This window comes from Leuciscus leuciscus (assembly GCF_965113295.1).
Source record: "Leuciscus leuciscus genome assembly, chromosome: 24".
Classification (NCBI taxonomy): domain Eukaryota; kingdom Metazoa; phylum Chordata; class Actinopteri; order Cypriniformes; family Leuciscidae; genus Leuciscus; species Leuciscus leuciscus.
The window spans coordinates 13,334,488-13,478,666 of record NC_138723.1 but is presented as its reverse complement, the minus strand read 5'-3'; the positions used below and the strand labels follow the sequence as shown (position 1 = coordinate 13,478,666).

Sequence of the window (144,179 nt, the reverse complement as noted above, 5' to 3'; positions counted from 1 at the left end):
TCTGAGCGCACACACCCGAAGCACGCGCACAGAGAGCTGGATGTCAGATGGCGCGTTCCGTGAGTATACACACAAGGGTATGTCAAAAACAATTCACACAAACACATCACATAAACACAATCAGTCATGTCTGTGAATGTAAACAGAAGGGAAAGAAATCACATGTGTATATTAGATCTGTGTATTAAAGTGAAAACAATGTAATATAAAGTGCATACTGTATATGTTGTTATGCAAACTGTATGCTGATAATATGAAATCAATCAAACAACAAAAGAAAAACAGAAAATCACTCACTGTTCTTGATTGAATAACTTTAGTAGCTTTAATAAGAATACATTTCTTACTTGAATGCTGTTGTTAAAGGCTCTGGCGAGGAGATAAACATGACGGACTGTGTTCAGCTATGGCAAGCAGTTTTAACATTTAATCATTTAAACCGACTAGTCTCTATTTTCATGCTACTAGTACTTATTTTTTAGATACTAGTATCTATTCCATTAAGTACTAGTACTTATTCATTAGCTACTAGTGTTTATTCTTTAGGTACTAGTGCCTATTCTTTAGATACTAGTGCTTATTCTTTAGGTACTAGTACTTATTCAATAGATACTAGTACTTATTCATTAGATACTAGTACTTATTCATTAGATACTAGTACCTATTAAATAGATACTAGTACTTATTCATTAGATACTAGTACTTATTCATTAGATACTAGTTCTTATTTATTAGATTCTAGTACTTATTCATTAGTTACTAGTACTTATTATTAGATACTAGTACTTATTCATTAGATACTAGTACCTATTAAATAGATACTAGTACTTATTCATTAGATACTAGTACTTATTCCAATAGTGACTAGTAACTATTCTTTTGTTACTAGTAACAAATAAAAAAAATTGCCATTGACTTCTATGGGCATCTGTCATTCAGATATCAACTATTGAGCTCTGACTAGTATGTATTCCAATTGTGACTAGTACATATATATTAGATACTAGTAGTTATTTATTAGGTACTAGTACTTATTTTTTAGATACTAGTAACTATTACTAGATACTAGTATGTATTCAATAAACACTAGTACTAAGTCATTAGATACTAGTACCTATTAATTAGATACTAGTACTTATAAATTAGCTACTAGTACTTATTCAATAGATACTAGTAACTATTTATTAGATACTAGTATTTATTCCAAATGTTACTAGTAAGATTTTTTATTTTACTAGTAAGATTTTTAATTGAACTATCCAGTGGCCGTTCTGACTAGTCATAACATAAGACGAGTAAAAAAGCAGTTGTGACTAGTAAAATAAAAAATCTTACTAGTAACATTCTGAATAAATACTAGTATCTAATAAATAGGTACTAGTATCTATTGAATACGTACTAGTAGCTAATTTATAAGTACTAGTATCTAATTAATAGGTACTAGTATCTAATGAATAAGTACTAGTATCTAATGAATAAGTACTAGTATCTTTTGAATAAGTACTAGTATCTAATGAATAAGTACTAGTATCTATTTAATAGGTACTAGTATCTATTTAATAGGTACTAGTATCTAATGACTTAGTACTAGTGTTTATTGAATACATACTAGTATCTAGTAATAGTTACTAGTATCTAAAAAATAAGTACTAGTACCTAATAAATAACTACTAGTATCTAATATATATGTACTAGTCACAATTGGAATACATACTAGTCAGAGCTCAATAGTTGATATCTGAATGACAGATCCCCATAGAAGTCAATGGCAAATTTTTTTATTTGTTACTAGTAACAAAAGAATAGTTACTAGTCACTATTGGAATAAGTACTAGTATCTAATGAATAAGTACTAGTATCTATTTAATAGGTACTAGTATCTAATGAATAAGTACTGGTATCTAATAATAAGTACTAGTAACTAATGAATAAGTACTAGTATCTAATGAATAAGAACTAGTATCTAATGAATAAGTACTAGTATCTAATGAATAAGTACTAGTATCTATTTAATAGGTACTAGTATCTAATGAATAAGTACTAGTATCTAATGAATAAGTACTAGTATCTATTGAATAAGTACTAGTACCTAAAGAATAAGCACTAGTATCTAAAGAATAGGCACTAGTACCTAAAGAATAAACACTAGTAGCTAATGAATAAGTACTAGTACTTAATGGAATAGATACTAGTATCTAAAAAATAAGTACTAGTAGCATGAAAATAGAGACTAGTCGGTTTAAATGATTAAATGTTAAAACGGCTTGCCATAGTTCAGCTCATTCAGGAGGAGCTAAACTAATAGGGCAGATTTCGTGACAGTTGTGAATTTTGCATAATAGGTCCCCTTTAAATGCTGTTGCAGTGTTCTGTACTGCACTAAAGAAACATTAGGAATTCATGGTGAAAAAAACCTGGATGAAAAGGAATGGATACAACAGGAGCAAAATAGGAAGGACAGCTGTGAATGGTGGTGAGGTGAGTAGTCTGGCCCTCAGGGTCAACAGTGTTGCACTGCAGGTAAATTTCAACAAAGTCTGCATTCAAAGTCTGCATTCGCCTTGCAACAGTGCGCCTCTCTGACACCATTAGAAAACCATATTCCCTCAACAGACCTTTGGACAATACCGGCTTTAAAAAAGACAACAGAAATCAGCTAAAGACATCACTAAAGATCTAGAATGCTTTGGTGTTTTATATGGGTGCCTTGTTAAGATGTATGTTGATTCCATTAAGAAGACTATTTGATAATATTAAGATTGCACTGCAGATGGAGGCCAGAAGTGACGAGGGAAACCACTGAGTAAGGTTTGAGGGTGATTTATTGAAAGTCCGGACTTTCAATAAATCATCCTCAAACCTTAATCAGTGGTTTCCCTTGTGGAAACAGCTTTGGATTTAGCTGTTCTTGCTATACATTGTAAATATTTACAATATATAGCAAGAACAGCTAAATCCAAAGATCTGCTCTGTTTTTACAGCAAGCTCAAGCGCCACATAATTAGGTGGGTCACAGAATTCGGCACTACACCTGCAAACAGATGCCGTTTTCTGTGCTGCACACACATCCAAAGCCTGCGCACATAAAAAAGTGATTTTAATGTGATTTTAAACCATTCACGCACTGTTTTCTGTGCTGCACATAGTACTTACATCTACTGTGTTTATGGGAATACTCGACTTGGCATTTTGAAATATTTCTGTGTTTAATTGGCCGTTTAGGCGCGCAAACGGAGACAAAGGATGCTTGTTCGTGTTGCGCTCGGAGGCGGAGCGCGCGCACAGCATCCTGTCAGTAGAATTCAGTTCTCTTTCGCGACTTTTCGCGCTGTTAATATTTATTTTCAATATAAAGCACATCCTGCTCTTTTCTTTCATGTTTTGTTATAAATAATTTTAAACAGAATCGTCAACTGAAATCTGCGCAGATTATCAAAAATACCGCACATTTATAGTAGGCTACATAAAGGGTCTCTGCGGCAAAAGTGAAAGTACCAGCGGCCAGCGGGTGAAATGTTTCGAAATGTCTTTTTGCACAGCAAAGGACCCGTTTCAATAAAAGGATATATTAAAGTTTATATAGTCTATTTTTACATTTTCGCTGCTGTTCTAAAATGATTTTTGCCATTACCTTAAACAAGCTGCAGCTGCTTCCCAGTGCAGGAGCTGTAGGCTACGTTACAACTTAACACATAAACGTAAGTGGTTAGTTGATTGCTGTGGTGACTCGTGACACTCGCGAACAGCACTGAACACGCACTTTTGCCGGTACAACTTTAAAGGGTTAGTTCACCCAAAAATGAAAATTCTGTCAGTAATTACTCACCCTCATGTTGTTCCAACCGCGTAAGACCTTCGTTCATCTTCGGAACACAAATTAAGATATTTTTGATGAAATCTGAGAGCTGATCACTTCTCCGTAGGCTGCTAGGTGGCCCAAACTTGCTGGCCCAGAAAAGTTATTAAAGAGATCGTTAATATAGTCCAAGTGACTACAGTGGCTCAATCTTAAGTATATCAAGCGACGAGAATACTTTTTGTGCGCAAAAACAAACAAAAATAACGACTTTATTCCACTATTCATTTCCTTCTCTCTGGGCCACTAGTTGGTTCGCGTAGTGTTTTTGCGCTGCGCGTCACACACATGACCAGCGTCGGCCAATAGTGAGCCTACGTGGTGACGTGTAACACAGACGCGCTGCGCAAAAACACTTACGAGGCCCAGAGAGAAGGAAATGAATAGTGGAATAAAGTCGTTATTTTTGTTTGTTTTTGCGCACAAAAAGTATTCTCGTCGCTTGATATACTTAAGATTGAGCCACTGTAGTCACTTGGACTATATTAACGATCTCTTTAATAACTTTTCTGGGCCAGCAAGTTTGGGCCACCTAGCAGCCTACGGAGAAGTTATCAGCTCTCAGATTTCATCAAAAATATCTTAATTTGTGTTCCGAAGATGAACGAAGGTCTTACGCGGTTGAAACAACATGAGGGTGAGTAATTACTGAAAGAATTTTCATTTTTGGGTGAACTAACCCTTTAATATTATTATTAGGTAACACTTTATTTTACAGTGTCCTTGTTACATGTACTTACCATAGTAATAACAGTAAACTATGCATAATTACATGCAACTAACCCTCAACCAAATCCTAATCCTACCCAAACCCTATAGTAAACACATGTAGTTGCTTAATATTACTCAGTACTTAAATATAAAATTACACTGTAACAATGATACCTTAAAATAAAGTGTAACCTATTATTATCATAAACTGCAGCACACAAACATGCCAAATATAAAAAATATAAGGATTACAATGTAAAAGATTATTATCGTGTAGCCTACATAAAGATATGGTGGAATCTGGCTTGTCCCGTGGATGGTCTGCATACGCCCTTTAACCTTGCACATGAGCAGATCCGTTTCCTCTCTGGAGACGCGTTCAGTCTTTCTGATTGCAAATAGCAACCCGCCATGTCGCGAGCGCAACTGGCTTTTAAAGGGAATGGTAGATGAGACTCTGGTTGTTTATTGCACGTTACGCCCAAAATACACCCATTACTCATTAAGAGAATAGGGACAACCCTTTTAGCAAAAGTGGATTCGGACATGCCCTAAGTGCACTTGCGCCATTCGCTTTAGACCATGCGCTTAGATCATTAAATAGGGCCCAATAACTTGTGTAACTATATTTGTAAGTTTTTTTTTCCTTATTGGGAATTGATATTAGGAATCAATAAGAATCTGAATCGATAAGCATAAGTGGAATTGTTAAAATTCAAACAATACCCAACCCTGAACTGTACATTTCTGTAATGTGGACATTACTTTGACAGGCACCTGATAACAGATTACTGTTAATTGTAACATAAAAACATGCAATTTCTGTAAAGCTGCTTTGAATTTATATATATTGTGAAAAGCACTATACAAATGAATGTGAATTGAATTTAACTAAATACGCCATTAAAAATGTACATATCCTGAATGTTTAGAACACTGACAATCTGTAATAATATCCACATTGACAACTGCAAAACTTTTGGCCAAGCAATATGAAATAGAAAATAGTTAAATAGATGAATATGCATGCATAAGTCTTTTACAGATCCATTAGATGTGGAGAGGCACTTTACAGCTGTAGCACCTGTTCTTTATGAGCACACAAAAAGCTTTCGTCACTTATGGAAAATTGTATATGCTATTGTACAGCAGCCTAGTTCTGGGATCCCCACAACACAATGGTCTCTTTCTACACAGCGAGCAAATTGAAATGGTTTGAAGGTGCCGAACAAAAGTCTTTAGACCAAACAAAAGTCTATCTAACAGTCTGTTATATATGCAATTTACAAAGAAAAAAAGCAGTTTCAAATGTGTTGAGCTTATAAATCAACCCTACTGAATATTATACTGTTCTAATGCTTTGTATCAATCAGCTTTATGTGCTAGCATGTCACATTTGTGATGGCCAGATGTCTATACCAATTTCAGCATAAGCCTGGGTATCTGTGAATATCCAGAAACATGCACAAATGGGGCAAAATAATTGGAGACACCTGTCCCCTAAAGAACCAGTGACATCCAAAAATGCATCACTGCACCGTCATGAGAATAACATGAATGTTAATGGCCAAAAATACAATTGTCAACCAGAATTCACCATATATTAAAGGGCCCCTATTATGAATTTTTGAAAATGACCTTTCATGTAGTGTGTAACATAGCTTTAAGTGAATGAAAACATCCTGCAAAGTTTTAAATCTGAAAATGCACCGTATATAAAGTTATTGTCTTTCAAAAGTAAGAGTCGACTCTGAGTCAATTAAATTAATTGTTTTTCAAACGAGTCATAAGCCGTTTCGCTGTGACGTCAAGACGAAACATTAGCATATTGCCCGCCTACTTACGCAGACACCAGGGAAAACTTGAACCTCAAACCAACAGCTGATTCCTGTGGATACTGGATAGCATGTCGAGAAGACGCTGTGCTCTACAATGTGAAGGTAAAGGCAGTTTTTTTTTTTTTTACTGCCCAAGTACGAGCATGTGAAGAATCAGTGGTTAAAATTACTCTTTACCATGAAATCACAGCAGTATAATCCTAAACTTTTGCTGTGTTCCCTTTATTTCACTGATATGCTTCTCAAATCTCAGAGTTCAATGCAGGATTCGCAAACCGCTTGCTCTTGAAAGATGGTGTTCAAAATACTTAGTTTTGAGTTTTATATTGTGTAGGTCTCCTGCTAACTTGCTAACTCACGTTATCACTGTCTTACTTAAATACTTCTGCTAAACAGTTTGTGGGCCACTATTACCTTAAACTGTGTCTATTAATGCAGATTGTCTGTCATTCTCACTACTTTGAGGAAAGATTAAGCATGGAGCAAGATTTGTTTTACCAATGTTACATCAGTCATTCACATCAGTCATTCACGCTAGAGCTCGGCTAATGTTGCATACATGCACTGTTATTGACACAGTTTCCACGTGTTCACTGCAATATATTACAAAAATACTTAAATAAATTAGTACAAGTAAAATAATCGGTTTGTTGATGGACATGCACTTGTTAATGCTGATGGTGAGAAATTACAGTTGTAACATCTCATAATGTACCTCAAACTGTGTATCACTGAGAAACGTTCTGCTCGAGTTGTCCTTGCGATGGAGGTTCGGGTTGAATAACAGTTCTTCCAGTGTTTCATCATCGGACTCGTGCTCGCATTGTTATGGTAAAATCGACGTCATTGTTCGTTTACTGTCTTTAGTTTACGGTGTAGGAAGCCTCTGGACAGCTGACGTTGTTATGGCAATGGCCTTTTTTATTTTCGACACGAGCTGTACGCGGTAAACCAATCACAACAGACTGAGCTGTCTGGCCAATTAGAGCAGAGTAGCTCGCGGAAAGGAGGGATTTAGAGAGATTGATTCATCTGACGAGTCGTTTGAGAATCATTGAAAATGTGGTGATGTGCAAATGTATATTATGAGAAATTAAACAGTTTTTTTACCTTTGATGCATGTAAACCTGTTGTAGGAGACTCCAAACCAACATTAGGAAACTTTAAAATACCATAATAGGGGCCCTTTAAATCATTGAACTAATATGCTAATTATTTGTAAGCGCTTTTTTACTTTATACTTATGAGAAAGTGTTACTCAACATATCAATCAGATTTTAGAGGTGGGCTTAAGATTAGGACCTGAGCAACATTTTTAACCTATGATTGAATTAGGGATAGTTAATGATTAGTGTGATATAGAGTCGGGTTTAGGTTTAAGACTGTTTGACAATGTTGTTCCAGGACTAACAATAAAAAGATTTTGTTCCATGCATGAACATGCCTACTCAGTATAGGTATCTTATAGGAGATGTTAGTCTCTATACCTGTTGCAAGCATTTGTAGCTATTTTAGCTACTGTAACTTCCACCAGATTTAGCACTGATTTTGACTGCTGACATCCAATTACATGTTCTCTCTCCAAAATCCCACTCACCAAAGCAAACCGAAGCACACAAAATGAATCATGGGTAGAGAACATTTCAGACTGGCTAGTTTTCTTTTGTTTTGCTGCCTACAGAACATGTAGCTGTCACAGAGACAGGTGTTTTGTCTCAGGAGACCTATTTCAGCGATATATGTAAGGAAGTGGAGACATTTTAAGAGTGGTATTTAAAAAAAATAGCTTACAACACTTTTAACAGTCACTGACAGGCATCTCTGTCAGACATCTAGTTTTTGCTCATAATTTAGTGTTGTGAGACACGTCAGATAATGTGCAGAAAGGCTGGACAGGCCCACAATGCATTCACTTACATAACACCCTCATTAAAGGCTATATATATAAATATATCAGATGCAATTATGGGATGTGCAAATATCCCTAACACCCACTCACCCAAGTATCTTATTTAAATTAATTACTAAATCTCATTGATTCTACATCTAAAAAACAAACATGCAGCTAAATTATCATCAGTATTACAGGTCCAGAACACATTCTACTTAATGGACAAGCCAACAGGCCAGAAAATCAAGGTTAAAGTTTACAGTGTGATGACACCATTGATTATTTGCACAGTGAGTAAATAACAAACTCAAACTCGAACAGCCCCTCTACCCTCAGCTAATTGAAACGCACAAGGCCGCTCAAGCTCCTGTTGTAGCGCATATTAAACAGAAGCAGGTGTGGTGCTACAAATGAGTTAATGCAGCACGGAAAGTGCTGTTTATTTTAGAGACAGTCATAAAAACCCTCATTGTTTTGTGTTTTTAAATTATTTAGTAAGTATGATGCTTGTCTTGTATATTTCCACCATTTTGTTTATTTGCCTGGAGCAAAAAAAACGATTCCGTGACAGTCGTGAATTTTGCATAATAGGTCCCCTTTAAATGCTGTTGCAGTGTTCTGTTCTGCACCAAAGAAACATTAAGAATTCAATTTCAATTATAGTGTTTCAGAGAAAGAATATACAGCTGGGCTCAAACAATTGATTAATTATCTTTTATTTGAACACAATGCCATGAACCTTGCAAACTTTGTCAAATAATTACAAATAATTTATTCTCAGTGTTCATTATAACTGCTAACTGTTCTGAACAACACCTAAACATATGGATACATTAATGTAAAAAAAAAAAATATATATTTATTTTCATGCCATATATTATTTTAATTTAATTTAAATATTGTTAATGTAATTTCTTTACATTTTAATTAAATGTATCAGCCATTTATCTTGTAATGTTAAAATTATATATTACTTTGTCTAAATAAAAATAAAAAAAACATTAAAAGCTAAAATCAATCAATAATTTATATAGTGTTATGTACAAGTACATTTATATATTTTTTGTTTTATTAGTGCATAATGAACCTTGCTGTCACAGTTTGTTTTCATTAGTCACATGTTTTCCTTTGTTCAGTTTTCCCGCCACTCTTTTGTTACCATGGTCACCATCATTATGAGTTCATTCGGTTCAGCTGTGTTTGATTATTCATCCTCATTTGTGTTTGCTATATAAGTTGGTCTCTCACATCCATTCTCTGTCTGATCACTGTTATGTTAAGTGTGAGTGGATCAACCTGTTTTCCTGTCTTCTAGATTGTAATTAAAACTTTGTATCTGAAATGATCATATTCTTTGTCTGCCTTCCTGCAACCCACCGTGACACTTGCAAACTTTGGCAAATCCAACTCTATTTTATTCTTAGAAGTGCATATTATAACTGCTAACTGCGCAGGTGTATTGTAAAAAAATAATTCAATTATTTTTGTGTCATGGTTGAAAACTTGCTGATATTAAAATGATATAGGCCTACTATATATTAAATTATACTATTATATTATGGAATGGAAAAGTTCTGTTGATGTTAAAGGTTCTTCATGGAACCAGATTTTGATGAGATTTGAATGAGAATCTTTGAATGAGATTTTGAAATGTTCTCTAGGAACGATAAAAAAGTTTTAAGGGAACAGTGCACCAAAAAATTATAATTCTTGGGTGAGTCATTTATGTACTCCCTGTCATCACGTTCCAAACCTGTGTGACTTTCTTTCATCCGTAGAACACGAAAGAAGATATTTATTAAAGAATATCCTGGCTGCTCTTTTCCATGTAATGAAAGTGAATTGGGACTGGGACTGTTAAGCAGCAAAATGACAAAAAGGACCATAAAAGTGGTCCATACAACATGTGTGCAATAATAATAATAAAGTGTGCTAAAATTCAAGTGTTTAAAAGGTAGTTTTGTGTGAGGAACAGATTGTAATTTAAGTCATTATTTTTAATATATTTTTTTAGGCTTGACAGTCCAGTCCACATTCGGATAAGAGCAGCCAAGATATTATACAAATATTCTCCTTTTTGTGTTCAATGCGAAAGAAAGTTTTATAGGCTTGGGACAACTTAAAGTCCCCCTGCAGTCAATCATTTTATCTTGACTTGACTTGACTTGACACACAAGGGTAAACATTCAATGACGAACCAGCACAGGCCTGCAAAGATAAGGAGAATAAATGGAGCAAATAAGGCAGGTAAGGAGGGAGGACAGGTGGGGCAAATTAATCAATAATCAGGTAACAAGATGGGCATACATGACAAGCCATGTACTCACACCAAACATGACAAACACAAGCACATGACCAGTAAAACAAATCACAAGCCATGTGCTCACACAAAACGAGACATGAACACACAGCTAATGAGAACACTCATATGTCACGTGTTCACACAGACCATGACAACATGAAAGCACACAGCTAGTGTAAAACACAAGCCGTGTGCTACACAGCACAAGAAAAAACATGACATGACATGAGAGCACGCGGTTCGTGTTTACATCGGACATGTGGAGAGAAGAGCGTATGGCCCGAGCAAACTCGAAACCGCACACTCACACGACAAGACACAACAGAGGACAAACACGTGGAGCATGAATGTCCGAATCCCGACACAGAACCGAAACCAAACTAGACAGATGTGCTGGGATCCAAACACCACGGCCCGCACATGTAACAAGGCATACAGACAAGAGAGCGCACGGCTCGAAAGCCGTGCGCCCACTCAAAGACATGACAAAACAGGAGTGCCAGAGCTCTGTCACAAAACCAAGAAATAAACTAGACAGAAGTGACAGAACCCTGACACCATGAATCTCTACATCCTTGCCTCATTTAGTATACGCGGTTCTATGAATATGCAAATTAGTCCCGCCTCCACTCACTCACACCAGCTCAGAGATCTACTCGTTGATGATCACGTTGACGTGATTGGTTACAAGGTAGTTTGTGACATCAGAAACACCAGCGATTTAAAACCGTGTATTTGAGGCTTTCTTTGGTTCACTGCAGTTTTAAGGAGAAAATACTCAGCAATGGTGTTGACTTATGAATTTGCACATGGTTTGTCTTAAAGCATATTAAAAACCACCACATAGACATATAAACAACATTAAAAGCTGCATTTTCACCACAGGGGGACTTTAAGGTTGAGCAAATTACAGAATGTTCCGTGTAGACTTTTCCTATAAACCCTACTTTTGAAGCTCAGTAGCCCCAGTCCCCACTCACTTTCATATTATGGAAATTAGCAGCCAGGATATTCTTCAAATGATCTCCTTTTTGTGTTCTACGGAAGAAATTAAGCCATATAGAGGCATAGAGCAAAATGAATGAAAATCATTTTTGTGTGGACTGTTCCTTTAAACACTGCTTTTGGAGGCTAGTTTAATGTGTTTCTTTATGCTCCGTTTGAAAGAAATGAACATCCACTGCCTGTGGACAGACTAATCAAGCGTCCAAGGGCAATTATTGTGGATGCAGCCCATTTCTATAGTACTGCATGCCTTCACCAAACCCTCTGAAAAAGATGCATGGTAATTTGTTCCAGAAACAAACCAATGTTTGCTAAAGTTCCACAGAAAACCACACAGCACCGGATGGCAGTGAAGGCAGCTGGCTAATAGAGGCCAGAACCTTATAAGAAAGATGAAGCTGTGTTGTGCAAAAGCGTGATGCTTCAGGACTCTCGGAATGAAATGTGGTGCTACCACCTTGCACTTCTTCAACGCTGCTGGGAATGATCTCGTTGCTGCCACCGCTGAGTTGTGAAAAGAAGGGAGAGAATAGCCTGGTGAGGTGATATCAATGTCAACGAGGTCTAATACCTAGAGAGAGCTATCCGTTATTCATCTCAGCATCAGTGGCTCAAACTGACGATAAAAAAAAAAGATAATGTCAAAGCATGTTTATTACCAGAAAAAAAAAAGAGCACAGATGGGAGTGGAAAGCTCTGCGAATTATCTACTGACGACGTGCAAATTAAAGAACACAGACGCGGCCAAATAATTTCCATAATGACCAACGCAATCTACCAAGAGTAGCGCAAACTAGTATCTGGTGTAACACATGCTTTTTGGGCGTTAAATAATGGCGCAAATACCAGTAAATTGACAAGCACAAACTTTAGTAAATCACCCTGCATAATAATTTAAATACTCCCCTCCCATATATTTTGCGTCTGAAATGGAAACTCCTACAAATGCATATGCAATAAAGCACTCGCAAAAATAACCACGCCTTTTCTGCGCTCATTTTTCACTGCGTATCTTAAGTAAATCCTGACAGTAGTTTCCGCACTGTTAGCTCTAGTCGGACGGCGTCTGGGTTTTTTGGGCTGATTCAGCATGTTGAGAGAGGTGAGAGAGAGAACTCTGATTGGCTGTTCAGCTTAGCGAACGAGTCAGTGCACGAGAATAAAAACTAAATTGATGAAAGCGAGCAAAGAAGTCAAGACGGTACAGACAGAAGGCTGTTATAATTTTACGTCATCTTACCTGAGCATTCGAATGCACAAATATTTTCATAATAACATTAGCCGACTGGAATAAAAAAAAAGATCAGCGTGATTGATATACAAAATGGTAAGCAAGTGCTGCTTTGTTTACGGTTTGTATATTTGCAGTCCTAGTTTCAGTTTTCCTCTCTGAATGATGAAAATACATGCTGATATATTTACATACTTCACACGCAGGCGCAAAACGCACATGCTAGTTGGCAGTCGCCTGTTGACAGTCGCTGGTGTGTTCAAGCGCAGCTTTTTGGGCGAAAAAAGCTGATGAGAGGCGACAACACAGTCAGCTTTTGTCGCCGCTGATTCTTTGATGTCGACTTGGTGTGTCCCGGGCTTTAGGACCCACGTTAATATTAGAAAAGCTTTCCAGCACTGGAGAGACTTATGCGGGAAGGCCTGAAAACATACGCAGTAGTTGCGTTGTTTCTGCTCCATACGTGAGTAACATTGGTTTTGAGTGTGTGCTGCTGGCAACTAACAACCAACTCTTGCTTTTATACTCATGTACTGTATATTAAAGCAGGGCTATGCAGTTTCGGGAATTTATTCGCTGTATTCTCGCAGGTTTCTCTATAGAGCTCCCCCTACAGCTTCGGAATAGATATTTGACAACACTGTCGAAAAAACTCGTTGGCGACTCTCAGATACCAGAGGCTAGTAGATCAACGACATCAAAGCAGATGGGACATTCTTTAAAACGTCGTCTTCATTCGGGTTTGAACAGCGTGAGGGAGCGCAATAATGACAGAATTTTAGCAGATTTTTTAGCCGTAAAGCAATTCGTTACATCGCGAGACCTGATATCAAGCGATACTTCCTGACGCTGCGGCCAGCAGCCCGCAGGCTCAAAGTTGCAAGGGTGGTTTTTCGGCTCACAGGCTCTTGGGGGGTGCGAGACGACCACCATTCAACCCGAAAAAAGTCATATAACTTTTCCAATGACTCCGAAGCTGTTCGGTTTAGGTAAAAAAGTGACTTTTAAAAGTTCACCTTTAAATGTTTGTTCTTCCTTGTCATTTGGTCATCATCTTCTCTTAATTTTGCTTTAATTCTGCTATGATAAAGGGACATCCACTCTTGCATTGTGTGTTTATGCAGTTTTGGGGTGGAGCAATGAAGGGAGGGGTGTGTTTGTTTGGGTTGATTTCAAATATCAACAGTTTTCAACAATGATTCTCAGAAATCGCTTACTGCACCTTTAAATGTACAAACACATTTTGAGGCCACTGTATAGAGTTTATAGGGTAAAATTCTGCTTAAATGTACTGAAAGTTACACATTTTCAGCAGGAAAAAAGTGAATGGTTTATCAGCACTGTGGATCAATGTGATTGTGAGTTTGAAAGCCAAGCTGTGGGTGTAATAGCTATGAGATACAAAAAAAAAAGGATTTTAGAGATGTTATCTGTGATAAATTCGTGATCGATTGAAGTCAACAGCAATGCACTGTTCAGCCCCCATATTGTGGGTTTTTGGATCTTGATGGAAGCCCAGTCCATTACAGATATTTACAAGTTGTAAGAGGAAAGTAAAGCCAGTTAAGCTCTGCTGACCTCACACCGTTCTAGAGCTAGAACTACACAGATATTTCCGTGGATCATGGATTCCAAGTCATGATATACTATAAACAAAAGCAATAAGTAGAAATCTAAACTCCATGAGACACCAACAGCTTAAACCAAGCTGGTTCCAGCAAACTAGGCTGGTTTAAGATGAATATTTAAACAGGGATGGCATTTGAAAAATCTGCATTCTGCATCTTAAAATGCTCTCAAGTAAGCACTAAATAATGCTGATGGGAGAAAAATGTTAAAAGCTGGCACCAAATAACTGGAGTGTGTTTGTGAGCTGGAGTCATAAGGACGGGGTGTGTTTAAGATGTGGGCTGATATTGTGATTTTTCCCACCAGTACGTCAGCATTTTAAATCTGTCCGCATAGTTTCATAGACATGAAAATAATAGAGCTTGGTTGTTCAAACCCATTTGTATGGAAGCTTGCTTACTTTACATGATACACTTTAGAATAATACAAAAAAAGGTAGTTGTGACTTTTGTGTCACACTTCTGACTTTTTTTCTTGCAATTCTGAGTTCATATCTCACAATTCTCAGGGAAAAAAAAGCGAAAATTACGAGTTTGTATCCCACAAAGCTTTTTTTCTAAGAATTGTGAGATATAAACTCACAATTCTGAGAACGAAAGTCTGAATTGTGAGATAAAAAGTCACAAATACCTTTTTAATGTTTATGTACTTTGCTTATATAAAAACATCCCATGGAAAACAATGCATAGAAATACAGCTTATAAATATTGCTGAAAAAGTCAACAATGTTTTATTCCTTTTAGACATGAAGTCACACATGCCAAAGTTTTGGGGAAAATGAGTCTGGCTCTTATTATGTCAAATGACACTTGGCAACAAAAGTAATGATGATAAATATTGACTGGGTATCTTGAGAAAACATACAACATAATCACAAGCATATTTTAAAGTAATTTTCTTGCCATTCATAGAGGCACACGCTATTCAGCCAGAATTCAAAACAAAGACAAACAATCGCTCAAAATGCAATTTACAACTATTTACCTGTCATCAAAAAGCTTTTATATACATGTTTGAAAAGTCCATTTGATGCAAGGTCTTTATCGTTCCCTGCCCATATTCGCATATAAAAAGCAAGTGACATTCATAGAAGTCAAATGCTAGAAGATAAAGCAAAAGAATTGCTCTTTAAGAGAAAATACACTTGACCGAAAACAAATCTTGCCATGCTAAAGACTCACTGATTTCCTCTAAGAGAAAAAAAGAAAGAATAAACGGCAGACATACCAATCAGTGAAGAGATAAGGGCCAAATGACCTTAAAAATAATTAAAAACCTCATTTTAATCTGAATTGTGATTAACCAGACTGGCCGCTTATCCTTTTCTTATAGAGTACCACTGATAAACAAGTCTGCAGATTATAATGCCACTCAGAAGCTAATCTTTATGTAAAAGGTGAATTGTAAAACACGGTTTTTGCTTGCAACAGCGTGCCAGTTTAGAGAAAGAGCCTTTTCTTCTGAGATATCTTCCATTGAACTAACATACAGGCAGATGTCAGTGAGAAAGGTGTAATCTTCACCAGGTGCCAGTGGCGATTTCAGGATTTTTTTTCTTGGGGGTGCTTAGAATTTTGCTAAGAAAGTGCATCAATAACTTCAATATCCTGAATATTTTTATTTTACCTTAAAACTATACATTAAAAAGGTCACAGTGAACTGTAAAGCACATTATCGATTTCCCTGAACATCTTTATTATTACCTGATCAGCGCTTTGAATCAAACGGTTTCTTGAAACCTGCAGACTGACAATCCCAAATATAGGGGCCTATGTCTGGACAGTCCTACCTACTGGCTGGAACAGATAATGAGGGCTTAAAACTGTAGTGAGCTAAATAAAGGAACGTGTTTGTGAACAGAGTGCAGTGTCAAGGCTTGTTTTTAAAAGTTGAAGTTTAAAAGGTAGGGTAGGCAATTTTCGGAGCGGCTAGCAATAGCGAGCTAACTTTGAAAGCATAAAGCCGCCTTTTCACCATATCCGACAGTCGCATACGATTGTCACATTTCGCCCCCTGGCGGCAGACGCATGGAACTATCAAATTGGTCGTGAAACAACAGTTACTCTCCGCTTATTCACCATGGTAAAATTAATAATTTGAATGAATTTAATGCTTAGTATGAATATACTTACACAAAGCAAATTACCCCCAATACTTCTGAAAAAAAAAAAAAAAATATATATATATATATAGTCAGTTTTCTAGGGCTAATCAACGTAAATAATTTTAAAATAATTATTTATTCTAACATTGTTACAGATACAGTGTTTAAAGGATAACATTTGGTAACACTTTAGTTTGAGGTCCAATTCTCAGTATTAGTTGCTTATTAGCATGCATATTACTAGGGTATTGGCTGATTATTAGTATTGATAATGCAAATATTAATGCCTTATTCAGCATGACCATATTCTACATCCCTTAATCCTACATAATACCTAAATTTAACAACCACCTTACTAATTATAAATAAGCAGTAATTTAGGAGTTTATTGAGGAAAATATCAGTTAATAGTTAGTTAATAGTGAGAATTGGACTCTAATCTAAAGTGTTACCTAACATTTTAGTGGAAAAATACTGGTAATTCTCACATTGTGCTTAAAGTTATGATTAAAATGTATCACATCCGATCTGGCGGTCAAATTCGGTCTATCCGCAGAAGTTCAAATACTTCAACGCATCTGAAGCTCAAATCGGATCCTAAAATTCTGCATACGCATATGGTTGGAACTCCACGAGGGTCCAGTACTACTCTCCAATGAAAATGAATGACTTACGGCCTTTCGCTCGCCATTTGTATGAGATAGTGGAAAGGGTTCCACCCTCCCTTCAGAGTGTTTCCAAAGCCATGCCTCCTTCTAAACACATGAACGCGTACAACAAGGAGCAAACAAAAGCGTCACAAGATATGGTATTAAACTACTTCATTTCTCAGAACACATAACATTACAATAATAATGAACATAAACAACTTAAAAAGCACAGACCTGTATCACCTGACAGTTGCATATTCATTTCAGTGTTGATGATGTTGCCACTGAAACGCATAAATTCGAGTCACAGACCACTCTGAGTATAACATCACGCTTCCATCTCTTACAAATTACAGTGGTTATGGCCAGTGGTGTAGTGGTAAAAAAAGAGGTGGGTAAACTATAAATTCTGGTGGACCACAACTTGATCACCCGGTAAGGTGGGCCACTGCCTACCGGTGTATGTGTATCCTGATGACATCGCTATAGGCTATCATTTGATGGTACTACCAAGGGTACAGTGATGCGCGGGTCAATGTATAAACAATCCGCACCCGACCGACGTTTTCAACTAACCCGCCTGCAACTCGGACCGCAAAAAAAAAAAGAAGAAAATATTGTACCCGACCCGCTTCCTGGCCCGCATTTTTTAAAAGTAGTAAATGCATAGCAAGAAGTACACATGACAAAGCCAGCACTTTGGTCATCATCTTTCATTATTTCGGCAAATGTCTCCCACACTTTGCTCTTTCTGTTTGTGTATTTGCGGAGCTTCCACTCCCCAGTCTTCACCTTTTCTCTTGCCGCCTCCATCTCTACCTGCAGACTGAGCTCGTGCGTCATCTTCGCGCCAGTTATTCAGCCAATAAAGTGTAGGCCTATGTATTTCATAGAAAATTGCATGTGAGCGGAGTGGAGCGGGAGCGAGCGGGCGGATCTTGGACAAGAGCGCAGAGCGGCATTTTTAAAAGGATGGAGCGTCGCCCTATTTCCCGCTCCAATTCCGCTCCGCGCACACCACGATTCTGAAGCATGCTCAGTCAAGCCTGACTCAGTCTACTGTTGATGACTGCAAGATGGATTCTATTTTCAGTCAAAACTCGGCTCAATAATGGAGTTCAAAGAGTAGGCTACTTCAAAAAGGAAAATAAGAAGTCATACAGGTGTACTATAATATAAAACTAACTATAATGTGGTAGAAGAAAACGAATGTGGAGACATCGTTTCAGTCAGTAAAGATTCATTTTGGAATCTAAAAAGACATCTCTCGAAAACATGCAGTGTGCTATGTGAACACGCTGGGAAGAAAGCAAAACGTTAGCAAATTGAATAGGCCTACGGTAACTTGTAACAAAGTGTAAATTAAATATAGCGTAATATTCAAACAATTGATACAAGCCCATTTAAATTTTAATCCTGCGCGCTGCGCAAAAGTTCAGTTATAAGAATGTTGGCCTAATAGTTAATTTAGCCTACTTTTAAACTTTTTTTTTTTTTTACTTTTTTACGTTTCTTATAAAACGTTTATGTATATTTTTTTATATTTTTGTTTATATACATTTTATTTATATTATTAGGCCCATTTATTCGTTATATTTTACAACAGTTTGTGTGTACAATGGATATACGCCCATTTCAATTTTAATCGTGCGCGTTGCGCAAAAGTTAACTTATCAAAATTCTGGCCTAATAGTAAATTTACTTTTAAAATTTTTATGTAGGCTATATTTTTGTTTATATAATTGTTATTTATATTATTAGGCCCATTTATTCGTTTAATTTTACAGGACTTTGTGTAGGCTATATTCCTTCTTACATAGGCCTAATTTTTAATTTGAAATAAAACATTTCTATTTGAAAAATGTTGTTGTTGCTCATTAGTTCTTTAGGAGGTAAGGCTGTGGTCTAAGCTACAGTGATATAGGCTACATGTAGATTTTTTTTCCTTTTTTGGAGCGAGCGGGGGGCGATTTGAGCGGAGCGGCCTGATGTAGCTTTGAGCGGGGGAGCGGAGGGGTGGACAGTTCCGTGAGCGATGAGCGGAGATTCTCACCGCTCCACTCCGCTCATATGCTCTCTAGTACTATATAAATTACAAAGGTTTAATTGGCATCTTTATTTCAAACGACCCGACCGACCGCGACCCGAATATCATTAAAAATATTTGTGGATGACTCGTAACCGCGGGTGACCGCTGGCACCCGCTCATTTCGGATCAACCCGCGCATCACTGCAAGGGTATCACTTGTTGTTCCCTCATCATAGGTCACAAAATCACTATTCAATTCATACATCAATCGAAGTTCTTGTTAAAGAGACTCAAGAAGGAATAATATGGTTGAAATCTATAAAGTTTACTAAATGACAAAACAGAGAGAACAAAAATATTTAAGAGAGATAGAGAGGGAGGCTTATACCCAGGGCTTCCAATGCAATGCACTTGAAGATAATGATAGGGATTTGGGGTTATTTTCATAGTCAATTAATCTGTTGAATATTTCCTCGATTAATTGATTAGTTGTTTGGTCTATCAGAAAAATGTGGATCAGTGTTTCCCTGTAGAGGGAAAAGTCTTTAACCTGGTGCAGGCTTGATTCCCTCTGAATGTCTTGTACAGTTGGGTTTTGACATGCTCATTACATTAAACCAGCTGCATGTAATGAATTGTTTAAAAAAACTTAAAAAAAAAAAACTTTTTTGCCTAGTTTTAATGATTTTCTGTTGCGGCTGCGATCAAGTTTAATTCTCGCGCAGCTTGTATAGTAACGAGCGTGTGTTTTCTGCTCCGTGTGTGCCGTTCTCTTTGTTCCGTGTGTGTGTGTGAGTGTGTGTGTGTGTGTGTGTGTCGGCGCGCTGCGCTCTCTGCTCAATGTTCTGCTCTGTCATTAACGGCCCAAATGCTCGAATCATGTACCGATCGGCGATCACGCACTGGAAAAGCAAAGTCCGCTCAAATAACGTGAAATTTAGAGGTGGATAAACGCAATTTGAGGTGGATAAACGCACTTTGGAGGTGGGCAAACGCTATTTCCGAATTTTGGGAGGTGCGTAAACGGCGTTTACGTGCGTTTAGCCTCCACTACATCCAGGGCCGGCGCGTGCACTTCTGCCGCTCTAGGCGAAAAACATTTGTGCCGCCCCTAGGGCTGGTCCGAATACCATTTTTTGAGCTTCGAAGCTGCGGTTGTAATGAACATCGAATATTCAAAGCTTCGAGAGGGTGCTGAACATATTCTTCTCTCTAATAAAGGCAGGAATCTCTATGTGTCTATATGTCCGTTTGCATTTTGATTATTTCGAGAACCGTTCATCCAATCGACTTCACAAGGGAGTGCAGTGTAGCATTTGGTGGTGCAATATAGATGGACACGCGAGACACGACACGTTCAGAATTAATAAACTTTTAGTAAACTACAGAACACCGCGAGCGGGAAGCGGCGCACCTCAAGCGGGCAGGGCTTATACTTGACTCACGCTGCACTAGCAATATAAAACGCATACACACATGTCTGTTAAATTAAGCAATACTTTAAGGTAGTCTATATTTTTCTGACTAACAAATTACTGACACAGTAAAGGGTAGATTTAAATTAAGAAAAACAAAATTTCAATAAAGAAAAACAAAATTTAAATAAAGAAAAAAACAAAATTTAAAATTTAAATTAAGAAAAAACGAAATTTAAATAAAGAAAAAAAAACATTTAAATAAAGAAAAAACAAAATTTAAAATTTAAATAAAGAAAAAACGAAATTTAAATAAAGTAAAACGAAATTTAAATAAAGTAAAACGAAATTTAAATAAAGAAAAACGAAATTTACATAAAGAAAAACGAAATTAAGTTAAATTAAAATCGAGATTAATTTAGATTGATAATAATGGGTAAAAAGGCTAATAGCCTATATTTTGTTTCTATTGTTATATTTTCCACAATGTCAAAGCAACGCAGCTTAACCCAAAACACAAGCTCAGGCATGCACTTCTGTCCATACAAACTCCGCTGTTCTGCGCTCTATCCAGAGAACACTCCCGTTGCAGGAACACTTTAGGCCAAGAGGAAGCAAATACATATACTGCGTAGGTGGATGTGATCGGGGATTTTGGCTGTGTAACATTTAAAGCCACTTAAATTAACGAAATGACTCAAATAAAGATTCGTTCATTTTTATGAACGAGATCGAACAAGAGAGTCAGTAAAATTATCCGAACTTCCCATCACTCAGTCATGAGTCATGACTCGTGAGAGCAGGGGGCGGCGCGGGGCGGCGCAGGGCGGCGCAGCGGCAGCTCAGCAAATCATATAGCCTATTTTGTGAATTGTTCATTCCCGATTGGCACACATTTTGCCGCCCTTACAAAAGTGCCGCTCTAGGCAATTGCCTAGTTCGCCTATATGGACGCGCCGGCCCTGACTACATCCCTGGTTATGGCGTGAACTCAGCATAAGCTCGTTGTTTTTGTTCAGCAGGAACTGTAAAAGGCAGCTTCTGTTTCGGTTGCAGTGCTCGGTGACTGACGTCTGTCTAACTCTGAATAGCATGAAACGCACTGATGATGTGTGATGTCTGCGCTAGCAGGCGCGCGGAGGTATGGAAATACATATGTTGACAGGCAGGTAGGACATCCTATCGTAGCCCACAGAACGAGGTCTATGATCACCTACCCTGCCTTTAACTTGACATGGTATTTCAAAAACTGAAAAAGCAGAGGCCCCATTAGCCTAGGGCGAATTAATTATATTAAGTGCAAGAATTTATATTAAAAACTATATTACTTTATATTACGTTTATAACTTTATAACACAAATATCAGGGGAATTTGACAATAATCAGGGTTTTGTGGCTACCGAAATAGTTACTCACCAATTGCAGATTACAAGAGGAAAATGTGCCAGTTGTTATCCTCTGACCTATTCTGAGATGTGTACGAAGCTCAGTCTTATGCTTTATATTTAATAAAGAATGTGAAGCTGACGTCACGCAATGTTGAGTTCTGTGTAATTGTCTTGTTTAGACGTCATATAAGGAGGATTGCTCTTGCCTTTCTGACAGTGAGTTTAACTCCGTGTTTGGAAACGGCCGCGAATGTCTCACGCAGAAGCTCCAGATGGATAAAAGGAGGAATGACAACAGTGAAGGACGAGAGAGGACCAGGCTATTCACATTGTGTTTTGTTATGTTTGTGCGGCAGTCGTCCTTGAGGGGCTGCTGCTTTACTTTTGTTTTGTTGTTTGTTTATTTTAGAATTAAAATGTGTTTAACGTTCGCAGATTCCCGCCTCCTTCCTCCCTGAACTATTAAACCTCGTTACAGACAACAATAAATCTTCAGTTGCATTTAAAAGTTTCCAACAAAGAAATGTCTAGCCTTATTTCAACTTGTTGAACATCTAGTTTTATTTGGACATTTCTACCGTGTCGGCTGAAGCAGCAGCGAGTTCTCAGTGCGTGACACTGTTGTCATTGTAATCAGATACTCAGAATTCTGCTAAACTACAATGAAAACATCAAATTATCATGCAGTGAAATAAAATTGCGCCTCTTCTCTGCAAACGATGCCATGGAGAATGTGAATATTTAATTTAAAGTGAAAACATTTATTCAATCTTATTTATTTTTTTCGGTTTTTAATGTCTTTTTATTTTTAATGAAAGTGAGACAGAGTAAAAAAACAGGAAAAATCATTGCCAATGCAAATTTCTGTCATCACACCGCCACTGGTAGGTGCAGCTGTGTTTAACAAACAATGCATCTGTTGTTTGATATGCTCTGCTTATCAAAATGAGCCCGATATTAATTATCATGGCACAGTGGAGGAGAAAACAGCAGGATTTTTCACCAGCCATAAATGTTAATCAGGTGGAATATTAGCGCAACGTGTAAATCTCTGTTCTTCCAATGGCCATCTACACGCAGGAAGCTTTGAGACGGTGACGAGACAGATGGGAAGGTATCGGGAGAGTGAGACAAGAGAATGAATGAATGAATGAATGAATGAATGAATGAATGAATGAATGAATGAATGAATGAATGAATGCTGCTTTATCTTGATACTTCATATTTTCCCTAACACATCCTGATCTTTTCTGACACTTTTGCACTTTTTTTTCTCCTTGGTAACTATACGATACTATCTTTATAAATTGTTGAAAATTACACAGTTTATTCAGTTAGGCAATTAAGGTAAGGCAAGTTTATTTATATAGCACATTTCATACACTATGGAAATTCAAAGTGCTTTACAGAAAGGAATTAAAATAATCACAAAATAAAAGTAAGGAAAATTAAAACAGTTATAAAAGAAATTAAAATAGATATTTGATACAGTTATTAAATGAATTAAAAGAGTAAAAAGATGATACATAGATAAATCTGACTGGCTCAACACCGGTGTATCATATTTTTCACAACTCCCAGTTTTACTGTGAGATTTTCCTATGTGGATTACAATGTGTCTGTGATGTTCTTTTGGCACGCCTGAGAAATCCATTGGACGTCTCCGATGGACCCGATTTCCCCCTAAAATCGGACAGGAGGACTGACTCACAGGGTAACCTCGGGTTCACTGCCCCATCAGTCCGCACCCCAAAGATCTAGTCGATCTAGTCCGCACCCCACAGAACCTCGAGTTTAATTACACATCAAACTCACTACTCCACCACAGACCCAGGACATCAGCATGGTTTCATCTCTCAAGTTCCCCAATTAAGTAACTTATGTTTGTCTCTTACCCAATTCTCAGTTAATAAAATTTCCATGGTTAAAAGCTTTAAAAATCTAATGTGATCTTCAGACATCAATCAATCAATCAATCAATCAATCAATCAATCAATCAATCAATCAATCAATCAATCAATCAATCAATCAATCAATCAATCACATGGGAAAGTGGTTGAAGACACATTTATGCTGCAGTAGAACATAAGAACTTAAAAACATCTTCATTTCCTACAGTAATTGCCTAAGTATAAAGTGAATGGTGACCAGGGTTACGACCTCCATATGAATTGTTCAATATATTTGACACCAAATATGAATTTTCGCACACAAATGAAACTTAAGGACTACAGTGGAGAGGATTTAAAAATATATATTTTCAACATATATTTTCAGTGTATAACTATGACTATGGCTATATAACATTGGAAAACAGTGCACCATTTATTATCATTGTATGGAAATTACAGTAATTACATTGTACTCATTTTGCATTCTAGTGAAGAAAAAAATCATACAGGTTTGAAACAACATGTTTCAGTAGTTCTTGGTGGGATTCAAATGATACGTTGGCACAGATAAAAAAGAAAAAAAAGAAGAAAAAAATGTGTTTACCTTAAAAAAAACAAAATGACTAAAAGGTGTTCTTGATTGAATATTAAATATCATTTGCTGACAGTGACAGAATAAAAGGGGAAAGCTGCATAAATGCAAGAAAATATTTCTATATGGTTTGGAAAAACCCCATGTACTCAAGAGTTGTGTCACAAATGCCGCACTTTACACCACATACTTATACACTATGTACTCATAGTGTAGTGTATACATTTTATAAGGCGACAGTTGAGTACATGAAGTGTCCAACATTCCACACTTCATTCCCCCCTTCATTAAAGTGTACTTTTTCTATTTGGAATTTTCAGTGAGAACACACTAACACTATTTATACTACAAAACATTATAGAATAGTGCTTAAGTACGCGAATTGGGACGCACCTTAGTCTCTGCATGCCTCCACACTCTAGGGGAAATGAACAGATATACTGTGTGTTGATACTGAAAGTCATTCTTCATATAAAGAAATTCATATTGGCACATGTACGCAGACATAATCTCAGCCTGCTGCTGGAATGTGACTGATATGTTTGCTGCAATTTTCCACAGCAATCATTTTGGGGGAAGCACTCAGGAGTCAGACTCTATGTTAGATCCTGGAATCTGAGTAACCTAGATGGCAGTCTAAAGAGCTGACGCCAAGGAAGGTCGTCTCTCAGCAAGTGTTTTCTTCTTTTATATACATCACCTGATCATCTAAATAACCTGCCAAAATACATCTATCAGGGGCATTTTCACAGAGAAATCAAGGGAGAAAGTGCCTCTCAAAACAATAAAACAAATTAGTTGGATGATATTACAATCAACAAGACAAGACAACACAAATATTAAACATGAATACATTGAACACATTGAATACATGAATACATGAAACATTTAATAATTTCTAAATCACTTTTCCAAAGGAACACTGTCCAATGACATCAGCATTTAAAACAGGGTTTTTCAAACGTTTTGACATTTCTTTAAAGAAATAAATACTTTTTTTTCAGAGAGGATTTAATAAAGTGATCAAAAGTGATATTAACAATTTTTTAATTGTTACAAAAGATTGCTATTTAAAATGAATGCTGTTCTTTTGAACTTTCTATTCATCAAAGAATCCTGAAAAAAAAAAATGGTATCACCGTTTCTGTTTTCAACATTGTTAAAAACAGTTGTTACTTGAGCAGCGTATAAGCATAGCCTATATTAGAATGATTTCTGAAGGATCGTGTGACACTGGAGACTGGAGTAATGGGTACTGCTTTTTACATTTTTTTTAATAATATTTAATAATATTACTGTACTTATTGTTTTGATCAAATAAAGTAAATGCAGCCTTAGTGAGCAATCTCACATTGCCTACAGTTGATTGGTGACGAACATGAAGCAGCAGGGCAATAGCTCAGTGTGTGATGTAGGCTATAAAATGCAGTTATAATTCAAGATATCAGGGCAAAAATGCCCCAGTATGATCTTTCATAATATCTTATGATATAGTTAAGCAATATAACATTAATAACGAGTGCAATATATCATATGTGAGTGCTGTTTTTGTCCTCAATAGCAAGAGTGCAAATGTGATACTGATTTTATACAACAGTTCAATAAATAAAAAGGTCATATTGTTTTATATTTTAAACACAATATTGTCTGCTTTTGTTTACTTTCGCCAACAAAATATTTCCTGTAAAGCCACAGCAGAACTCTGAGCAACACACAGCGGTGTTTCGTTTCTGAATGAATCTGTGTTTTGAGCGAATCAATTGGGCGAACCAATGATTCAAAAGCCCATTCATAAAGAGAGTCATTTCTTTCATTCCTGAATGAATCAGCCGTTTGAACGAAATTGAATCGAATGAATGACTTGCTCACTGAATTTTGAACTACATACTAGCATACTACTCTTACTATTTCTGCCATAGAAAGATATGGTAAAAGTAGTAGTGGTATGCTAGTATGCGGTTCAAATTTCAGCAAATGGTTTACTCATTTACCGCCACCTACTAACAGTTTTAGCTTCTTATTTAGAGTATCACTTCATGTTTATGTTTATGTTTAATTCTATGTTGAATCAAATATTTCTTTCTAAAGCTACTTTTTGCAATGTCTATTTACATTTAACACAATAATGACTTTAAATGATCTTCTCAGGCAAATTTGATGTGTGATTAATTAGATGAATTAATCATGTAATAAGTTAGATTAATATACACTAATATATATTTGGTTTGAAAAAAATGCACACATTTTGAGATTTTGAAAATATTTTCCCCTCCCATACATTTATTGGTTGTTGTAAAGTGTAAATAAAATATATATTATAGTTTGGTCGCTTATTATAAAGTGTAAAATAAATACAGTTCCATAAACTGTTGAAACGTTCAATTGAGCTGGAACATGAATTGGATAAAAAAATAAAATAAAATAAAATAAAAACCTGAGAGAAAACACTTCCTCCTCATTTCAGTCAACCACTAGCACTAATACTGTATAGCTTTATATAAATAAATGGCCATGGATCCAGTATCTTGGAGGCTAATGTAGAGCTATGTATAGGTGTAACTTACTGCTGAAAACAGCATATTTCCCAAATATATCAGAATCAGTTCTGATCACTCACTCTACTTTCACACTGAAAAATGTCAACATCCATGATGATGACAGCTGAGTCAATAGTACTGAATTTTCTTTGAGGTGCAGACATTTTGTCCATCTGTTTCAGCGTTACAAAAGAGAAAAATTAGTGATTGGGGAAAAATTATACAAATATTAATGAAAATAGGAAAGCGAAGAGGGAGGCCACCAACAGAGCAAAATTGCATTGCACTTACCTGCCTATTATTGGAGTGATTTGACTTAATAGTCAAGGCCATTAAGGATCATCTACTGTGTCATTATTTTTCTCTCTCATAACACCATGCCCTTGGAGTGGTGACCCTGCCAACCATTCCTGTTACCATGACAACATATTCTGAAAGTGATTTATTTTCCAAATAGAAGGCAAATGTAACATAAGGCAATGCTAGAAATACCAGAATATTAGACTCTTGGAAAAAACTAATGTGACACAAGAAGTGGAAAATCCACTCTTCCCACAAATGCACCACTTTAATTGCTGTTACACTAGCTGTCATCTGTTATAGTCAGGATATCGGTACAGGGATAGGGGCCGCCCAGGACCTGTTTTAGGACACCGTCTATTTAAAGCAACCCATTAGACGCTGTCTAGATCAGTAAACGGGTCTCTCTAGTAGTACGGAAATGGCCTGTGGTCAAAATCCTGGTCCTCAATCAGATTAGCAGTAGACTGTGTCGACGACAGCCGAAACCGACGGTCCGGTTGTTCGTGTTCACCACAAGGACACTGAGCAAGTCACCTTGGTGCATTGAGTGAGAAATTATGATATAAATATTCTGGAGACAGTCACTCATTAAAAACACATCGATTACTCAATTAAATTTTGTTCAAGCCACATAACATAACACTGCTGTGTTGAAATTATCACTTTAATTATCTCTCAAAACTTCTGATGCAGTCTGATGGAGTCATAATAAATAATTTCAACTAAAAATGTTTATGACAGCACAGAAAATAACTTCAAAATGGCACTAACATTTATCATTGCATTCATTAACCAATATAGCAAATTTGCAACTTGGCAAACCAGCAATATCTTTCAATTCTTTGTACGTTACACAATCTTGACTAGATTAAAATGTAAAGTTTAGCTGAAACTCACTTCAAATACAGCTGAGTTCATTCACTTTTAAGTGAATGAAAAGTTACCAAAGAGCCCAATGATGAGGGATTACTCCACTATACACTCTGTTTCAAACCAATGTTGCCTGATTTTTGTTGGGTGCATCTTGGTCCCTGGTTAATGAGGGAGTTGAGTAAATGCTTGAAACGGTGTAAAAAAACACACAGTGTCCCCATCTAGATAATGTCATATTTAATTCTTCAGCCACAATTCCCTTAAAAAAAAAAAAAAAAAAAGTACCTTGATACATACTATGGTACTGAAAAGACCCATTCACACCAAGGATGGTAACAATATAGTTCTAAAAATCGTTCTAAATATAGAAGTATATATATATATGTAAATATAAATATAGTAGCAGAGTCTATTTGATGCTTTTCTCATTTAACACAATCATCCGTCCTTCGGATGAGACATTAAACCAAGGTCCTGACTCTCTATGGTCATTTAAAAAATCCCAGGATGTCCTTCGAAAAAGAGTAAGGGTGTAAATTTGCCCATTGGCCCCTGTCCATCATGGCCTCCTAATCATCCTCATATACTGATTGGCTTCATCACTGTCTCCTCTCTACCAGCAAGCTGGTGTGTGGTGGGCGTTCTGGCACAACATGGCTGCCGCCGCATCATCCAGGTGGATGCTGCACGTTGGTGGTGGTTGAGGAGATTCCCCCCTTCCATATGTGAAGTGCTTTGAGGACCCAGAAAAGCGCTATATAAATGTAACAAATTATTATTATTATTATAATGACTTTAAATTATCTTTTTGGGGTAATTTCTCAGAAAGATTAGATGTGCGATTAATTAGATTAATTAAATGGCACATCATGTTAACGATAATGGCACAGTGAAACTATATAGTTGGAATCACTTTCAGAAAAACATTTTTCAGCTGATGAACAATAACAACAGAGATGGGCTATATAGTAGGCGAAAAACATTATATAACAAAAGTAGTATGTTCGAATTCACAGTACTCATAAAAGAGGAAAAAAGTACCCAGCTTACCTACAACTGTCACATACAGTATAAGGGTAGAGAGCTCACGAAGACTAAGGAAGACTAAAACTCACGAAGACTAAAACTAGGAGAACAGTCTTTAATGCAACTTACTTCACGGAAATACAGGGAGAAAGGCTTCACAACACTTCTCAAAACATCAATACTGGACAAGGACTTAAAACTGAGGGCTTATTTACAAGGCTGGGCTGGAGAAAACTCTAGAATGGGCTCATGGGCTGCAGAAGACTCTGAAGCGGGCTCAGAGGTAGGAGCCGTTACTGGACTCTGGTCAGGAGCTGGACCCATCACTGGACTGTGCTCAGGGGCTGGAGCCATCACTGGACTGCATTCTCAGGCACTGACTCAAGGACTGGAAACAGACTGGTGAATTTCTCTCAGGGAATAGACTGGTGAAATTCTCTCACAGGAACAGAGTCAGGAAGTTCTTTCACAGGAACAGACTCAGGAAGTTATCTCACAGGAAAAGACTCAGGAAGTTCTCACTGGAACGGACTCAAAGATTTCGTGGTTTTCCGTTTTAGGAACGGACTCAGGGACGTCACTCACTGGAATGGACTCGAAGTTTTCAACCACTGGAATGAACTCGAAGATTTCAATCACTGGAACGGACTCAGGAGCATGCTCAAGGGCTGGAGTGGACTCTGAATGTGGGGACTGGAGAGGGGAAAATTTCTTTAGAGCCACTTGGATGGATATGAAGGAAAGGATCCACTATCAGGTCTGCACTGTTGTACACCGCCTTCCATGCTCTGGGTATGGGAACCCTGAGGTTGATTTCAGGACATGAAGGGATACTGGGCGATGAGAACGCACCAACTGTGTAGGGTAGGGGTTTCACAACTACTGATTTTTGCTAGTCGACTAGTTTTGCATAACAGTCGACGACTAGTCGACTAGTCGTTAAATTATTTATTCATTAAATTGACGCATTAACGCATTGAGCATTGTTAAGGAAGACAGAGGAAGGAGTTCTGGTGAATTATTGGAAATGTATGTTTGAAATTCAGAAATAACATAATAAATAAATTCATCAGTTATTCTTGTGTTAATACAAAAACAGCAGCATTCATTTAAAACATTCTTGTAATTAAAACATTCTTGTTATGAACTGCCACACCACGCGCATCAGCGAACGTTGCAGATAAACATTGCCACATGGCTAGCCTCAGACAATAACATTGTCAACATCACGACATATTTTTTTGCATATAGTTTTAACTGTGCATTTTTCATTGCATCTTTAAGCAAATATCATTTAAGCATATAGGCCGATACAAGTTTGATGTAGGTTATACTGAACCACTATATTTTTGTATCACCTGCGACACACTGGCTGCGTGGCGTGAGCGTCTCAGCTTAACAGGTCGGAGTTTGCACACTGCCTGCGTGAGACACGCGATTCAGGCGCGGCTCGAACCGCTAGAGCGCAGAACAGCGGAGTTTGTATGGACCAAAGTGCATGCCTGAGCTTGTGTTTTCGGTTAAGCTGCGTTGCTTTGACATTGTGGAAAATAGAATAATAGAAACAAAATGTATTAGTCTTTTTACCCGTTATTATCAATCTAAATTAATCTCGTTTTTAATTTAAATTAATCTCGTTTTTAATTTAACTTAATTTCGTTTTTCTTTATTTAAATTTCGTTTTTTCTTTATTTAAATTTCGTTTTTCTTTTTTAAAATTCGTTTTTTCTTTATTTAAATTTCGTTTTTTCTTCATTTAAATTTCATTTGTTTTATTTAGCCTAAATTTCGTTTTTTCTTTATTACAATTTTTTTATTTTTTTATTTCGTTTTTCTTTTTTTAAATCTACCCTTTAGCCTACTGTGTCAGTAATTTGTTAGTCAGAAAAATATTAGACAACCTTAAAAGTATCGCTTAAGTTAACAGACCTGTGTGTGTGCGTTTTATATCACCAGTGCAGTGTCTGTTCTCGTAGCCCTGCCCGTGTGAGGTGCGCCATTTCCCACTCGCGCTGTTCTGTAGTTTACTAAATGTTTATTAATTCTGAATGTGTCCCGTTTTGCGTGTCCATCTATATTGCACCAAATGCGACACTGCACTCCATGACCTTGACCGTTTTGGACGCATAGGTACATCAGCGCCTGACGCCATTTTGTTTTCCGACTAGTCGATTAGGGCCGACAGCGCCGACTAGTGGTTGTGACAGTCGACTAGTCGGCTAGTCGACTAGTTGATGAAACCCCTAGTGTAGGGAGAGCCACACCTCCAGAGCACCATATCAAAGTACCGTTCTAGGTTGTAACTATAATTACCCACTGGTATCCGTAGGGATATGTGTGGGTCCAAACCACTCCAGTGTGGTCCGTCCAGGTTGAAATATGGCTATATTGCACAAATTCATCCACATACGATTCAATTGCACTGCCATTTTTATAGATGGGACAAAGTATCTCTTCTGCTGAGTCCATGTTTCAGTTTTGGTCCTGTATTCTGTCATGTATTGTAAGGGTAGAGAGCTCACGAAGACTAATAAACTAGGAGAACAGTCTTTAATCCAACTTACTTCAGGGAAATACAGGGAGACAGGCTACACAACACCTCTAAAAACAACATCAATACAGTTATTATTTGTAAAATTCACTATGCAATTTCTGAGTGAAGATTGTTTCAAAGTAAATCCTACACTTTAGTTTTTCAAATTTTATAATGCCATTTATAATTTATAATCAAGTAAATCACATATATAAACTGGCAGACCAGTAATGATGCCAGTCTTCATCCAAAAATTTCTCGACCACCCATGAAGTTGATATACTAGTCATGTTGCGTGCAGGACTATCACTGAGCCCCCACACGGATTGTTGGGAATGAGATGAGGCAGTTGTTTTGCTTCCTCTATCTGAAGTCTTCACGCTTCTCTTCGGCCTATTATGACAGCGCATTGTGCCACACGGATAATGAAGTGGAACGCTACTTCCAGACCACTCGCTGTAATGGAAGCCCAGTCACAATGATTAATGCGCTATTCACAATGAACTCAATGTTTTTAGAAGCTTGTCAATTCTTCTGGACTGCCATCGAACAAACATAACAAATGCCTCAGCTTTCCCTCATTAAAATGCAAATGCGTTTACTCTGTTGTTGATTTTTAAGCAACACATAGCAGTACTTGCACTATTTAAATGAAAGCAGATGTGAATAACGTGTTGTAGCTGCCGTTATACTTGCAGGTTGGCCACACAGTTTTGCATAATATGTAAAATAATTAATATATTAAAGACCTTCCCGCATACCGTATAGGCATATAAATGCAGAAAGCCCATAAAATTAGATATTGATCATATAGTAATGTATTTGATATTAATGAAAGTGTTTGGTAACTTAAAATTCAAAATGACTTTTTTGGCATCATGGTATGTTTACAGTACAGTATTGACAAATATTGCACACTACTATTCAAACATTTAGTTCTATAAGACTTTTGTTAGTGTTACATCAAACTATAGTAACAAACATAAATGCTGTTCTTTTAAACTTTCTACTCATCCAAAATGCATCACGGTTTCCAAAAACTGTTTTCAATATTGATAATAATGAGAAATGTTTCTTGAGAAGCAAGTCAGTATATTAGAATGATTTCTGAAGAAACGTGTGACTGAAGACTGGAGTAATGATGCTGAAAATTCAGCTTTACCATCACAAGAATAAATTACATTTTAAAATATATTAAAATATATTTTTTCGTCAAATAAATGCAGCCGTGGTGAGCAGAAGAGACTTCTTTCAAAAATTTTACAGACCCCAAATTTGGAACATATAGTATATAGAATTATATACATGAAATCTGTCATTCTAAAATTAGTACATAATAAATCTGAATTGGACACATGCATCAGTCTGAATTATGGACCAATTTATCAGACGGTATCTTTAATTTGTATTATTCACTTGCTCACCGATATGCAGTTATTATGTCTGACTCAAAATGAGCCGAGAATCATTACTGCGATCTTTTAAAATGGCAGAAATGCTCATTTGTGAAGTTATCTGAAGATATCTTTAATAAAATCCAGTTCTGATTCATTCCTTGTTATCGGTTCTCAGCTGTTACGACATTATTAGGGGGACTGTACTCCCAAATAAAAAAGGGGGGAATAAAACATGCTGAAAGAGTTATCCTATTTGATAATTGCTGAATACATTGATAAATATCTGCAGCTGAACTAATCCTTAATCCCACCAATCGGCAAAGAGATCAGACTGATCTCTGAATAAATACAATATTCTTCAAAGTCAGGTTACATCTCACCAGCACAGCCAGAAAGTAAAGACAAAATAATGCTGCATATGTTTGCAATAATTCACTCCTGTCAGACTCTTTTATGTGTGAAATTTTAAATTCTTTAGAGGCCTCCATTTCTGAGAGGAAAAAGCAAGTGAACCCTACCGAGCTTTTCCACTGAAACTACAGAATGAATATTTGCATTCTGTTTCGAACACAGAGAGAGACTCACAGATAAACTACAGGCTGAAATTTGACTGCCCTCTCTCTAGTAAAAAAAAATCTTTATTGCATATGCCATCCATAGACTTAGCATCAAGAGATTTGCTGTGCAATTTTTCTTATCATTTGAAGAAGAAAACACTATATTTCTGCTTTAGGCACTTCAGTAATTGACATTTACAGCAATCTCAAACTCTCACTCACACGCACAGAGAAATGCACAATTCATGTCATTAGCTTAATAAATTAATGATTAACTAATGATTTAATCTGCAATAACCTAAACAAATATAGACAGCATCATATATATGTTTCTGTGAACAGAATACACTTGGACGTCTACATGTATGAATGAACAATATTTCTGTAATGCTATATTTTCACAGATGGTTGCCCAGATTTAACTAGTTCATTCTCCAGCTAAATGTTATATTAGCAACTCTCTATCCAGTGATATGAAAAAGTTGCATGAAGCGATCTCTCATATAGCTCAAGACACATGATTACATAACTGTATTAATATCTGGTCTGTGCTGCCAAATTATGCCATCCTTGAGGGGAGATTTTATTGCTCAAAGGTTATTCTTTCTTCCTTTTCCCCAGGTGTAATAAAAATAGGCACCAAAGAGAAAACTTTTGTCATACAGTAGGACTATAGAGGTATAATATTATTGTGGATAGCATAGCTCAGATTATTTGATTTTGCAGAATTAACTGACATGGAATTGTTTATATTGAAATTTTTGATTCAGAATGCAAAGTTTGTGATAAAAGTGACCATGATAATATATATATATATACTTGGCATATGTGTTTGAAAAAAAATATTTATATATATATATACTTTTTTTCAAACACATATGCCAAGTTCTTTTACTTCAAATATATTTGATTTTTGAGTTCATTTGGTTTTGAAAAAAAAAACAACTGCAAAATCTTTTAGAAAAGTTGACTGACTATTTTTAATGTTAATTTGTAATGTAAACAACAATATAACTTATGTTCATTATACTTTGAATCCATGAATATTTATTCTAAATAACATTTTAAGCCACATTTTTCAACATACACTTCATTCATTTATTACACATATCATGAGTTATTACTTTATAAAAATCAAATGTTTTGGGGTAGTCGCACCACATGACTTTTTAAAACCCGAACTAACCTTGCCTTATAATAAAAGGTCAAATTATCTGATATTTTAAGATTGACTTATTGTCATCTATAACATCATTTCCTGTTTAATTTTTTTCTGCATGTAGGCCGCTTCAATCCGATCGCACGGCAATTCGTACATATTTTTTACGAGGTGGCTAATTCGTACGAATTCATAAGACCTCACTCATACGAATTCGTAAGATTTTTTCTAACTTATACATATTTTAAGAGTTGCCCAATTCGTATGAATTTGTACGAATGACCTACTCCTGAACCCGTCCCTAAACCTACCCATCACTGGGGTTTAGACAAATCGTACGAATTCATACGAGTGAGGTCGTGCAAAGTCGTACGAATTAGCCACCTGCCGCCTTTCCACTGCGCACGACATTCGCATTCGATTGTCGCATTTCGCCCCCTGGTGTCAGTCGCACGGAACTTTGAAATTGGTCGTGATGCAACCGTTACCCTCGGCTATTCACAATGGTAAAATTAATGATTCTAATGAATGTAATGCATGCATGAATATATCCACACAAAACAAATGACCCTCAATACATCTTATATATAAAAAACAGTCGATTTTATAGAGCTAATCAATATAAATATTGATTTAATATGATACAAATATTTTTTTCAGCCATAATTATTAATAACCGTCATTTTGCAGGAATAGCGTTTACATTAAAGTATTAAAATATTGGTAATTCTAGCTTCGCGCTCATAGTTTTGATTAGAATACATCACATCCGGTCGATCGGTCGCATACGGTCTAGCCGCAGAAGTTCAGATATTTCAACGCATCCGAAGCTCAAATCGGATCCGAAATTTCCGCATACGCATATGATCGGAACTCCCCGCAGCTCCCGTACGTCTCTCCATAGGAAATGAATGACTTCCGGTCCGACGGCTGTCGTTTGTCGTTTGCAGTGGAAAGGCGGCTTCAGATGGCGTTGGTCGCTCCGCATGACCTCATGATGCAACACATTTAAACTTTTTAACTTGCATATCAATAAGCAGTGAAGCAGTTTTGTTCAAATATTTTTTTCAAGAATTTATAATAAAAAAATTATGCCAAGCTACTCAATAGGGTTTTCTTGTCTATCCTGTCTATTCTTGTCCTCTTTTCATGCAGGTCAAAGCATGCATGGCGTTTGTGTCGAGAGGTACATTAAAACCCTGTCACAATCCACGTGAAAGGGACTTTGCTCTATGCAAATCTGTGACTTCAACATACCTGCAGGTTGTCAGCAGATTCTCACAGTAAGTGACAGGAAACGTCAGATAATGCGAGAATTTAATGGTAATCTTTTCGAGCTACCTGTTCTGGTAATTGCCACAATGTGTGCACTTCTTGGTGAGAAGAGTGTTTGCTAAGGACATACATTTAAATGTAATTTTTTCAATGCCTTAATGTCAATCTCTATAATGACTACCCTCTATTCATAAGTCCTTCTTCCATGTTAATTTTCCTGGCATATCTCATTCTGTTCAGCTTATATTGATACCTTTTCAAATGAACTACTAGCCTGTCACACAGGCAAGAAAAGCAGCGCACGGCAATACAAAAACGATTACGATTATCTAGGTCAGGTCAGTATATAGTACAAAGTCATTTAAACAGTCTACACACGGACACTAAACGGTCAATACTTAGCTAAGAGCCAGACTTGAGTGAGCTGGAGACTGAATCACGAGAAACTCGCCCAAGGCAACAATCTATTAGATACCGAAATGAATCCAGCACATTGGACTGGCTATAAGCTGCGGAAAGATCAAGTCTTCAGATCGATAATGACACAAATGTGATGGCTCTTACTAATTGTGAATCCATATGGGTGTTCAAACAGTGCTACTAAGGTACGAGCCTACTTAGTTCACTGTAAAAAGTGATCAGTTGACTTAACTTAAAAAAAAAAGTGAGGAAACCCGTTGCCTTAAAAGTAAGTATTAAACTTCATTCATAATTGAAAAAATTCAGTTGTGGGAACTTGACAAGTCCACACAACTTAATTTTTTCAATTACGCATTACCTTCATTTACTTAATTTTAAGGCAATGGGTTTCCTCACTTTTTTTATGTTAAGTCAACTGATTCAATACAAGTTAAGTTTAATTGACAGCATTTGAAGCATAATGTTGATTTAACAAAAAAATACATTCATTTTTAGTCTATTTTAGTCTTATCCTCTGTTTACTTTTTATTTATTTATAAAAAAGCAAAAATCGAGATCACAGTGACCAGTATTGGGTAAGTTACTGTAAAAAAGAATTTACTAGCTAATTATATTTAACAGTGTAATTAGACTACTTTCCTGTACTTATTACTCTCTTAAAAAGTATTGTATTAATTATTACTAATTACTTTCTAAATCCCAAATCAACCTCGATCAGATGAACAATACAAGGATAGACATGAAACTGCTCTTTCAATTATATCGAATACTGTAAATAATATAAAATTGCATAAATTATTCTTAAACTGACCAAAGTATTTAAAGGGAGAAGGTTACATTAAAAACATACATTTTAACATTAGATATTAAATCCTGATGTTAAATCCACTATTGTTTTATATTTGTACTATAGTCTATAAAGTATTTAATGCAATTACATCAGAAGTAACAGTAATTAAATTACAGGAAAAATTAAGAGCAATCCCTTTTTCAAGGGAAAAGTAAATTACTGTAATTAATTATTCAGAAATATGATACTTAAAAAATCACATTAAAATCATGTTGACTGTTTATTGTTTATGTCTTGTGTCTAATCAGTGCTGTTATTGTCAACTATCCATCCATCCATCCATCTATCCATCTTCTACCGCTTATCCGGGGCCGGGTCGCGGGGGCAGCAGTCTAAGCAGGGATGCCCAGACTTCCCTCTCCCTAGACACTTCCTCCAGCTCTTCCGGGGGGACACCGAGGCGTTCCCAGGCCAGCCGGGAGACATAGTCTCTCCAGCGTGTCCTAGGTCTTCCCCGGGGTCTCCTCCCGGTGGGACATGCCCGGAACACCTTCCCGGGAAGGCGTCCAGGAGGCATCCGGAAAAGATGCCCGAGCCACCTCAACTGACCCCTCTCGATGTGGAGGAGCAGCGGCTCTACTCTGAGCTCCTCCCGAGTGACCGAGCTTCTCACCCTATCTCTAAGGGATCGCCCAGCCACCCTACGGAGAAAGCTCATTTCGGCCGCTTGTATCCGGGATCTTGTCCTTTCGGTCATGACCCACAGCTCATGACCATAGGTGAGAGTAGGAACGTAGATTGACTGGTAAATCGAGAGCTTCGCCTTGCGGCTCAGCTCCTTCTTTACCACGACAGACCGGTACAGGGACCGCATTACTGCAGAAGCTGCACCGATCCGCCTGTCAATCTCCCGTTCCATCCTTCCCTCACTCGTGAACAAGACCCCAAGATACTTGAACTCCTCCACTTGAGGCAGGAACTCTCCACCAACCTGAAGCGAGCAAGCCACCCTTTTCCGACTGAGAACCATGGCCTCGGACTTGGAGGTGCTGATTTTCATCCCAGCCGCTTCACACTCGGCTGCAAACCGTCCCAGTGCATGCTGGAGGTCCTGGTCTGATGAGGCCAACACGACAACATCATCCGCAAAGAGCAGAGATGAAATCGTGTGGTCCCCAAACCCGACCCCCTCCGGCCCCTGGCTGCGCCTAGAAATTCTGTCCATAAAAATTATGAACAGAACCGGCGACAAAGGGCAGCCCTGCCGGAGTCCAACACGCACCGGGAACAAGTCTGACTTACTGCTGGCAATACGAACCAAGCTCCTGCTCCGGTCGTACAGGGACCGGATAGCCCTTAGTAAAGGGCCCCGGACCCCATACTCCCGGAGCACCCTCCACAGGTCGCCGCGAGGGACACAGTCGAATGCCTTCTCCAAATCCACAAAGCACATGTAGATTGGTTGGGCAAACTCCCATGAGCCCTCCAGCACCCTGTAGAGGGTATAGAGCTGGTCCAGTGTTCCACGACCGGGACGAAAACCACACTGTTCCTCCTGAATCCGAGGTTCTACTATCGGCCGGATTCTCCTCTCCAGTACCCTGGCATAGACTTTCCCAGGGAGGCTGAGAAGTGTGATCCCCCTATAGTTGGAGCACACCCTCCGATCCCCCTTCTTGAAAAGAGGGACCACCACCCCGGTCTGCCAGTCCAAAGGTACTGTCCCCAACCGCCACGCGATGTTGCAGAGGCGTGTCAGCCAAGACAGCCCCACAACATCCAGAGACTTGAGGTACTCAGGGCGGATCTCATCCACCCCCGGTGCCTTGCCACCGAGGAGTTTCTTGACTACCTCGGTGACTTCAGCTTGGGTGATGGACGAGTCCGCCTCCGAGCCCTCAGCCTCTGCTTCCTCAATGGAAGACGTGGCGGCGGGATTGAGGAGATCCTCGAAGTATTCCTTCCACCGTCCGGTGATATCCCCACTCGAGGTCAACAGCTGCCCACCTCCACTGTAAACAGCGTTGGTAGGGCACTGCTTCCCCCTCCTGAGGCGCCAGAATCGGTTTGCCAGAATCTCTTCGAGGCCGACCGATAGTCCTTCTCCATGGCCTCACCGAACTCCTCCCAGGCCCGAGTTTTTGCCTCCGCAACCACCCGGGCTGCAGTCCGCTTGGCCCGTCGGTACCCATCAGCTGCCTCAGGAGTCCCACAAGCCAGCCAGGCCCGATAGGACTCCTTCTTCAGCTTGACGGCATCCCTTACGTCCGGTGTCCACCACCGGGTTCGGGGATTGCCGCCTCGACAGGCACCGGAGACCTTACGGCCACAGCTCCGAGTGGCCGCGTTGACAATGGAGGTGGAGAACATGGTCCACTCGGACTCAATATCTCCAGACTCCCTCGGGATCTGGTCGAAGCTCTGCCGGAGGTGGGAGTTGAAGATCTCTCTGACAGGAGATTCGGCCAAACGTTCCCAACAGACCCTCACAGTACGTTTGGGTCTGCCGAGTCTGTCCAGCTTCCTCCCCCGCCATCGGATCCAACTCACCACCAGGTGGTGATCAGTTGACAGCTCCGCCCCTCTCTTCGCCCGAGTGTCCAAGACATACGGCCGGAGGTCAGATGAAACAACCACAAAGTCGATCATCGACCTCCGGCCTAGGGTGTCCTGGTGCCATGTGCACTGATGGACACCCTTATGCTTGAACATGGTGTTCGTTATGGACAAACTGTAACTAGCACAGAAGTCCAATAACAGAACACCACTCGGGTTCAGATCAGGGGGGCCGTTCCTCCCAATCACGCCCCTCCAGGTGTCACTGTCGCTGCCCACGTGGGCGTTGAAGTCCCCCAGTAAAACGATGGAGTCCCCAGTCGGAGCACTTTCCAGCACCCCTCCCAGAGACTCCAAGAAGGCCGGGTACTCTGCACTGCCGTTCGGCCCGTAAGCACAAACGACAGTGAGAGACCTATCCCCGACCCGAAGGCGTAGGGAAGCGACCCTCTCGTTCACCGGGGTGAACTCCAACACATGGCGGCTGAGCTGGGGGGCTATAAGCAAACCCACACCAGCCCGCCGCCTCTCACCATGGGCAACTCCAGAGTGGTGGAGTGTGGTTCCAGAGCCCAAGCCGTGCGTAGAGGTGATCCCAACTATCTCTAGTCGGAATCTCTGAACCTCACGCACAAGCTCAGGCTCCTTCCCCGCCAGAGAGGTGACATTCCATGTCCCTAGAGCTAGATTCCGCGTCCAGGGATCGGATTGTCTAGGCTCCCGCCTTCGACTGCCGCCCGATCCACTTAGCACCGGCCCCTTACGGTCCCTCCTGCAGGTGGTGGGTCCACGGGAGGGTGGCCCCACGTCACTCCTTCGGGCTGAGCCCGGCCGGACCCCATGGGGGGAGGCCCGACCACCAGGCGCTCGCATACGAGCCCCAACCCCGGGCCTGGCTCCAGGGTGGGGCCCCGGCTGCGCCATACCAGGCGACGTCACGGTCCTCCTTTTTTTGGGCATCATAAGGGGTTTTGAACCGCTCTTAGTCTGACCCGTCGCCTAGGACCTGTTTGCCTTGGGAGACCCTACCAGGGGCATATAGCCCCAGACAACATAGCTCCTAGGTTCATTCGGGTACTCAAACCCCTCCACCACGGTAAGGTGGCAGTTCAAGGAGGGGTATTGTCAACTAAAACAATTCAAAATCATTTTTGTTGATTGAAATAAAGTTTAAATAAATAAATTATTAGATGAAAAACTAGATAAAAAATTTAGAAATGTTAACTGAAATAAAGTATGCTTAAGTAGAACTTAGTACTAACATTACTAAAACTAAACATTAAAAAAAAAATAACAATAAGGCTAAACGGAAATACTTTAAACTAAAATTTAAATTAAAAATTAAAATAAACTAAATAACATTGTAATATTTACACATTGCTCCTAGCACTTACAGTTGTAACAATGTAAGTGCCTCAAATTTTTAAAGAAAATGAGAGACCTGAGTGGATTCATTTTTTTGTTGCAATCAATGCTATGCCAGATAGATGATGCTGATTAAGTTTAACTTGTAAAGAACCTGGATATTCCTGTAGGGGTGAATTCACTAAGACTGAACTGTGTGCTGGCTTTCCCACCAGCTTTCCGCAGATATTACTAGCACAACGTTAAACAGTGCTTTCACAGAGTTTTGTGAATAGCAAAAATATGTACTGTAGCCTAATTTATTTAAAAGGGGTACTGTGCTAGCACAGATAGAATCTAGTTAAACAGGATTGCGGTTGGTTAGTGAATAAGACGCAGATGTTTGTGCTAAAAAAATAAATAAAATAAAAACACACAAAAGTGCCGCAATAGCTCAGTGAACACGCCCCTACATTTTTTGGGGTGATGACACTAACACTTTTGACACACAATCACATTATAAACCTAGCCGACTTTGAGTATGAAGTTCTGTTATTACAAAAGATAATTAGTAATTTCACAGATGAATGATTATGCGGGAATATATTTCACCACCAAATCACAGCAATCGACATCTCAGTAAGTAAACTGGCACACGCCTCATACCCAGATTCATTCTGAACAAATACAACGTGAAAACATCCATCAGACTATTCAACATAATTACTATATATCTCTAAAAAGAAAGGATGAAGGGAGGGGGGAATCATTGTGCAACAAGGGCTCTCAGATGCAACAATGCTTCCAAGGTTCCCCATAGTGAAGCATCATTTGTGAAGAGTTCACTCCCATTAAGCTTTCACAGTAATTAACAGCCTTCATCACCACTCATGTTTGCACAAAACTAGCAAATACCTTTAATAATCGAACATCTGAAGACTTCCAATAGCCTTTTAACCTATGTGAGGTGAAGAACAAAACAAGCATTTGTCTGCAGTGCAGCTGTATAAAATGTACAGCATGTGTGACCACTTTACAGAGGACCAGAGCTGCAAAGTGGGCTTGTAAATCATCTTACACTGTGCCTTTGTGTCCTACATTATGTCTCGGTTAAGGATATCCTCATTATACACAATGTGACAAATTTATTTCCGCAGCTGAACCAGTGCCCTGAAGAAATTGCTTTTATGTGGTGACCCTAATGCTGATATTCCCAAAAAGTGCAAATTTAACATCCGGAAAAGTTGTTAAATAACTGCCCTACTAACTTTCAATTTTTGTGTGTGTTGTAATGGTAGATGTGTATGATTATGTAGGCCGAAGCATGCAAAAGAGCTCAACTGAGACCCCATTATTTCCTGCGCAGTACATGACACTCGATGATTGGCTCACAGCAGCTAGGACAAGCGTTGTGTTTACATATGGATACGCTAATTGTGCTTTACACACAACACTTAGTCCACAGAAATGCGAGCATCCTGCTGTTCTTTAAATGAGCACACATTTTTCAGTTTCAGTCCATTTCGGGCCTCCTAAAATGGGAAACGGGCACAATCACAACAGGAGACAAGGTTGAATCCATAAAATGTAAAAGGAGCATGGACCATGACAAAGTAGTTATTATTTGGAAATTACCAGCGGTGTCATTCAACATTGTTTGCTGAGTTTTCATGGGCGAAATCCAGTCATTTCAATAGGAATCTACAACTTCGTGTGAGGGCGAAATATTTCCCCCAATCAGATTTCACAACGGATTCAAGTTAGTCCGTCAGATTTAACATGTTGACCAAAAGAAAACTACTTGGTTTGAAAGTGACTTGTGTGAGCTGTTATTCATACATCACAATACTATTGACAATAATGGACCATTTGATTGGAAAAAAAAATCTGTGTAGTGCCCTAGTCATCAATATTTTTTGCGCCAAGAGAAATATTGTAAATGTGTTTATTTGCTAAGAGTGGATTTTGTTGAGTATGTTAGCAAAAAGACATGGACTAGAAGCCACAAAGCTCTCATTTATATTTAATGGGTTTTTAAGGCAAACAAAATCACTCCTATATGTCAGATCAAACTGGCCTAGTGACTCTTATAGGGATCATTTTAGTCTTATTGGATACTGAAGAGTGCTAGACTATATTAGCATGGAGGTAAGCTAATGAAAGAAATGAATCTTGTTTCATTACAGATGGACATTTATGAGCCATCTGAACTGTATTAAGCTGTGATTTGAATCCTGAGGGTTTCAGTATTAAGCCTAAACTGGACAATGGACAGTTACTGTACAGTGTCTGGCACATTGATTTTGACCGGACTCCCCTTAGCTTCTCTCTGTCTCCCTCCCATTACTAAGAAATGATCATAGCAATATAGCAATGTGCCTATGAATAATAGCCATGACTTTAATGTTGGTCCCATCTTCAAAGGCTTTACTACGAATTTCTGAGGGCTGTTTCACTCCACAGCCATGATTTGTTCCATGAAATCATGATGTATCAAATGTAGTTCAATAGTTCATCTTTTGGTAGCATCTTTACCCAGGTCTACTGCAAAGAGTTCATTATGTGCAGGAGAGGATATTGAATAAATGAGTGTAATGAATCTTGGCATGGTTGGGACTGACTAGAGCGATGAACACAACTCACAGATGACATTTTTCAAGCTCTCGTGGAGAGACTCTGCTCAGTCTAATAGACTATAATGATGAAAATGTGTGCAAAGTACTCAACCAAAGATTCACCTCTCATAGTTTGGCTGAATATAGCAGGTCAGGCTACTCCAGGTATTGAGAATGAGGAGATGTCGTCACGACACAGAGCCCCGCCCTCAGAGACCGCGTCATCCTCGCCTTTCCGCCATTTTGGGAGGATACCCGCCAGCACCGTTCATTGTTTGTATTGATAGTAGAGGAGGTTGTCGCACTATTTTAGAATGCCTGGAAAATACTGCTGTGTAAAAAACTGCTCCAGTGTCTCACACGATTGTCATGGAAACCGTAGGAGCCATGTATTACAGTTTTTTCGTATTTTAAAATTTAAAAGTAAAAAAAAAAAAATCATTTTTGTTTGGCATTGGTAGTAAGTTTCTCCCTGTAAGGACCCTTTTCTTTTGCCGCATTCTTCTCCATTTATTCTTAATTTTCTCGTAATTTCTATTATAATTCCTCGAGCCGTCTTTCCTGCTCCGTCTCTGTATTGCTCTTGCACTGTTGCCCCTGGCAACCCATAGCGTATCCTCCCAAAATGGTGGACGGGCTCAATTCGTCACGTGACAGCAAGCTACCTATGAGTATGTCCTCATTCTCAATAAGGCCATTAAAGAACCAGGGTGACCTAAACCTTTAATACTCTGTGCACTGTGTCAGTCTTTTTAATTCAATGCTGGGTAACACTTTATAATAACGTTCAGTTGTAAGTCATTAATAAGTGGTTAGTTAATGATGAACTAATCATTTACAAAACATGCATAAATGATTAGCAAGTGATATACTAACATTTTATGCATGTTTTGTAAATTGTGTTACAAGTCATTTACTAATCATTTATGAAACATGACTATGCATTCATAAATGATTAATAAGTGATATGTTCATTATTGTATGTATGTTTTGTAGATTCAGTTATAAGTCATTTACAATTGATTAGTTAATGATTAACTAATCATTTACAAAACATGACTATGCGTTTCATAAATGTTTCATAAATGATGTTACATTTTTTTGTATGTTTTGCTCACATCAGGTGCACAGTGGTTAGACTCCATGTGTTTCAGAGAAGACAGCTGTCTATACCCTCACCAGTCAGCACTTACACTGCAGTACACACAACAGTGTTCAACACCTGTTATAGATGTGTAAACGCATGAATAAATCATTTACAACACTTTCTGCATCCCCAAATCTAAAGTGTAAACTATTCATCACTTGTAAATGTCTTACACTTAATTTGTAGAGTACCACTTCAAGAATCAAAAAGGCATACGATCTACGAATGTATATGTAACACATTTACAAGTGATGAATAGTTTACACTTTAGATTAGGGGATGCAGAAAGTGTTATAAATCATTTACAACACTTTCTGCATCCCCTAATCTAAAGTGTAAACTATTCATCACTTGTAAATGTCTTACACTTACCTGTTACAAATTATACTTACCTGTTACAAATGATCTGTACGTGTATTCAAGGCATTTACAACACTTTCTGCACCCTCTAATTGCTACATACATACAAAAAAAATTACATTATTTATTAAACATTTATGAAACGCATATTCATGTTTTGTAAATGATAAGTTAATCATTTACTAATCAATTGTAAATGACTTATAACTGAATCTACAAAACATACAATTATTAACATATCACTTATTAATCATTTATGAACGCATAGTCATGTTTCATAAATAATTAGTTAATCATTTACTAATCACTTGTAAATGACTTCTAACGGAATTTACAAAACATACATAAAATGTTAGTATATCACTTGCTAATTATATTTGAATGTTCTGTAAATGATTAGTTCATCATTAACTAACCACTTATAAATTACTTAAAACTGAACGTTATTATAAAGTGTTACCTTACTTGGTCATTTTAACATTCACAATGCTAGTTAGAAATCGTACTCGGTTACTAACGTAACCTCGGTTCTCTCTAGAAGAGGGAACGAGTACTGCGTAAGATATCTTACGCTAGGGGAAAATCCTTTTTCCGCGAGATATTGAAGCCAAAAATTATCCTTAATTTTGTAATAATGCAAAACGCGTTGCGGCAGCATACAGACATAGGCGAGGCGTGACGCCTACCCAGACGCCAGGCCCAATGAGGGTGCTTCGCGCCCGCTGCGTCACGTCCCGCCGAAACGGGCGTGGTCTAGGCCTATAAATACCGCTCGCAGGCAGCTATTATCTGGTTTTTCATCATCGAAGCAACCAGAGCGTGTGCATGCACGGCAAGATACGCAGTACTCGTTCCCTCTTCTAGAGAGAACCGAGGTTACGTTAGTAACCGAGTACGTTCTCTTACGAGAGGTCTCTCGTACTGCGTAAGATTGGTCTAGGCCTATAAACACCGCTCGCAGGCAGCTATTATCTGGTTTTTCATCATCGAAGCAACCAGAGCGTGTGCATGCACGGCAAGATACGCAGTACTCATTCCCTCTTCTAGAGAGAACCGAGGTTACGTTAGTAACCGAGTACGTTCTCTTACGAGAGGTCTCTCGTACTGCGTAAGATATCTTACGCTAGGGGACCCAATGCAAAACGCTGTGCATGCTGGGATCTGACACCAAAGACGAAAGCCCGGGGTTCATATGGTGCACAATCACCAGGGGAACTCACAGGGAGTCCGGGAAGAGGGAGGGGCGAAGCCGCACTCTTCCACATATGGCAGCGTCGCTTAGACGCGAATTTCATCATACAGACAGGGCTGATGGGGAAATGTGGGTCTTACACAGTTTGCCCAGGCACATCTTTGTGCTACTGCTTTTCACTGTCGATCATCGAGCTGTGCTCAGTAGACACAGCATTCTGAGCTGATAGCATCAGGTCAGATAATACTGGTTAACTAGACCGACAGCAGCCTGGCCTGCAGGGCGGGAACCTCTAGGTTGTAAAACCTTATAAATGTAGACAGGGAGGCCCAGCCCGCCGCCGTACAAATATCTTGCAAGGCAATCCCACTCGACCAGGCCCACGAAGAGGCCATGCCTCTCGTGGAGTGCGCTCTGACACCCAACGGGCACTGCATGCCCTTGGAGGCGTATGCTAGCGCTATAGCATCAACTATCCATCTGGATAGGCTCTGTTTCGATGCGGCTAGTCCCTTAGAACGCCCGCTGAACGAAACAAAGAGCTGCTCTGTCTGTCTGAAAACAGACGAGCGAGACACATAAGCTTGTAATGCCCTGACTGGGCAAAGGAGGCTCGCGTCTCTTTCCTCATCAGGGACCGGTAGGGCTGACAGGGAGATGACCTGCGCCCTAAACGGTGTGTTGAGGGATTTTGGAACATAGCCGTGCTTAGGTTGGAGTATAACCTTTGAGTCGTTAGGCCCAAATTCCATGCACGTCGCGCTCACAGAGAGCGCGTGTAAGTCCCCTATGCGCTTCACTGAAGCGAGAGCCAGCAGAAACACAGTCTTGAAAGACAGATGTTTCAGATTAATCGTCTGTAAAGGCTCGAATGGTCCACCTTTCATGGCTTCCAGCACCGTAGAAAGGTCCCATACGGGGACTGAGGGAGGTCTGGGAGGATTCAGTCTCTTAGCCCCTCTAAGGAAGCGGATGACTAACTCGTTCCTTCCTATTGACTGACCAAGCGTTGTTCTCGAGAACGCTGCTCTAGCCGCCACATAAACTTTGAGCGTGGAAGGGGTCGTGCCCTTATCCAACAGCTCTTGTAGGAAGGAAAAGCACCTCCGTCACTCCACAGTCTGTGGGTGACACGCCACGGGCTGTGCACCAGCTCGAAAACACTGACCATTTCGAGGAGTAGAGACGTCTCGTAGACGGAGCCCTAGCCTGCGTGATCGTGTTTAACACTCCTTTAGGGAGTTCAACATATACCCGTTGATGGCCCAGACATGAAGGGACCACAATTCCGGGTGAGGATGCCAGATCGAGCCGTGGGCCTGAGAGAGGAGGTCTCTCCTCACTGGCACTGGCCACGGGGCAGTGCTCGCTAGCTGCATCACAACTGGGAACCAAGGTTGGTTTTCCCAGAACGGTGCTACAAGCAGTACTGAGCATCAGGGGGGGATTAGTGCAATGAGAGTGTGTGTCGCGGCGGCGAACACACACACATACATAAACACAGTAGCAGAGAAAGGATATAACGCCGGATAGCGCAGCAGGAAGGCAAGGAAGGCGGCGCGGCCAGCGACTTCAGTGACTCGTCCCGCTGAAGGTGCTCTCTCTCAGACGGCGCGGCTTCTCTCCAGCTCCAGCGATGCGTGTGCTTCGCTTGAAGGATGAAAAATCAGATAATAGCTGCCTGCGAGCGGTATTTATAGGCCTAGACCACGCCCGTTTCGGCGGGACGTGACGCAGCGGGCGCGAAGCACCCTCATTGGGTCTGGCGTCACGCCAGGCCTCGCTTGATAGGCTGCTGCAGTTGCCGCAGAACAGCCAATAGGCGCGCGAGCTGCCTCGCCTATGTCTGTATGCTGCCGCAACGCGTTTTGCATTATTACAAAATTAAGGATAATTTTTAGCTTCAATATCTCACGGAAAAAGGATTTTCCCCTAACGTAAGATATCTTACGCAGTACGAGAGACCTCTCGTAAGAGAACATGAGATTAATGAATTCTTTTTAGACATCTTTTTATTTTATTTTTTTATATACATCTAAAAGTACTGGTTGATATAAAAAAAAAAATGTGCACATATTTATAATATTTTTGTTTATCAGTATAAAATTATCATCCAATAGTTATCATTGTATCCAAATGTTTGCTCTAATCTCCAGAGCATAGCAACTTCCAAGTCCTTCCAAAGCCTTTCATTGTATGTTACCTGTACAACAGACTTGGAGAGTGTCTTTGTAATGGCTCATGCTATTACAGGTCTACTTCTTGTGTAGAGAAGTAGAGAAGACAAGAAGTAGTGTCTATCCGGCTGCGTCTAAGGAAAAAGATAGTCCTTGGAACAAGAACTCCTTACTGTCTGTCTGTGAAATAGGCCTCAAATACAGACTAACCTACAAGCACCCCGAAATGTTGAGCAATGGTTCTCATGCAGGAGGTGCAGGTTTCATCTACCCTGATGCGCATTGAGCCTTTAGCCAATTCTGAATTTTGTCCAGTTGATTCTCTGAGAGAGAGAGAGAGAGAGAGAGAGAGAGAGAGAGAGAGAGAGAGAGAGAGAGAGAGAGAGAGAGAGAGAGAGAGAGAGAGAGAGAGAGAGAGAGAGAGAGAGAGAGAGATATTCTAAATTCCGGTATAACCTCAGCGTAACGTTGTTACAATTGATTAGTGGTTGTTCATGGTCATCATTTTACAGAAACTTCCATACATCAGCTCAATAAAATACAATGTTTGTTCAAGGCATAAGGGTGAGAAGAGGACAGTCTCGCAGACAGCAGAGGACAAACCCTCGGGGCCATTCTAAAGATATTGTTTGAATTCATTTTTCTCTGAGAGAAATGTCCAATGTCCTAAGTAACTTGAGGGCAGAGCTTGTCACATTGACATTGTGTACGCTTTACTTATTACATCAACACTTTTTGTTGTTGTTGTTTTTTGTTAAAAATGTTTTAGTCATAAGATCAAAATAGCTTAAAAACTTATATTAAAAGCAAATATACAATTTTAAATTAAATTTCTCAATTCTTTGAAATGTATAAATAAGTAAATCAATTAATTAATTAATGTTGACAAAACCCCTCCTTGAACTGCCTCCTTACCATAGTGGAGGGGTTTGAGTACCCGAATGACCCTAGGAGCAATGTTGTCTGGGGCTATATGCCCCCAGTAGGGTCTCCCAAGGCAAACAGGTCCTAGGTGACGGGTCAGACTAAGAGTGGTTCAGAAACCCTTTATGATGTCGATAAATTCAAGGACCGTGACGTCGCCCGGCATGGCGCAACCGGGGCCCCACCCTGGAGCCAGGCCCGGGGTTGAGGCTCGTATGCGAGCGCCTGGTGGCCGGGCCTCCCCCCATGGGGAGCGACGTGGGGCCGCCCTCCCGCGGGCTCACCACCTACAGGAGGGACCGTAAGGGGCCGGTGTGTAGTGGATTGGGCAGCAGTCCAAGGCGGGGGCCTTGAAAACCCGATCCCTGGACACGGAAACTAGCTCTAGAGACGTGGAACGTCACCTCTCTGGTTGGGAAGGAGCCTGAGATTGTGCGTGAGGTTCAGAGGTTCCGACTAGAGATAGTCGGGATCACCTCCACGCACGGCCTGGGCTCTGGAACCACACTCCTTGAGAGAGGATGGACTCTTTACCACTCTGGAGTTGCCCATGGTGAGAGGCGGTGGGCTGGTGTGGGTTTGCTTATAGCCCCCTAGCTCAGCCGCCATGTGTTGGAGTTCACGCCAGTGAACGAGAGGGTCGCTTCCCTGCGCCTTCGGGTCGGGGATAGGTCTCTCACTGTCGTGTGCGCCTATGGGCCAAACGGCAGTGTAGAATACCCGGACTTCTTGGGGTCTCTGGGAGGGGTGCTGGAAAGTGCTCCAACTGGGGACTCCGTCGTTCTTCTGGGGGACTTCAATGCCCACGTGGGCAGCGACAGTGACACCTGGAGGGGCGTGATTGGGAGGAACGGCCCCTCTGATCTGAACCCGAGTGGTGTTCTGTTATTGGACTTCTGTGCTAGTTACAGCTTGTCCATAACGAACACCATGTTCAAGCATAAGGGTGTCCATCAGTGCACATGGCACCAGGACACCCTAGGCCGGAGGTCAATGATCGACTTTGTGGTCATTTCATCTGACCTCCTGCCGTATGTCTTGGACACTCGGGTGAAGAGAGGGGCGGAGCTGTCAACTGATCACCACCTGGTGGTGAGTTGGATCCGATGGCGGGGGAGGAAGCTGGACGGACTCGGCAGACCCAAACGTACTGTGAGGGTCTGTTGGGAACGTTTGGCCGAATCCCCTGTCAGAGAGATCTTCAACTTCCACCTCCGGCAGAGCTTCGACCGGATCCCGAGGGAGTCTGGAGATATTGAATCCGAGTGGACCATGTTCTCCACCTAAATTGTCGACGCGGCCACTCGGAGCTGTGGCCGTAAGGTCTCCGGTGCCTGTCAAGGCGGCAATCCCCGAAGCCGGTGGTGGACACCGGAAGTAAGGGATGCCGTAAAGCTGAAGAAGGAGTCCTATCGGGCCTGGCTGGCTTGTGGGACTCCTGAGGCAGCTGGCGGGTACCGACAGGCCAAGCGGACTGCAACCCGGGTGGTTGTGGAGGCAAAAAATTGGGCTTGGGATGAGTTCGGTGAGGTCATGGAGAAGGACTACCGGTTGGCCTCGAAGAGATTCTGGCAAACCGTCCGGCGCCTCAGGAGAGGGAAGCAGTGCCCTACCAATGCTGTTTTCAATGGAGGTGGTGGGCAGCTGTTGACCTTGACTGGGGATGTCATCGGACGGTGGAAGGAGTACTTCGAGGATCTCCTCAATCCCACCGACACGTCTTCCATTGAGGAAGCAGAGGCCGAGGGCTCGGAGGTGGACTCGTCCATCACCCTAGCTGAAGTCACAGAGGTAGTCAAGAAACTCCTCGGTGGCAAGACACCAGGGGTGGATGAGATCCGCCCCGAGTACCTCAAGTCTCTGGATGTTGTGGCCAGCTGAGGTGGCTCGGGCATCTTTTCTGGATGCCTCCTGGACGCCTTCCCGGGAAGGTGTTCCGGGCATGTCCCACCGGGAGGAGGCCCCGGGGAAGACCTAGGACACGCTGGAGGGACTATGTCTCCCGACTGGCCTGGGAACGCCTCGGTGTCCCCCCGGAAGAGCTGGAGGAAGTGTCTAGGGAGAGGGAAGTCTGGGCATCCCTGCTTAGACTGCTGCCCCCGCGACCCGGCCCCGGATAAGCGGAAGAAGATGGATGGATGGATGTTGACAAAAAATTACACCTTTGTCACCTTGGTAACTAACAAACAAACAAACAAACTAACAACTTAACTAACTAACACATAATATAAACAACAACAATAAATAAATAAAAGCTTTTTTTTGTGTGTGTGTGAACATTATAACATTATTTATTGTAATCCATTTCCATTGCTGCATTATTGATTATAGGCACAAAATGAGCAAATTATACGCATCATTTTCAGGTGCAAAAGATTCTGCATAAGAACAAAGTAATATAGATTTATATATGTTACATATAAAAAAGAAAGAAAGAAAAAAAACTAATTAATTTTATCTCACTTTCTCACTGGGGAATGAGTTAAATTAAATTAAAGCTTAGTCGCTAAGGCAAATGTGCTGAAATGCATTTTAATTAGAACTTTTCTATCGAGTTCTATATCTTCTGAGCCACGGACCAACCCCATCATTGTACCCAGCTCATATTTCCCACAGTCCCTCGGCTCCTTTTCTCTGCTCTTGCGCTGTCTAATTATATTGATGGCAAAAAAAGCTTCGGCAACAGGATTCTGAAAGAATTGCTGGAAGATATCAGACCGCCTGACAAGTTAAATAGTGCTTGCAGCAGTCGTGGAAAAGAACATTTTGTGCAAGGGAAATTGCAGTTATTATGGTTCACTTTATGCTTGTCCCTAACTTAAAGATGCGGTGCACTGGCAGCGAAGAGCTGAGTGTAGATGGAGAACTCTGAGACTCTGGGGGACGTGAACGAGCTTGAAGGGGAGATTTATAAGAATAGGTTGGGACTGGAGGCTTAGAGAGAAGAGATTGTACTTCTTTGTGTCTTTCCTGACTGGGAGAGCGAGCCTTTTTGTTTTGAGTGAGTGTTTGGATGAAGAGACCCAGTTTTAGAAGTGTTGAGGCGACAAGGTCAGGTATAAAAATACATCCCCTCCAAAAATATCTAGGTTTGGAAAATGGAAGCATCTGCAACTCAAGACATAAGTGTTATTTTCACTGTTCTGATAAAGCTAGCGGAGGGGATGAAATAAAGAAGACATTTTTGAGTGGAAGCTTGTTCATTAAATAAAAACTGAGATGGGACTTCACTATTTTTCTGATATAAAACCAAAAGAGCTGCATTGCTATATAACTACTGTACATAGATCACTGACTTTTAAGACAGCATCTTAACAGAAATGGATCACAGACACATTTGGCTCAAAAATAAATTGGTGTTAACCTGTTGCTAAGCTAAGTACACAATAGTCTATTAAGCATACAAATTTAAACATTTTGTGTCAATGAAGTACGGTGACCAGACATCCATGTTTTTCCGGGGACAATCCTGGTTTTTGGTGTCCTGGCTGTCCCGAGAAATGTACCCATTTTACAGCATGCATATACAGAAAATAAGCCCAACCAAAAGGGGCGCTGCAACTAGTCTGATTTCATGACGAACTTAACCCAGACAAGAGTACTGCTTTTATCATCAAAAAAAAATAAATAAAAAAAAAATTCCAGTTCAAGGTAATGCCATGAAGAAAAAAAAAGGAAAAAAAAGTTGCTGCCTTAAATTTTTAAGTACAATCAACTTGGATGTTTAAGTCATTTCAACTTAAATTACATTAAACTGACTTCAAAAATGAGTTGAATCCTGTATAACATAAAAAAGTTGGAAAAAAAGTTGCTTGATATGTTTTGATGAATGTAAAAAAATACGTTGTCATAACTTAATGATCATGTTTTTTTTACAGTGCACTATTTGTATGTACTATATAACAGGACCTGAACAGTGTGCAGGATTGTTTTGCACACAATTGAAAATTTCCCATTCACATTTTACTAGCACATGGGTAAAAGTATACCATGTATGCATAATAAAACAATAATCAACTAAACAAATACACTTTTACATTTGCAGAATTACATTTGCAGAAATCACATATTTTGCGCTCAAACTAAGCCTAAAATGCTAAATAACAAGCCTAATTATGGATAGTAAAGATGAAATTTCCAAAAGAACAAAAATAAAATAACATTTGAAAAGTTAAAAACATTGTATTTACTGGAAACAGTATATTGACAGTTTGTGAAAATAATTAAATACAATTTGAAAATGTAAAAAAAAAAAAAAATGTTTTGTTATAATATAATACTGCTTTGATATGCTTGCTATTTGCAAAGGTTAATATTTACTATTTCTCATAGTGTTATTTTTGGTGAACTGTATTAAAAGCAGTTTTAAAACAGACATCAAAATAATTATAAATTATAACAATAGTATAATAATAATTAAAAAAATAATTGTCAAAAAAAGTATAGTGCCTGTTTTTAAATTCATAGATAATAACAAATGAGATTTCAATGTTTTTCCCTACTGAGCTATAATCCATTTTGCTTTACTATGAAGCCTTAAAATACTGCCTCTGTAGGTAGCCTAGCTTATGTTATGTTAATCAATTGTTTCATTATGGTACTTTTTGTACCAACAAACTATGTGTAGATTTGATACAGGTTATCTAAATAAAGCCTGTATGTATAGAGCAATTAGCACATCTGCCAGAATAGTTCATTTAGGCTATTATTTGACACATTATGTGATGGAATCAGAGTGTAAAGTCCCTCATGACATCACAAACAACATACACTCCGAGATTGCTGCTAATGAGACAGCAAAGTGTCTCTCAAGTCGTTGTTTAAGTTTTCTAGATAAGGTGCGGATAATCAGCAGTGTCCCACTATATGCTGCCCAAAAATCACTGATATCATCAACAATATCATCATGATTGTTAGTTTATTGCGATCAAGGATATTATGACAAGAGACATATCAAAGGAGAGGATGAGTGCTAACTGAGGAGTCGTCCTTTGGGAAAGGCTATTTAAATTGGCTTAACGTTAATTAAACAGCACAGACAGTGAGTTTGAGTTCTTGGCATGCTTGGAGAAACATGTAACACTGCTATTGTTGGCCATTTCTAATTAAGTAACGTATCAAGTTCAAAGGTCTTTTGCTATTTGCATGGTAATTGTCTTTTATGTTATTGATTCGAGTATGTGAAGCTGGCTCAACACTTATTACACGGCTCACTGGAATATTTGATTCTGATTGGTCAGTCATGACATTCCGAAGACAAATATTTTTTTTATAAAAAGCTAACTGATTGTTTTCCAGCAACCAATTTCCTACAGTAGCTGTTCTAATTTTTGCTTGATACCAATTACCAATTGGCCCATTACCAAGTTACAAAACAATCAAATTTTTTTTTTTTTTTATGAAACAAGAGAGATCGAGTGGTGGTTTAAGGTGAATTCACGGCATGTCAAAATTACCGTAATTACGAGATTCTGACTTGTAAAAAGCATTCACAGCTTTGTACAACTTGTAATTACAACTTGCAAACTCCAAACTTTCTGAGAGCTCCGACTTGTAACACCAGACTACTGCAACGTCATTTGGAAAAACTCAAAGTTTCAGCAACTTCAGCAGTTATGCTGTAATATTTATATTAATTCCTATAATTGACTACTTTAAATGTCTTAAGGCAATAATAATTTGAAAAGACATATCAGAGGACGTATAGTCAGTGTTGGGTAAGTTACTATAAATTAGTACTCTACTTACTCTCTCTAAAAATAATTGCATTACTTATTACTGATTACTTTTCAAATCCTAAATCAACCTCAACCAGATGAACAATATAAGGATAGACATGAAACTACTCTTTTAATTGTTTCAAATAAATAATATAAAGTTGCATAAATTATTCTTGAACTGACCAATCTATTTAAAGGTAGAAGGTTACATTAAAAACATACATTTTAACATGAACCCTTTCAGAGGGTTTGCACAGGTAAATTGCTCTGGCTTTTTCAATACTGCATCCCTGCAGTCCCAGCCATGCTTTTCCTTACAATCTCACTGCTCTGATCTTTCATCAGAACCTACTTGCAGAACGGTGTGGGGCATCCCGAACTTTAATCATTTTTGACCTATAAACCTCAGCCACTAAAGTGCAAAACTCCCCACGGAGCCGCAGAGACCTCTCTATCTCTCTCTCGCACATACACACACACACTCACATGCACACATAAACAGCAGTTGTTCAGCAATCAATTTACCTGAAGCACAGTACCGCTGAAAATTACTTAAGAATTCCCTCTCTGCATGGCATGCCCTTCATTGCAGTGCACAAATGAGGATGCCTGTTTTTCTGACAATTTGACAGGTACAATTGTGTTTTCCCATTTACAGCAATCACAAAACAACAATGACTGCTTTTACCTATAGAGGTAAAAAGTGAATTCATTGTGGCCCTTGAAGGATAACCAAAAATGTCTTCAGATTTGAAAACAACCTTGTACCTGCACTGATGGAACTTAACACTAAATGAATGCAAATTTAGATGTAGCACCTCTCTTGGCATAGTGGTTACTTAGCGCATATGCAAACCACTAAGGGGTTTTGGAGATGCGGGAGATGCAGGTTCAAATCTGATTTTCAATATGTCCTGATAGCATTCTCACCCTTTCTACTTAATTTTTTTCTACTTGCTACACTTAACAGTGGAAAAGTCAGATCACAAAAGTAAATTACACACTACTTGTGTCAACAAAGTGTGACAGAAGGACTGCAAGGACCTTGTGTAAGGATCCTGCTGTATCACATTTGATTATGCAATAATAACGATAACGACAAGTGAGAGCAATAGCGTGTGCTAATAATAAACAATATATAACAATAACGACACGGAAAAAACGATATTGTGAGCTAATAATAAACGATATAACAATAACAACACAGAAGCGCTAATAATAAACTATATATAACGATAACACCACGGAAGCACGATATCGTGTGTTAATAATAAACTATATATAACGATAACGACACGGAAGCACAATATTGTGGGTTAATAATAAACTATATATAACGATAATGACACGGAAGCACAATATTGTGGGTTAATAATAAACTATATATAACGATAACGACACGGAAGCACAATATTGTGGGCTAATAATAAATTATATATAACGATAACGACACAGAAGATTGAGATCGTGTGCTAATAATAAACAATATATAACGATAACTACACGGAAGCACTATATTGTGCGCTAATAATAAACGATATAGGCTATAACGACAGGGAAGCACAATATCGTGTGCTAATAATAAACGATATATGATGATGACGACATAGAAGACCGATATTGTGCGCTAATAATAAACTATATATAACGATAACTACACGGAAGCACTATATTGTGCGCTAATAATAAACGATATAGGCTATAACGACAGGGAAGCACAATATCGTGTGCTAATAATAAACGATATATGATGATAACGACATAGAAGACCGATATTGTGCGCTAATAATAAACTATATATAACGATAACTACACGGAAGCACTATATTGTGCGCTAATAATAAACGATATAGGCTATAACGACAGGGAAGCACAATATCGTGTGCTAATAATAAACGATATATGATGATAACGACATAGAAGACCGATATTGTGCGCTAATAATAAACTATATATAACGATAACTACACGGAAGCACGATATCATACGCTTATAATAAATAAAGTGTTTAACATGCGTTTGAGTGGACCCTAATTTAGTTATTGTCACAGTTATGTTCATGGTCATTGTTTTTGGTGTCAACGGGCCTAAACCTCCCTGACATTGCAGCAAAATCATCTTAAAATGTATTGTCATACAGATAAAAGCAATACATATTTTGAAACTGTAAATGGTCTACTTTTGTAAGTGTCCTCTTACAATTAAAACAAAACATTGTGCTTTTATAAAATAAAGAAAACAAACAAAACGGTGTTCTTCCTGCCGTCTCTGTGAAACGTTTTCTGGAGCACGTCTCTAAACTGAAACAAAACTCAGCGAATACTTGTCACACAGACATGAGCATATATCTATATAAACATTTAAGTGTCTACTTTTAAATGATCAAATAAAAAAATGAAAACAAATATCCTGTTTATGTAATCTGTATGAAAATAGAGAGATGTCGCTACAGTCACAAATGTAAACACGCCTACGGAGAGCGAGCGCTATTCATACGGTAATGATCTGATGCGATCCAAGCAGGTCAAAATTTTGCTTAAAAACCTGTTGTACATCTTTTACATGCCTTCCGCCATCTGATTGATAATTACAGCGCTTTAATCATAAAACTATCATAAATATCATCTTACTAAGAGCTATAGAGCGACAACTCTATATACAAGCCACCAGAATTTCATCTTACTTGTGGCCATATAATAATATCAGCAACTGCACCAATCTGCATATTTTTTGCTCAGTTTAGGCCTCTGAATAAAACTGAGCTCCATATTTTCCATATTTGGATTATGTATGTGCCATAAAAGCCTGATGTATCAAGTATGATTTTCAAAAAAAAAAAAAAAAAGAAACAAAAAAAAGATAATAATAATAAAAAAAACATATACAAACTCTTTTTTATATATATATATATTTATTTTTTGAGATTTTGTCTAAAGGTTTTTGTCAAGCTGCATTTGGGACAGAGCTTGCAGACATTGGACTCAATCTTGAAATATAGAACATATAATGCAGAATTATGTAAGAATTAATAATGCTGTCAAATGGAGGTAAGAAAAAGAGAGAGTTGTTTCTCATTAGCGTACAAACAGCCTGTCCCGCCCCACTGACATGTGAACAATGTGGACAGTCTCTGTGGACAGAGAGCTTTCCACTAGGAAAGTCTGTCACATCGTTTCCTTTCCCATCATCACAAACATCGCCGCACCGCTTATGACAGATTAGGAGGTGGAATGCACTTTTTTGTTTCACTTTAAAGTCACCTTTGTCTCTGCTGATGACAAGGTCAGTGCTTTCAGATTAGAAGCTCGGGCAAGGACTGTTGCTGTGTGATCGCTGGGTGATGTTGTTTAAATATGCCATTGCTTTCGCTGCTATTGTATGTCTGAGAGAATAACCTTGTCATGTAGTCTATGGGCATGAGGTTTGAGCAAACAAACCCACGCAGATTCTTGGGAGCCTCCAGGTCGAAGAGCAGAGAATGCTGGGTAAGAGCTGTGTTTAAGATTATATATATGAATTGTACATACATACACATATTTACAACCATGTATAGAATTTAATATATACACTGTAAAAATGTTTTGTGATTTATTACAGAAAAATACTGCAATAAAACCTGTTTATTGGTAAACGATAAGTTACCTTACCATATAAAAAAAACTGTAAATGGTTTAATATGAAAGTATATGTGTAAAATACTGTCAAATGTGTAGTTATTTTGCAAGTAAAAATGAATAAAATTACCATATACCTCACAATGAAAAACAGTAAAAGGACATTTCCAAAAGTCCCTGATTGACCCATCACATCATTATATTTTATTTCAATAGTTTTGATTATTCTTATTTTAATGTAAATTAGGGTGATTTGTGTTACATTTTAGGTTATTTATAAAAAAAATTGTTGCCATGGGAATAAATACAAAAAAGTTAGGATGATACAAATGTTGTCATATCATAATGAAGAAAAAAAAAATAAAGTATTTTTTCCACCAAATCAACACACAAAAAAAATGGAAGATAAAAAATTATAAAACAATAAATGACACCATAGAGAAGACCCCTACAGACCCTTGTGACTGTGCGTCAAGGTCGTCAAGTAAAAGTGTCAGAAATTTTTCTTTTTTATGACAAGACATGTTTAGTTCAGGTTATAAATTGCCATGTGGTATAAATCCCTTAAAACTTGATGCTTATTAATTATATAAAATAATATTTAAATGAATTAAATAATCATTATAAAATAAACTTTTATATATTTAATTTCTTTCTCGTTTTAAAAATAATAATAATAATAATAATAATTTTGTTCACTCACATGTACAAGGTGAAAGGAAAATATATTAAAGGTCCCATTGCATGAAAATTTCACTTTATGAGGTTTTTTAACTTTAATATGAGTTCCCCTAGCCTGCCTATGGTCCCCCAGTGGCTAGACGTTTTGATGGGTGTAAACCAAGCCCTGGGTATTTTTATGAAAATAAAAGCTCAGACGGGCGAATCTAGAATTTTCCCCTTATGTCGTCATAAGGGGAAAGGTTACCTCCCCTTTCTCTGCTGGCCCGCCCATGAGAAAATGAGCTGCGCGAGCACGATATTGTTTTTTCCTCGAGAGACATCATGGCTTGCAAACGAGCGAAGCATTGCAGTTGCTCAGTGTCTGGATGTACAAATGAACACAAAGGTACTGTTTTAGTTCCTTTGTGTATACTCAATACTCAGTGGGTTATGTGAATTTCTGATGTGTAATTGTTCAAGTTCAGACAGATAATTTTTCTCTCAAAGTCATTTAATACTGTTTATGCATCAGTAAATCAAGCCAGTGACTAAACGATCACCTTCACGTCGTTTCTCTTAGTAGGATGAAAATAATTTTACTTAAACTGTGATTAATATATACAGAAAGCGATCAAAGAACAATCCCTTTCCAATCGCCCAAGCTGTCAATCACACAGCGTGAGTTGTTGCCAAAACTCGTTATGAAATCAATGACGCTGTTACGCTGCACAACGAAGCTCTTACTGTACTTACCTCATGTTTGTATTGGTGAAATCATTAGTGAGAGTGCAGAAACTGCGTTGCAATGATAAGATCTTCATTCACGCGATCAATAGGCTGTCATCTGCTCAATGCTAATCACTGAAACCTTTTATGTGATGGGAATATATCGAAATACTTAAAAAACTTCTCACGATTCGTTAATCCCGATTGCTGTAATAGTAAAAACGTATAATAGCTGTAATAGTAAAAGTTTTCGAGAGAGTTGCACATGCAATGCTAAATATGTCATATGCAAGCATGTCAGCCAATCACAGCAGTGGGCGTTTACAATGAAGTCTCAAGGCAGACACGCCCCTTCAAAAGGAGCGTTCAAATCAGAGGCTAAAAGCAGGCTAGGAAATATGCCTTTTATTTCTAAATTATAACAACTTTTGATCTAAAAAACATACTGACATTATAAGGGCACCCCTGGTAACATTCTAAAATAATCCATGGAATGGAACCTTTAATATTACATGACCTTTTTCGAGTTAATACATTTAAACATTTGTAAAAATGGTTTAAATAAAAGTTTTTCAAAAACAAAGGAAACCAACATGAATACAAAAAGTAAATTCCTATGAAACTATCTCATGTTTTAAATATTTTTTCCCTTTATCATCTTTGTTGTTACTCATTTGTCATTAATCCTAGCAAATGCAGAACAGACTACTTCCTTTTGCAGACAGCATCTGTTGATTCACACTCATGTGTTCACAGGCGGCCCTTGACCTTTCCAACATGGTAATTAGAAAGAGCTGCTAATGCGACTTTTTGTTTTCATATCTGTGACGTACACACAAACAAGAGCAAGTCGCCTACAGCATGTAGATTTAATGACGCTCTCCATTTCAGCCGGAACTCAGATAAGGTTTTAGCAAAACACAGTGAAAACATCATTAAAACACACTACATGGATTCCAATGACTCACCTCATTGAGAATCTCGCATTTTGAGTCATAGATTGGCTCAGTTCGCATAATCTACGATGGCAAAGATGGTGGCTCATGCCTTTGTGTGTGAAATATGAAAACGGGACATGATAATTACATCAGATAATAGTGACCAAAACACAGCCAGTTACTCTTTTTCAGGATAGCGGAATGATGAGACCACTATGCGTGCCAGTTTGATCCTGCAGAGCGAATGCTGATGGGGAGATTGAGAGACAAGCCAAAAAATATCAAATGCACATAAACGACAACAGCACAACAGCCTGCCGGGATAATGATATTCTATCCTCCTCTGCAGTAAAAGCCTGCCTCGTTCAGGCTTATTTGAATACCTCCATCGGTTTTACACAGAACATCGAGCTACTGTATATCATAAATATTGATAGGACTGGGAACTTCTAGTGTGTGAGACAACAAATCTGCAATCAGCATTTAGCTTTTAGAAAGCAGGAAATCCTACACTATCGCTTAAAGCACAAAACAGTCGTTTCCCATTAGAGTTAAATCATTCGAAGTGTTTTACAGACGCTTGCACCCAGGTGAGAGAAATACATGGTTATGGAGCGGGCCTGTTAAGCACTGCTGGAGCAAACAGAGCAGATAGGATGAAATGTACATTACTGATGACTGCATTAGATAACTACATCAAAACGTCTCAGCTTTGTGCAGGATTCTGAAGGACCTTGAAGGGTTCTGCACAATGAGAAGCGAGACAATTATTTTCTTTCTCATAATGGGCTTGTCAAAAGCTGCTTTCTGCTCACTAAGAGGGACTGTCGTCTTTTATGTCGACTGCCTGTTTCCTCTCTCTACTTTAAAAAGGCTTAGGGGGAAAACCTGCACGATGACATGTTGACAAAGTAGCCATGTTTCTCTTCCCTGACTGTCGATTTCAAAAAAGCTATAACTGTATCATTCCGAATTGCAGAGCCATGCAACCGATGACGGGGCAAATATCAAGCAACTTGAAGTGCATGAATATGCTTTTACCAGACAGAAAAACAACTCTCCTGTTAAAGCCCATTTCTCTCTGAAACAAGCCATTTGCACATGTTAGTGCTTTTATTATTTATATTACTCAGAGTTATATTTGATGATGTAATGGAATTTATTATCAGTTTATACAGTTACAAGATAATCATTTATGTAATAGGGACTATAAATGAAAAAAAACATGTTTTTTTAGGGGTTTTTTTCAAGAGGAAATTGGAGAATAATTAGCATGTACTTACTTGGAGTGATATATCTGATTAAGCTTTTGAATGTAATGCATCTATGCTTCATCCCAAACAGTTTGTTTATGACAGGCAATGTGCATTTACAGATTTACATTACAAATTTATCTCTGTTTATGGTTAATTAGCTCAACTCATTTAGACATGCCATTATATAAATGGCATTTTCCTCTTGTTTTCATTTAGACATACAAATAGATTTGTTCAAACATAAGCAAGAGTTTTTTTAGGTCAATGAATTAGTAACAAATAGATCAATCATTCATGAATAAATAAATAAATAAATAAATAAATAGGGTCACCCTGAAGCGTGTCTACTTGAATGACATTTTTGAAGATTTTATTACCTTTTTTTAAATTGTCTTCATGCCTTAAAATAGCTTGAATGAAACTCTACACCCTTGCCTAATTATATACAAATGTATTTAACCCTTGTTACCAGAAGGAGGGAACGGATACATAGTCGACGTGTCGACTGATCGGGGTTATGCTTAGGGAGCCTGTCATCTTCGAGTATTGATAAAACGAGCCAATACACACATTGGCGGGCAAGCTTTGCATTCACGCTCCGCCCCACAGCGCAGGTATAAATACGGAAGTGGATGCACGCACCACTTGTTTTTCGCTGAGGAGCCAAGCAGAGCCCGGAGTCAGTGGTGGTCCAGCAATAGTGGTGACGGGACTACGTCTCCGTTCCCTCCTTCAGGGAACGAGGGTTACAGACGCAACCGAGACGTTCCCTTTCAGTCGCTCACGTTCGATGTAGTCGACGTGTCGACTGATCGGGATCCCCATTAAAACGCCACTAGTGCTGCTACCTTCCAGTGCCTAGACAAAAGCCTTCTGATCCCCCTGCATTATTGAGGCGGAGATGGGACAGGGCTTAGGCCAGGGAAGTCACTGCTGTTCCGCAAGACCCACTCAATCAGACTTGTTAACACTGGGAAAGCGTGCCCTTTCGTTGGAAAGAAATACGCTGCGGAAGCCACATCCTGCCCATAGGGAGGTAACATGTGGAGTAATTGATGTCATGTATTTATTATTTCTGAATTGGCTTTTAATCATTTACTTGTGTAATTGGCATCATACAATTTTACTTGATAAAATAAAATGTTATATTTGAATTATTCTGCATTATTCTGAAATCATTATAGATTAATGTGTAGTCTGGTGTTTCCGCAAATCTCTTCCAGGATAGATCAAACCGAAGGCACTAATGAATGGAGCATGGAGCACATCATTAAGGAGACCCTCCGATTTCTGACTCACTGACTAAGCACGTTGCATCTTGCGACTATTAAAAAAATGACACCTTTTGTTATGAGTAAGCAGAGAGCGACCGCTTAAGGGTAAAACAGTTCGCACTGCATCCTCTGACTACATCAGAACTAGCTTCGTTTGTGATCGTGAGCGCACATTCGCGACGTGACGTCTCAAAGCGATACCGGGTCCTTTAATGAATAAATAATTGAAAGTATGGGATACTCAGAATAATCAAAGATCTAAATTAAGTCGTTGGATTCCGTTGGATTCCGTCGTTGGGCCAATGGGTGGTCTTTACAAAGTCTCTATTTTTAAATTATGTAAATTCTATCAAAAACAAATATGCTCTGTTTAAGTAATCCACATGAAAGCAACGACGTGTACAGTTTCTACAGCCCGTGCTCATTAACTCTAATGTGACCACACCCACGTGTGCAAGAGCAATTGACATGCAAATCGTCCACGTGAAGGAACGCAGACCTGTAATTGCCCCATCACCTCTAAACAAGTATTTTGAGTCTCTTTTGCACTGATAAGAAAAAAAGCGAGCTGGTCTCGCCGGTGTGACCGCCGACCCCAGAAGGTTAAGTGGATGAAGCGACCTCAGAAGCTTCTGACTGTATAGGATGAGGTGGCGGGCGAGTTGAGACATGCGAGGGAAGCGTAGCGCAATGGTCGCTGTACTGAGCAGTACAGGCTTGCTGAGCAGCGGCATCAAGCAAGGTGTACTCCTAGCAACTCGAGGAAATGGATGTTGGCAGGACAAGGCAATGCAGTTGGAGGCTCGCCCAGACCCCCGTTACTGCATGCCCGTTATACGTTGCCCCTCAGCCGGTGTTAGTGGACACTTTTTCTAGGGGCGTCTGGCCCGGAGAAACAAAAGGTCTTATCACAGGCTGAGAGTTTGGGGGCAGGACAGGGTGATTGTCACACGGAGCGTGCTGCTCGGTCACGGCCAACTCGGGACTCGGCCATGAAGCCAGTGCTGAAGCGGTCCTCATATAGAGGAAGCCGATCTGTTTGCAGCTGCGTCTGCCATATGCCCCAGGAGCCTCTGAAAAGTTTCAGTGGGACCCTTTCTCACTTCTGTATAACACCGACCGTACACGTTCCTCTTGAGGGACGTGTTGGACCGAGTCCATCTCCATACCGGAAAAATACATCTTTTAGAAAAGAGATCCAGAGTTGACTTTTTCCCCAGTTGACCTCAAGACCCAACTGGCTATGTAGCACTCGAAGGGTGGGACTTTGTACTGAGACTTCGACCCCTTGAACGCAAGAACACAGGCATGACCTGCGTTGCGGAGGGGTAGAGATCTGAAGTACCCATCCTTCAGGTCGAACGCTGGAGACCAATCTCAGGGACGGAACATTCGAAAATGCGTTTCTGAGTTTTAAACTTGAACGGAAGCTTGTAAAGGGCCCAACTCAAGAGACGCAGGTCCAAGATTGGCCGTAACTCACCGCTTTTCTTGAGTACAATGAAGTACGGGCTGTAGAAGCCGGTCTTCAAATCGGCTGGAGGGACCGGATCAATCGCATCCTTCGCCAGTAGGAGTGCGATGACCGCGCACATGACGGACACACATTCGCTGAACACCGAAGTGTAACAAATAGCGCTGAGCATGGGCAGACGCCGGCCGAACTGAATCGTCTAGCCGAGTCTGCTGGTACGGAGGAGCCAGCTGGATCGGTTGGGAGCACTTTCTAGGCTTCTACGAACCGGCCCAGGGGGACCAAAGGTACCACAGGCGTACCCCGGGTGAGGCAGCGAGGTAGAGGACAAGGGCCCGGTTCGGAAGGCCTGAAGGCGGCCCGAAGCGGGGTCTGAGTGTGTGGTGCAACACTTACCTGTCTCTACATAACGACAGAGAGTGCGTGAGAAGGCGTGACCGGGTCCTCGAACTGCACCCCACTGCCGGCTGGCAGAAGTGGCAAAGAGTGGTCCTACAAGAGGTGGCTGAGGGGTGCAAGGCTTTACAGGGTCGCACACCGCCAGTCTGGCCCTCTTGGGACCCAGGAACAGAGGAATTTGCTCTTTCTTTGACAATTCAGGTACCGCTGAACTCTGGGGAGCCAGCGGCGGAACGGTAACCCATCTGAAGAGATCGTTTCCCCATCCCTGGGTGGCCTGTCTCAGGGACGCTTGGTCTGACACTTGCCACCTGTTTTGGCGGCGCCCGAGACGGGCTGGGCGGCCTGCCTGCGGCCGGCTCCATGCTGAGTCCTGATTGGAGGCTGCTGCGGTGGCCTAGAGGCTGAAGACCTTTACTGAAAACGTACCAGCGCGACTTCAGACGGGTTTTCCCAGATCGCATCACACAAACAAACACACACACACTTATATTTATATTTAACAGAACTAGAACACATGCAAAACCAAACAATCTGTAACCTGCCGTTTCCTGGGTTTGTGTTCGTTTCTATGGTTTATTGTTAATTTCATTATCATGCACAGCTGTTGTTTATTTAGTTAATTGTTTTGTTTTTTATTTTTTATTTTTCATAATTGTCTGTTCTCGTCAGGTTAACATGGTTGTTCTGATTTTCAAGTATATATATATTTTTTTTTTTTTAGTCATTGTTAATACAATCTAGCTGATGCGAATATATCCTCCTCATCTCCTCCTCGAGCTATAGCAAACATCACAATATAGAGGTTAGTTGTCACATTAGAAAACTGCCACATAATTAGTGTATTGTAGCCTACGGTTTGTAGCAACATATTTTTAAACACGTATGAAATAAGAACACTTCTTGACATAGCAAAATGTTATACAAAAATATAATTGTTTTGGTGAAAAATACTTTATAATTATAATATAATAATTAAATATTATTTAATCAACACATTATTACAACCTGCCCTAAAAATGTGATAACTTGCTTTAATCTAAGATGTATAAAGTGATTTTGGTTTTTATTGTCTTTATCCAAAATATGGTGAAATTATTTTAATGTTTAAACCCATAATATAAAAACACTGCTTGAGAAAACACGTTTTTGTAATCCAACAATTTGCCCCTGTGACAACTAGCCCCTGTCTCCATTACACTGCCACTAGGCTACTTTAGCACACATTACACACTAACCAAAGGAAATGTAATTCGCAGCATGTCCCATTCTATATAATAGTGCTCACTTAAAAATGGCAAATTGTCCTCCATTCTCCAACTGGCTTAATATAATATATCTTATTTTTTATTTTTTTATGACAATTGTAAATGTGAGGGAAGTAAGGTAATCCAATGATGGAGGAGGAGAAAAAAAACATCCAAACAAGAGTGCCAACAAGTCATATTTGTGTAGTACAAGGTCGTCTCAGACAAGACTGTGCTGTGGTGCGTCGATGCCCTTGTGCACTCAGCCAGTGCGAAGCGGTCAGATTCATGCGGTGATATGTTTTCATTGCGTCCTCTCTGACGTGAAGCGCGACAGAGCCCCGAGGGTCGGACATGTAACTTCAGTTTCGTGGGAGAAAGCGTTTGCATGCGCCACAGAAAACAGAAGATAAGTGGAACTGGAAGTGCCCTTTTCCCTGTTTGTTTTCTTCATTATCACAGACTCGGAAAAACGAAGGCAGTTCTAAAGCCACAGGCACGCTGGTGGACACATAAGGATTTTCTGATGAAAGTCAAGGTTGTCCAGCTTGGAAGATTCATTGCTACTCACAGGAGTCCGGAGAGATTTTTAGTTCACGCAAACAACCAACTTCAGTTTGAACGTGCGTAAAACATGCGTTTGTACGATACAGGAATGACCGGTCATATGGCAGACAAAACCGACTTATTTGGCGTTCGAAGTTTTGTCGTTTGCATCATAACATCTATGAAATAAAAGTTTTTAAAGATTATCTAACGTTCGTATAGTCAAGTGTTATTCACATTTGGAAACGCGGACTAAAACGCTGTCTCGTGCTACCTTTTCTTCCCAAACTAGAGGAATGCTTCGACGCTCTTGTGGAAAGGATATGTTGAACAGTTTCATCAAATAAACGTCAATTAGTATTTCTTTTTTTTACTCTCTTATTTCTCAAAAGCCCCAAAAGGAAATATCCAAGTACTGGAATTGTAAGGTTTAAACTAATTCTGACGCTATTTTAACCAGCGACAGACTGTTGGAAATGAACCTGAGGTTTGGAAAGGACGTCCGTTAAATAACCGTTGGATTTGTCTGCGAACATTAACGGAATCTGGGATCGTAATACTTCACTGGTAGTTCGAATGGGATCTATCATGATTTTACTGAATATTCTGAGCGTCCTGTTTTTACTGGGTAAGTACATCAATTTTTTCATAAATGACACTAGAGACAAAAAGTAATAACCCGAGAGAATGATGAAAACCCACGCAGACAATCATTTATCATATTGAGAGAGAGTGTAATATGGCTTAACTGCCTGAGTAAAGTGGGCATTCGATGGTTTACAGTTTACAGAATGAACTCACTCTTCTTTCATGCTGGAAGTCTTTTGTACTTTGATAGTCTCATATAGGCTGCAACATAACTCAGTCAGAGGAAAGATCAGGATTAAATTAACTGTGTAATATTAGAGATGCTATGTTTCCCATCCCGATAATGTTGCAATGCAATGCTTTTACGATGCAGAAACGCGTTTCCCAACTAGCAGTAGATTGCTCGTTAACTTTAGGGCATTGTTACGGGAGCTGTCAGGTCCAAAGGTGCTGAACCAGACCAATGTCAAAACTTAATAACGTGAAAATGCTGCCAAAACCTATATTTTTCGAGACGGCTGAAACATAAACGATTCTGATTTTATTTAAGGGTTGCTTCGGTAGGCTACTACTAGCCTACTTGTCTATTAAGCTCACATGAATAGCCTCGAAACATTAACAAAAGCTTTGCGAAATCGCTTGCTTGTTTATTTATTCAGTTATTTGGTCGTTTATTCATTTAGGCCATCTACTATATATATTATTATTATTTTTTTATTTTTTTATTTGGTGCAGGGTTCATATTGGGATCGGGGAGTGGAGTTGGGATACATTAATAAAAAGTACATAGCCTGAATACTTTTCAGTGACCAAAAAAAAAAAAAAAAAAAAAAAATCCCAAAGTTACGTTTTTACCTATATAATAAGTATATATTTGATATGAATATTTATATATTTTAAAACATTAATCGCGTTCGCTTGAGGTAACCATAGCAACAGTACGCTGTTCAAGCACTTTAGTTTGGATTGGTGGTCTACCAAATAGTACCTTGGAGAAATACAAATAGCCTACATAAATAGGCTATTGTACATAATTTATTAAACATTCATCTCAGCTATCTATAACCAAAACAGCAATTTAAAAAATAGGACCAGAAATACACTTACTGTACATAATTTATTAAACATTCATCTCAGCTATCTATAACCAAAACAGCAATTTAAAAAATAGGACCAGGAATACACTTACTGTAACAGATTGTGCCCCATCAATTATCATTAGGCTATAGTTGTATTTATGCTTTAAGTAAGCCTACATAAAGCTATGGCTTGTTGTCCGACTTGTTGTCATATTACACATTATACTAGAATACATTACAACTAAATTTGGGCCTAGTGTGTGGGATTCGCAAATGTTGCAAATTATCCACTAATTTTTTTAGGTGTGCATTTGTCTCTTTATAACCTGTAAACGTTTTTACGTGCTAATTAAATGATGCTTTTGGGAGAAAAAGCACAGAGATTGGCATGTACTGTGTGCGTGCTAAAGAGGGACTGTCCATGGTGCTGAACACACGGGAAGGAGAGGCGCAGAGAAAACCACTTATATAATAAAATAGGCCTAACTTTTATACACCTAGGATTTTTTACATCTCAATTTTTAGTGCCCGAGCACCGATGGTGTGAGGACCCTCTTGGAATTGCTCCGTTTATTCAAGTTGTATTGTCATATATTGCACATTTTAAATGTGTTCTACTTAAATATAGACCTTATGTGCCAGATAAACAAGTGTGAAGTCATTAAAAAACAAATAAATAAAAAACTTCTTTCACACCAGTCTAATAACACCCATGCCCTTCCCACAGATGAGGTGGTAGTTTCCATGGCCAGCCATTCTGCCTTGTCAGGGCTGGGAACTCATGGCTGGAGAGCCCCCATGGACTGCCTGAGGGCCAGTGAGCTGTGCAACCAAAACTCACAGTGCAGCTCACGCTTTCGCATCATGCGCCAGTGCCTGGTAGGTCGTGACAGGACTACCATGCTGGCCAACAGGGAGTGTCAAGCCGCCCTTGAGGTGCTGCAGGACAGCCCCCTGTATGACTGCCGCTGCAAGAGGGGCATGAAGAGGGAGCTACAATGTCTGCAGAGCTACTGGAGTATTCATATGGGTCTCAATGAAGGTAAGTTTTGGATCCTGAAGTACTTTTCTATCCCATCCCATATAGAGACAGCTATACACAAGCCATTTTTGTAGGTTGATTTCTGTGAAAAGTGTAAAAACTGTGTAAAGTTTGTTTAGGCATCCCTATCAGCCCCAATGGCTCAACCAATGGGGTGAGCTTGGGGGCGGGAGTATCCCTTTGGTGACCCACTTCGACTTTAAAGGGACAGCTCACCCAAAAATGAACATTTGGTCATCATTTACTCACCCTCATGTCGTTCCAAACAAGGTTATCTTAAACTAAAACTACAACTATTAAAACATTTTTGAATTGAAACAAAGTTGAAATAAAATGTAAATATTAGAATACAAACTTTAAGTTGTAAAAAAGACAGTTGAAGCTCTAAAGTTGCTAACTGGAAATAAAAACTAAAACTGAACCAAAACGAAAACTGAAATAAAATAAAATAAAATAAACATTAATATTTAAAAAATGAACAGACAAAAAACGACTAAAATAAAAATAAACTAATTAAAAATATTTATAAAATGTATTACAATATATAAACAGTACTGAAATAACACTGCTGTGAAACACAAACGATGATATTTTGAAGAATGTTTTTGTCCATACAATCAAAGTCAATGGGGTCCAAAAGAAAAGTTGGATCCCATTGACTTTCACTGAATGGACATTTTTTCAAAATATCTTCATTTGTGTTCAGCAGAAGAAAGAAAATCATTCTTTCATAAAAGTTCTTCATTTTAGGTGAACTGTACCTTTAAGTGACATTTGATGTTTAAAATATAGTGCATCAAACTGGTCATGGTAGAACCCTGTAAACAAAAGTGCTGCATTATAGGTGATATGTTTTTTTATTTGGCGTAAGGGAGAACTGTACCATAGATATAGGATAGCGTCGATGTGCGGATCTGACAATTAGCCAGATTTTACAGCAAGTCAACGCGTACCTGCTCTCTTTACAGTCAGTCCATCACGGAAGCATTCAGACTTCTGAGATGGCAGTTAGCGTTTGCCTTTGGGAGTGTTGAGGAATCATTATAGGATTTAAGCAGTGCAAATCGGCCTGAATTATAACCCATCTGCTTTGGCAGTTGCTGCGGGAGTCACAACAAATAGGGTCCTATTGATGCGAGTAATCAGAGAGCCTTTTAAAGCAACTGCCCCTCTCAAGTCTGGCATTTCAATGAGGCATTGTGGACTGCTGGGCCTGCTTACTGCCTGCTGAGGTAAGGGGAAAAATAAAATAAAAATCACACAGCTTCCTTTCATCAGAAGCTGTGTACAAACAGATTAGGTACTGCAGAAATTTAATGTCATGCAAATGTGCCACATTCCAACCGTCACATTAGAGGACACAGAGAATAATAAGTGATGCAACTGACATGTTAGCATAGATGAATGTGTTCATACAGGGAATTAACAATTAGCAAGAACTTGTTTGGGTGTTCCAGTTTATATGCAATACTTACATAAATGTCCTCTGTTCCCAAACAAACAATTTTTTTCTTTGGGAATTTCTCTATTGATGTCGCTCCAACACTTGAAAGTGGCCGGACCCAGTTTCTTGTCCTACTTTGGACAGCACCAGCCCTCATTATGAGGTTTTTTTTTTTCTTGCGACTTTGCTCTTCAATCTACTACAGCCATTTCATTGAGCTCAAAAAAAATACAGGTTGCTCTGAATCTGAACCCTGAGGGACCATGATTGCGCCTTGACAGAACTCTATCAAATCCACAGACGCTACACAATTGGCCCAACGAGCACACGCAATAATCACCCAAACTAAGAGTGGCCCCATCAGAGGTTCATCTCTCTGCCATTCGGTTTGAATGGAATGGATTTTCTGTTTCTTTAGAAACAGGCCTCCATAAAACAAAACACAACAGGTCAAATCTTGGTCACACTGCGTTAGGATGTAGAAAGAAAGAGTAGAAAAGAGGAACAGAAAGCATGGGCACAATATTTACTACCGGTAATTTTTTTTTTACTGTTAAATGTTTCTGAAGGAAGTCTCTTACACTCACCAAGGCTGCATTTATTTGATCAAAAATACAGTAAAACAGTAATATTGTGGAATGATATTACAATTTAAAATAACCTGTCTTTTAATAAAAAAAAAATGAAAAAAAAAATGAATGTGTTCCTGTGATGGCAAAGCTGAATATTCAGCATCACTACTCCAGACTTCAGTCACATGATCCTTCAGAAATCTTGATGCTAAAGAAACATTTCTTACTATTATCAAGGATCATGTGACACTGAAGATTAGAGTAATGATGGCAGCTGAAAATTCGCTTTTACCATCATAAGAATAAAATGCATTTTAAAATAGAAAACAGTCATTTTAAATTGTAATAGCATTTTGCAAAATTACAGTTTTACTTTATTTATGATTAAATAAATGCAGCCATGGCGAGAGTAAAGGCCATTGCACACTGAGTCCGAAATTTTCGTATGCGTTTTTTCGTGTTCGTCAGCCTTAAAATTCGTCACGCACAGAAACCTTGCACACTGAGTCCGATGCGTATTTAATAAACCTTTGCGGAAAAAAAACGCAAAAAATACAAAATGGATTCGTCAAGCTGTGAGGATGATTTTGTTGCCCTCTTTCTTCTTAAAAAGAGAAAAAATATTGGGTCCATCCAATCCAGAGATTGCGCCGAGAGGAAGGAGAGTTTCATCTCCTTATCAAGGAGTTGCGAAATTATCCCGAGCGATTCAAAATTTACCTCAGAATGTCAGTGGAACAGTTTGATGCTTTGCTAGCGATACTGGAGCCACATATTAAAAAGACCACCACCAATTTCCGTGAACCAATCGATCCTGAACAGAGACTGGCAGTTTGTCTAAGGTATGGACACACACACACACGTTTTTGTTTTTCATACAGTACTTTGTGCTGTGAGACGAAGTGTATCAACTTGTCAGACGCCATTCTGGATTTTGTCGTTCGCTTGTACGGTGGCTCTGAATTATCAAAAAACCTCTCAAAATACTGGCTGTGGATGCGAAAAACGCAGAAAATTGAACCCGATCCAAATTTTTTATTACGGACGAAAGTTTCGGATGCGAATTTCGGACTCAGTGTGCAATGTCCTTAAGAAACTTTCAAAAACATTTAACATTTAGTGTTAAATTTTGTAACATTTAATTTTACATTTAAGGCGGGCGTACACGGTGCGATTTTCGAGCTTGCAGATGATTTTTTTCACTCGGGAGAAATCGCGTAGAAATCGGTGATGCTCGCATGGTCGCGGCTCGCAGCGTGCGAGAGGAATTACGAGCCAAGCACGTTACGAGCACCTTTCGTCCTCCCGATAATTTTTAAACATGTTTAAAAAATTTGGGGAGTCGGCCCGATTTTCACCAGCGTATAGGCTGTCCCCTATTGCCAAATCATACACAACCACGTCACAGGCTAGATCAGGGGTGCCCAATCCTGCTCCTGCCGATCGACTGTCCTGCACAGTTTATCTCCAACCCTAATCAAACACACCTGAAGCAACCAATTAAGGTCTTCAGGATCACTTGAAAATGAAAGGCAGGTGTGTTTGATTAGGATTGGAGATGAACTGTGCAGGACAGTCGATCGGCAGGAGCAGGATTGGGCACCCCTGGGCTAGATCAATGGGGCACACACTGTCACACATACTTCTCTCTCTCTCTCTCTCTCTCTCTCTCTCTCTCTCGCTCTCTCTTTATCTTGAAAGGAATGGCTACTGTTCTCTGCTTTTCAACAAATCATTTGCACACATTTCTTTCATTTTTCTATCTGAAGCTATATTTGCCTGCAACATTGAAAGCTCCGGTCTCTGTGTTTAGCGTGAAAGCTCACATGATTGCCGCCGGCTTGGGATAAAATTAGTGCAGGACAGTCGTGCCGTGTACCAGCTGTTTTGACGCAGTTATCAGGTTAACCGACTCGTAACGTGTGCAATATCTCACGACCTCCCGAGTGTCCGAACTCGCACAGTGTACGCCCGCCTTAGTAGGTTTAATTCTAATCTTTTGACCGTAGTGTTCACTCTTTTAAATAAAGGTTCGAAATGCGGGTGTTTTTTCAGCAATGCCATAGACCCATTTTTGGTTCCCCAAATAACCTTTCAGTGAACAGGTCTTAAAAGAACCAATTTTTTTCTTAGCGTGAAGAACATTTTAATAATCTGAACACGTTTTTCCACTATAAAGAACCATTTGTGCAATGGAACGTTTCCATGGATGTTAAATGTGGAACCATAGATGCCAATAAATAATCTTTATTTTCAAGAGCATAGGAGAGATACAGGAGCTGAAGTTGCGGCAAGACCGTGAGACGTTTGAGAGTTTGCCAAAGAAATCAGGAAGCCAGAGTTCTCCCTCATCGCTGTGCTGAAACGACTCAGCGCTCTGTTGGAGCATAACCCCTTCGCCTCTATCGCTCCCTCTTGCCAAGTCAAAGCCCTCGCAGCGTGGGCAATAGTCAGTCTGATCCATAATACAGACAGGCATGTTATGGCATTCAGAAAATCACCAATAGACACTGCCAACTAGGATGCTTGGGCCGTCTGCTCCAGATTTAGAAACACAGGACTGGTTGTGCTTTGCAATTTACATGAAGCTCTCCGTCTGAAAATCTAAACTAAAATCTCCCGTTGACCGGGATTTATGAAACCTGCAGGATTTGTGAGGCCAAACATCAGGTGGAGAGAGCAGAGCCCTTAAACAAGATGGTGTTGCTGAAAACATTGTATTCTAAGCCATGGTGTCATGGTGAGCCTAAAACAATATTTTTTACTTGTTAATGCAGATAACAAACTAAATATTTGCTATTTGGATTTGTTGAAGTACATTTTAGCTGGAGGAACACTAATTAATACATTACATTAATAAGAAACATTTAAGTGATTATTTCAAAGCGTAATGATTGCTTTGTGCTAATGGAAAGATAATGGCTGTTATAATTACTCTAAATTATTTGATAATTATGCATATTTGTTCTTTTTAATGGGAAAAGCACTGCATTTTTGGTACTGCACTTTTTAATATAAGCTGTAAAAAGAACATACAGTGTGCAGTTGTTTCTGTCTGATAAAAACATTACTTTTGCCTAATATAATAATAATAATAATAATAATAATACTACAGTTAGAACAGTAAATATACAGATCTGTATTTGTATATGTACACCACATGCATAAAAATACATTACAGTTTTAAGACTGGGGTCAGCGAGATAAAAAAAAACAACTTTTATTCAGCAAGGATACATTTAATTGAAGTAAAGACTTTTTCATTGTATTAAATAAAAATCTATTTCACATAAATGCTGTTCTTTTGAACTTTCCATTCATAAAACAATCCTAAAAAACTATTTTCAACATTCATATTAATAAGAAATATTTCTTTAACATCAAATCAGCATATTAGACTGATTTCTGAAGGATCATGTAACACTGAAGTAAATTCAGTTATGCAAGGTATAAAATTACGTATAAAAAACACAAATATGTTATTATACAGTGCTAGTCAGAATTATTTACCCCCTTGGTAAATATGATCAAAGATGGTTGTACATTTTTTTGATATTTTCTTAGATTTGCAAAAATCTAACCTTTCATTGAAGTAAAAGAATTATAAGTGGGGGGGAAATCACGTTATGAAATAAATGTTTTTCTCCAAAACACGTTGGGAACAATTATTTGCCCCCTTTTATTAAATACTATTTGCAACCTCCTTTTGCTAAGATAACAGCTCTGAGTCTTCTCCTATAATGCCTGATGAGTTTGGAGAACAACTGACAAGAGATCAAGAGACCATTCCTCCATACAGAATCTCTCCAGATCCTTCAGAATCCCAGATCCATGTTGGCGCTTCTTCTCTTCAGTTCAGCCCACTCATCTTCTATAGGGTTCAGGTCAGGGACTGGGATGGCCATTGCAGATGCTTGGTTTTGTGCTCAGTGACCCATTTTTGTTTTGATTTTGATGTTTGTTTTTGGATCACTGTCCTTTTGGAAGATCCAAACATGGCCCGATTTCTAGCAGAGGTTGTCAGGTTTTGATTTTTTATCTGTTGGTATTTGATCGAATCCATGACACCATGTATCTGAACAAGATGTCCAGGACCTCTGGCAGAAAATTTGGCCCACAGCATTAAAGATACAGCAGAGTATTTTACACATGGGGTACATCAAAAAAAAAAAAAAAAAAAGGGTCACTGAGCACAAAACCAAGCACCTGCAATGGCCATCCCAATCCCTGACCTGAACCCTATAGAAGATGAGTGGGCTGAACTGAAGAGAAGAAGCACCAACATGGATCTGGGAATCTGAAGGATCTGGAGAGATTCTGTATGGAGGAATGGTCTCTATCTCTTGTCAGATGTTCTCCAAACTCATCAGGCATTATAGGAGAAGACTCAGAGCTTTTATCTTGGAAAAAGGAGGTTGCAAAAAGTATTTAATAAAAGGGGGCAAATAATTGTTTCCAATGTGTTTTGGAGAAAAACATTTATTTCATAATGTGATTTCCCCCCCCCCCCCCCCCCATTTTCAATAATTTTACTTAAATGAAAGGTTAGATTTTTGCATAAAAAAAAATATATATATATATATATAAAATGTGTATATACAGTATATTTTTTTATGCACAAATCTAACCTTTCATTTAAGTAAAATTATTGAAAATGGGGGGGGGGGGGGGGGGGGGGAAATCACATTATGAAATAAATGTTTTTCTCCAAAACACATTGGAAACAATTATTTATATATCACAAGGATAAAAAATGCAATTTTTTTTATTATTTTTTTACATCCATCTTTGATCATATTCCAAAACACATTGGAAACAATTATTTATATATCACAAGGATAAACAATGCAATTTTTTTTTTTTTTTTTTTACATCCATCTTTGATCATATTCCAAAACACATTGGAAACAATTATTTATATATCACAAGGATAAACAATGCAATTTTTTTTTTTTTTTTTTACATCCATCTTTGATCATATTCCAAAACACATTGGAAACAATTATATATATATATCACAAGGATAAACAATGCATTTTTTTTTTTTTTTTTTTTTTTTACAGCCATCTTTGATCATATTTACCAAGGGGGCAAATAATTCTGACCAGCACTGTATATAAATAAAATATTTACTATTATAATAATATTTCACAATATTACTGTTTTTACTGTATTTCTGATCAAATAAAAGTAGCATTAGTGAGGATAAGAGACTTCTTACTGACAATGTACAGATCTGTACCTAAATATAAATTGCACTACATCATAGTTTGCAGTAAAGTAGGTTTCATAAGAACACTGTGTAATACAAAATGTAATCTACACCAAACCTAGTTATTCCCCCCCATCTGGCTTCCTTTTTTGACAATTTTAAAAGCAAATTTTTGCTTGCATGCAGTTTGCCCGTATATCTGTCATTGAACACTAGGGGCAATTATGTAATTACAGTCAAATATGTGGCTTATGACCTCAGCCTGAGCCCATGCTAATTTTTATCATAGCTGTCCATGTTAATTAGGAGATTAAATTAGGAGACTAGACTTTAAATAAAACAACTCAGAATGTCCCCTGGCAATAAGTCTGCAAGTACATCTGAAATACAAGACTCAAAATTATACTTAATACAAGCCAATATGCAGAATAGCAGACTGTTGTGGTTACAATGTATAAATTCTATTTTGTAAGTATTTAGAAATATTTAGGATGAAAACTCAAATAACTATCTTTTATAGTACAAATAGATTATTATGGAAAAGGTTTAGAAAGAATTACAATTTCATTCATAACTTTTATAGTTATTTATCTATTTTCAAAATAGTGAGAATATGGACAGCTGTTCTTGCTACATTTGTGCCATTGAATGCGATGCGATGAAACATGCTTTACACTGTTATCACATTTTCAGATCAGAAATACAGCAGTTAATGTGCTAAAACATTACCTGTTATCATTACACTGACATACAAAAATTACACTGTCCCACGCAGCATTCATAATCCAATCAAATGCCCATTGATATAATCAAGTCCCACCCTACATTTTTTCCTCATTAAATATCCTGTGTCAGATTACTGAAGTAAATGGGTTCCTGTTAACTAAACATCCAGTCCCGCATGCGTTCTATTAGAGTGTCTGCATTCACAAGTACTTCAGCTCATAATTACATTTGTAATCAAAATATTGACATTTTGTCATAATGTCCCAGTAAAGCACAAATTTTTGTAACATTCTCTGTGAATGATAATGATACATGAGCCACCCCGTTTCAGCAGTCAATGAGTCAACAAATAAATATATATATATAAAAAATAGACCATCATTATGAATTTTCCAGCTTTACTTATGCTGATTCTGTAATTACATTCCTTCAGCTTATCAGAAGATTAGTATTAACCAAGCGACGTTTTAGGAGCTAAATTGATTGAAGATAATTAGCAAAGTACGCCAGATAGTCCAGGATTTCATTGCTGTGGAGGTGCAGGTTTTAAACAGCATGCTTAATCAAATATCAGTGTAGTCCACCCTCTCTCAAAGCTTTAATTAAACAAGCATGTTGATATGAGGATGGGAAAAGGGCAGAATTCATTAGCTATTGTGCACCTGACAAACTGTGAAGCAAAACTGGGCCCTCTGTTGCCAAGTCATTTGGTATTTGAGGATTAATGAATCTGCTTAGACTCCAAAACAGATTTACTTTGTTCCATAGAGGCAATGTATCAGGCAATTGTTCTTTGTTTGCTAATTGCATCCTTTGATTCCCATAAGGCACAACATGGGGGAAACGTAAGCCCTACCTCCTCATGAAAATAAGATAATAACTGTCTCCAGACTCTTTGGAGATATTTTCATAATAAATCTTACCATAACAAACCATTTCTCATCGAGCCAACCTTGAGCATTTTACTTTGCCTTGAATATTCATTTACTCACCCCTATGCAAAATTAAATGTGCAAAATTAAATGACTTTAAATGGCATTTAGGTCAATTGTTGTGACCCTCAATACTTTATTATACCATAAGACATGATAAAAAAAAAACATCATAAAAGATTATTGATCAAATTACAGGAAGGTAATAAATTGGGGGCTCGTCCGGGATTTGAAACCAGCACCCCTCACACCCCAAAGCGAGAATCATACCTCAAGACCTAATTCAATTCAGCCATACAAATGCTGACTTCTTTTACAAATTCATTTTTAAACAAAATTGTCATTAAAATGTTCCTCCTTGGACAAAGTTTCTCCTCATTTGCTGATATGAGAGTTTTGCTATGAGATTAAGTCTGAGTATGAAACTCACAAATGTTCTTTAGTCTCAATCAGCCTTCAGAAGTGTTGTAAATCTCTAAAATTGCAAATATAGATGCAGTCAAAATGTTGATATTGTACGTTGCAGTTATCCGAACATACTAAAATGTAAGTGCATACACTACGCATGAATGCAAATGAGTTCACTTCGGCATTGCAAGTCATCCTTTATTTATTTGTTCAAGCAGGGAATTTGTGTGGTATAATTGATTTTAAAAGAAGAAAGCAATTTCAAAAGCATTCCCTAAAGCCCCTCGTTTTGCACAGCATTGTTGTTGTTCTGATTACTGCTGACTGGTTTGGTTCATATCTGGGGGTGGCAAGAGAAAAGAAACGCAGTGACAGAGCCATGCTCAGCTAGACTGAACCAGTTCTGATAGTGATAATAATAGATCAGGCTCATATAGGCACAAACACTTAAACTCAACACCACAGAGACCCCTCTTTGCTGTTTGTGACAGACACCCTTCTCTCACTAAATACACCCACCTGAGAATGTATAAACTGGTTAGATTGTTTCAGTCCATAAATACGAGTCAGGCTAAATGTAACTTTGTCTTTTTTTGCATAAAATCTAATCGCAGTGAGCAGTAATTATTCATTGCAAGGTTTTAAAAGCTCGAAATGTTTTATTCAATCAGGTCCTGGTGCTTCTCAATAATGGATCTGACTAATGGATCCTTTTTCAAAAAAATCATATGGGAAACTTTTTTTTTTTAATGCCATGAGGGAGTATAATAGAATCGTGTTGCTTATAATAAGTTACAGCATCACACATGTATATTTAGAAAGTAAGTACATCACAAACTGCAGTTTACTTAAGAGCTCTTATTAGACAGATGAGTTAGTGTAAGAACTGACGCACTAAATGTTCCAGAATACAAATATGGGACTACTTGACCATAAATATCAGTAAATCTCAAGACATGTATTAAATAGTTACGCTCCTATATTAATTTAGACTTTTCATCTATGCATCAGTATTTGTGAGATTTATTCCATCTGAACATTTTCAAGGGAAATTTATATTTTTAATTATTTTTCCTTTTCTCTCATGAATTCATTTGAAATCAATTTAAAAAAAATGCATACATTTAATTATAATATTTAATTTGAATGAATAAAATGTAATCAATTTAATCAAATCTATTAAATCAAAATAATTAAATAAAATATATTACAATTTCCACACACACACACACACACACACACACACACACACACACACACACACACACACACACACACACACACACACACACACACACACACACACACACACACACACACAGATTTCAAAGGAAATCATTAATAGAAAATATATAAGTATGGTAAAAGAAACACATTTCTGGTCTGGTGTTGATGAAGGGTTTTTTGAGCCTTAAGGATCAGGCTGTGGTTGGAGAAAACAGTTCTACACATCTTCACAGTTAAAGTTGTATGCGAGTGGAGGATAAATACAGCTTATTAGAGGATTTTTCAATGCTGTTACATCTCTACCCCAATGAGGAGAAGACATAGGCTGTTAAAATCCAGAGATGGGGACAGTCTTTATCTGAAAGTCATGCTCCCCGATTGGGTCTGAAATATGCCATTGAAGATGTTTCTCCAACAAAGGCCCCAGCTTACAAGAAGAAAGCACCAAGTGCATTTTTTTTACGATGGAGAGGTTAATTAGAAATTATGGCAACTTTATTGTCTGAGGTAATTAAAATTGGTGGCACAAAGACAGTGCAAGTTTTAATCAAGTTGGGTAGCCTTTTTGACTCATGTCTGGTGACTTGTATCTATCCAAGCCAACTTAATATTCAGCTCAGTTACTATGAAAACCCACAGCCCTTGTTGAATCCTTTTCCCCACCAATGCGTATAATAGACCTATAGAAATGACTGTAGAACACAAAATGGTAAATCAGGTTGTTTTTCTAAGAGGTCAAGGTTGGGTGGTTAACCTATCTTTCTCCATTTACTTCTATTCAAAACAGCAATGTATTGTGACCACATATTTTTTTCCAAGTAATATTATATTATATTATATTATATTATGTTATGTTATGTTATGTTATGTTATATTATATTATATAGTACATTCTTAAATTTAAAGGTTCTAAAAGGTGATTTATTTGTACAGATTTAATAGAAGAACCATTTTGGTTCTCCAAAAAAACCTTTCAATTCTTAACCATTCCAAAAAAACTTTTTTCTTTTCTTTTTTTCTCAGTGTGAAGAACATTTTAATAATCTAAAGAACCTTTTTCTGTTGTAATGAACCTTTAATGCAATGGAACGTTTCCGTGGATGTTAAAGGTTTTTCTTAGAACAACCAATGCAAATAAACAACAAAACATACAAAATAACCCTAACCCTTTTTTTAAGAGTGTACTGAGCAGTTCTTGATTTATAGGACTGTTCAAAACATCAAATGTATTAATATTTTTAGGTCTGGTGCCTTTGACGTCACAGCTTAGGAAAGTAACTGGGGTTTGGGATCGTAAGAACTGATGGTCTTGCCGTCAGCCAATCATGACATCATTTTCTTGTGGCTACTAAGTAGGTTTTGATGAATTAATTCGTTTTATCTCTTTATTCAATCCAATTTAGTGACTATAAACTCCTCATTAGTGCCATAAAAACAGAGTAAAATCCGGAAAGGTCATTGTGACATCTGTCAGGACTTAGTAAACAATAAAGCACACGAGACAGGAGAAGCGAGCTTCATCCATCTTGTTTACTCATCACTTCCATTCGCACACATTACATCATTACACAACAGTTCAGACTTCCTTTACAAAATAGTACTCACAATACAATTCACGCATGAACACAACAGTCACTTCTACGGCAGTTTGCACATTTGAAATCTTTCCAGCATCCAAAAGCGAGTCTAATTTCAGTATCTTGGGAACGCTCTCCATCTATTAAACTCTTCAAGTCACAGCATTTTTAACAGTGCAGTGGACAAAGTCAGCGGCAAGGACGATGTCAGTGGATGTTTGTGTTCTCTGCATTGTTAAATCTGCTTACTAGAGTAACTCTCGGCCAATAACTGCTCTTTTGCATTTATCATGTCAGCATCTGCTCTCTAATGCCCTGCTGAAAACTCTCAGAAGGATCAAGTTTTGAAGATTACACACCTAATTTATGCTAAATACATGCCTAGTACACTCCACAAATGTGACGGGGGGACAAATGCCTCTATCCCGAGATTTATGTGTCCACTTATTTTATGCCACTAGCAGTTCCCCTCTGGAACTTTGCAATATTTTCCCCAAGCAGGCACTGCGGGCTGGTATGGCAGAGATTAAGGCTGTGTGTGCAGGATTAACTCATTGAGGAACAGAACATAAAGGTGGCCACACAGCAGCAGAGCTGGGAGGCGGATAGCAGAGAGCTACAGTGACACAGCAGATAAATTCTTGATCCAGGATGATCCCATAAAAGAATTCCCAGCCAGAGGTACATTTGGAGTGGACACAAAGACACTGCGGAGACCAAAAGGCCCTCTGAGCTCATTGGGCTGGGAATAGGGAAGCTCAGGCTGGGCTGATGATGTTAAGAACCATCATAGGGTGACGGTAGCACACATGGCTTCAGTGTGGAGCTCTAACCGGCACATGGCACCTAAACCTGCCCAATGCATACCACCGAGTCATTGTATTGCCTATCTGGAAGTGGATCTCTGACTGTGACCTTCATCTTCATCTATCTTTGAAAAAATAAAATTTAAACCCAGTTTTACTGGAAAACTCACGCAAAGCTAGGTTGCTGGTTCGATCCCAGCAGTCACCACCAGTGTGTCCTTGAGCAAGACACTTTACTCCACGTTGCTCCAGGGGGATTGTCCCTGTAATAAGTGCACTGTAAGTCGCTTTGGATAAAAGCGTCTGCCAAATGCATAAATGTAAATAAATGTAAAATGTAAATGTATTGTGAAAAGCGCTATACAAATAAACTTGACTTGACTTGACTCACAGTTGAAGAGTACCTATGATAAAAATTACAGACTTCTATATGCTTTGTAAGTGGTAAAACCTGCAAAATCGGCAGTGTATCAAATACTTGTTCTCCCCACTGTACCTCATTCACTAGCATTAGAACGAGATTAAGAACGAGCTAAAGAAAAAAGACTTTTGGGTGGATATTTAAAACTGATTGAAAAACATTTAAAATATATTCGTTTTTCACATTTGAAGAATGTTTCTTCTGTTAATGCCCATACAATAAGTCCAAAAAGTAGGATCCAAAATAAATAAATAAATAGGTTAAAAAAAATAAATTATTGAGAAAAATTTTGTTTGTTTTTTTTGCTCCAAAGAAGAATGTCATACAGGTTTGGAGGGCAAGTACATAACACAATTTTATTTATGGGGGAACTATCCCTTCATAAGGTGGTTGTCTTGGTACATTTTTTTGAAATGGGAAAGACTGAAATGTAAAAATTGTTGTTTCAATGTTTCAATAACATATGTCAAAGCACTTAAATCTCGTTCTTAATCTCGTTCTAATGTTAGTGAATGAGGTACAGTAAGTCATTTGCATAAAACACGACCAAACCATTTCCATATTTCCGCACAACCTTTCCTTTTCAGCCTTTCGTCGCTCTCTGCAGACGTGATTTTTTCCAGATCCTCGAACAATGCCAAGTGTGCCATTCTCCAAACCATTTATAAACACAATAAACACCTTTTAAACTGACCTCTGATTAGCTAACTGTACATAAGTGTATATCTGCTGCTTTATTCAGAGAAACCATGCAGCTGAAGCTACAGTATAACGCAGTTTTTCTTACTCTTTGACTGTTTATGATGAAATATATAAGAGAAAATGAAACTCTATCATATACTATAATTTGTGCATACACATGCTTCCTGAATTATGTCTTAAGAACACATTCATGTCCGTAAGTACGTGTTGTGAAATAGGAATTTTTGTGATAAGTTCTCCTGTGCGTACAAATACGAAATAATCCACACAATTATTAGTGAATAAGACCCAATGCTCTTAAAAATCATTGTAAATAACTTCTTAAAGTTGGGATTGTCAGGTTTTGGGTAGGTGGAAGTAGCGAGGACTCAAGTGCAAGAAACAAGGGCTTTTTATTAATAATAAAAATAAAACAAAATACAAACAAAAACTACCCCTCGGGGGAAGACTTGACTTGACTTGACTTGACTGTCTTAAATCTGCAAAAGTAAGATGTTTAATGAAATTATTGGCTTGTTTTAAGCATTACAACATAACACTAGCTACATATTAAACACATTACTAGTACCATGAATGTGGACGAGTACTCTGAAGTGACACAAATCAATAATTTGTGCATATATTCTACATGAAGCGTTCACTCTAGCTAGAACTAGCGAGATACACACAGACACAGATCGCATTCACTCTGGAGAAAGTGCATGAAAGATTGCAAATGAATGGGAAGAAAGACTGCTGCATCTTGAGACAGGCTCTTTTAAAATAACTTTTGACTCAGCGCATTAAAAATACGACTCTGTCTCTGAGTGATTAACTCCTGTCAAGCCAGTTCCAACCAAAATAGTCTGCACGCTTATTATGATATCTATGGTAATCTGCAGCAGTGGAAAAAGATGGGCTTTGAGGTGTTTTTCATTCGGCGAATCTTTAGCAATACCCACCTTTCATTTTCTTCTTAAAGAACCCCTGTGGTGAAAATCAAGTTTTTAATGTTGTTTTTATGTCGTTTTCTATATGCTTTAAGATAAACCATGTGCAAATTCATTATTCAGCTCCATTGCTGAGTATTTTTCTCCTTAAAACTGCAGTGATCTAAAGACAGTCTCAAAAACGCGGTTTGAAATCGCAGGCGTTTCGTAAGTCACAAACTACCTTGTAATCACGTCAACGTGAGGGCGGGCTTTAGCATATCATTAACTATGTTTTTGAAGCAGGGAAATCTCATGAGAAGCCAGGTTATCCCGGTATATTTTTTCTGTTGATATGAAAAAACGGGTACATTTGGCAATATAGCGGGTGAATGTATAGGATGTATTACGATGCTATGATGAACTATATGCCTTTCTCCACTGACGGTCTGATTTGTTCAAAGCGTTTGTAAGGATACAGATTTTTAGAAGGCCGCTTCCTGACTCTGAGATGGCACATGGGCACATTAGCAATACATTGTTAGCTGTTGATAACGTAGTCAAGCCAAAGGCTAATCATATTAATTACTGTTATGTAGCCGACATTGTAGAGAGCGATGCATAAAACACATTACCATTCTAATATATTGACTTGTAGCGAGCCTGTATAATTCACTTTTCCATTTCTTCTTCTGAATCAGTTCCTGGTTCAAACATATATGGCTGAATTAAAGCAGCCATTAAAGCAGCCATTGTGCAGTGTTTACTACAGTACAGTTGTGAGTGAGTGGAGATGGGATAATTAGCATATTCATGGACCCACGTATACTAAATGAAGCAAGGGTGTAGAGTTACATTCAAGTTTTTTTAAGGCATACATAAAAAATAAGAAAAAACATTTAAATGTGTCATTTTGGTGATCAAAGATGAGTTTTAAGGGATAAAATATTCCTAAAGGATGAAATATTTGATATTTCTTAAGAAACTATTTGAGAAGTTCTTCAAGAATTGCACCTCTTAGAATTTAGCTTAAGAATTTGTTTAACTTCTTTCTTAAGACGATTTACGTGAATCCAGCCCCTGGATCTCAAAGGAAAATGTCAAGGAGTTGGACAGCTGGAAGTCTTCATTTGAGAGCTTCCCATCAGTCTGTTGAAGGTCTAGTGTCACAGCTTTCATTGTTATATTGGCACCTCTACTGGGACCAGTTAGCAGATTTGTTGCACTTCTTTGTGGGCTACAGCTCAAGGCCCTGGATTAGAAAACAGCAGATTTTCTGGACACAGCCGATGGAATGCAACACCAGGGAGCTAATTTGTGATTGTTGGCCAGTACAAATCTGGACAAAAGACTGCTGAGCTCTAATTGTTGAGAGAGAGTGTACTAGAATTTATAAGAGTCCAGCCATTTGAAAGTGTAATTATAAAGAATTAAGAATTTGTATCTATCCACTTCTTGCTAGATGAAGATGTATTCCTAAAAATACCAATTAATTAACCTGTATGCTGTGTCCTAACCAGAATATTATATTCTTGTGAAACACAAATAAGGTTGATATCTAATATTTCTATGCTTTTTTTTATTATTTTCAAGGTGAAGAACTGTATGAGACCTCCCCATATGAACCAATGCATCTCTCTGATGAGTTTCGACTTGCATCCATTATTTCTGGTAAGTTAAGATCTTATTAACTTTTCAATGTTATTCAGTGGTTAAAGAAAGCCCAGTTTCTCTGTTCAAGGTTAGCACTGTCCTTTAAGTTCATACACATTCTCAGAATCTTTCTCAGACGGTTTAAGTGTGATCAATTGATTTCTATAGACATTCAGTTTGCAGTGTGATGTTATACTAGCACAACCGGCATGATACAAATCTCCAGTTTTATCCAGTCAACAGTGAAAAGAACTATTGCTTACATATCAGCGTCAATGTCCATTGTCCACACTGTCAAGTATTTTCTGGATCAAAATTGTTAATTTGAAATGATTGAAAGGGACTGTGACACTATTGCATGACTCAAGGATAGCTACTGTCTTTTAGTTAGCAAAAGTTGGATTTTTGTTCCTAACTCATATTGAAATGTGTTCCAAACTCATATTATTATCATTAATATTACATTTAAATAAAATTATAATACACATTATTACAATGAATAACTTTTTAAATAGCCTAAATAAATACTGTGGGTCAGGGTTATCTTTAACTAAAACCAAAACTTAAGGAGCCATGTGGGGAAAAAAAGTATCATGGCCACGATTTAAGAATTTGTTCCCACTATAACTTACATGTACGTCGACACATTTTACTAATTCGTTCCTTCATTTTAAGTAAATTATAATATATACAAAAAAAAAAGTACACACACACACACACACACACACACACACACACATATATATATATATATATATATATATATATATATATATATATATATATATATATATGTATATGTCATGTGCACACACACACACACACACACACACACACACACATATATATATATATATATATATATATATATATATATATATATATATGTATATGTCATGTGCAGGGCTCTGTAAAAACTAAAATTGAAATAAAAATAAATTAAACCTAAATAGCAATATATATATATATATATATATATATATATATATATATATATATAAAAAAATTGTTTCCAAGTCCTTATGTGGCTGTTTACGTTTCTCATATTTTCAATCACAGCCATTTAGTCATTTTACTAGTTTTATATATATATATATATATATTAGAGGTGGGCATAGATTAATTTTTTTAATCTAGATTAATCTAGATTAATTTTGAAATTAATCTAGATTAATCTAGATTAAAATGGCTCATTTGAATTCTGCCGAAGGCATTCAGAATGTGTGTGCTACCCAAATAATGACTATAAAAGTAAGTCTTTGAGAACGGGTTTCTCAAGCCAGGTGGCGCATTAGACCAGGGGCTCATCTCCTGTTTCCAAAATGCATCACAAACTGCTTGAGAAAGCGGTTCTACTCATAGACTGTAAAAGGTTACTACTGTACTGTTACCGTCCGTAGGCAACATTAGGTAGGCCTATGTTATTATCAACTACTATAGGCTATCAATTAGGGATGGGCGATATGGCCTAAAATCTATATTGTGATATACATTGCAGCCTCTTGCGATAACGATATACAGTATATTATAATAAAACCATTTCAGAACAGATTACACAGACCCATGCTAAACAACTGCTAAATGTATTTTTTTTTAAAGGGTGTATGTAGTTTTGAGAACATATATTGTGCAAAACTGTAAGTATACAACATAATTTTGCAGATAAATAAAATGTAAGTACACTAGCTGCAGAGACTTAATAGGTCTAATGTTTATTATGGCTTGGAGCTTATGAAACCCCAAATTTAAAATTAGAATATTGTCTAACTGATGTCTTTTCAGTTAAAAAGAAACACAACAACGATTCTTAAAATCGAGATTATGTGCTACACCACTAAGATATATTGGAATGGGAATAATACGCGCGCGCTGGTATTCAGTGATATCATGTTTCGTTTTGAATTTGAGGTGGTCGAACGGATTAGTCGTGTGTTAACTTACCGAACTGTTACCTCACACACTCTGTATATAGTTTGCTGCTGTCCAAATAATGGATGTTGCCAAGTCCAAATAATGGATGTTGCACCGATCTTTTTCACCAGCTTTCACTTTCAGCCGTGTTTACTTAAGATGACGACGAATATGCGTTGCAGCCGGGTTTACCTCGCGGCCGCGGGTAGATTGCGTCATCATAGCTTGTGTAGTATAGAGCCATCTCCCAACCCAACTTGGAGAATAGATTAACGGCGATATTTTTTTTATCGCGCGATAAGAGTCTCGCGTTAACGCAGCACGATAACGCCGATAACGGCCCACCACTAATATATATATAAAACTAGTAAAATGACTAAATCACATGAAGAAATGACTAAAATAAATAATACAATTAAAATAAAAAAATATAAAAATTAAAGCTAATTAAAAAATAATAACACTGAAATAACACTGCAGTGGTTGAACAACTGTCTTCCAAGTACATGAATGTGTTTAGCCATTAATTACAAAGAAAAATGCATAAATTGCAAGATTAATTCTTTTTATTATTTAATTTTTGACAGCCACAATATTTCTACTTATAGGTGTAATTTCTGTTTTATAGGTTTATCAAAGCAAACTCCAGCCAGAGCTTATTATACAGTAAATGACTCAATATGAAAGTCTCAAAATAAAACACGTCAAATCAGTTCAAATCTCTACATAAACACATTCTTTACTTCATAAAAAGATGAAGGATAAATACTACCCAGTTTAACATGCTTTTTGATTAAAGCGATCACTTTTCTTTAACAATAGCAATCTTTATATAAACAACATATTTCTAAGTAATTAAAAAAACACACACAAAAAGTATTATTCAAACGCTTTCCAACAAACGGATGTATTCTTCGCAAGGAAAATTCTGTGCTATACAGCAATTACACAGCAGTCGCCATCTGTCACTAAAGTACAGCCTCAATTCATCTTAAACAATGTAAATGGGACTATGTGTATTAGTCATGATGGCCATTCAAGAAGACCACCGACGAGAACGAAATTACTCTGTTTTAATCATAATTGCAGCTTTGAGAATGGCATTGAATAGCAGTAGCAGCTTCTATGATTCATACGTTTTACCTCTCTCTTATGCATTGTCGCCTCCATATGGATTACATTTTCTTACAAACCAGATGATATGCTGGGGCTGTTGGGATATGGTTTGTTGGGAGGCAGCAACCAGTTTAGGTGAAAAGGTAAACAGAGAATACATGTATAGAAAATAAAACACATGCTGCAGTCTCGCTGATGGCTTTTTACAAAAGCTATCACCACAAAAAAAAAAAAAAAACTAATTTTGTTTCCAAGTCCTTATGTGGCTGTTTACGTTTCTCATATTTTCAATCACAGCAGAGGTAATCTGTAGTCTTATATAAGAGCGACTGTTGCCATCTGAAAAACCATCTCTGCGGGCTGCAGGTGCTTTAGAACCACATCCAGGCACATGATGGCAACATATGCAATCATATCGAGAATTATTTGGTATGTCAGAGACATTTAAGGTAGTAAATGCACTAGGAGGAAGTATTATATTTTCATATGTTATAGGCAAGGACATATTTTGTGAGAAGTGTGGCAGTTTCAATTATTTCTGCAGTATTTGTCTTACACCTGTTTTGCTGTGCTGTCGTTTTTATATTACCACGAAATAAATGCACATGACCAAATGTAAATCTAAAACCTTGTTTCAGAGTTTCAGAGTCAATCTTTTGACTACCTATACTATTTTGGGAGCTTCTTCGACAGTTGACATTTGTTTGATAAATATTCTGTGATGGAAATTACATTTTTAAAGTGCCTCTATTTTACCTTTCATGCAGTGTGTGCAATAGCTGTTTGGGAATGTAAATGGCTTGCAAAGTTTTAAAGATCAAACTGCACTACAAATAAAGTTATTGTATCTTAAAATCCTTGGATTCGAAAAGAGTCTCAGCTGTCGAAATGAGTCATCAGCAATTCCAGTCTCACTTCCTTTTACACACCTACTTAATGTAACAAATGTGTTGTTATGCTGCCGATGAACAACGTCTACTTACAATTAGAAATTGTAGCTGAGGCCTGAAAAAGTGTTGTCGACGCTGTTTTCAGCACTGTAAATACACTTTGTGAGCACTTAAAAAGGATGAGGACATGCGCTCGAATTGATATGTAAAAACTGACGCCATCATTCCCCTTCATATCGCTGTGTATCAGACACTGAGGATGCGGAGCTGAAATTTAGATATAGTAAAAGGCGTTTTGTTTCTGACACATTCTGTAAGCGGTAGACCAATCACAGCAAACTGGGCCGTCTGACCAATCAGAGCAGATTCATCTCGCAGAAAGTTTAGAGAGACTGAATCCTCGAACTAACCGTTTTCAGACTCCTTGAGAAATTAGTGATGTGCTATGTATATTATGAGAAAATCAAAGTGTTTTTTACCTATATGTAAACCTATTGTAAAAGACCTCCAAAATTGTACCTTTAGAGATACAACGGCTTATCACTGGGGCAGTACCCTCGATGGTACACCTGGTGTACCCTTTATAATGGTAAACATATTGGTACCCGTACAGTTTGTCCCTTTTAAAGGCAAATATGTATCTTTGGTGACTAAATTGAGCCTTGTAGTGCTATTGTACCATAATGTACCTTTAAATATGGTACAAATTCGTCCTTTGAAAGGTGCCGCCCCAGTGACGAGCAGCCGCGCAGTTTGCACCTCATGATGGCCAGTTTTGTACATAATAGTTAAATATGAGCCAGTAAGTGTTCAACCACAGCATTTGTACCATAGGCGGAGCGTGTGTCGCAACACGTGACGTGCGATAAAAGGTATCTTTTCCATGATAATCAGAGTTTTTGTCCTAACCAGCCGCGACGCCGACACGCGACGTTTCTATTTTTGAAACGGTTTCTATTTTTCTGCGACGTCGTGGCTGGAACAACAAACACAACGTGTGGCAATGATAATCTCAGGTACTGTTCATGTGCTTTATTTAATGTTAAAAGCATGCAATGTGACTTTGAATATCATTTAGTGCTCCCAGCTTTGTAGCTGTAAAAGCAACAATGGATAATTCACCTCAGATCTTGAAATTAAACAAATGGAAACAAGAATGTTCAAACTGTGAACAAACAAGTGTATTCTTTGACAAAGATTGTTTTAGCAACTCAGAAGCCTATGTATTTTTAATAATGTTTAAATGGTGTAATATTTGTGAATTTGATTATGTAGCCTACTTATCAATTTTCTTGCGAGTGCCGTCAAGATTACTCTCTGGTGCTGTGCACTTGCCGCGAGACTCCGCCCACATGCTGTTCTGATTGGCTGTGGGTTTTGATTGATTTTGACGCATCTCGCAGTCGCGTCACGTCTAGTCTGGACAGACAAATTATTTACAACTGGCCATAATTGCAAAGAAAGTGTAGACATTATGCAAATAAGAAATTCATTGTGGGGTCAAGCTTAATTTATTGTAACAGAACTTTGTCAGATCGCAATGAGCTAAGAAGAGTGACATCTTTTTAGTGATTATAAAGGGAGCGCTCTTTGCACGCTTTCTGCCATGCCAAAGTATGCATTCTTTCCTGCAAAAATTAACAGTGGTTTGTGAACGTAAATAATTGTTAATAACAAATACTTGATCAGGAGCATTTATGCTAGGATGTGTAGGTTCGGTTGTGCAGTGACATTTGAAATTGAAACTATTACAAGGAAATGTATGCGTTTTTAAAGGGGAAGCACGTCTTCTTAGCCTTACCCTGAAGTTGGTTCACCCTCCGCCTATGATTTGCACCCTAAGTTTTCACAAAGCTGTACCTTTTTTCCTGACAGTGTAGCTTCCATATATAATTTTAAATATCATAAATACACACATTTAAATAATGTTCACACTTTTTGCAGATTGATTGGAAAAGAAGAGCTACAGAATTTTTCTGTTATATTTCTTCACACCATTGGTAAATAAGTATACTAACTTCTCCAATTTTTTTTTTGTAAATTTACAATATTAATTATTTTCAGATAATACATATGAAACAAAAACTAATATAAATGACTATAAGCATGTGACAAAATAACTAAAAACTTAAAGCTGCAGTCTGTAGTTTTTCCTCTTTGATTTCGCCATCTCTGTTCGAAATCTGCAATTGCAGTTATTCGTGGAATTATCAACTTTACGTGGGTTGTGCCTCGACACAGCACAGCGCGGATGAGTCCAATGTTTTGAGGAGAATGTGTGTCTGTCAGTCATCGCGCCGGTGTGGATCCTGTCATTCGGAATCACAGATTCTACTTTTTGGAAGTATGACCAACATAAGAATTTTCACCCGAAAATGGCGTCTGAACAAGTAAGTAACATCTACTCTTGTTCTGTCCAACTACGGGGAAAAAAGCATTGCAGTAAATCGCGCTGATTAAATCTAACGATTGCTTATTTCCCGTCAAACTGTTCAAATTATACTTTGTTCTCAAATTGTTAATGTTAACAACATCAGCATTGCATGACTGCATTTAATGCCCCTCCGATATTTATCCTTGTTTTCGCATGGGCCGGTTGCAGTCTCTTTTATTCTGTAGCCACTATAGCACAGTCTTGTGCATTTTACAACGGGTGAATCTCCAGTTGTCACTGGTGATTGTCATTTGAACCTTTCTGGATCCGCCATCAAATTGCTAAGTTTAATTATATCAAGTGCTGTGAGAAAAGGCTATAAATCTCCCCCTCCAACATCCTCACACGCAATATAGCCTACTAGCCGAGACTCCTTCTTTATGTGTACATATGTGACGTAATGACGCAAAGACATGCTCGAATTTCCCGTGGAAATCCACCAGTACCACTGGAATTAAAAACATTATTACAAGCTTACCATTTTGAATCGAGCTAAGGCAAGCAGATAGTTTGGAACTGGTTATGTACTTGCTCAAAAATGTATTTTGGATCATTTTTAACCCCAAAAAGTTACGGACTGCAGCTTTAAACTAAAATGAAAATGAGAACTGAAAATATCAAAATAAAAGCTAATTCAAATAATATAATAGTATACATAATACTAAAATAAAAGTGATATGAAAACGGTTGGTTTATTTCTCTTTGTTTAGGTGATCATAATTTTAAATATTATTACTAAATCAAATTATGTGATGTTTTTTTAAATATATTTTAAGATTGAAAGTCTGGGTCTATGCATAGAAAGCTTTTAGAAGTAGCAAAGATATAGAAGAAAATTCCGGTGAAATGTTTCTAAGACAATCTTAATGTGACATTCATATAAAAAAATTAATAAAAAAAAGGTGTTTGTTTTAATAAAAGTCAACCCCTGGGGCATAAATGTGCTTGTTATGGAAGAAACACTCATTTACAGGTTTGTGAAATCGAATCTGAACCCATTTAAATAGCTTTCTGCAAGAATAAAAAAATAAAAAAAAGACTAAATACATGGACCAACAAGCACAGTCAAGATGGTGTTTGTATTAATAATCTACTAAGTGACCTGAATACACAGGGCCGCACTGATCCTCGGATATTTGCATAATGCACATAGATTGTGCCTTACTTCTTAAATGCCTGTATACGGCGATACAAAACGCATGTAACACGTGAATAAGTACTCAAATTATTACTATACACTTAAACAACTGCCTTAAGGCAAGTCTAAACAGAAATGTTAGCTGCATTTGAACAACTATTGCATTGATTTGTGTGTACTTCTCATTTTCAAGTGAAAATATACACAGATTTATGCTTTTTGAGCAAATTGACATCAAAGGGAACCTATTACGACATCATTCCCTACATTCGTTCACTACTTTTACCCACAATCCTCTCTGAATATGAGTGTACATTCGATGTACACTTGCTGAAGCACTATTTCCCACAATCCAATGTAGAGAGGACTGAGCGCACATGAGCGAGTTTAAACAAGAGATTACTTTACAGCTTTTTTATTTCTGCTTTAACATGAACCTTTAAGAAAGCATCACCAACAACGTAAGATTGCATAGAGAACTTTGGAAAGTTGTATTATTTTTACTTTTACCTTTCATATAATTATTATTATATATATTTTTAGATTTTTGCTTGTTTTTAACATGTAGGCTAGTTAAAAAGCTTGTGCAGATGATATCAAAATACACAAGAGAACCAGCTGATTCAGATGATACTAGATTTATGATCCCAAAATTGACTTATAAACAAAATTGTACATGTTTACACTCCTCCAAATATGACTATGAACCAAATATGTTGCTTCAGTCTACAGTGTAAAAGGTGATTCAAATGCAGATTTGTAAGATGCAGTCTAAAATCAGCAGATTTTCTCCACTCAGAGATGAAGCCAAAACAAAATCAAATATTTTTCTTCCATAAATCCATTCCCTCTCTGGCGAAGCTCCCGTAAAGCTGGCTCTCCTTGAGGATTTGTTAGAGACCCCTTTCCCTTCGACATGAGATAAGATGAATATCAGGACCAAAACAACACACATCCATGCACACGTTCTGCTTCAAAAGCAAGACTGGAAAAAGCACTCATAACATAAAAATAATCAGACATCTTGTTACATGGCTCTCCTGTTCATTTGTCAGTGAACAGATGACCGCTCACATCTGCTTGGTTCTTTAAACCGAAGAATTGCCATTGAACCCGGGTATGATAGATTCTCAAGACAGGAAGGGGAGATAAGAGGATAATAGAAAGGGACTTTTTTGAAGAAAAAAAAAATAGCCACACTAGAGAGAGCAGTGCAACATTAAAGGATGTTTTCGATGAGTGTTTCCAATTGATTACTGTGGAACAGCCAGCTAAGATGGGAGTGATGTTGAAAGAGCGTTTATGCTCTGCAATTGCCAGCGGATTTGAAAGCAAGAAAGGGTTCTGAGGAGCATGGATTAATTTTTATTTTAGCCAGGTGCCGGGTGCATGATAATCAGATTTTACTGAGTTTTTTTTTTTTTTTTTTTTTGAGGATAATGCATAATAGAAAAGACAGTTTCAGGTTTATGATAGAAAAATTCAAAGTCAACATGATTAGGAGATCTAAGGAAGTCTATAAGAGCTGGAGGATATCCGTTAGCGTTCCCGTTTTCCCTAAAGGCAGTTGCTCTGTCATTATGTTGAGCGGGAAGTACTGTATTTAGTCAGAATATGCAGATTTTTTTTGAATGGCTGTCAATGCAAGAATTGTAATTGTCTCTTAGAAATGCACATTTGACAGTTATTGAGTTGAAAGTAGTAGTAGCATCCTTTTAACAACCTCCTTTTTACATGGTCAATTTTAAATATTCTGACTGTTTTATTAAAATTAACAATTGGTCTTCCATACATTTAGATCATGATAACCACAGTAAAACCCACACATATAGCAAGCTCAAAAATGTAATTATAGGGTTTCTATGGTATTTGTATGAAAAACAGTAGCATAACTACATTTAGTATAAATGCACAAATGCTATAGCTTAATCACAAAAAAATTATGTAATTATATTCCATTACTCCTTTAATGCATTTAAAAGGCTACGGGCCAGATTTACTAACAGCTTGCGCCAGCACAAACCTTCTTTTTGAGTTAAAAAACTACTGTCGGGATTTACTAAAGACATGCAGTGCAAAATTAGCGCTGAAAAGGCGTGGACTGAGTTGTTTTTGTGGCTGACCTTATTGCATTTGCATTTGTAGTTTCCCTTTCAAATGCAACATTTATGTGAGGAGAACATTTAAATGAATCATCCGTGGCCCTCAAGTTACTGTTGAAAATGGTGCAGATGCACATAACATTCCCAAAGATTCTCTCCAAAGCTCTCCAACAAGTCAAACAGGGTTTTCAAGCCATGTCAGATTTCCCCTTTGATTCTCCCGGTTCAGGACCATGGACAGCACACAATGTTCCCCCGACTGCATTTACCTTGCCCACAATAGAGTTCCATATGTCCCTTTAGCGAGCAGGTTGGACATTGTGATTTTGAAGTATTTTACTATAATTATTCGATTTCTCTTGCCTAGAAATCTAGACGCACCCTAGCGGCAGAACAAATTATTTTGCAGCCAGTGTAGTCTAGCAACTCTCCGTTGACTTTCGAGCTGGAAAAACCAAACTCTAGTCAGTCCAATCAAATTGTGTATAGAGTCAGTGGGCGGGCTTAACATAATGACGGCAGAGTTGTGACGGTCCTGCAACTTGAAAACAAAGAATGGCGGCTGCTGCTGGCGAACAGCGGTCTTTCGAATCGGCTTTGGCCGCTACTCTGGAGGACTTGGAGTTAAGCTTTTCTTTGAGAAAAGAACAAAGAACGGCACTTAAGTCATTCTTAAAAAAGGAAGATGTGTTTGTAGTTATGCCGACCAGATACGGCAAAAGTTTAATCTATCAACTAGCTCCGCTGGTGGGCAAACGCTCTGGTTGGTTGTAGCGCTATCCTATTGCGTGCAGAGGGAATTTGAAAGACAACCGTTTATCCCGCCCCTCGGATTGAGCCGTGCCAATGGTAAGTTGCCAGACCTAACATCTTGATGTAGGTCTGGCTTGCCAGGCTAAGATTTCTCAACTAACACTTCCAATTCTTCGGCAGAAAACTTCTCTTTCCGCAGCCTCTCCTTGGTCTGTGTTGCCATGCTGTTTCCTGAGAAGAGCATATGTGTAAAATCTGCATATATATATATATATATATATATATATATATATATGTGTGTGTGTGTGTGTGTGTGTGTACGTGTTTGTCAGATTGCATTTAACAAGTTGTGCCTGTGTCGACCCTGATGAGCACCAGCTCTGCTTATTTGCGACCCAATTCTAATTTGTGCTGCTCTTGGTAGATTGTGTTGGTCATTATATAAATGATTTGACTGCGCTTGTGTTCTTAAATTTGCGCGTCAGCAGAAGATCACGCGAATTCCACATTTCTGCCACAATACCATGGTGCAGTTAGTGTTACTACAGTAAATCCAGGGTAAATGATGGTGATTTGTAGATTTAAAGCCTTCTGACTGTAGCGTTGCGCTCAGTGTTTCTCCTGTTTTTCATCTGGCTTTAAACTAGTTTAAAACACCAAGACATTTGAATTCAAGCGCTTCTCACTGGATCTCACAGCGCTGTAATCTCACGATCAGCAAGTAAACGCTGTTTGAACTTGGAGCCGAGCGGATAAATGGTCCGTGGGGTGCGGTTCAAATGAGTAGCACTTTTTCGTTCCGCTTTTGGCGCATAAAAATGATATCGAACATTTATTGAACTCTTGTTATCGTATCTTTATGTCAAAACTCTTAATTAATATGTATAGTAGTACAGCATTACTGTTTAAGACTAATTTAATATGTTTAACCATGAAATTTCTTCACTCATTCAAGCTGTTTTAAAAGACTGGAATGGACCCTCTTCACAGACTGTGATGATGCGCTTCCACAGTTATCAACATCACAAATCTAGTGAAGTTTTCTTTGATCATTTAGCACTTCTGCGTGAGTGTTTCTAATGCAATGGCTGACGGCAAACATTCAGTCTTTTTGACAACTGTAATCAGTCTCTCTATTCCTTTTTCCCTTTTTTGGAATTTCGTGGAAACACTATCATGGATTTATTTTTCCTTTTGTTATTGGAGCAAATTGGAATACAAAAATTAGGAGATGAGCACTAGGCTGCAGCAGGTTAGTAGGAAAATATATTATTCAGAATGCATATTTGGAAAAGAAAATATATTTAATTTCAGCAGGTTCAATATAATTCATGTTAACAGAGCACATGATTCACTGTTTTAATACACTCACAGCCTTAAAACATAATAATCTCCATTCTCACGAGTAACTGTCTGTGGAGTGCTGAACACTGCTATCGGAAACATCTGAGCCATAATTAGTAGAAAGCAGAAGTAGTTGTTGTGCAAGTAGTCCATTATATATTCTGAAGCCCAAAAAAGTTTAAGGAACATAAATATTCAAGACATGATATCAAAACATAACATTTCAAGTTTAATTAGAACCACTTGATCATTTTTAGTAATGTAAAAGCAGGCTTTTTAATAAATGCAGTTATTGCCTAAGGACCTGTAGGGGTTTGTGAAGCAGAAGAGAGTTTGTGAGTCTGGCGAGAGAGCAAGGCTGTTTTTGCCAGAGAGGTAATCAGCGGACAGGTACACTTTCCACTTACATGACCTTGTGAGAAGCGAGGCCTCAGTGAGATCTGTTTTGAAGCCCCTGCCCGATTCCCTCAGCTTTAATAAAACATCTGCGAGCACGCAGCAAGGAAGCGCTTTGAGTCGCGGATACTGTAAAAACCTTGTCTGTCAGAGAGATAACAGGGTAGCTCTGGCGTAGTGCTAATTGGCCATTGCGTTCCTATATGCAAAGAATATTTATCACTTCTGACAGGGCTTGAGAGCATTTCTCTTTTTTTCCACTTGAACAGTTTTGCCCTTTGCAAACTGTGAGATTTATTAGTGTATTTGAAGATGCACAGTGTGATAATTAGTTTTGGAAACATGAGGAAATGTTGGCCAGTGTTCCTTTGGGGTAGGATGTTTAAAACTGCTTAACATGCACACACTGGTTGACACACACACTCATTACAGATACACTCATTACAGATAAAGGAGGACTCTGGGGGCCGTGTCTTTGCTGCCAGACCCCCCCTTAGTCAAAATGTTGTATTTGACCAAGCTATGAAATATTTCCCATGTGCTTTGCTCTGTTTAACAGCAACATTATGCAATTTTGTTACAGCATACATGGTATTTTTATCTCCATCCCTGTCACTTTGGCGTTATTCTGCATCATATGAATAGGACAAGTGGATTGCCCATGAACAAAAAATACAAAAACATATTTAATACATATATTTAAACATAACTAATACACTGTTTGCACTGTATGTTATTGATTCACAAAAAATAATCAGCACATAAGAGTTAAACATTTCCATTCGTTTGGAATTGATTGATTCACAAAAGCAGGGGGTCTTAAGAGTAATTCGTTCAGGAATCTTTCTGCACTGCTTGCGCTGAGTGTTTCTGAATCACGAAAAAGAACAGAATATATATAGTTCAAAATATGCATGCTTTCAGGAATCAGACTACACTGGTCACCCTGTATGTAATTTATCTTTTAATGTTTCTTTTTTTTTTTTTTACCAAAAAGAAGTGGGGCTTAAGAATCGGACTATACTGGATGTACAAGAAGTTTTTAAATCCCTAAGAAGAACAGGTTCAAAAGAGTCATTCATTTATGCATTGTTATTAATTCAGTAAAATGAATCAGCTCATAAAGTTCATTTGTTTGAAAATCAGACTAAATGGTCATGCTGTATATGTTACTGATTCGCAAAAAATCAGTAAAAAAAAAAATTTATTCAGGAATCGTAGTACACTGCATATTTCGTGTTGTAAACCGCATAAACAAAATGCAGTTATGACAGTTATGGTCCAGTTATGACATTTTGATTAAACATTACAAAGTAAAAAAAAAAAAAAAAAAAAAAAATGTTTTTGGTATTTTTTAAAGATGCACTAAAATAAAAAGGTAAATAATCCTGATAAATGTTTCCTTAAACTGTAGATAATTAAATATTGCCAGTGTGGCATGATTCTCATCCTGGAGCATGACAATGACAAAGTCATCTCAAAAAGATTAAAAAAATCTGAAAAGACTATCTTCTAAATGACAAGCAAGAGCTATTTCACGCTGAACCACCCAAGACTTCTAACAATGGCTTATCCAGCAGTTCTCATTGGGTAAAATCTAATTAAACATGCTTCAAAGGACAAAAGCCTGACTACCATGAAGCCGCCTGTGCACATTGAAATGAAAAACGCTATTAGAGCACATGTTAGCTCTTATCAAAGAGTCAGAAAAGGTCATAATATGTCATGGTTTTCAAACCGAGATGTGAAAAGAGGCTAATTTGGAGGACACATGCGCAGCTAGGGTCATATTTAATAAATGCACTTATTTTCATATATGTGCCTTGCAAAATACTTTTATTAGAAGAATACATGTGCACTGACATTTGCAGGTCTAAAAGCTGAAGCAACCTGACAGTATGTTGCCTGAGTAGAAAAATCTAAATATGTATTTTCACTTGAATCTGGTTTGTCCCTGTTTAGCCAAGCATACTGACCCTCACTGTTGCCCTGTATTTGTGCCGACAGCCATGGACTCCGCTTCTGCAAAAGGGAATCTGTGTTCTGACACAGGCAAGCCCTGCAACCCATGCCTGGATGCCACGAAGGCCTGCAACCTCAACGACACCTGCAAGAAACAACGCACTGCACTCATGGCCACCTGCAACCCTGCAACTCCCATTCAGCAAACTCACGAAACCTGCAACCGAAAACGCTGCCACAGAGGTCTGCGGCAGTTCTTCGACCGCGTACAAACGGAATTCAGCTACCCGTTACTCTTCTGCTCCTGTCGGGATAAAGCGTGTGCTGAACGTCGCCGGCAAACCATCATGCCTGCGTGTTCATATGAAGAGAAGACAAAACCCAACTGCCTTGAGCTAAGGAGGACCTGCCGTTCAGATCCGCTCTGCAGGTAAGGTCATCCCGTCTGGGTCACGGCACCAGAAACGCAACAAATTTCACTAGGGCTTCAACCAAACTATTTTGATAATCAATTAAACGTGTGCAATGCATGCTCCATAAACTGTGAAGTTTTAAAGTCCCAATTTTTTTTGGCTTTTAGTATGAATATGTTGGCATTTAGGTTATCTATAAGCAAAGTGCTCCAATACCATGACAAAGTTCACATTTAAAAAGATAAGCTTTCAAAAACCAATATGCATCAATGATTTTGATGACATCAATCTGCACTTCAGCTTCTCATCAGATTTTCTGTCCAATCAAATGCTCTCTAGAATCTGAAGCGCCCAGCCCCTAACCAGCCGTGGCTCGTCTGTATGGGCTATTCATCCAAAACATAGACCTCTATAAGAACTGAATCAATAATAAATTGTAAATGTGTTCAGCATTCTGCAACAACTATTTTTGGATTTTTCTTAGGACTGACCCCTATTAGTCAACTAACCGTTAGTCGAATAGAATAATTGAAAAAATATATAGTATTTTTATTAAACATTTTAGTTATTTCAAACAAAACATATTAAAACAAAAAACATAGCACAGAAAACAATATTAATAACCATATCTATGGGCATGTGGACAATTTACATACATAATCTCGTCATATGGTTGTATCTACATTTTATCCAGTTTGTGTTTATGACCTTTTAATCTTCAGACACTTTAAAATATTCTCCCATTTTTTAAACAGGTGCAATTTACCATTGAGACAATACCTCAGTCTTTCTAGAGTTACAACTTCAGACATCAGAGATTTCCACATCTGAGTAGAGGGGGCATCGCTACCAACCCATTTGGCGGTCAACCAACATTTTATTAGTCGTTTAGTCGCAGATACTAAACTCCTCAGGAAGTGGCGAAATCACAATAACAACAAAACGTTGTGCTTTTGTAAAATAATGGTGCTTTCTGCCGATTCGGTCTCAGTGAACTTGAGCGTGTCATAGAAACAAAATGAAACTCAGCGCAACTTGCCTCACAGACATGATAAATATATCTATAGAAAGCTTGAAATGTCTATAGAATGTTCAAATGATAAATAAATATTCTCAGATTATGTAATCCGTATGAAACATGCGTATAGGCGCGTCCACAAGCTACTACAGCAGATGATGAGTCAGCATCGTCGATACAGAAAACATTACCAATAAATTAAAATGATTTAATTTCTCTCTCCTTTTTTTCACGACACATTCATAATCATTACGTTTGCCAGTGCGCCGTGGCAAGCTTTATGCATGCGTTTGAGCGCTGATTAGGTACATGTATTTTATAGGCAGTTAAAGGCTCATTATTATGATTTATGGCTTAATAATGTAAATGCGAGATTAGTCAACTAATTCCTTAAATGAACGACTACTAGTCGACTAGAAAAATCTTCAGTCGAAGGCAGCTCTAGTTTTTCTATACGATTTTAAGTCGTAACGTGAGCAGGATATATAAAAATTTAGCGCATGGCTTCGCAGGCATGTATTATGATAATAGACATTACTTTCTTTTCCTCAAATGAATTCCTCCACATCTTGTAATATTCTAAAACAACATTCAATGAGTGCTACTTTAAGGCAATTCTATGTGTGTGTCGTGTGTACTAAAGTATGTCAATCAACATTAGACCCCCACTCTCAGGCTGAATAACGCAAGGACACTAGACCTCTGCCAAAAGTGTTATATAAAGTAATATAAAGCATCCAAAATGTTTGTCATAAACTAACGCCAAAACCCATAATCTGCCATATCTAAATTTACTGCCAGGAGCCCTACTGCCCCCTACACTATACATAGTGGCTGAAATCGGTTACTTTTTCCACACAATTACTATTTTCTATATGGTAAATGGCACATTGTGCACTATATATAGGGGATAGGGAATGATTCAGACAGTGTAAATATGCTTTCTATTGGGGTGAATCAAGTCTGGTTTTGCATTGTCACGCGAACCGCCGCAGCACACACACAGTTTTCTTCGGTCCAGAGACACGATAGCACAGAGCGGATCATATGCGCGAGACGGCCCAGACCAAAAAACGAATCTGACCCATTTGAATTCTACACAAAATGCCTTATTTTAAAGTGACATTAAGGAAATTAGGAGGAGAAAGAGTTAGACAGACTCAGCATTAGAAACAGCACTGACGAGTAGAAGAGATAACAACAATGCCAACATAACTTACACACTTTTTAAACTACACTTCCTCAGCATAATTATGTGCACTGTTTTGCTTTAGTGACAGTTTCATATTAAATCTAAAGGAGGAATCTATTAGACTGGCATAAGAGCTTTTGAGGAGCTCAACGGCTCAGGACGAGCTGTGATATAAATGAAAATGCTATTGGCTATTTAAAAAAAGGGGAGGAGCTGCTCGATATGTCCCGCCTGTCCTCCTGTTGCCCCCAGCATGCAGAAACCCTGAGGTACTTTGTGAAAAGTGCAAAGACCAACTTATTGAGTAGCTGTTGAACGGACAGCAGAAACCGAAAAGAGGTTGGATCAGTAGGTGATTCATATACTGAACACAGATTACAAACATTGGATCAGCAGGAGATCCATATGCTGAAAAACAATGTAGAGATTGAATCAGTAGGTGGTCAAAAAGCAATTCACTACAGATGTAACTGATATGTAATCTATATAGCCAAGGGCACACAACCTATTAGAAGCAAATTATTGACCCAAACACTCATGCTGACAGACAGCCCGCAGCAGCACTGCATTGACTATAACATTTGATCAGTATACAGTGTATCCAAGCATGCAATGTCTTGACCCTGTCTTATCACATAATGTCTTAATGTCAGAAGAACCAAAATCATTGACCGATCACACAACCAGAGAACACTTGTAGCCTATTACTAACATTTAGAATAGATGTTTTATTGAGTGGGGAGTGTTAATTAACCTAGTATGGTGAACTACGAGAAAATCGATTGGCTGTGTGTCAAATGAGCCTTTCTCTTTAAAGCCTGCGCTCACCTCTCCCCAGTTCATGCGTCATTCATCAACGCTCACCCGGGACTACAAGAGATGTCCTGAACACAAACCTGTCTTTGAAAGGCATTGAAAGAAAAAGCAACTCTAGAATCTTCTTGCTCATACTTAAAAAAGAAGTTAGGGGTCACAAACACTATTTAACTGAATTGCAAGACTGGAGATTGTATTAAATGAAATGCAACAACACTAGCCACATTTACATGGACACTTTTAGTTTCAAATGGAATGACGATGAGCACACAAGAAGCAAGCACTTGTGGGACAACGCTGTCATGCACCACTTCACAGACGATGAGTTGAAAGAGAATTGTAGATTGAACCTACAGTCATTTATTATATTCAACAACAACATCAGCTTGTGTGTCATTCATCATTATACGCCATTTCAGCGTCATGTTTGCAGTTTCGGCTTTCAATCTTATCGTAAGTCGAATGGATTAGAATAAGTTTATCCCACCTCTCTCAACCTGATCGGTTTAGGCATTTTTACTCCGATTTAGGTGTTTACATGGAGCATTTTCATTCGGATTGGACTTTTCAACAGATTGTAATAGGAATACAATGCTCCATGTAGACACACTTACTGTTGTGAATGAAATGGTATTTATTTCTTTATAAAACAAAGTACTTTTTGGACCGACTACATTTTAAAACAAATTAATGTACTTGTAGTGTAAAGGTGAAGCATGTCATATTTTTTGCCTCTAGTGGCACCAAACAGAAATGAAAAAAACAAAAATAAAAACAACTTTTAAACAAGTTTCAAACTTGTAGCCTATTTCTATAAAAGGGTATAGAAAACTTTCATAAGAACGCTTTGCTCAAGCTTCCTTCACTCGAACTTTATGAAAATTATTTACACAACGTCAAAAAAATTGTATGATGGAACATAACAGGATGGAAAATCAGGAGCTAAAGCTAGCCATTGCTTGAGTTATAATAACTTATGAGGATATCAACTTGAAAGTAATGTTGATAACTGTATTTCGATAGTTTCATATAGATTTCTGTAATTTATCAAACAGGATGGAATGTTTTGGAGTGACACACCAAATCTAAAACTAATGCTACAAAACAGTACCAAATCCCCATTTCAAACTTTAAAACCATTCCGGAGTATTCCAGTCAATCATCGTCACAGTCAGACGTAAACAGAAAAAGATTGCTCTATGACTCACCCAGACAATTTCACCATATTGGAAATAACATCAAATGGCACATGCAATCAGCGTTGTTTGGCCTGTCTCAGATTTACAAGCTAGATATTAACTAAATCTAAGGACGTAGATAACACAGCATTAATGTTTATAAAATTGTTTCCCCAACAGACATGATGTCACTTCCTGGGGGATGATGTCATTGGGAAACTTGATTTCAGTTAAAGGGATATTACAAAAACAAAAAAACAAAAACTAACAGGATGAAAAGTGATATTGAATACATTACCTATTAAACAATTGTGTAAAAAAAACCCCAAAAACTATTGGTATTGTATATACCGCGGTCAAAAGTGACCAAACACCTGAAATGTAATTGTTCTGTTCAGTGTAATATATTCTTGTATATATATAATATATATAATGCTGTGTTGTAACCACTAAATTTCTGTATAGCTCCATATAAAAACGCATATAAATGATCTAGTGGTTTTTAGACATAAATACTTATTTTTATTAAGTTAAATAGGTTTAGACATATTCAAAGACAAATTTTGGTCAAGTTTTAGATATTTATTTTGTTGAAATGTTGATTTGAAGTGTCAGTTTTTGCATTAATTTAACTATAGTCAAACCTGAAAACAGGGAAATACATTTTGTTAAACATAACATCAAAATTCAATAAAATTTTTACAAAAATGAACAGAAATACTTTATCAGAGCTTAAACACCCTGATTTCCACCTCTAATTTGAGATTTCTGGCTCAGTTTTGCCATATTGTTACAGCCACTCCAGTTCAGTTGATTATGTATAATAGTGTGTTGTGTGTAAGTGATTGTGTGTTTGAGTGGGTGTGTGTTTTGTACTCTTGATATTTTAGAGAGTCACTTTTTTTCTGCATCGTAGCTGATTTGTAGATTGTACACAAAAACAAATCTCTGTATTTTCATATTTTTGTGTATTTCCCATTCATTTCCTATGACGCCCATTTTTGACCACGAACAACACAAGTGTGAATATTTATTTATGACCATTTAGCTTTTTCGAATCAAGTCCACATAGCGACTGCCACCGAGTTTCATACCGTTCTGATGAAGTTCCCTCCTCGAATATGAGCTCCATATTTTCACTATATCAAACTATACAATATGTGCCATAAAAGCCTGATGCACCATACAGTATGCTAGAAAACATAAAACATGTTTTATGATTAAAGTTTGTTCAAACCTTTTTTCTCTCTCTCTCTCTAAAGCATCAATAAACTGTTCTGTTATAAATTTATTATTTCATATTTCAGACTTTACAGGGTTAAATAACTTATATTTTCTTACAATAAAATCCATATGATAATATAACAATATTTAAAAACAATGTATTTTATCACATTTTTTTAAAGACGGGGGAATTTTTTGATGGGGGCATAAAAATGTACTGCATTATAGGAATAAACAATATATAAAACAAACCAAAAGAAAACGACAGGGTGAGGGAAATGTGTGCAAGCATGATATTTTATCCATCCTGAATTTAACAAGCTTGCTGCAGCCTTAACTCCGGCTCTTATTACACGAATGGCCACTGGGACCCAGACCCTTTGTCCTCAAACACTGTATGATGTGTGAACTGAGAGAAAAGTAAGGGCCCCCGCCAGGCCAACCTGAGGTCTTTGGCTGCCCTTTCTATCTGTGATAGCCTCCAGAAATCACCTTGCCTTTCCCATAGCAGGAGACTGGAGGACATCCAACAACAGAACTGACTCAGTGAAGTGGCCAGGCTGAGAGATACAGTAAACAGACACACTCATATGTATTGTTATCCCTGACTTGAATAACTTCCCGAGACCCTGCCATTCATCCATCTACCCACCTACATGTCTGTCTGTCTGTCTGTGTGTCTATTTATCTATCATCTACCTACCTTCCAACCTTCTTTCTTCCTTACTAAAATATAGTTTGTTTTCAAATCAGGATATTTTTTTTTTTTACAAGAAAGACATTGTTTGTTGTCCTCTTTATATAATTTTAAGGTATCACTTTATTTTGCAGTGTCCTTGTTACACATGTTACATGTAGTTACTGTAGTAATAACTATAACATATTCATACTTACATGAAACTAACCCTAAACCAAACCTTAATCCTAATCCTAACTCTATAGTAGGTACATGTTAATTATTAATACTCAGTACTTAAATGCATAATTACACTGTAACACATATATAATTTTTTTGCTGGGTCTCCGAAGGATGAAATATCCTTATCCTTAAGTAAATGTGAAGAAGAACAATCATTTGATTTTGCTAGATATTTAATGGTGATATAATTCTAAATTAACAGTAAGTACTGTATTTACAAAAATGTAATATTTATTTTAATTTTTAATGGTGCATTCTGATACATTTCAAATACTTCTTTGATGCTTTTTTGATGCCATAACTGAACACAAATAAGATTTATCTGAGCTTTTGACAGTGTCCAAAACCATTTTGAATAAGCTACCATACAGATGAAGCTTTGGCTTAAGCTTAAATGTTGAAAAAGCCAGTCGTAGACTCTTATTTGAGTCAGGTGACATGGATATTAGATTCAGTGTGCCTGCAGGAGTTGTGTAAATGATTCATGGTCTTATTGCTTAGAAGTCATGGTCATGGTCCTGAATCCCGCTGGACCTCCGGACTTCTTAGAAGATGCTAATTTAACCACACAAGCGTAAAAATATGCACACACAGGAAGTAAATCACATTAAAAGTAGGTACAAAGTTTAGAGTTTAAATACCGGTCATAATGCTTCTCTTTCATTTAACTTTTTATTTTAACATTTTATTGACATGTAAACCTAGCAAGAATGTGTATTATTGATCAGTGTCATGGAATAATTAAGTCGCACTTTCTATGACAGTGATCCATAGATTTGTGTTGATATAGTTCGATTGCTCCCCCCTCCCCTTCCCCCCACTGGATTGTGTTCACATTATATTATTTGGGTCTGAATCGTGGTGCTTTTGCATCATCAAAGCTGGTTTACCCCGTTTCTTGGTAACGACGACACAGGAGAAGGTGGCAAAGAAGGTGGCAAAGTGCATAGCGTTGCTCACCTCACTTTTATATCTTTGTTTTTGAACCTTTGGTTTTTATTATCTAAGCATCAGCACATAACTGCACTTGTGTATATCTGCCGCGAATGTGCTGCAAATGCTCTGAAGAACGAAGGAGTCCATTTCTGCTGAAGGCGAACAGAAATGAGATATACACACAGTTTTGTCGAATCATACACAGTCAATAACAGCAGAGAATCATACGCATTTATATCAGCAATCGTACCAGACCACCCTTTTTATGCAGACTCGGGTACGGTTCACAGGTGCGCACCCGAGTTCGGAAGACAGCGTCTGACGTCAATCGAACACGGGTGCACACCAAAAGTGCTAGTGTGAAAGTGTGTTTACACTTGGCAGGTGTGGTTCGAATAAAATTAACTCTGATGCGATTGCTCTGTTAGACTGGTTCATTTGAATAAGTGTGAACGCTGCCATCTGAAACCTGGTGCGCACCAAACAAGCGAGCTGAGACTGTTGAAAAGATGGGTCTCGGTCCACTTTCAAACGAACTCTGTTGTGGTTTGACTGAAAAATTAACCAAAAACAGGACATGATGCCACAAGATTCAATCCTAAAAAGGACAGAATGCTCAATCATTAGAGATGCAACGATTGATCGGCTGATGACCGGAATTGGTCGATTTTCACGTGATAAGCCAATAACCGCGACCGGCCCGTCAGTCTGACATATGCCGATTTTATGCCGGTAAAATGCACTCGGGCTCCCCATGATTAACATGTAGGAAATCTCGTGAATTACGGCCATTTCACGCACATTTTTTTCGCCGTGCATGTTAATCAATGAGTGCATTCACACCGGGAGCAGGAGCAGCGCGTGAACGCCCAACAGGAGTGTCGCGTGAGCAGCAGAGAAGCGGGGGTTTCACCGCCGAGTCTATTGTCTGCGCTGCTCACGCTCAATTAAAGTGAAAGCACACTTTTGATGGAAAAAATAAATAACAAAAGTGCCCAAAATGCACAGAATGTGCATGTATAGGCCTAGTGTGTTTTAACAAGAACTGGATTAGGTTATGTGAGAAAAGAAAATGAAGACTCAAAAATATTTATATAAAATTTACCCATTTAAACTTGTTTTTATTATTCAGTTTGGGTAAAAGGATATGGTATTTTATAAAAATAAAAAAATATAGAAAATAAATACTTGTGTGTGCTGTAAAGTGGTTAGAAAAAATGAAATCAGAATCGGCTAAAATCGGTATCGGCAGGTCAAACTCAATGAAAAATCGGAATCGGCCTAGAAAATTGTAATCGGTGCATCTCTATCAATCAATCATCATAGTCGCAGTGTTGCCCATCACAGTTCGGTACAGGCATCAGAACCGTGTCTCCTTGCAGCAGATCTTCAGTTATGACTTTACATATTTTATAAGCTCTTTATGAGTTTTTAGCTCCATCATATACCATCATATGTATGTACTCACATACAGCAAGCGCATTTATCCCAGCACACAGCATTGCTTCGGAAGTTCAACAAGTTTCGTCGCAAAATACACGTCATAAAGCCGGGTTTCTTGGTATCTTTAGGTTCGGTGTGAACGCTAAGTGAACCAGGATTAAATGTATCATTTTCTTTTTTGGTCCGTACCAAAAGAACCAAGAGAACTGAACTACAAGTGTGAACACACCCTTAATGGTGTGTCAGAAAAATGTCAGAAAGGACATGCTAAAGTTGAAGTGCACTGAACAGCTAAAAAACCATGTCAAAATGAAGTGTAAAAAGAAAAAATTCCATGCCTGAAATATTTGGCCTTGATACTTTGCTTGTCTGAATGTGTGCTGTTTATTGTTTGTGGATATCCATGCTGGACTGAGGCCAGAGTATGAAGAGGACTGGCACCCAAACCATCTGTTCCTAAATCATCAGTGATAAAAACTCCAATTAGGAAATGACTGGGCAACAATGATATGCTACTGAAAAATTAAACATATTTTTCATCTTAAAGGTACACTCAGTCATTTTGTGAAAGTTAAAATAGTTTTGCTCTTAAAAATAATCAATGAAAGAATAGAAATTTACTATTAGACTTCTAAAAAAAAGTTTATTCTGCATGGAGCAGGTCACCCACTTAATGGCTCCGCCTTTTCTACGTCATTTGACCAGCCTTGCAATGGACTAAGTTACTATTACTAATAACAACAAAAATAGGCTAATACTTTACTTGATTTACTGTAGTTTTTAGCCAGTGCAGAGAGAACCAATTCTAAACAAAGCAAAAAAAAAATTCAGATGCAACATAATGTTGTCCAGTGTGATGGTTTGGGTCAGCATACTGTATATGCAATCCACTAGACAGTTGAGACAGAATGAATAACAAAACGAACAGCTTTGCAGCGAGGCACCAGTGATTAGTAAACAAACTTCATCATCCAGGCCACTAGGTGTCAATATAAAGACCAAAATCACTGGGCAAAGCCAGTGTCATGACAAATCGGGTCCTCCCTCGAAATCGGATCTAACTAATACAGACATTAATGGTAATTTTAACATAGTTCAAACAACATTTATAATAACATGATTTTGTAGGAATTGTAATCAGGCGCTAAAGAGAGTAGGCTACCTATTAAAAGTAATTTGAGCCAATGGGATTGCTTGGGGTCCTAACAGAGACCTGGGCTGCGTTCAGCCCCGACAAAACGTTGCACAACGTTTTTTAAACAGAAACGGTGATGCGTTGAACACACTGTTCTGATGATGTTTTGTGTTCTTTGTGAAGAATTTTCGGAGCCTGAGGAAGTCGGTATAAATATGTGTTTAATACTACAAAATATGCCCGATGTTACAGTTACTGCACTTGCCGCCCAGAACAAAAGAGAACATCCCAATCGAGTGAAGGGATTGCTGAAACTGAAATGGAAGCACACATCTTACCTAATTCAGACTAAATCACATCTATTTAGCCTCACATACTGACTTTATTTGTAGTTCATACTGTTTTAATACCCTGTATTTTCTTTCTCATTTTTAGGAAAAGCACTTAATTACCATTGTTTATTTCTATACCAAATGTCATACACTTGCAATGAAGCTAAAAATATAAACAGCTACATCATTATGTTGATATCCTATATTCTTCTAATATCCTCAGTTGTTGCGTACACCGAGCTGCATCGAACACATTTGTAAATTACTTTCCTTGAACCCATTGTGCGAGTTCACTTTAATACCGCATGCTTTATATACATGTTGCTGCTGATTGGACTGCAGTTCTGACACACCCACCAAACAAGAGAAAACGTATCTCAAACCCCGTTGCACACCGGTGCACGCCGTTTCCAGGAAACATGACGTTCAACCCGGAAACCGTAGCAAAACGTTGCGCACCGTTTTGAACTTGAACGTGCCCCTGATTTCGAGGGAGGACCTGATTCGTCACCACACCAGCGGACGAAAATGCAGTTACATTACTTTTTACTTAAGAATTTTTTTTTTTAAAGAAAACATAAAAGTAGATAAACAACGCTGAAGCAATTTAAAGTCAATGTATTTAAAATATATAAAAAATATCAGATTATATATGTTTTGAAAAATCAATCTTGCATTAACAAAATCACAAAATCCCATTAACATGAATGTTTGGTGAGATAAACAGTTTAATTTGAATGAATGGCTATTTATGTGCTTTTCCAGACCAATATGAACATTTGTGTGTTGTCAATGCAACAGATTCTATAGTTTGTTTGATTCAATTAAAATTGTATTCATATTTTGTCAGAACCTCTAGTAAAATGTATTATTCTATTTAGTTGTATGTTCAGAATCGTGGAGAATCATGATCTCTATTTGAAGCAAAATAAAAAAAATTTACGTTATTTTCAGTTTAACCAGAATCGTACAGCTCTAGAATAAAGCATTTGATAGATGCATGCAGCTGACTAAACCATTTTGACAATCAGTTGTTTCAAAGAGTTGTTGAAAGAGAATTATTTTTCTGTAACCCTCGTTCATCATCTGCAAGTCACCACTGCTCTCAGTAACTCTAGTTAGAGAATGATTGGATGATTTCTGCACAGGATGTTTGGCAATGAGAGAGTGACATCCGTTTAGAGATGTCCCTGAATGACATAGCGGGCTGATGATGTCTCCTGAGGGAAGCGGGTAACGTTAATGCTGATGATGAAGGTTTAACCTGTTACCAGGGGCATTCATTTACACATATCTATTCTGCTTCCTTGAGCCAGCCAGAATGTAATTAACAATGTAAATCATCAGCTCCACTGAGGGATTCGTTCAGTTAGGCAAGCATCGTTATTATGTTCCTGGTTTAATAGAAAAACAAGGCAGTCCGTGTTCATCTTTCCTGCTTTGCCATAAAAAAAAATATCATCATCATATAACCTCATTTTGTCATCTAAAAATATACTTCATGTATCAACCAAATAAAGGAGATATTTGTCATTTTTGAATGTTAAAATGTTCTTCTATCCCAGCCATTTGTGGAAAAAAACAACAAGTAATCTGTAAATTGATTCCCACAAATAAATAAATAAATAAATGTGCCGTTAACATTGCTCTCTTTGAGTTTGACCCCGCCACAGCTTAAGTGCTTAACCAATAGTATGAGTTTGGGGGCGGGGTTATCTGTTTGGGTGACCATTAGCAGATGGGGGAGTGTTTTTTGGGAACATGTCTGAAAACAATCATTGTTTTACTTTTGGTGGTTTACAAATGACACACTCTACCGTTAACTGGTTTTGTTCAAATCAAAGAAATTACTGTTAATAAATAGCCTAATATTTAAGGGTCAGATGCAGTAGAAAGATGGCCTGGCTCCGCCCTCCTGCGTACTTCCGCTCAATTTTCATTTTCCTTCAATACGTCGTCTGGGTTTGCGGTATATTCGTGGGTTTTCTCCGGCCAAATTTATACCGGTCCAATCAGCGAACAGTGGGAGTGGCTGAAAATGATGACGTTGAGGTCGTGCGCTAGTTTGAGTTGTAGGGTTACGTCACGACCAAACGTTAGCGATTGGTTATGGCAGATCCAATAGTTTTAAAGGTGCAATGTGTGATATTTCTGATGATCTATTGACAGAAATGCAATATAAGATACATAACTATGTTTTCAGTGGAAGACCTCACTTAATGAACCGTTATGTTTGTATTACCTTAGAATGAGTCATTTATATCTACATAACCGCGGCCACCCCCTTCTATGAAGGTCGACATACTGTGACGTCATGTTTCTACCGTAGCCGACAGCGAACAGAGCGCTACAGAGCGCGTTTCGTCACTAACTTGAATGAGAAGCAGCAGAAAAAGACGCAGCAGAATACTCAGGTTGTCCCTGACGCGGCAAAGCGCAGAGAAAAACATGCTGTCTGAACGACGCCTCGGACATCGTAACGTTAGCTATTTCCCCTTACCTAAGTTAGCTGCTTTGATGCTCTTATCTTATACTAACTAGCATGGAAACAAGCTATGGTAAAGTCAGTGAATAAAAGACTAACACAATGATAAACAAGAAAAAAATAACAATCGCAATAACATGTGGTTTTACTGAATAATTAAGTAAATATAATTTAATATAAAATATAATATAGAGAAACCTCATTGCTTGACTTGCTACTCTCTGCTGACTCGCTACTCTCTGCTGACTCAGACGACGACATCTTCCGATCCTACGTCGGCCACCGTAGCTTCTCATTCGAGTTTGCAATTTGAAGGAAAGGCCGCGAGTTATTGACCGGTTGCAATTCGCAAAACTCACCACTAGATGCCGCTAAAAATCACACACTGCACCTTTAAACTTCAACAGAGTACTCGCCTTCAAGGAAGTTAACGCTTGTCAATGGAGAGTGGCCAGACTCTCTGTACAAATGAAATGTATGAGAGTCTGGTAGGACCAGGCTAGTAGAAAGAGCTCCTTAAGGTAAAAACTGCACATTCAATTTTTTCAAGTATATTTTCTGTCACGTCTACAAACTTCACATATCCGCTTCAGGACATGGCCGTCTTAAGTTCAAGAGGTTGAATCATGATGGTAGACTGATAGAATATTCATGATCTCTGCACAGAGCTTGAAGTAAGTGAGGTAACATGCTGAATTCACATGAAACGTTTCTTCAGTGGCCTTAAAATGACTTAAACAGATGTTAGTTTTAAAATCATGTTGTTTTAAAAAGTAAGATTGTGGCAAGATAATATATATTTTTTCAAATATTTGTGTGTGGGTGTTTAAAAAGAAAAAAGAAAAGAAAAAAAACTTTCAAACTTTCCAAAAACATATTTTTTCTATAGATTTATAATAGTCAGTACAATGTTTTTGAAATGTTTTTGAAGTAAGTCTCTTATGTTCATCAAGGCATATGTATGATTAAAATACAGTAAAAACAGTAATGTTGTGAAATTATTCTTATTCTTGAGTATGAACTCTCTCCCCGAGCACTTTTCACACACATCAACTCTGAATAAAAGCACGACACAGCCTTCCCTCAAATAACGCGAGCGAGATGGAGATCTCAGGCTTGGCGCCCTCCTCCAAAGACCCTGATTAATAGTGAATCATCTTTTGCAGCACTATGAACCCCTGACTCACCAACGCAGCTACGGTGTGAATATTAACTGAACCGTTCTTACTGTGGAGTCCATGGGTGTTGCCTGCAGGGTGTTTACATCCCGGAACAAAGAATGTTATCTGCTTCGTTCCCAGGGGCACTGGCCGAAAAGGTCATCCTTTCTTTAATTTTTTTATTTTTATTTTTTTATTTTTTTTATATTTAAAAATATTTATTCCTGTGATGTCAAAGCTGAATTTTCAGCATCCTTATTCCAGTCTTCAGTGTCACATGATCCTTCAGAAATAATTATAAAATGCTTACTTGCTGCAAGAAACATTCTTTATTATTATCAATGTTAAAAACATGCTTAATATTTTTGTGGATATTGTGAAATTTTTTTTCAGAATTATTTGATGAATAGAAAGTTCAAAAGAACTGCATTTATTTGAAATACAAATAGTTTTTAACATACATATATATATATATATATATATATATAATTTTTTGAACGAGTAAATTTAAATGCCACAATATTTTACATTACTACTTTTATCCATCAAGGATACGCTTATACAGTGTCCCATTTTGTGCAGTCTTTGTGTGTAATTATGTGTATTTGACAGTGTATCTCACTTCTCACTTCATATTGTTTAAACTGACGGTGTTACAACTGACCCAACAACCCTCCAAAGTCTCCGCTAGTTGCACTATGCAAACAAGGAAATTAAAGCTATGATGTAGTTGAGAATGAACATAATTAAGTAATATCTTTGAACTGCTATTGCCGTAATTCAGGATCACTTCAGTTCGCCCTTTCAGAGCCGTCCACTTTGGATTGTGTCTCATCAGCATGCGCCGCTCCTTGATTGCTGATTTTACACACCTTGCTGCTTTTGCCTTTTTCTTTTTTTTCTGTGAGTCACGGCGGCGGTTATCTAGAGATAAAGCTTGGGGTGAAAATACAGCACAAAAAGCATCAGAGGAACATCCATTTCCATGTCAATATAGCAGAGTAGAAAGGATGACCTTTTCGGCCAGTGCCCATGAGAACGAAGCAGATAACATTCTTTGTTCCGGGATGTAAACACCCTGCAAGCAACACCTATGGACCCCACAGTAAGAACGGTTCAGTTAATATTCACACCGTAGCTGCGTTGGTGAGTCAGGGGTTCATAGTGCTGCAAAGGATGATTCACTATTAATCAGGGTCTTTGGACGAGGGCGCCAAGCCTGATATCTCCATCTCGCTCGCGTTATTTGAAGGAAGGCTGTGTCGTGAGTTTATGTGTGTGCAAAGTGCTCAGGGAGAGAGTTCATACTCAAGTAAGTACTAATGTGACCCCCTGCCCACCTCAGGTCTAGTGCTTGGAGCAATCTGTTTCTGAATGCACACAACCCCCTAGGAAGAGGCTGTTTGAGGCAGATTGTTCGAGTTGGAGAAATACCACATGGAGTCGAGCAGAAAATGGCCTTCAATTGGAACCCCACTAGCCACTAGTTAGGCCTGACAGAATGCATCTCATGTTGCACATTCACTGCTGCGTATTGTTTCTGTCTTGGATATTAGAGCACAGATGATAGCGGATGCAGCGGCGGCAATAAATAGCTGTGAGAATAAATCTTCCCTTTTGCCTTGATCAAAAGACGTTTGACTCTTGGATCACCTTGTAGAGAGGAAGTACAGACCACGGTTATTTGAGTGGATGATAATCCATGCTTTCTGTAGCGTCATGTACTGTAATTCTGCTTTATAAATATAGATAGACTAGTTGGGTTATTCAGGCATGCATCTAAATCCTATTCAGTCAAATGTGCTAAAAATGTTTTGGGCCTCTTAAATTCTATAATTTGTTTTGTTTTTGGATTAGATCCAGGCTTGCAGACTTCCACATGAATTGCCAGACGACACCGCATTCAATAACAAGCTGTCCTAATGATAACTACCACGGTTGTCTGGTGTCCTACGTTGGACTCATTGGTGAGTGATTATGGAAGTAATGTGTTGCACAGCAACAATAAGAATTTTGTGGAGAAGAGTGTTTGGAACATGTATTTTGTCTTCCTTGGCTGTTTTAATTAGTGATGCACCAGGAATTTTACTTTTAAGAAAGATTATCAAGAACAGGAGAACCGATGAAGGCTGGGGGTATTCAAACAAGGGTGTGTGTGTGTGTGTGTGTGTGTGTGTGTGTGTGTGTGTGTGTGTGTGTGTGTGTGTGTGTGTGTGTGTGTGTGTGTGTGTGTGTGTGTGTGTGTGTGTGTGTGTGTGTGTGCTTGTTTTTCTATCCCGGTGGGGACTTCAACCTGAATGCACACTGACTCATGGGACCTTGTGTCACTGTGGGGACCTAAATTGAGGTCCCCATTAGGGTTGTGTCGATAGACGATAGTATCGTGTATTGGCGATAGTCAGAGATACCGCTGATGGCAGATGCCTTTGAAGATATCAATACTATAATTGGCTCGTTTTATCATTAATGTATTATTATTATTATTATTAATAATAAAGCTAGTATTGTTATTAAATTAATATTAGGAACTACAATTAATTTGCCTTGCCTAAATTCATAACGACATCACTAACACTAACACATAACCTAACACGTGCGAATGAGGACTCCTCTAAGAAAATGTTTTTAAAACAGACTAAAAAACTACATCCCACATCAAAATTGAATTGCAAGGTGATCCATTCACAAATTGTCAAGAGTGCTTGTTTTAACAGACGCATCATTCTTATACAGATCCAAGATGAAAACGGCATTGTTGTTCATCTGTATTTTGTTTCCATAGCACATTAACAAAACATATAATAACTAATAACACTAAAAACAATACAATTACAAAATATTAATAATACTAATATCACTAAAATTATATAGGCCTAATTTCTTACGGCATTTAAAACACATTAACCCGCTTATTGAAGTGCGCATATGTGAAGTGCATCCAGACAGAGAGAGCACTGGTAGGGGGACATATATCACAAACTCCGACTCTTTCTTGACCCAAGAAATTATTAAAACGTGTTCTCATCTCGTGCAGAAGTACAGTCAAAATGCTGCATCTGTAACGGCATGAGAGGATAATGTGTGTCCGTAAATTTCCCGCTGACATGTTGAAATACTCAGATACAAAAATGATTAGGATCTTTTTTTACCTCACTATACCGGGAAATAACCTGATATAGCCTATTAATAAACAATTCACCTATATGCTGGCAAAATAGAAAAAGATTCTCATATATAAAATAAAGTAATAAAACAAGCAAATTAATGAGTAAATAAGCAAGTTAATAATCAAATAAGTAAGCCCTGCCCCACTCACGATAATATCGTGTATCGCCGATCTCACAGGCTGATGATAGGACGATATGAAAATGGAGCATACTGCCCAACACTAGTCCCCATGAGGAAACAAGCTTAAAAATCATACAGAATGAGTTGGGTTTTTTTATGTAAAAATGCAGAAAGTGTTCTGTGATGGGTAGTTTTAGCGGTAGGGTTAGTGTAAGGGGATATAATATACAGTTGGTACAGTATAAAAATCATTACGTCTATGGAGAGTCCCCACAAAGATAGTAAACCAGACGTGTGTGTGTGTGTGTGTGGCAATAATTTTATTTATTTTTTTATCTAAAATAATTACTACGTCTAGAGTGTAAATTAGGACTGCAAACCTTTAGAGAACTTTTTTAATTGCATCCTTTTAGCCTTTTATCTCGAATAAATCCTGGAGGGTTAAAGATCCAGGGTCATGCTGTGAACAAATGTATCTCTAGAAGAGAGCAGACCAACAACCCCTGGCCATTATACTGAGCCAAACAGCACATTATACTCCAGATAGCGAGACCTATAAACCAGCATGTTCCCATCTCATGAATATTTATGAGAATCTCTACCCTTGGCCTTACAGGATCAGATGTGACTCCAAACTATGTGGATGCCAGCCACACCAACATCACCATTTCCCCTTGGTGTGGCTGTCGAGGCAGTGGAAATCACGAAGCTGAGTGCGAGACCTTCCTCCGAGACTTCAGAGAGAACACTTGCCTGAGTGAGTGGAGATAAAATCTCACCTAACCTCACGACTCGCGTCCTGAACAGCCATCCTTATGGGCTTAACCTAAATAGCATATCAATGAGAAATGCTATGTCTTAAGGGCATGTGATCTCTTTTGCAGAGGGTCTGTTTTTTCCTACATGAAAGTGTGATTTTTTAACGTCTTTATTTGCACATGTGTGCGTTTGTTTCGGTGTGCAGGAAACGCTATCCAGGCATTTGGTTATGGCACGGATGCGGGTCTAGTTCCCATCACGGAGTCTCAGTCGGCAGTCCCATCAGTACGTACCAATCTGCAACCGGCTATCATCACCAAACATGTCATCAACTCCAATGATGTCAAGCAAATAGACAGTGCTTGTGTTTTCTCCACATGCGCTAACCTTCAGGTAGGTCTGAAAACATTGTTGTCAATTACATTGTGTTATGTTATTACCCAGTGATTCCAAGGCTAAAAATTAAGGAATTTAAAGGTTGTGTGCAGTTTTTCGATTCTAAAATACTTATAAGCTATTTGTAGGTTGATTTCACTACAAAACTGTAAACTGTTGTGCTGAGGTGTTTTCAACACTGGTTTTGTTTGTTTGAGAATCCCGACCAGCCTGGCACAGCAACAGCTCAACCAATGGTGTGGGTTTGGGGCGGGGCCCCATCTGATTGTCTAGCCAATTACAGACAGCGGGAGTGTTCAGGAAATCAGTCATTATTTTGCCAATTTTGGTTATAAATATCCCATGTCTATGGTTTTACCACGGAATTGGGATACTTTTAAAACTGTTGCCACGGGTTGATTTTTTTCATGAAATATTCCATAAATTATATTTGACTGAAAAACTTGTATTGAAATAATTTACTCTACCCAATTTAGGGTCTACCATTGATAAAACCATGCTAGATTATATTTTTGTGAGGGGCACTGGTATATGACATGGAGCAAAGAGAAAGTAGCATCAGAACAAGATCTTTAAACTGTAAATAGCTAAAAAATAAAGGATTATCACCTACACCAACAGATTTTGTTCACCAGCTGTCAGTCTTTAGGTAATGTGAAGAGTACAGTGATTTTCAGTGATTGGAAAGTATTTTATGTATTTCAATATGTATTTTCGGTATGTCAGTGGCATAGTGTGTGTTACAGCATTTGGGCTAGTTTAATTGGTCATTGGGCTAGTTGGCCAATGGATTGTTTTTATTATGCTTAGGCCATGCATGTGTCCACCAAAGTGTTTTTAGCTATCTCTTCGGTGGCACAGCGGTTTATTTTTTTGCAGTTGAGGATCTGTGGTTGCCATGATACAGAATATTCACTTAAGTGTTACTAGTATCTGATTTTGTAGATTGTTTGTTTCTGAATATAAAAATGTTGACATGTAAAGTACTTGCCCCATTTATGCTAGCCCATGCAAAAAAAAAAAAAAAAAGCCTCCATTCAATTTAGATAGTCCTGTGCGTGTCACATACTAACATTAAAATTGCTCTGAATGTCAAGAATAGTGCAAAAACCTGCTTTGTGCATGTACAAAAGAAAAACACAGAAATTCCATTAAACCCTGCTTAAATCTATAGGCCAAACCTTGGGGACACCAACTATTACAATCATTAAAATAACTGAGGGAAGCAGAAATCCCGTTTTTTCCCTGTTTTACCTGAATATATGCAGAGTGTCAAGTGGAAGGTAAAACAAGTTTGTATAATTCAATATGAAGGTGAATAATTCATAAACTAAGCGCATTTGTCAGCTCATGCAGGGGACATCCAGCATGGCGGTCCACACCAACGAGGTCTGTAATTCCTGGAGAAAGTTGTCTGCCATGGCATACTGGTTAATGCATATGCTCATAAAATATTGATTCTTGATGCTCAGATGTAAGATTAAGGTTTGAATATGGCCCATGTCATGTCCATATCCCATTTAACCCTTCTCTCTCCTCTAGATGTTATGTTGATTGTTGCATCTAAAGGATGGTTTGGTTAGTATGATTTCGCTTGCATACAGGAAGCTATGTAACCCTATGCAAATGAGTGATGTCATCATAAACACTAATTTGTCAGCTAATCCAAGTTTGAAAGGGGCTGCATTATAGAGATATGGCTTTGTGTGACCACTTCCATCATATCGTGCCTTGCAGTTCTGTCCTAAGTCCTGAGGATTCAGTTATAAGCCCCTGGGTACTAAAGAAAATGACTGTACTCTCTCATCCATGCTGAAACAAATTATGAAAACTCCACAGACAGAAATATCATGTAGTCACACGGGAAATAACTATTTTAATTTATGTCTCTGGCAATTGTCATAGGAGGCAACAGTCAATCTGTGAAAAGTGGTCTCTGACATTGCTGCTCATATCTGCTCGATTACTTGGCGCGTTTACAAGTGTGTTGAACGTGTGCTTTTAGTAAAAAATGTGCGAGTATGGAATGTGTTTATTGAATATGCAACTGTAATCAAGAATGTCAAGTCTGTGATTTTTTTGTGTCTCTCATTGAAAAACTCCAGCTTTTCATAAAAACAAGGGGAAAACAGCCATCCATTTCCATAATAGCTGAATATTCATTTTATATCATGATTAGTTTGTGATTAAAAATAATAATAATCTGGTTTGGATATTGTAAGGCATAACACTTTTTGGAGACAACAGATTTACTGTTTCAAGATCGAATTTACTTAATACTTGTTCTGTCTGAATCTCTTTTCAAATGCTATTCCAACCTTGGCAACTTTTTATTTAGAAAAAGAGAATTGGTATAGTTGCATAGAAAGTATGCACGTTTGTGCTGAATAGAATGACAAAAGGTGCCTTCACAAATACAGGCTTTTCATTAATTGAACTGTATTTTTTATGTTTAGAGGTCATACATGAACAGGACCAATTGTCAGTATATAGAAAAGCATTTGAAAAAAACATGATTATCTTCACTGAAGAAAGAAACGTCATCAAATTGTACAGATGCAGAAACAAAAGAGCTGCTTTCTATCCGAACACAGATAAATAAATTAGTTGACAGATTACTGGAATTGTTTGAGATTCTATTAAATATGACAAAATACCCAGCCTCCTTTGGGAACAAGATATACACAAGACCAACAGCACATGACGTGAGTTTAACATCATTTTGTTGCTTATATTGTTACACAAGAGCAGATCAAGAGCACAAGTGTCCGGTTACACTGGATTACGGGGGACGGGGGGGGGGGGGGGGGGGGGGGGGGGGGGGGGGCGGGGGGGGGGATATGATGTAGGTTTTGTGATTAAATATTGTAGGCGCAAAATGGCTGCAACTGTTTAGTGAATTCGCCATGGAATGTTTACAGATGGGTACAAAAGGAAATGCATGTTTTCCGAGATGAATCCATTTCTCGATGTAGTCTGGGAATTGACTGTCCTGTTAAATAGGGCACTTACAGTAAACTATCAGTTATTAATCTTGCTTTTTAATGTCACCATGCCTATGAAGTTCTGCTTGGGTTTCTGTTTGTTTGCTTTTTTTCAACAGCGTTGTTAATCCGCTGATGTCAGTGTTTTATCTTAAAAAGGAACTTTGTTCATTGATTTCATGCTTTTCCTTTCTTTCTTTATCATAAAACAGCTCTAAACAATGGCATGTTTCTTGTGGGAAAAGCAATTCAAAGAATCAATCAAGCAAACCATTTTGCAATTTTTCCGTAAAGCTTAATTATGGTTTTGCAGTTGTTGTTTTTTCTCACAAAGACAGGAGATGGTACGTTTATGATTGTCTTGTAGTTAACGAACTATAACTAGCTGAGAAGTTCTTGAACATGTTAAGTGCACGACTGCTTCCAATATCCAATGCATTTATTTCATGCTTCATGGCATGTAGAAATACCCACCTGCTAAAAACACCTTGATATGAGTGATATTTCGCACAAAAGTGACACTTACAAAGTGAATCCTTCTAACAAGATTGGTCACATAATTTCCATCTTCACAGTCAACTGATTTCTGAATATGTAAACGGGATGTTTGAAAAGTCTGCACCCTTATCTGTCATTGGTCAACCAAACAGATAGTCCCACCTGTAACTCATGTTAGTGGTTGAGACGATGTTGTTATATTAGGCTTGTTGAGATGCTCAAACAAACACATTATGATTTCACAGCGCCACGGTGTTAACTTTTCAGGGGAATCAAATAGTTTACTCACAGTCTCTCTCTATTAAGCTAGGATAGAAGTATTGTAACATCCAAAAATTACACAATTTACTTTAACATCCCTATTACACTGTTCCACAACAGCTGAGTATGTCTTGGGTAATTATTTTGGTTCATGATGGAATGATGGATGTTGGCCAGCTAGACACAATCAACATTGACCGGTGCTGTATTGAGGTTATGGATGCAATCCTAAAAACATTAATTATTTCTATTTCCACAGGACAGTGAGCAGAAATGTTCTCCTTCTAACAGTTTTGATTGTGCTGACGAGGTAAGAAATATTTCATAAATCATAACATAATTTTGTTGTTCCTACTTTGTTCTTACCTACGTATTTTGGGTAAAGATCAAATGCACATTCATTTATTTTTTAAATGGAAATCATATTATTTTTATTATACTCATAACTAAATGACCATAATTTCATTTTCTTTCATTTTGTCATGATGCTGCACTTCTAACATGAAACTGCACTTCTGCACTTCATACAACATTTGATTGTACTTTCCAGCTTCCTAGTCTTGTAATATCTCTTTAACTTAATAAGGCATAACTTTAATGGCATCATGCTGCAGAATGTGAATTCATTCAGGAAAAACAACAACAGCAAGTCATTGTCACTGTATAAATAATGAAGTTAAAATGAATAAAGTTTAAATACCTGCATTTTTCTGAATGTCTCCTATATGTTTTTATAGAAATACCTCTTAATAAATTACAGCACAAACCATTTAATGTTTTTAACGCTACTGAGTACATAAAGGAACAGGAAATACCCGTAATCTGAATACTTGAACAAAGCATATAACCAAAAAAAGCTTGTAATATTTCCACAGAATGTGGTGAACCCCAATATGGAGGGATCCATTGACTCGGCTGGCTCTCACCAGGCTGACAACAACAGAGCCAGACATTCATCTGTGACTTCAATCAGTGTTTCTGCCGCCACACTGACACTGGCCTTTGCACTGGTCAATCAGGTTCTGTAAACACAGCCTGACTCTACAAGACCAGGAAGCATCTAAAGGATTCTTCTGACCTCAATCAAAGAACTTCTCTAAACTGACATTGATCTTTCTCTCTCTCTCTCTTAGTGTGTGTGTATGTGTGTATCACACGCCATCTTTAAAAACCAGTCGAAACAAAAAACAACAAATCCCTAAAAGGAGCTTCAAAAAGACTAGAAATACCACTGCCCCATCCAAGAGAAAGGGAGGAACCACCAGCGTTGTTGAGAAGCTGACAGGGAACACAGAGAACTTCTATAAACTTCTTCTCTTGCCAGGAGGAAAGTAGCCCACGATGTTCTCTCATATTATGATGGACAGATGATTGAGAACATGCTGTAAAATGCAGCCGGGCGATCATGTGACCCATTGATGAACTCTCTCTGTATATTTACCTAGAGATATAAAGTAACCATTATAAAAACATCACTATTCGCTATCCCCAGCGCACATCAGTACAATATTGCTCACTGCCTTGATCATTACCCAATAATTTTACGTAAATGTTTCTTTTGTTCAAAGAAAAAATACATATTGATGAAATCTCAATTTGTGCCCTTTTTAATTTCTCAAATTTGTTCCCAGCGAACTACAAGGATTCATCAGTGACACGTTTGGAACATACAATTTGGCTAGACTTGGTCCATACTGCCCTGTGTAAAATGTGTATAATGATGTTTGTAAGTATATGAGATTCTTTGAGAAAATGTCAAGCTTTTTTTTTTCCGGTTTTATCTCTAAAGAACCTTTAGCATGTGCTGGAAAGCCAAGAGACGAGAACAAAAGTGGAGAGCCACGTGAAACGTATCACCATGGAGAGCCGTCAGTGCCAATGATGTTCGTCTTAGGCTGTTATTATGTGTAATCATTTCTTTCTTGCCAAAAGACTTGGATTATATTCAAAGAAAAGTGCTCCGGGGAGAGTGGAACAAAAGATCCATTTGCAGAGAGGGTCAATTGTTGGTGTATTTTATAGTGTGCAATCTATCGTGTGGCCTTACTTTTTTGTCTTTGCTCTGTTCCTCTCTCTTATGTAATGGTTTGAGACCATACCACTTGCAAATGTGCCACCAAGTCCGACTGAGATGATTTTAGACGTTCAAAAATAGCAACACCCTCAAAAACGTCTTGGTTTATTTGTGATGCTTTAAAATTGAGGTAAAACGGAGGCTCAAGAATGTGTCAGAAATATTTGTTTAAATCTGAATAAAAACATCCTAGTAATGTCTTGAGTCATGACTGCAGCATTTATTGTAGAACTAAGTTAGGTCAGAGTAATTATCTTGGAATAAGTTTTGCAAAATTTAGTTTAACCTAAAATTACACATTTAAAGTCAACATGAAATGAGAATTGACCCCGTTTAACATTATTCTAAAGAGAAAAAACTATTTCGTAGTTGACTTTTCGTCAAACTATTTTTCTATTGTTGTCACTAAGGCACACGAGTTCACACTTACATATAATATAATATAGTAAAAAAAATATGTGTATTTGGCGTGCTGTCCGAGAAGAGGGCTCTGAGCTTGGAATTTGGCCCGAACCCAGAGCACTCACCCCCCAATCCCTGGCTGGGATAGGAATAATCGAGAGTGAGGAGTTGGGGTGGAGGAGGGATGCTGGAAACAGCAGCGTGGAACAGAGGTAATTCGGCTCTATATATAAGCCTCCTCTCGCTCTGATTGGGTAGATTATCTGAACGTGCTCGTCCCGAACATTGTTAATAAAATATCATATAGAGTTCAATAGTGCCTGCCCACTTTTTCAATTGCCTTTATTCTGGCAGTATGTTTTCCATAAGGAGTTATAAAAAAAAAGTATTTGTTGATTAAAAGTGCTGTATGTATTTTTTATTTATTGTAATAAAGCATAAAACTAATATAATATATTTGAAGAGATTTAGGACACTAAATTATTCTACTTTGAAATGTGCATTCTGTGTCGGAATGTCTGTTTTTGTTTTGATATGTGTGATCCAGCCCACTGCCAATTTGCCCAATAATATTGCGACACCACAGATTGCCAGTTTTTGGAAAATACAGCGTATTGCAGCCATGGAAGCCAGAAAATGAACTGGGTCAGGGATCGGGGATTCTATCTGTCCTAAAAAAGCCTCTGCAATTAGCTGATCAACTTTCAGTGTAAGGCTAGTCGCTTTCCATTGTCAATTGCATTCATTCCTGTTGCGTGTCCTCAATCTGGCAACCCGTGTGAGCGTCGAATCTGAGGAGGAGGGGGCGGGGGAAACAACTCTCTGCAACATTTAGAATTTTGACTGCCAATATTACATACTACACATTTAAACGCCATGAACCAAACCAGCTTTGAGGTGAATAACAACAAACTTTGATAAAAAAAAAAAAAAAAAAGTGTTCCAAAATTGTCAGAAAAGACAAAAGGTACAAGATGGCTTTAATAAGGAAGAGAACTAAAATCCCATGGAGCATTATGATTAGAGGAGATTTTGCTGCTGAATCATATAGGTAATGTAGATTTTAACCAGGAATTTCGCTGTTAATAATAATAAACGTATATAATAAAAAATATAATAATGCATGTTAATCAACAAAAGCATATATCATTAATTAACAACCTTGTAGCTTACAGTAGGTCTGTCTTTAACCATTCTTGTTAAAAAACAATTCCTTTATGGAGAAAATAAATGGGATTTTCACTTCAAAACCAACTGTTGCACTGTATTGGACCATTTTAACCCATAGCAAACTTGCATTCATTCTTGCTCCATTCTGGTATGTAATGCCGACTTTTCACAATCCAAACAAGTCCTAGCCAGCCTTTTTTTTTTTTTTTTTTTTTTGAACATCCAGTTTTACTTTCAAATACATCACATTAATGTGGAAAAATGGGTTGCATTTCACATTCACTTTAAATGTAGCCTTCGTCACGTGTGAACAACAAATATAATAAGCTAAATGTTGCAAACAGTCTAATGAACTGAATTATTATTATACATTTTTTTTTTAAGACTGTCGCTCTGTAAAAAAAACAACAAAAAAACCACCACTGCCCCCCAGAAATCTGCTCAAGGTCTGATGATAATCCTTGGCAGTTATGAATGGAATCAACACACAAACACATGGGTGTTGTCACTGCGAGATGTTTGCTGCCAAAGTGCTTGCCAGCTGTAGCAAATTCAGCTGCTTTTATTATTGTATGATGCTTTGGCTTATCTGCTGCTGGAGCTAAATGGGTTTTTTTTTCTCTAATATAATTAATGCATTTTAACATACTAATTTGTCATTTAGCTTACACTTTTAGCCAAAGTGACACAAAATTTCTCGCAAATGCTTGACCAACACATTGCAGCCGCACTGTCCATTTGAACAACATGTTTTCACTGAGAATGCAACAATGAATTATTATTGAGACAGTCCCTCTGGGGTTGAATGAGGGTTACATGTCTTGTTCAAAAGCACAATTTTGACATTTCAAGTTACCAGCCAAGACTTCAACCACTAGGACTGCATATCCACCAACTTAAGTATAATATATACCCATGAGATACTGCACATAGTTATCTATTTCCAGTTTGCCATCTTGATGTCCTTCATCAGTGAGTTTCCATCTGCTCCACTTCCCCCATCATCCAGCCATTACATGTCTATCTCTCTTCACTAATTTGTCTCAAAACATGACAGCTAATTAATATGTTCTATAGGCCCACATCTGATGTTCAACTACAAGGGTGGTTTAGAACTAGATCCTTATGCCAGTAAAACTATATCATCTTTTTCCATTTAAGACCCTTTTCATTACACATTACATCATTAACACAACAATTTTTGACCCCCACCAGTGATGCGCGGGTCAATGTATAAACAACCCGGACCCGACCGACGTTTTCAACTAACCCGCCCGCAACTCGGACCGCAAAAAAAAAGAAAGAAAATATTGTACCCGACCCGCTTCCTGACCCGCATTTTTTAAAAGTAGGCTAGTAAATGCATAGCAAGAAATACACATGACAAAGCCAGCACTTTGGTCATTATCTTTAATTATTTCGGCAACTTTGCTCTTTCTGTTTGTGTATTTGCGGAGCTTCCACTCCCCAGTCTTCACCTTTTCTCTTGCCGCCTCCATCTCTACCTGCAGACTGAGCTCGTGCGTCATCTTCGCGCCAGTTATTCAGCCAATAAAGTGTAGGCCTATGTATTTCATAGAAAATTGCATGTGAGCGGAGTGGAGCGGGAGCAAGCGGGCGGATCTTGGACAGAACGCAGAGCGGCATTTTTAAAAGGATGGAGCGTCGCCCTATTTCCCGCTCCAATTTCGCTCCGCGCACACCAAGATTCTGAAGCATGCTCAGTCAAGCCTGACTCAGTCTACTGTTGATGACTGCAAGATGGATTCTATTTTCAGTCAAAACTCGGCTCAATAATGGAGTTCAAAAAGTAGGCTACTTCAAAAAGGAAAATAAGAAGTCATACAGGTGTAAAACTAACTATTATGTGGTAGAAGAAAACGACATCGTTTCAGTCAGTAGGCCTAAAGATTAATTTTGGAATCTAAAAAGACACATCTCTCGAAAACATGCAGTGTGATATGTGAACACGCTGGGAAGAAAGCAAAAGGTTAGCAAATTGAATACGGTAACTTAAAGTGTAGCCTAAATTAAATACAGCGTAAAATGCAAACAATTGATACAAGCCCATTTAAATTTTAATCCTGCGCGCTGCGCACAAGTTCAGTTATAAGAATGTTGTCCTAATAGTTAATTTAGCCTAGGCCTACTTTTAAAACGTTTATGTATATTTATTTTATATTTTTGTTTATATAAATTTTATTTATATTATTAGGCCCATTTATTCGTTTTATTTTACAGCAGTTTGTGTGTACAATGGATATAAGCCCATTTAAATTTTAATCGTGCGCGTTGCACAAAAGTTAACTTATCAAAATTCTGGCCTAATAGTAAATTTACTTTTAAAATTTTTATGTAGGCTATATTTTTGTTTATATAATTGTTATTCATATTATTAGGCCCATTTATTCGTTTAATTTTACAGGACTTTGTGTAGGCTATATTCCTTCTTACATAGGCCTATTTGTCATTTGAAATAAAACATTTCTATTTGAAAAATGTTGTTGTTGCTCATTAGTTCTTTAGGAGGTAAGGCTGTGGTCTAAGCTACAGTGATATAGGCTACATATAGATTTTTTTTCCCCTTTTTGGAGCGAGCGGGGGGCGATTTGAGTGGAGCGCGGATCAAACTGCGTTGAGCGCTGATCGAGCGATAATGAGCGGAGCGGCCTGATGTAGCTTTGAGCGGGGGAGCGGAGGGGTGGACAGTTCCGTGAGCGATGAGCGAAGATTCTCACCGCTCCACTCCGCTTATGCTCTCTATACTACTATATAAATTACAAAGGTTTAATTGGCATCTTTATTTCAAACGACCCGACCGACCGCGACCCGAATATCATTAAAAATATTTTTGGATGACTCGTAACCGCGGGTAACCGCGGGTGACCGCAGGCACCCGCTCATTTCGGATCAACCCGCGCATCACTGACCCCCACTCTATGTAATCAACAGAATAAATATTTAAAGATTAACCATCAAAAACTCCTTAGATCAAGGAGTTAACATGCGTTTACATGCCTCTCCGTGAGCTCGTATATGCACATGGATTTCTCCCAGCCAATCTACAGACATCAGACTATGTCACAGATAGTGACACAATGGCATCTGACCAATCAGGAGTTGCCCTGAGCATTTCAAACTTCAGCGTTATTCCGGAATTTGTGAAGTGCGGATTTATGCCCCTACCTACTCCCACAAATATGGAAAATATGTTAAATGATGAGATGGATGTTGTTTGTGTAGGATTTCTAGAAATTAGTGATCGTTGTTCCAGTGATCGTTGTTCCAGAAATTAGTTGATCGTTGTAGTGACCTTCTCAGCTCCACACACACAGGAACCCAGACCAACCCCTTCCACAGCCAATACCCCTCTGTCCTCCTTTTCTTCGCTAACCGAGGAAGAAGTATCTACACTTCTCCTCTCCAGTCACCCTACCACCTGCCCGCTTGACCCCATCCCCTCACACCTTCTACAAGCCATCTCTCCCACACTTCTACCATCACTCACACACATCATCAACTCATCCCTCCATACTGGCACCTTCCCTACAGCATTCAAGCAGGCTCGGGTTACTCCACTGCTCAAAAAACCAACGCTAAACACATCATTTGTAGAGAATTACAGACCTATCTCTCTCCTACCATTCATTGCGAAGACACTTGAAAGAGCTGTCTTCAACCAACTAACATCCTTCTTGTCTCTAAACAACCAGCTGGATGTCAACCAATCTGGCTTCAAGAAAGGACATTCAACTGAGACTGCATTACTGTCAGTCACAGAAGCCCTACGGATCGCAAAAGCTGCTTCCAAATCTTCAGTCCTCATTCTCCTGGATCTGTCTGCTGCCTTCGACACGGTGAATCATCAGATCCTTATGTCCACCCTCTCATCACTGGGCATCACAGGAACTTCACTCCACTGGTTTGAGTCCTATCTCACAGGTAGGTCCTTCAAGGTCGCATGGAGAGGTGAGGTATCCAGAGCACATCAGCTGACCACTGGTGTTCCCCAGGGTTCAGTTCTTGGTCCCCTCCTCTTCTCCATCTACACCACATCACTGGGACACATCATACAGGCACACGGTTTTTCCTACCACTGCTATGCTGATGACACGCAGCTCTTCCTCTCCTTTCAACCAGATGATCCCACAGTAGCTGCACGGGTCTCAAGCTGTCTGGCGGACATCTCCACATGGATGAAGGAACATCACCTGCAGCTCAACCTGGCAAAGACTGAGCTTCTTGTCCTCCCTGCCAATCCATCTCTACAGCACGACTTCACCATCCAGCTAGAGTCATCATTAATCACCCCATCAAGATCGGTCAGAAATCTTGGAGTAATGTTTGATGACCAGCTGACCTTCACAGATCACATTTCAAAGACAGCTCGATCATGCAGGTTTGCACTGCACAACATCAGGAAGATCAGGCCTTTCCTAACTGAGCATGCAACACAACTTATCGTCCAGGCCCTGGTCATCTCTAGGCTTGACTACTGCAATGCTCTTCTGGCTGGACTTCCAGCATGTGCAACCAAACCCCTACAGATGATCCAGAATGCTGCAGCTCGTCTTGTCTTCAACGAGCCCAAGAGGGCCCACGTCACTCCTCTGTTCATCTCTCTGCACTGGCTACCTCTCGCTGCTCGCATCAAGTTCAAGGCACTGACGCTTGCTTACAGAACTATCACAGGCTCAGCTCCCTCCTACTTTCACTCACTCCTACGAGTCTACATCCCTACCAGACACCTACGATCGGTCAACGAGCGACGTCTCGTGGTTCCATCACAGAAAGCCACAAAATCACTTTCCAGAACATTCTCATTCACAGTTCCATGCTGGTGGAACGCTCTCCCCACCCTCATCCGGAATGCAGAATCCCTGACAACATTCAAAAGACAGCTGAAAACCAATCTCTTCCGTGAGCACTTAACCTTATAGAAAAAAAAAAGAAAAAAAAAGAAAAAAAAAATTTCCTTTCCCTTTGAAACATCGCTTATCAGGCTTATGCTACTCTGAATAATACCTGAACTTTGTATTTTGAGCACTTCTTGCGTTGTTGTTGCTTTTGCCTCTTTATGATGACTCGCTGAATTTAGTCCTAATTTGTAAGTCGCTTTGGATAAAGGCGTCTGCTAAATGACTAAATGTAAATGTAAATGTAAATGTAAATGTTGTGGCATGAAAAATGGTGTGATCATACTGTATGGTATACCGTTCAGGTAAGACTAGCGCAAATGACAGGATGTCCATTTTTAGACATACGCCCGATGCGTAGTAAGCCAATAATGTATTATAATGTAGCACAATAGTGCATTGAATGTTGCCACAGGTTTGTATAACGTTGTACAGTGATTCAGTGGGAAAATTAAACCATTTATTGAAATGATCAAGCCATAAATAGTGAAATATGTGTAATTTTGGTCAGTTGACTTTATAATTTTTTATTATACTTAAATGGCATATATTGGTATATTGGCATTCATAGTCATTTATTGAAATTATCAAGCCATACATAGTGAAATATGTTTAACTTTATTATAATTATTACTACTTACCCAGTTTATATTATTATGGTGTAGTGAATGTGAAAGACATAATTCACCTTTGTTATTAAGTGTAGTTCTGTACACTGTTTTTCTGCATAACTGTTCAGGGATCGCGGTCCCTTTAAGATGTTGGGAAGGTGTGATGACGCGGGACGCTGATCAGCGCTATCCTTCAGTGTTTTTGTTTACCTTGAGAAATAAACGACACACGCATTCGTGTGCTCAAAGTGAGAAGTTGTCTCTTGCAAATTACTGCAATTTCCACACTGGCATATATTGGTGTTTATTTTTTACTGTGAGCCTTATTACTGCTAAAATAAGTGGTAACACCAGTACTTAGTGATAATTTTCACTTATTATACAATGTAGGCTATATGTCAATATTCTTTGTTTTACATTTTGCATATGCAATAGATGTCAGCCTCACGAATTCCTGGATCATGTACAGGCGGGACAGCAAGGCTCTTGCTGTGGATGGCCTGTCGTTAAAGAACTTCCAGATCCAGGTGTTCAGGAGATGCAGCAGCCAGAGGCCAGTCATGTCTCGCTCCCGAAGGAGCTCATCATCACCCCAGATGCTTCTGAGCGGTTTGACATGTCCCTGTTCCATGCCCCTGTCCATGATCAGATCCAACCCTGTTCCAACACACCTGCCTGTAATTATCAAGCAACCCTGAACAGCTTGATTAACTGGTCCAGGTGTGTTTGATTGGGGTTGGAGCTGAAATCTGCAGGTGTAGCTCTCTAGGAGCAGGGTTGAAGACCACTGGTCTACACCAACCACCAGACCTGCAAGTACTGCAGCAGGAAGGGGAACATATTGAGGTCAAACATGGTCTGCAGCATCTGTAAGGTCCTCCTGTGCCTCAATGCTGATCGTAACTGCTTTATCAAGTACCATGAAGCAGTTGCCGAAGTGATTGTACTGGAATTGTGACACGTGAAACATTTTTTTTTTTTTTTTATATTCTATTAAGTTTATAGTATGTGTTTGAATATTTTTTTAAATATATTTTATATGTGTCTTATATTTTGTATATATCCACTTTTTGGAAAACCATAGACCGGCGAGGAACCATATATGGTAACTTCAATGACCTTGATTTGCAACATATTTTTATTTATTTTTTTTGTCACAAAAGTTAAAAAGTCTTGTAATAACCACCAATAACACTCCAGGGTTGAAATATTGAATTTACAAGTATTTCAATGAGTGCCCTATAAAGGGTTAAGTAATTAAATCATAAAAAATGCTCAATTAAAATAATAATAAAAAATAATAAAAAAATTGTTTACCTGCATGTCATGTGACCATTAACCGATAACATCTGTTGAGATGTGCACTGCACTGCATAATAAAGTGCATCAATAAAATAATAGCAAACATCAAATAATAACGCTGTGGTATTAATGCAATATCTTATATTATGCATTCGTGAGTAATAATTTGAATAACACTTTCACATGTATGGAGAAACCATGGCATTTAGCCAGCTACGTTCCTACAGTAGCTAGTCAAATCGGAAATGTAACAATCTTTTTTAAGAATACATATATGATTAAAATGAAGAGTTAGTACTCGTATGTCATCAACTCCTAACAAATCCTGAACAATGATGTAGCATAAATCTTGAACTGTTATGTAAAAAGACATGCAGAATTGTCCAATTGACATTAAAAAAAGAGACAGAGTAAATTATAGATGTGTCAACTCAGCATGAAGTTCCTAAGTGCTCATTATAAGTGTTGACTCTTGAGTCTCCCTTAAAGTTCACCTAAAATGAAAATTCCTTCGTTTACTCACCCTTATGTCGTCCAAAAACATTATGACTTTCTTCTGTGAAACATAAAATATATATATTTTTTTTACTGTTCCATACATCAAGTTAATGGTCACCAAGACTGTTTGGTTACCAACATTCTTCGAAATATGTTCAAACGCTGTTCCAGACAAGCTTTTAGTCTGTATGGTGTTTGGTGAGACAAAAAGCCTGATTCCCTTTTGAGAGGTCTCTCATATTGCGTAAGGCTAGCTTACGCTATGGGCAGAGCCGGCTCTCCCTATAAGCGAACTAAGCGGCTGCTTAGGGCCCCGCCGCCACTAGGGGGCCCCCTAACTACAGATGGTACTCGCCGGTGTCGCTGCGGTTTAACAGTCAACCAACCGTGTAAAATCGTTGTCTTCCCTGGACTTGGAAATTTGACCGCAAAAATGAAATCGGGAGCAGAAAAAAGGAGAAAAAAAATACCATTATAGTAGAGCTACTACTCTAACGAAATCCAAATTTTAAGAAGTTTTTACTGTAGAATTCTTTTTGTATGAATGTTTGAACTTGGCACATTACACAATGCACAAATAACCGCTTATTGCACCTTCAGCCCAATTCGCGGTGCTATTTCACGGCAGCCTCGGAGGGTGCGTTAAATTGGACATTATCCCATTATAGTAGAGCTGCTTCTCTAACGAAATCCAAATTTTAAGCAGTTTTTACTGTAGAATTCTTTTTGTATGAATTTTTGAACTTGGCACATTACACGATGCACAAAGAGCGGCCTAATTGCATTTTCTGCACAATTCGCGGCGCTGTTTCTCTGCAACCAGAGGGTGCGTTAAAGTGGACATTATCCCATAGTAGAGGCACTATACTCCAACGAAATCCACATTTTAAGCAGTTTTAATTGTAGAATTATTTTTGTATGAACTACATGTAATGTGCAACAATGCCTCTGTAAAATGTAAAAAGTGTTACCTAGAGTTTTTATTAGATTTATGTATTTATTTTATAACTAAACATTTTATATACACATTTGGCTAATGCTTGTTCGCTGAAGTAGTGTTTTTGTAGTTGGAAGATATTAAAAATAAATACCAACTCAAACTAGAATCTTTTGCAGAATTTTTAATCTCTTTTATTACGGAAGCGTATTGCATTCACTTGAGAAAAAAAAAAATTTCTCTGTTTTTCTGAATTAATGAGTTAATTATCTCAGAATTACGAGAAAATTTTTCATGAAAAAAAGTTTTTGCTCTGTTTTTCGGAATTAATGACTTAATTATCTCAAAATTATGAGATAATGTTTTCTTGAAATAAAAATATTTGTTCTGTTTTTCTGAATTAATGACTTAATTATCTCAGAATTTGTGTAAGGGTTAGATTTTATACAGTTGCTGGTTTGCGGTGGCAATACTCACGGGAAAACGTACAAATTCTACGAGGTGGCTTATTCGTACGAATTCATACGAACTGACTCGTACGAATTACGTTCTAACGTAATTCGTATTTTTTGCAAAATAGATTTTTTGCAAAATCGTACATATTTTACGACTTGGCCAATTCGTATGAATTCATACGAATGACCTACCCCTGACCCCGCCCCTAAACCTACCCATCACGTGGGTTTAGACAAATGTACAAATTGAGGTCGTACGAATTAGCCAACTTTTTATCATTGTACGAATTCGTACGAATTGGTCGTGAGATAGCGTTGATTATTCACTGCAAGGCAGGGCCCCAAAATTATCCTGCTTAGGGCCCCCAGATTTACAGAGCCGGCCCTGGCTATGGGAAAACTCCTTTTCTCAAGAATATTGAAGCCAAATCTTTAAAACGCAGTGGCGTGCGCGGTCATTGGCTGCGCTGCGGCAATTGCACAAACCTATGGCGAGGCGGCTCAGACGTGCAAATCAATCAAGTCGCTTCGCGCCCTGGCACGTCAGAGCCCGCCAAAATGGCCATGGCTTATAGTTATATAAGCACCCATTCTTTGCCAAGGACCTCAGATTTGATCTCCGGATAGAAGCCTTCTCGCTGCAGTCGAAAAGCCTTCAGCGGAACAAGCAGCTGCATCGCAGATTTGAGGACGCAGGCTTCCTGTCGCCGCCTTCAGCCCACTGTTCTGCTGTGCCATCCGGCGCGCCATATCCTTTAAACGTAAGTGTGTTCGCCGTTGCGTCACACTTTTTCTAAAAGAGAAATTTCCAGGCGTCGTTTCAAATGCCTCGCTCTAAATGCGCCTCGTGCAGAGGCCCTCTCGTCAGTGGAGACCGTCACATCCTCTGCGCTTTCTGTCTGGGCCGTGACCATGCAGAAGCTGCACTCGCCAAGGGCGGCTGCCCTGAGTGCGACGTGATGGATCTCACCACCCTGCGGGCTCGACTGGCTGTTTTCGCAGACGACGACCCTGCGCTTCCCACTCTCTCTCTCCCTTTGCTCGAGCCGTGCAAAAAGAAGCGCCGTTCACAAAGGATGCCAGAGTGGACGGAGATGAGTGAGCACACGCCGCCCCAGTCCCCGCGTGCCTCGCTCTATCCTGAGGAAAACCCCTCGCCGGTCCTGCCCTCTCGAGCTCTCTGCATGACCCATGCCGTTTTTACAGGCGACACAAAACATGCCGCTCTCTTCTCTGCTCGTGCTAACTGTCTTACATCATTCCCCCTGTGGCTCAGTGGTGGAATCTAAGCCTTTTGCGCCAGAGACCCGTGTTCGAATCCCGGCTCTGGCAGCAGATGAAAATTATATAACAGCTGCTCTCTTCACTACGCTTGCGGCCAGCTTTCTTACGATACAGAAAGTGACCCCACCCCTCGCGCCCTCCCGTTCACAACGGCGGGGTTAGAGTATTAATGAGCATTCAAAAACAGGTGAGCCCATGCCAGCCCCGCCCCCATGTGACTCACATTCTACAGAGAGAGACTTTTCCTGTGCTTATTCACCAGACGGACGAGCCCATGCCGGCCCCACCCCTGCGTGACCCCTGCGAAGAGACCTGATTGGTTTGCGCGTCTGAGCCGCTTCGTGCAGTTGCCATAGCACAGCCAATGACCGCGCTAGCCACTCATCTGTGTATGCTGTGCAGCTGCACTGCATTTGAAAGATTTGGCTTCAATATTCTCGAGAAAATACATTTTCCCATAGCGTAAGATAGCCTTACCCAATACTCGTTCCCTCATCTCAGGGAACCGAGGTTACGTTAGTAACCGAGACGTTCTTTGGCATCAACCAATTGTCCAGTTTTTGTGTGAATCAACCCAGTCACGAATTGACAAAGGTATAAGAATGAGTACTTGACGGCTTTAATGAGGAAATAACCACAATCCCATGAAGTATTGTGAACGACACAATCTGAATAAAAACGATGGATAAATATAAAACATTTTTGATTATGTTTATAAAAACAATATATTTTACGTTAATTGCAGTATACACATACATACATAAATATTTAAGTAGTTTAAAAGCATTTAGGGAAACTGACTCTATGTCATTCGCGGTGATTCATTGGATTGAGTGAGCACTAAAGCAGTTTTTTGGCGTGATTTGCTTGTCACAATTCTCTGATTGGTGGAGATTTCGATACAGGATCATCGGTAATGTAGTTTTTAACCAGGAAATCCGCTGATGAAAAAAAAAGCTGATATAGTGCAGGCTGATGGTTTCAACAAAAGCATAAAGGTTGTTTAACCTTGTAGGTCTGTATTTAATTATTATCATTAAAAATCTAATACAGAGACTGCATAACAAGTTACTCATTCACTTTATCAGATTATAGAAGTGTTCTATAAAAACAATACCACACTAGCAATTTGCTGATATTCTATACAACACTCTTGCTAAAGTATTTTACTGATATTATACTAAAACATCTATGAAAAATAAATTAAATCCATTTGCTTAGGTTACTTTCACTTAAATGCTGATATCTATTTAGAGATACACAATTATTTAGTACAGGCTACACTCTGTAGTAAGGGAAAACTCAAGTTTGCCTCATATTGCTAAGCAACTAGAATACAGGGATTATAGTAATTGTCTAATCCATGCAGTAGCACCATCCTGAAAACCTGAGGGAGTTCAGACAGACAAAAGTGGCTGATTAGAGAATATACACTGAGGCCAAGATATGGTGTCAACTATACTGCCAGATTTTGGGGCTACTGACACGGGCAGCTTTGGGGAAAATTAAGTTGTCATTTTCAAAACATTTTCCATTTTGGAATCTGTTTTTACGAGTTGATCCATCATAGAAAAATCACATGGCCATACGATGTTGCCTTGTAAAATTTTTAGACAGGAAACATTCTCAGAACTTTAGCTAATGTTCTGGCTAGGTTCTCTTAAAGTTATGAGCAAAGTTTCTTTCAGTAACATTAATAAGAATATTCGATCAAAGTTATTTGGTCTTTAAAAATTCTCAAAATGTAAACATTATACATCATTCTGAAATGTTTTAGTTCGTCTAAAGTTTTTTTTAAATGTTACTACTTCAAAAGTAACATTCAGAAGTAACGTTACTATAATGTTTGCAGAATGATGAAATGGAACGTTTCTTTAACATACACATAACAATAACATTTATAAAACATTATAAAGAATGTTCAAAAATAACGTTTTATAACAAAGTGAACGTTAGCAAAACGTTCTTAGAACATATTTTAGTTAGTGTGGCAGAGCTGTACTCTGGCTTTTGGTCGAAATTGCGACATATTTCAATGAAAGCACTCATTTAAATAACTGTGTGAACATTTCTGTCACTTTTAAATTGGAGTCCCTGAGTGCTGAATTCTTGAACAATATTATATTAGGTGCTCTATTATGGAGACGTGAAACATGCATGCGGCTAATAAAGCTGATACAAAAAGGTGACATTGAGGAAGAACTCAATAGGTTGGAAATTACCCAGCTCAGTGGGCAGATGGGCTTTTGACAGAAATATTGAGCCCCAGCAGTCTGAAATGGGTGGACCAGAATAGGCAAAAGAGCAGCAAATGTAGAAAATCAAATCAACATCTGACAGGTTTGTCGTCCCCAGGGAAGGACAACATACACAATCACTAGAGCAAACATTATCTTTGCAGGTGGGTGGGAAAACACTAAAATATTCTATGATAGAGATATGCTGTCTACATGACAGAGATATGCACATTGCTCTGACAGGTCAGTAAAAGCTTGTTTCTAGTAGTGCACTGGACGACCAAAGGTGCCTTCGGGGGATGACGGCAGTAATTATCATCATGGCACGACAACGTTTTATAGCAGAGATTGAAATGTCAAGAAAGACCTCTATACAAAAAAAGGGTCTAAACCTTTGACTAGCGGCAAACGGCTGCTTCACAAGAGGAAGTGTCGACTGAAAGACAACAAAAGGACTGACTTGAGGGCAAGAGAGGTTTGATTTACCCGCTAGATTCCAGAGGAAAAAAAACTGAATCCCCATGGACTGAGACTGACTAAAACATGATATATGTGTCTTGACCCACATGAAGCATTGGCAGTATAACAGCTATGCTCTTATTGGTCGTTAGAGATTGTATACACGTCATAGTGACTAAGAGGGTATGACAAACACTTAAGCTATACTGAAACACATTTTTAGGTGGTGCGGACTTGATTTCTCATGTGAAAATGTCTAATAGGTTATGCTGAGTAATTAGGCTCTTTAGCGGAAATTGGATGTTGAGAAAATAAGACAAGAAAGAGGCCCTTACGGTAGGCTATATGTAGAAACATTTAATTGCCATAAAGTGTGCGATCTCACAGTTCTTTGAGGCACCTTTAATTAGCGAACTGACACATACCTCGTTAGTATTTTTTCTTGTTATTCTGTTAACTTATATTATAGTGATTCTCAGCTGATTTGGTTAATATTTTACTTGGGTAATAAGTGGCAACCAAATAGAATATTTTTTCAGAAAATATCAGAAACCAAAATATTTTAACATACAAACTGCAAACAATGTTCTTAGAATAAAACTCTGAAATCTGGTAATGAGCATGCATGAGCTGCATACCAATTTAAACATAGGCTATAAAAATATATATTTAGTACAGTACATTGTCTAATATAATGTAAGTCTCACAAACCTAAATTATACATTACACAAGCATTTCTATTTCAAATCAGACATAACCAAAAATGATTCACGCTTCAGTGGTAGAGTCAGTTATGAGCTAAAAGCAAGTGGCAACCTTCTCTCTTGAATCCAACATGGAAGTGACTTAAACTGACATTCATCGACTGGCTAGAGACAGGCTCCAAAAGAGAGTCAATCCTATATACCCCTGTAAGACTTGAGAAATTATAAAATGCCGGGCAGTCTGGTTGAGGAACGACCACTCCCCAAGAAGTCAAACAATGTTTTAGGATATTAACATTTGAACTCTCTCTTGTGAAATTAGCATCACCATTCGAGACGCAAGTCTCACCTCAGTATCATCCTAATCTACATCTCTTTCCCTTTACCATCCCTTTATTTTTTCAGCCTGGTGCAAAAAGTGGTTTTGGTCTATATAGTTCAGGGCTCGACATTAAGGCTTGTCCGCTTGGATGTTATCTGTATGTTACTGTATCTAAAAAGTTATTGTACCTCAAAAATGGTGTGTGTTTGCTATTGCTCTATTTAATGCACTCATGTAATCCCATAATGCTCCGCAATAACGAGTTTACAACCAATGTACACACAACGCGTAGAGAATACCCATAATGCACTGTGAGGGTCGTGCTGAATGAACTCCCCATCTGACCAGAAGATGGTGCCCGCAGCTGAAACATCCATCCATCCATTTTTACAAACCGCTGGACCAGTGTATAGTTTCCATGACAGAATTACAGATACATCTTTTCATTTTACTGGAGTAGCCAGTTAGCAGTTTCAAATCCAGACAGCAACATAGTGTTGGCCCAGATCCGGCCCACATACCCGTGGATTCCACACGGCCCAGATGCGGGCCGGATCTGGGCCGAAACCATGTTGCTATGTGTGCACACACACACACACACATATATATATATATATATATATAAAAAAAAAAATAATAATATATATATATATATATATATATATATATAAAAAAAAAATATATATATATATATATATATATATATATAATATTTGTCTTTCAATAAACTTGTAACCACTATAATATATGCATTTTTAAAAAGTTTTTATTCTCATACAAAAGAGAAAAACACATAAATAGTGTTCTCTCATTATGCTTCTAGTCTGTAATGTGTTCAGCACAGAGTCAATGACATGGCAGATACTGTGATCATGGAGGGTGACTTTGTAAAGCCAATTAATGGCCGAGTATTTGATCAGAGCTTTAACCATCATTCATTACTCCCATACTGCTCTCCTAACCCTTCCATTAATTAGCTTTTATTAATGTGAGCAGTCAGGGGACTGTTCAGCCCCCAGGGCTAAAGCATTTAGAGCAATCAGCAGCCATGAATGTGAATGATGCAGAGTCGAGATGAATAATTTACGAAGTACGCGTAAGGACAAGATCATTCTTGGCCTGGCTCATCCTGCAGAAAAAAGGTTTTGTCATGCCAACTCTGATACTGGGACAAAATAATCCTCAAATGAAGTTAACCAGACTTCAATGTCTGCATCTCAGATGTCAGTCAGTGAACATTTGTGTGCTTATAAGCAGCCATTACCAAAAGGGTCCTTTCTCGAATACAGTGCTGCTAGAACATGTTGAGTTTAGGATTAACACTGAAATAGTGGGGGGGGGAAAAGGTGTAATAAGATGTTCATACAACAAAAAAAAAAATCAGGCAACCATTTGAATGCATTTATCAAGTTATTAATGTACTTTAAAGTTCACTTTTAATTAAGTGCACAGTATTTTGGTATTCATGAAAACATTTTAGACAATGAAATTAAGAGTAGACCCACTTTTGAACACCCACTTTTGAACACCAGTCATAACACTATAGCCTAATTAAAGCTTTATTTTACATGGGGTAGGTCATCTCATGAGGGCCGCCATGTTGAGATCATGACACATACACAATTGAACAAATCATGGCTGACTGCAAATATGAATTGCATCAATAACTGTAGACATCCACACCAGTAGGTGTCAGTATAAGCCCAAGATGACTTTCACATCTACCAGTCTGGCATACTAAACAAAAAATACTAACACTGTGGCTGAATTGGAAATCACCCCCTAACCTCATTCACTATTCCCTACGTTAGTCCACTAATTCTGTTCACTTGAAGGAGTGAATGAAAAGGAGTGATCGAATTCGGACAGCCGTTGAGCGTACATTGGTTGTACACTCGTTATTGCGGTGTATTGTGGGATTGAATGAGTGCACTCAATAACGTCCACTATAGGGGCCGATTTCTGATTCAACCTGTGTCGTTGCAATGACTTAAAATCAATAATACAATAGATTTTATTTAAGTAGTATCAACCTTAAAAGAGTCATCTACATTTTCAATATTATCTGCTTCAGATCGTTTTCCATTTCATGCAGGACCATATTTTGGAAATGAAACCGTTTGATTGACAAAATCACATGAATATTAATTGGGCTACATGAACACTCATGAGACAAAAACACTTGTGAAATATCATGGCAACGGTAAGATTTTGAGTAGAGAAACAAATGCTTCCTGACATCACAAGACATGAGTTTCAAATAAATGAGACAAAAAAAAATTATGTAAAAACAAAGTCAAACCATATTAATTATACATGACCCAGTGCATGCTGGGAATGGGAACTACAAAGCACCTTACAGTACACTTATACAAGAGCAATCTGGTATTAAATGTTTTGCACAAAGGTAACAGTTTGTGGATCACCCTATCTAAACTTATAACTTATAACTTGCCAACTCAGATATTTAACCATTATGCGCCAATACAGTGCTCAGAAATACAAAAAGCACGCAAAGAACTCTATTATAGTTTATTATAATCTACTAAGCTGTGGATCACATTGGTCATCTGTACAGCCATCATCCTTATCTTTTCCAGACACTTCCTCAATTAAGAAGCCTTTAGCATGTTGTCAATGAGCACTTGACCTTGCTACCAACATTAATTAGGCTTGATGTGTTTGACACACTGTGTATACATCTCAAATTATCAGGTTACAGTCTGATATAACCTTTAGTCAGCCTCAGAAATCCCGACACAGCTTTGCACTGGCTCAATAAGAGCTGCCAGGTAATGAGTTACCCAGTTAGACACCGACAGCTGCTCCCATCTGACCCGAGCCGAGACGAGACGTGGGAACAGAAAGGTGTCCGAGAGGGTGATAAAAAGAGATGAGGTGCACCGGCAGGGAGGACGATGAAAGGAGAACTTTAAAAAGCACAATTATAGGTACAACTTGTCTAGAGAGGAGAGTAGCTCAATGGTTTTTGTAGTGCCATTAGCTTGTAGACTAAATTAGCATGGCTACGTTACAACTTATTTATTTGAGCGAGCGCTCGAGCTGACCCTTTTTAACCTTGCTGGAGTTTAATTAAATTAAATCAGCCATATAATTGTTATTTTAAGCTTCCAATAACTTTAGGGGCGTGAGTTTTGAAAGTTCACCCAAATCATGTAGGTCAAAAAGAATCAATTGCGATTACGGCCAAAATATATTGCGCAAACGTCTGTGTTTGTGTGCTGCATTCACACAGTGATCCAGAAATAAGATGGAAAACAACCTGCATGAGGTCACTTACAGAATCATGTTGTCAACAGAAGTTGGTGCATATGAGAGGGAGGATCTATCAGACTCTGATGTTTAATGACAAAAAAATATAGAATTATTAATTATACATTAGATACATATTAGTGCAGAGGCCTACGTCATTTGAACTAATGTGTCAAATTG

At 38.3% G+C, this 144,179-nt stretch overlaps 1 protein-coding gene across 2 annotated transcripts; it reads left to right on the top strand.

Moving 5' to 3' along the window:
• The first annotated feature begins 58,658 nt into the window (after positions 1–58,658).
• On the top strand, positions 58,659–125,625 carry gfra2b (GDNF family receptor alpha 2b). Of its 2 annotated transcripts, none has more exons than XM_082158422.1 (9): positions 58,659–58,923; positions 69,970–70,284; positions 86,813–86,890; positions 100,964–101,348; positions 117,027–117,136; positions 119,074–119,214; positions 119,422–119,609; positions 123,615–123,665; positions 124,231–125,625. In XM_082158422.1, exons 1-9 carry the CDS (start codon positions 58,917–58,919, stop codon positions 124,381–124,383), a joined length of 1,428 nt encoding a protein of 475 aa, XP_082014548.1. In that variant the 5' UTR covers positions 58,659–58,916; the 3' UTR covers positions 124,384–125,625. The 2 variants fall into 2 exon arrangements, with proteins under 2 accessions (XP_082014548.1, XP_082014547.1); XM_082158421.1 differs by lacking the exon at positions 58,659–58,923 and adding an exon at positions 67,255–68,203.
• The last annotated feature ends 18,554 nt before the right edge of the window (positions 125,626–144,179 follow it).

Excerpts from the sequence above, each read along its gene's own strand:
- gfra2b (XM_082158421.1), top strand. The coding sequence starts at position 68,152 with ATGGGATCTATCATGATTTTACTGAATATTCTGAGCGTCCTGTTTTTA. Across the intron at positions 68,204-69,969 it reads GAGCGTCCTGTTTTTACTGG|ATGAGGTGGTAGTTTCCATG; the intron begins GTAAGTACATCA and ends CCCTTCCCACAG. Across the intron at positions 119,610-123,614 it reads CCACATGCGCTAACCTTCAG|GACAGTGAGCAGAAATGTTC; the intron begins GTAGGTCTGAAA and ends CTATTTCCACAG.